Genomic DNA, 121,363 nt, shown 5'->3' with positions numbered 1-121,363 from the left:
ACCTGAAATGCATTACAATTAACAGGTGTGCCTTGTTAAAAGTTAATTTGTGGAATTTCTTTCCTTCATATTGCTTTTGAGACAATCAGTTGTGTTGTGTCAAGGTAGGTTTGGTATACAGAAGATAGCCCTATTTGGCAAAAGACCAAGTCCATATTATGGCAAGAACAGCTCAAATAAGCAAAGAGAAATGACAGTCCATCATTACTTTAAGACATGAAGGTCAGTCAATGCGTAACATTTCAAGAATTTTGAACGTTTCTTCAAGTGCAGTCGCAAAAACCATCAAGTGCTATGATGAAACTGGCTCTCATGAGGACCGCTACAGGAAAGGAAGACCCAGAGTTACCTCTGCTGCAGAGGATAAGTTAACTAGAGTTACCAGCCTCAGAAATTGCAGCCCAAATAAATAATTCACAGAGTTCAAGTAACAGACACATCTCAACATCAACTGTTCAGAGGAGACTGCGTGAATCAGGCCTTCATGGTCGAATTGCTGCAAAGAAACCACTACTAAAGGACACCAATAATAAGAAGAGACTTGCTTGGGCCAAGAAACTTGAGCAATGGATATTAGACCGGTGGAAATCTGTCCTTTGGTCTGATGAGTCCAAATTTGAGATTTCTGGTTCCAACCGCCATGTCTTTGTGAGATGCAGAGTATGTGAACGGATGATCTCTGCATGTGTGGTTCCCACTGTGAAGCATGGAGGAGGTGTGATGGTGTGGGGTGCTTTGCTCGTGACACTGCCAGTGATTTATTTAGAATTCAAGGCACACTTAACCAGCATGGCTACCACAGCATTCTGCAGCAATATGCCATTCCATCTGGTTTGCATTTGGCGGGAATTTAATTTGTTTTTCAACAGGACAATAACCCAACACACCTCCAGGCTGTGTAAGGGCTATTTGACCAAGAAGGAGAGTGATGGAATTCTGTATCAGATGACCTGGCCTCCATAATTACCCAACCTCAACACATTTGAGATGGTTTGGGATGAGTTGGACTGCAGAGTGAAGGAAAAACAGCCAACAAGTGCTCAGCATATGTGGGAACTCCTTCAAGACTTTTGGAAAAACATTCCAGGTGAAGCTGGTTGAGAGAATGCAGAGAGTGTGCAAAGCTGTCATCAAGGCAAAGGGTGGCTACTTTGACGAATCTAAAATATATTTTGATTTGTTTAACACTTTGTTTAATGTTGGTTACTACATGATTCCATATGTGTTATTTCATAGTTTTGATGTCTTCACTATTATTCTACAATGTAGAAAATGTAAAAATAAAGAAAACCCTTGAATGAGTAGGTGTTCAAACTTTTGAGTGGTACTGTATATTTCATTATTAATACGGTTCGTTACTTTTTATTCGTTTTGTATTCTCTGTCATTATTTAATAATCCTGTCTATGTGGTGTGAGAAGATTGGTAACTATTTTTCACCTTCTACTACAGACGTGTCTTACTTTGCCAAAATTGATCAAAACAAGTCTGTCTGGAGGACTGGGTCCCTGTTTTTCTAATGGCTTGTGTGCTCTCCTCTCCTGGGAGGACTATCCTTCCCATCAACCCGTAATAGTGTCTACATACTGTAGACCTAAAACCATTTGTCTTTGACCCTGATCTCAAATGTGTGGTGCAAGTAGGCTATTCAAGATGACAACAGTATACAGCCTGACCTGGAGTCTTACATTCTCCTCTAATGACCATTCAGACCACATAATGACCATCTGAACAACATTGTTTTCCTTTAGAAACCCATCTAACTTAATGAACTCGAAGTGGGTAGTGTTGAAATGGACTTCTGACCACAGAAATACTGAGCCAATACTCTGTCTCTGTCTCTGTCTCTCTTGCTCGCTCTCTCCCTCTCTGTTTTCAAATCTGTTTTTTATGCAGGCAAGATTCAATGCCTGGAGCAAACCTTACATTGTAAGACCTATGCTAACAGAAACTCCAGGCAGGAATTGCGGAATAGAAAAAAAGGCCCTTTTCTGATGTAAGTGGGTGGATTTAATAAATACTGACTACATTGGAACAAGAAATATCTCAAGGGATGTAATTGCCTTGCTAGCCCTCACCGTGGTCCACAATATCCAAATGTGATTTACTTTAATCCACACCATACTTTAATACTTCATATCTTTCATATAACCAACGGTTGGTTTCATACAGTATATCGTATATTTTACATACTGTACTTCAGATTTGCATACTTGGATTATGAAATGATAATGATAATCTTTTTCTTTCCTGTCGCTCTTACTTTAAAATAAAATCCTTTATGCCATCTTTCTAATTTATGTGTGTAGTGGGGAACCTTTCGACGCCAACCTATGGAGGTGTCCTTTCTTGCAGTTGGAGTTGTCTTTACTTCGGTAGATTCTTTCCACTCTCAGCAAATGTCAGGCCGCTAATGGGAATTATCGAACTTTGACCATTTTCTCCATTAATCTTAGTGTTCCGTCCTTGTCCTTCTTCGTGCCCTCAGGACTACCCAGACAGAAGCTGAGAAGACACTGCCAATTCCTCCTTTTCTGCCTGGCTGCTCCATATTATGCCTCATCACTCCTCCTCATCCCCTCAACGCCACCACACCGTGACTGACAATAATTAGGGTAGCACCCAAACGCTCACCCTCAACCCTACACCTTCCACCCTCCACCCTCCACCTTAACGTAACATCCATATTCTTCTTTCTGAAGTGTCTTGACTCTCTACGGCACTGGTTTGGAATAGAGAGTAGTTTTCCCTGTCATATTTAATTGATCATTAGGCTACAGAACTGGAAACATAATTGGCTAATGGACAACACTTGGGGAATTCTGCGCACAATATACTGTATCTTTCTGCCCAAGTACCTTAGATGTACTTGTAAATTGTAGAGAGTACCTCTCAATCGTCATAATTTAGATTAATTATGCCCGTAAAAGGACGTTTGTAAAGCAAAACTTAGTTTCTATCTAGCTATATGAGGTAAGTGTTCTTATCTTGTTCTCGTGGGTTTGGTTCTTATGCATATGGTTTCTTTCTTGTCCATCCACGTTTTCTGTGATCTCTTTGTTTGATATCACACTCTCTGAGTTGGAAAGTAAACTCACAGATGGAACAGAACACAACTTTAGATTGCGTAATGATTATGCAAGATCTCAGCTGTGAGACTGTGTGCATTACATTACCACACATTAGTATCCTGTTATAGTACTGTCCATACCTGTCTCGGTCGGCACAGGGTATGCACGTTTAATTAAGGTTCAACTGACCCTAATCCTGCTCTTCACTGATAAAAGAGTCCCAGTAGGGATGTGCACAGGCAGACAGTCTGATGTCTGATGTTCATGAGGAGAACTTCCTGTCCTGTCTGTCCTGTCACTGCAGGGACAGAGTGTTTGAAGAGATTGCTCTGAGTGGCTACTAGACCAAACCAGACCCCACTACAGGCCTCATTGGGATGGTCTGGCAGGGAGGACATTGAACAACAGATAAAAGAGAGATGGAGGGATGAGAGATGGATCGTTTCGGATGAAAAATGAGAAAAAACAACATCCAGTCTTTCTGGAAACCATTATTAGATTTGTGCCAGCCTGAACAGAGAGGAGAAAGTACTTTAGTTGATGGAATGGATTAACAGATCTGGGCTCTAGGAAATTACAACAGGGGACAAAGTTGTTTTGTGTGGAGTTGAGTGAAGACGGGTACTTTCACCAGTGGTACTGGTAACCAATAGGATAGATTTGATAGAATGGGTAGTGACTCAAAAAGATGGACAGTAGGTTCCTCTGTAAATTATAATCTGCTGTCAGCAAGGATTTGTACTGTAACATGTCAACGTAGAAAAGGAGATTGTAAACGTCTAATGCTGTTTAAATGCACATCGTGTTTTATGAAAGCTTCTGTATGCTTACTGTTCAGCCAGTGTTGGTTTGCCCAAATTACTCAGACCCAACATATCTAAATCATTCTAGATGGGAGATTTGTACTGTACATCAATTGCTATTGAATATTTAATGCTGGAACTAGCCAACGTTTTAAGGCACTCAACTCAAGTTATGTGAAAATGGGGGAAGAGTAAAGTGTTTTGCTCTCCAATCACACACCACCTATCCCAGCCTAATTTGTGTTGACAGTTAGCCCTGACCAGAGAGCAGAAAGGGATCTGTAGACTATCTTCCTCAGGTGCATTGAGAATGTAAGTTAATTAATGCCGTTAAAATGGCGACTCTGCAGTCTGATCTAATGACATATAAGGACATGTCGCTCAGGTCCTCCACTTCTAAAGACATCTGGGAATAAGCAGATTACAATTACTCTGGCACTGGCCCAGTCTGAGGGGAATGGGGGAGCATGACTGCTATAGATGTAAATACAAGAAAGTCATTAGTTCATCTCATTAAAATCAGAATGACCTTGCAGAGTGGGTGAAATAGATCTATAGATTACACAACATACATCATAAAGGGGTCTAAAGAAAGAACGTGCATTCTGTGCACGTTTACATTTGAGATTATTGGTAGTATCACAATTGATTAATGACCCTCTTACATATGTGATCTAACAACAGTAGCGCTAGTAAATCAACGCAGCTCATATTGCTTCCCTTCTTAGGTCTGGTATTGCTCATAATTTGCCATTAATCAATTTCCAGTAGTGGCTTTCAGAGATGTAATCAGGGTTTTGAGCATTGCTTCCTTCATGTTGCAACTAAATATAGAATATCTGTGTAGGGGTTTACAGTGTAGAGCAGATTGTATGTAGAGTGTGGAAATGCCTAAAGCAGCCAAAAGTCTCTTAGCTCTTTATGCATAGACTCAACATTCGTGTAGTCAGACTGATATAGCTATCAATCTCTGTCTAACTTGTGTCTCCAAGCTCTGAATACATTAGTGTAGCGGGTCTCCACACTTACAACCGAATATGGGGAACTGTGGGCAAGGAGTATGATAAAACATTGTTATGCAGTTTTAGACTCCAGAAACATATATTATGTTGAGTGACCCATCTGTCAATCAATAGTATTTACTCTGTAATGTTTAATACGTCTGCCAGACTGTGAAATTACTAGGTACCAATAACGCTGGAACCATTGTGTCTTGTGAAGCTTAAATTCTGTCTTTTTTGGCCATTTTGAATAGAACATATACTATATTTTCTGTATGTTGTTCAGATGCTACAGCTACGGAATTTCAACAAAATCTGTCAAATATATATATATATTTCAACAAAATCTGTCAAATATATATATATATATATATATATTTGCCAGATTTTGTTGAAATTCCGTAGCTGTAGCATCTGAACAACATACAGAAAATATAGTATATGTTCTATTCAAAATGGCCAAAAAAGACAGATTTTTTTTTTTTTTTTTAAGTGATTTTCCATGTACCATATGTAATATATCGGCCACTCTATTACCATGTACTGATCTACGGTATGCTAATCATAGTCATCTGTCAGAGACATGGAGATGGAGTGATACCATTAGAATAAATGAACAGATGGAACCATTGGATACAATCAGAGTGGACAGTAGCTAAAATGTTTATGGCCCTGGAAGAATAGTATATCATTCATATTTAATTCAAAACCTGAGGGGAAATGTAAACTTGCAGTACATACGTAGCTACTGTACATGTGAAAATATCAATGTGTGCAAGAGTATCATTATTAAAAACGTAATAATTCTGTCATCTGAACGTGATGCATGGTTGACTAATTTTTCCAACTAACTGTTGCTGAACATAAAAACATGCTCGTTAGATAAACATGATCATAATCATGGCAACTGTGGGCGTGATTAGTACATTAGCAATTCTAATATTACATCACTCAATGGTTTATCATGTGTTACACTGAAAATTACAACAAATTACAGCCCCTAAAATGTTGATAGGGGGGTCAGCATCAACAGATACACACTTACTGAAGTCTTGGTGAATACTGATAGCACTTAGTTGATACCGCCATGCATTTACTGTTACATGAGCTGTCAAAAGGGATTGATATACAGTACAGTATGTGTATTAACATCCTCTGAGATGAGGTAAATAAGAACAAATATGATGAAATACTCACTGTGGTTGCGTATCAGTTCTTCCCACAGCTGTGAGTTTTAGTTCGTACAAAGTGATCAGAAATACAAGAAAACCTGAAGTCCTAACTGTTGCTGTCGCTTCTGCATCGAACACCAACTCTGCTCTCTCTGCGCACAGGCACAAGGCTGATAGAGTACTAGCAGGCTATTTGATGATCATGAGCAACAGGCTATAGGCTCTCCCTTCCTCTCTACATCAACAGCTAGTCTCGCAGCTCTGACATCACAAGTGGGATGTGCCATTCTGCCATTATTCTGAGAGCTTTTCACAGAAATCCACAGCAACCAGCATCTAGCTGGTGAGCGTAGCGGAGGGTTCCACCTTTGAAACAGGAATAATCACTCTTATTTGACCGTAGACTCATGTGGACGGTTTATATTTATACCGCTTGGGGTGGCAGGTAGCTTAGTGGTTAGAGCATTGGACTAGCAACCGGAAGGTTGCAAGATTGAATCCCTGAATCATCAAAAATAAGAATTTGTTCTTAACTCACTTGCCTAGTTATATAAAGATTTAAATATATATATATTTGTCTCCTGAGGTTCACATAGTGTGGTTCCTCATCACTCTTGTGTACTCCGACAGCCGTCATTGTGTCCAGCATTAGTGGTTGGTGTAGGTACAGTCTACCATTATCAACAGTACAAAAAAAGTGTTCTTTTTTCACTGTCAGATACCCTCTTCCTCCATCCTATTCTCTATGTCCATTTCAAAATGGTATAAATATATTCACTCAAAATGTTACAGATATAGCCTACCATCTTAATTTGACCAGTTTCTCAGCAGGAAAATAATCCTGCAGCAACAGGAAATGTGAATTATAATGTGGATTATAATTGTTCAAATTGCTCAAACCCTAATTGCTCAAACCATACACCCCAACCTGAGCACTCCGTTCTGGCGCCTCTGGTCTCTTGGCCCTCCCACCCAGCTCCTGCTCAGCCCAGTCCAAGCTCTTTTCTGTCCTGGCCAATGGTGGAACCATCTTCCCCCTGAAGCTAGGACAGCAGAGTCCCTGCCCATCTTCAAAAAGCACCTGAAACCCTACCTCTTCAAAGAGTATCTTAAATAATACCCCTCCTCACCTCAACTGACCCCCCCCCCCCCCCCCCCAACACAATTGCACTTGGACCCCCCTCCCAGCTCTGACTTTGCCGATAGCTACTTTATTGAGGAAAAGTGTACCTACTATGCCTGTGATGTAGTTGTCCCACCTAACTATTTTAAGACGAATGCACTAACTGTAAGCCGCTGGTGTGCTGGAAAATTCTCTGCGACAACAGATCAGATTAAGATAATTTTTTCCACATTTTGTAGGGTTACAGCCTGAATTCAAAATGGATTGAATATTGTTTTTATCTACACACAATAAACCCATAATGACAAAGTGAAAACATGTTTTTGGAAATGTATTGAGAACGAAATAAAGACATCTAATGTACATGTCTAAGAACAGCCCTTTGCCGTGGTATACTGGCCATACACCACAACCACCCGATGTGCCACATTTCTATTATAAACTGGTTAGCCAACGTAATTAGAACGGTAAAAATAAATGTTTTGTCATACCCCTGGTATAAGGTCTGATATACCACGGCTTTCAGCCAATCAGCATTAAGGGCTCAAACAATAAAGGCCATTTAGAACTTAACATGAATTTGGAACTTGGAGTATTATATAGAGTACCAGTCAAAAGTTTGGACACACCTAATCATTCAATGTTTTTTTTTTTTTTTTTTTACTATTTTCTACATTGTAGAATAATAATGAAGACCTCAAAATGATGAAATAGCACATATGGAATCATGTAGTAACCAAAAAAGTGTTAAACAAATCAAAATATATATTATACTTTAGAATCTTCAAAGTAGCCACCTTTGCCTTGATGACAGCTTTGCACACAATTGGCATTCTCTCAACCAGCTTCACCTGGAATGCTTTTCCAACAGTCTTGAATGAGTTCGCACATATGCTGAGCACTTGTTGGATGCTTTTCCTTCACTCTGCGGTCCAACTCATCCCAAACTATCTCTACTGGGTTGAGGTCGGGTTATTGTGGAGGCCAGGTCTACTGCTGCAGCACTCTATCACTCTCCTTCTTGGTCAAATAGCCCTTACACAGCCTGGAGGTGTGTTGGGTCATTGTCCTGTTGAACAACAAAAGATCCCATTAAGTGCAAACTATATGCGTATTGCTGCAGAATGCTCTGGTAGCCATGCTGGTTAAGTGTGCCTTGAATTCTAAATAAATCACAGACAGTGTCACCAGCAAAGCACCCCCACACCATCACACCTCCTGCTCCATGCTTCATGGTGGGAACCACACATGCGTAGATTATCCGTTCACCTGCTATGCGTCTCACAAAGACACGGTGGTTGGAACCAGAAATCTCCAAAGGACAGATTTCCACCGGTCTAATGACCATTGCTCAAGTTTCTTGGCCCAAGCAAGTCTCTTCTTATTACTGGTGTCCTTTAGTAGTGGTTTCTTTGCAGCAATTCGACCATGAAGGCCTGATTCACGCAGTCTCCTCTGAACAGTTGATGTTGAGATGTGTCTGTTACTTGAACTCTGTGAAGCATTTATTTGGGCTGCAATTTCTGAGGCTGGTAACTCTAATGAACTTATCCTCTGCAGCAGAGGTAACTCTGGGTCTTCCTTTCCTGTGTTGTTCCTCATGAGAGCCAGTTTCATCATTGCGCTTGATGGTTTTTGCGACTGCACTTGAAGAAACGTTCAAAATTCTTGAAACGTTCCGGGTTGACTGACCTTCATGTCTTAAAGTAATGATGGACTGTCATAATATGGACTTGGTCTTTTACCAAATAGGGCTATCTTCTGTATACCAACCCTACCTTGTCACAACACAACTGATTGGCACAAACGCTTTAAGAAGGAAAGAAATTCCACACCTGTTAATTGAATTGCATTTCAGGTGACTACCTCATGAAGCTGGTTGAGAGAATGTCAAGAGTGTGCAAAGCTGTCATGAAGGAAAATGGTGGCTACTTTGAAGAATCTCAAATAGAAGATATATTTTGATTTGTTTAACACTTTTTTGGTTACTACATGATTTTATATGTGTTATTTCATAGTTTTGATGTCTTCATTCTTCACTATTATTGTCACGGGTGTCGTAAGGATTTGACCAAAATGCAGCGGGAATATGTATACTCATCTTCTTTTTATTTTGAAGAAGGAAAACAACTAAATACGTATACAAAAAGAACAACACGAAACAGTCCCGTCAGGTGCACACATTGATGCAGCTCTGGACGGGGCACTGTCGCCGGACACTCTGGACGAGGCACTGTTGCCGGAAGCTCTGGACGGGGACTGCGCACTGAAGGCCTGATGCGTGGGGCTGGCTTAGGAAGCACCAGACTAAGGACACGCACCACAGGGCTAGTGCGAGGAGCAGGAGCAGGACGAGCTGGACTGGGCTGACGCACTGGAGGCCTGGTGCGTGGGGCTGGTAGTGGAGGTACCAGACTGGAGACATGTACCCCAAGGCTAGTGCGAGGAGCAGGAACAGGACGTACTAGACTGGGCTGACGCACTGGAGGCCTGGTGCGTGGTGCTGGCTTTGGAGGCACCAGACTGGAGACACGCACCTCAGGGCTAGTGCGGGGAGCGGGAACAGGATACACAGGGCCGTGGAGGCGCACTGGCGGTCTCGAGCGCAGGACTGGCACCACCCGTACTGGCTGGGTGCCCGCTTCCCCCCGGCAAATGCGGGACGCCGGCACCGAGCACACCGGCCTGTGGATGCTCGGCCTCGACGCCGTGCGCATCACCCCATAGCACGGTGCCTGACCAGTACCACGCTGCCTCCGGTAAGCACGGGGAGTTGGCTTAGGGCTCAACCCTGGCCTAGCCAAACTACCCGTGTGCCCCCCCACCATTTTTTGGGGGGGCTGCCTCTCAGGCTCCCTTAACTCCTCCATAGCCCTGGATATGCTCATCCTCATGTCCGCCCATGTCCATCCTTCTTCATCGTGCTCCTTACCCCGCTGCTTGGTCCTTTGTTGGTGGGTAGTTCTGTCATGAGTGTCGTAAGGATTTGACCAAAATGCAGCGGGAATATGTATACTCATTTTCTTTTTATTTTGAAGAAGGAAAACAATTAAATACGTATACAAAAAGAACAACACGAAACAGTCCTGTCAGGTGCAACAAACACTAAACAAGGAACAACTACCCACAAAATCCCACAGAAAAACACCCCTCTTAAATAGGACCTTCAATTAGAAGAAACTAGGAGCAGCTGCTTCCAATTGAAGGTCAACCCCATTAACTAAACATAGAACTAGACATACTAGATAAACATAGAAATATACTAACATAGAACATAGCCCAACAAACCCCGAAACACTCTAAACAAATACCCCTCTTAAAACAGAACATAGCCCAACAATCCCCGAAACACTCTAAACAAACACACCCCTGCCACGTCCTGACCAAACTACAATAACAAATAACCCCTTTACTGGTCAGGACGTGACAATTATTCTACAATGTGGAAAATAGTAAAAATAAATAAAAACCTTGGAATGAGTAGGTGTGTCCAAACTTTTCACTGGTAATGTAGGTAGAGAACATTGAACAGAACAAGACTGTGTCAATAACTACATTTGGACAAAAATGCAGATAGAAACTAATAGTTCCAAATGTTTATACTTTTTTGGGCCTATTCCAATATCTTTTCTCTGCTCTGCTTGACAGAAACTAAGCTTTGGTGTTTGGTTAATTGAATAATTCCAAACAGAATTGAGAAAGTGGCGATGTTGCCAATAGCGGCGAGTGGGTAACATCACTGGGGAAGCCTGAAACAAAAAACATATTATAAGCTATGTGTTGTGATAATTGCGTTGTTTGCTCTATAACATGTTAGTTCATATGCCTTGTGACTGTGATATGTAGGCCTAAGGCCAAGACAAAACCGGAGAGCAACCTCTGTCCGGTGAAGTCCACAAAGCATATTGCATGTAACAAACAGTTACATGACCTACAGCACGGTCAAGCAAGTTAATGTTTCCAACATTTTTGGACTACTCAACAACTATTGATTTAGAACCACGGAGAGTTACCGCAAGTCGCAAAGAAAACAGGACCTACCTCCACTATTCCAGGACCATTTCAACTTCAACATTTCAACATCATCAAATCCCCTATGCTTACAGCGACAACTAAAAGAAACCAAAAACTATTTAGTCCAATCAACGTAAGATAAATATGATGTGGCTGTCCATGGTTCTGATTTGTACGTATGTGTGCGTATGTGTGTGTGTGTGTGTGTGGGTGTATGTGTGCATTCATGCAAGTAGAAAAAACATAATGACTCACCGTACTCATAGAAACGCCAATGTCATCCTCCTCTCTTTCATGTTGATGAAACGTTCTATGACTCATACTGTACACTCTATTCGTTTTTGTTGTCCTAGGCTACCTGGCTAACATCCTTTCATGGGTAACGATGAGCCAGCTAGTTAACATTAGCCTACTACATCTAGCTACATATTAACCTCCCATCCTCACAGGCCAGGGGCACGATGTATGAATTTATGGTTGGATCAGAATCACCCTTATAATCATTGGCCAGTACAGACAATTAAAAAGTCCAAATCCCTATCTCCATCTATGGCTAATTTATGAAAGGGACAATTTTAGCTTGCTACTGTAGCTAGCCACCGGAGGACAACGACACAACGAGATGCATTCAAGTTTTTTCTGTCAATGACGTTTTGCTTTGATTTGATGTGATTGGTGCGAAGCCAAATCCAAACTGGCTTCCCTTGACACGTTTCCTTAGTGCGCAAGGCCCATTCACAGTTCAGCTGTCACGTCCTGACCAGTAGAGGGTGTAGTTGGGTCAGGACGTGGCAGAAGGGAGTAAGTGTTTTATTGTTTCATTTAATTTTGGCCGTGTGACTTCCAATCAAGCACAGCTGTAGAGGGTTGTGGTTGATTGGGAGTCACACATAAGTTGCCTACGTTTCCGTTGTGTGGTGTGGGTAATTGTGCTTGTCACTGTTGTTGCACCTGACAGGACTGTGTTGGCTGTCAGTTTTGTTGTTTTGTTAATTGCATAGTGTTCGTAACATTAAAAATGACGAACCCTAACTCCGCCGCATTTTGGTCCACTTCTTCCGTAGACAGCCGTTACAGAATTACCCACCAAACCAGGACCAAGCGGCGGAAGAGGAAGGAGCAGCAGGACTACTGCGTTATGGACAAATGGACATGGGAACAGATCCTGGACGGAGAGGGACCATGGACTCAGGCTGGGGATTATCGCCTCCCGCAGTGGGAGATTGAAGCGGCGAGAGCGGAGAGGCGATACTACGAGGAGAGAGAGCGCAACGAGCGCGAGAGGCAGCCCCAATATTTTTTTTGGGGGGGGCACACGGGACAGTCGGTGGAGCTGAGGTCGGAACCAGAGCCAGTCGGGATGACATTGGAGGTGAGCGAGGGCTATGAGACAGAGACTGTGACGGGGTTAATGGGAAAATTAGGAGAGAGAGAGATGAGAGAGCTGCTAGTGTGGTGCATAAAGTACGGCATTCGCCCTAATGAGCGTGTCGTGGGTATGATGTCACCTGAGGCAGCTCTCCATACTCGTCCTGAGGTGCGTGCTGGTTGTCTGGTAAAGACTGTGCCTGCGCCCAGAAACAGGCCTCCTCCATGTCTTCCCAGCCCTGCACATCCTGTACCTACACCCAGAACCAAGCCTCCTGCATGTCTTCCTATCCTGGTCAAGCCCGTGCCTCCTCCACGGACCAGTACTCCAATGGATCTCCCTATCCTGGTCAAGCCCGTGTCTCCTCCACGGACCGGTCCTCCAGTGGGTCTCTCCACCCTGGTCTCTCCTGTGCCACCTCCTCAAGCCAGGCCTCCGTTATGTCTCCCCAGCCTGGTGAATCCTGAGTCAGAGCTGCCCGCCAGTCAACAGTCGTCAGAGCTGCCCGCCAGTCAACGGTCGTCAGAGCTGCCCGCCAGTCAACGGTCGTCAGAGCTGCCCGCCAGTCAACGGTCGTCAGAGCTGCCCGCCAGTCAACGGTCGTCAGAGCTGCCCGCCAGTCAACAGTCGTCAGAGCTGCCCGCCAGTCAACAGTCGTCAGAGCTGCCCGCCAGTCAACAGTCGCCAGAGAGGTCAGACTGCCCTGAACTGCAGGAGTGGCCAGACTGCCCTGAACTGCAGGAGTGGCCGGACTGCCCTGAACTGCAGGAGTGGCCGGACTGCCCTGTTCTGCCGGAGTGGCCGGACTGCCCTGTTCTGCCGGAGTGGCCGGACTGCCCTGTTCTGCCGGAGTGGCCGGACTGCCCTGTTCTGCCGGAGTGGCCAGACTGCCCGGTTCTGCCAGAGGTGCCCGCCTGCCCTGATCTGCCAGGGTGCCCGGCCTGTCAGGATCAGCCCGAGTGGTCCTCCTGCCCTCCGGTCCAGCCCGAGTGGTCCTCCTGCCCTCCGGTCCAGCCCGAGTGGTCCTCCTGCCCTCCGGTCCAGCCCGAGTGGTCCTCATGCCTTCCGGCCCAGCCCGAGTGGCCCGCATGCCTTCCGGCCCAGCCCGAGTGGCCCGCATGCCTTCCGGCCCAGCCCGAGTGGCCCGCATGCCTTCCGGCCCAGCCCGAGTGGCCCGCATGCCTTCCGGCCCAGCCCGAGTGGTCCGTCTGCCAGGGTCAGCCCGAGTGGCCCGTCTGCCCGGCGCAGCGATCGGCGCCAACAGAGTGGGCGACGCCGAAGGTGGAGCGAGGTCCACGTCCTGCACCTGAGCCACCTCCAGGATAGGTGGGTTGGGGAGGGAGGGTGTAGCACAGTGCCGTCGGTGACGGCAGCCACCCTCCCTTCCCTCCCTTATTGTTTAGGTGTTCCTTTTTGTTGGGGATTTTTTTTGTGTTTTCCTTTTTTTAGGTGCATCCCGGGGTCTGCACCTTGAGGGGGGGGTACTGTCACGTCCTGACCAGTAGAGGGTGTAGTTGGGTCAGGACGTGGCAGAAGGGAGTAAGTGTTTTATTGTTTCATTTAATTTTGGCCGTGTGACTTCCAATCAAGCACAGCTGTAGAGGGTTGTGGTTGATTGGGAGTCACACATAAGTTGCCTACGTTTCCGTTGTGTGGTGTGGGTAATTGTGCTTGTCACTGTTGTTGCACCTGACAGGACTGTGGTGGCTGTCAGTTTTGTTGTTTTGTTAATTGCATAGTGTTCGTAACATTAAAAATGACGAACCCTAACTCCGCCGCATTTTGGTCCACTTCTTCCGTAGACAGCCGTTACATCAGCACACTCAGTTTAGCTCAATGGTAATTTGCTATTATTTTATACTTTTATTATCAAACGAGGCTAAATGCTCACTGGCTTCCCCTGCATTCAATGCCACAGGCAGAAACAATGCCATACTCTTTTTGACCAGACGGCATCAGGTAGATACTGTAGGCTACACATACAGAGACAGAGGGGTACTGTTTTGCTCGCTCGGATGCTTTCTCCGGTGACATACATTCAGCCTCTTGCGAACTAAATACAATTTTTTTAAGTTTTTCCTTTTTCTCGGTACGTTTTTGGGGAAGCCTGGCTTCCCTTGGCATCCATGAATACAGGCCACTGGATGTTGCACGCAACTTAAAAAAAGGGAGATCGAGAAATTGAAAAGGCACATGTCTTTTGATTCTTTCTGTGCAATATATGTGTTATATGTGTTTTTTTGCATTTTATACAGATGTAGTATCTTCATTTGATCACCCTGTTGCAGAACTTTGCTGCAATGCAGGACATTTTAAACTTGTAGTGTATTTGATTGAGGTTTAAAAAAGCTTCTGAAGTTAGTCATTTCCATTTTGAAATGTCAGACTTAATTTCTCCTTACGAAAATCTAGCAACCCCTACAAAAATGTCCATTAATTGTAATCCACATAATAATTCACATTTCCTGTTGCTGCTGGATTATTTTCCTTCTGTGTACAAACTGGCTGAAATTAAGATCCTACATCTGTACCCAGTACATACAGTATATATATAGATATAAAAAATGTTTTACTGTTATTTTACCAGGTAAGTTGACTGAGAACACATTCTCATTTACAGCAACGTCCTGGGGAATAGTTTCAGGGCAGAGGAGGGGGATTAATGAGCCAATTGTAAGCTGGGGATGATTAGGTGGCTGTGATGGTATGAGGGCCAGATTGGGAATTTAGCCAGGACACCGGGGTTAACACCCCTACTCTTACGATAAGTGCAATGGGATCTTTAATGACAATTCAATATTACTTTTGTAATACAGTAAATAGCCTAAAGTTAAGGCGATCTTATAAACTAATGTAAATGTGTTTATTCAACCTTAAAAGGAATAACACCCATGGCCACGTTTTGAGGTTAGTTTACTGTAACTCTCAATGTCTACTTTTGTAAGCATAGAAAGTGTGCATGTTCAAGATAGCATGCAAAGGTCGAAGGTCTGTGGATATCTTCACAATTGCTGTAGTAATCTGTGGAGAATCTCGAACAGCATTGATCACTTCCACTTTGTAGTTTTTAATGTAATCTCAACTGCAATCCAGGTCATTTGGTTGTGTTATTCGATGAAGCACAGTGATAACACATTAAGTTGTTGTAAAATACAAAATATCTGACATTGCATTCCCATTTGATCTTTGTTGTGTTTTTAAATGGTTGAAGTGCAGTGAAAACACAATTTAAATAACAAATAAACCAAAAATCAGACATTGTTTCTCCATTGGAATTGGGTTGTGCTTAGATGGTTAAAAGCTTAGTGGTAACACTTTGGGAATTCAATGTTCAAATTCTGGCTATCTTTTTGAGTGGGTGAAAAAAGGTTGAAGTCTCATTGATCAAACTCTCAACTAAATATTACCCAAATTTCCACATTGAAATGAGGTGGTGTGCCCAGTGGGATGTCTCTTGGTAGATAAATACTATTGGTATTCTGGAGCCAAAATCCACTGTTGCATCTCCCTCAGGCAACCGACACATGTTGATAGTGGTCATGCTTATACTTCACTTGGAGAGCCAAAGAGTCTCTGTCTTGTGTTTCTGATCAACTCACACTACGTGACTTTTGGGGGTTGGTTACCCAGTGAATACATTTAATGACTACTTAAGAATATTTGTTTGTCGTCTTGTTTATATATCTTTATATATCATGACTGAATACTGCACACAAAGAGGACGTGGCTAGAAATGTCTCTCACGTATTAGGTATTACAGACTGTTTATTTAAGGTACTGAATAATGAGGCTACTAGTAGTTATCAACAAGAGACGTGATTAGATATTTATAATTAACACAATGCTTAGCATATGTATATGTTTTCAATTTATGCAATACACATGATTTCCAGTGTTCTATATGGGACACTCATTTGTGTACTGGTTGATGGTCACTAGACTTGATACTGAATGTTATGCATTGTTCTCATATCTGTTGATAGTGACTTGACGCCAGACTGGAGGTACAAGAACTGAGGACACTGACTGTTGTTATATTCTGTGACACTGTGGGATTCTGTAGCAGCTGATGTGGTGACTTCCTACGAGCGTCTCGGCAGGTGTTTTCAGAACATTGGTGCTGTGAGATTAAAATACAAGGGCCTGCATAGGACAAGGTGAGTTAGACATTTTGTTTGCTTCTGTTCTGGAGGGGTTCTCCCTGCATTCTTGTAATAAACCTGATTGATTTTGATCGACTATCTGCGACTGTGCTTGTCATTTATTCACCTGAAAATCCCTATTACACATTCCACATTTCATGAGGCCAAGGCTCAGAGACAAAAGCAAAACTTTGAGTTAATCCCTTCTTAAATGATTCCACACTACACTAGTTCATATGCAGAGTTGATTCGGTCCTTACTTTTCAGTCGTTGATGTGTGAAGGGATGATCCCTAAGGGTTTCAGGACTATAATGCAAGGACGATCAAGGAAATTCTTGAAGAAAACGAAGGTCTTTAGCTTTATGATGAGATTGACTCAGTCTGTCTTTGGTGGTTGAACTGACTGTGGTTTCACATGAGCAGATACACACACACACACACACACGATCAAAACATTCACTGTCTCATCTCTGGGTGATGGGATGTTGCATTGATCTGACAGAAGGCAACGTTTGACACACCCACTTACCCACATGCACTTGTGCATCCTAAAACCTGACTGGCCAATACTAATCACCCCAGATCTCCCCCTGACGCAACGCTACACACAGAATCTCAGTTTTATGCAGTAGCCTACACTGGAGAGGAATTGAAGTTCTCCTTGAGGTGATCATAGCTTGCTTCATTGAATCGTTTGTCGTTCACCCCATTTGAACTGATTGTCTTTTGTGAAAGGATAACACTCAAATTGCCTATTGACGTTTTATTGTAGCAGGGTTCATCCCATCATTGTTGTCGCTCAAAGAAGAGATGGACAATGGAGCATTGATTACTGCCACTCAGCTTCCTACAGTAGGGTTGGATTACCTTACTATATTGTTATCATTAGGATGTAGATCTACCATGCAGCAGCTTCACACAGTGAGGAAGTACAGTTGAAGTTGGAAATGTACATACACCTTAGCCAAATACATTTAAACTCAGTTTTTCACAATTCCTGACATTTAATCCTAGTAGAAATTCCCTGTCTTAGGTCAGTTAGGATCACCACTTTATTTTAAGAATGTGAAATGTCAGAATAATAGTAGAGAGAATTATTTATTCAGCTTTTATTTCTTTCATCACATTCCCCGTGGGTCAGAAGTTTACATACACTCAATTAGTATTTGGTAGCATTGCCTTTAAAAAAAATTATTTGGGTCAAACGTTTCAGGTAGCCTTCCACAAGCTTCCCACAATAAGTTGGGTGAATTTTGTCTCATTCCTCCTGACAGAGCTGGTGTAACAGAGTCAGGTTTGTAGGCCTCCTTGCTCGCACACTCTTTTTCAGTTCTGCCCTCAAATTTTCTATAGGATTGAGGTCAGGGCTTTTTGATGACCACTCCAATACCTTGACGTTGTCATCCTTAAGCCATTTTGCCACAAGTTTGGAAGTATGCTTGGGGTCATTGTCCATTTGGGAGACCCATTTGCGACCAAGCTTTAACTTCCTGACTGATTTCTTGAGATGTTGCTTCAATATATCCACATAATTGTCCTGCCTCATGATGCCATCTATTTTGTGAAGTGCACCGATCCCTCCTGCAGCAAAGCACCCCACAACATGATGCTGCCACCCCTGTGCTTCACGGTTGCAATGGTGTTCTTCGGCTTGAAAGACCACTTTTTCCTCAAAACATAACGACGGTCATTATGGCCAAACAGTTCTATTTTTGTTTCATCAGACCAGAGGAGATTTCTCCAAAAAGTACGATCTTTGTCCCCACGTGCAGTTGCAAACTGTAGTCTGGCTTTTTTATGCCGGTTTTGGAGCAGTGGCTTCTTCCTTGCTGAGTGGCCATTCAGGTTATGTCGATATAGGACTCGTTTTACTGTGGATATAGATACTTTTGTTTACTTTTGATAAAGATACTTCTGTTTCTTCCAGCATCTTCATAAGGTCCTTTGCTTTTGTTCTGGGATTGATTTGAACTTTTCGCACCAAAGTACGTTCATCTCTAGGAGACAGAACGTGTCCAATTGACTCAAATGATGTCAATTAGCTTATCAGAAGCTTCTAAAGCCATGACATCATTTTTCTGGAATTTTCCAAGCTGTTTAAAGGCACAGTCAACTTAGTGTATGTAAACTTCTGACCCACTGGAATTGTGATACAGTGAATTATAAGTGAAATAATCTGTCTGTAAACAATTGTTGGAAAATTACTTGTGTCATGCACTAAGTAGATGCCCTAACCAACTTGCCAAAACTATAGTTTGTTAACAAGAAATTTGTGGAGTGGTTGAAAAATGAGTTTTAATGATTCCAACCTAAGTGTATGTAAACTTCCGACTTCAACTGTATGAGGGATGGGCTGTGACTGTCTATTTCTGACAGTTCTAAGGTCTCAAATCCCTGTGTAATTCAGGTCTGAATAACAGCTTGATTGTACCGTACATTCTCTTTGTTTACCAGTGGATAACAGCCGCACAGCATTATTGCATTTAAAAAATAATAATAATCAGTTAGCAGTCATTTTGGACACATGCAGCTACTCCACTCGAAAACAAGTATTAATTCAAACAACTCTACTCTGCAGTGTTTGGTATTCAACTCACTTCCCATTACATCCTCCTCTGTAGGGCCAGCATTGTGGAAAAATTCATCACACAACACAAATCTAAGAGTATGAACTCAAACACAGTGTTTGGTATTCAACTCACTTCCCATAACATCCTCCTCTGTAGGGCCAGCATTGTGGAAAAATTCATCACACAACACAAATCTAAGAGTATGAACTCAAACACAGTGTTTGGTATTCAACACACTTCCCCTCCCACCTCTGAAATGTTAAGCCATTCACTTGGTAGCTCTAAAAGCAGCATCTATTCCATTCATTTGTACTAGAAACTACTTTCTGGCAGAAACGCTAGCTAACCCATTTGTACTTGTGAGAACCATTTTGCTAAAGGGTAAGTCTCCCAAAGTATAAGAAACAGTCGCTTACAGATCAGATCACCCTCTTGGGGCGATGGCCACTATGAATTAAAAAGAGACTTGATAAGTGTTCAAGCAGTTTGGGTTACAGTAACAGCATGAAAGCTTTTTATGAATCAGCCAAAATCAAATGTTCGTAATTAGTGTATTTGACCATGGCATGGGAATAACATATTGTTCATATCACTTACTGTGAACAATGATTTAAATTCTGTAAGTGGTGTATAGGATGTTCCAGCCCACTTTCCAGCTCACACTCTCAAACACCTAGATCCCCTGAACGAAGGTCACTTTCCAGCCCACTTTCCAGCTCACACTCTCAAACACCTAGATCCCCTGAACGCAGGTCACTCTCCAGATCCCAATCACCTGAATTCTAATCACCTGTTCACACACCTGTATGTAATTATCACTAACTATTTAGTTCTGTTCTTTGCACCCCATCACTGTGAGGTATTGTTTGTTTTGTGACACATGTCTTTCGGAGCGCTGTTTTTCCTGTGTATGATAGTTTTTGCCTGCCTCACTAACGACGCCTTTTGCCTATTTCCTGCCTGTACTTTAGCCTATCGGATTTCCTGTTATCTACCTATTGCCTGATCTCCCAGACTACGCTACTATCCTTTTCCCTGCCTGTATTGTTGCCCTTTTGGACCCTCTGTGTATGAGCTTCTGCCTGCCCCTGGACCCAGCTACCTGCCTCCTCCTGTGGTCCTTTGTAATAAACACCTGCTGCGCCCTGCATAACAAAATATCCTGGAAATCAAATTCCACCTGTCTTTATTCCTCAATGTTTATGCATGTTGACAATGAATATAATGAATCAAACTATTCAGTACACTAAAGTAAATGTATATTGACACATGTATTACATATAGGGCTAATTATAATACAAACAGATGAATATTAAAGAGCAAGAATGATTTGAACATGTTTTTCTACATAATTTAATTGGAAATTCAATAAGCAGGGATTTTCTTTCTAACATACAGAACAAAAAAATGACTGTTTATCAAGCTTTCTCTAGACTGAAATACTCGCTGCCATTTGCCCTCCCTTTTTATTGCAATTTTAATTACAAAATTAGGAACCAGTGGTAAACTCAATTCCCCTCCAAACCAACAGGGCTGGAGCAGAATCTAATTTGAGCAGCGTAGAGATAGTGACATGTCTGAGAACCATATGTCTGACCATGCTGGAGTAATATAACCAGCTCTGCACACAAAAACAACAGCATACAAAATGTCCCAAAGCATTTAAATCTAACTATATGATTTTTTAACCACATTTTTTAAGATTTGAAGATGTGTCCTCTCCACTCTCCCAAATACCACCCCAACCAATGGTCTGAAGTATGAACATCAGCCAGGGGCAGAGCAGAGGTATAAAGTTAACCCTTTTTGAGTGTTCATCTCATTAAGCAGTTCTAGATATAATGAGTCAGAATTTTACTGTAACGATGGAGGTTTGAGCAATAAACTGAGATGTGTGCAATGGAGGGTTCTCTATACATCAATATATCAATAATGCATCAATACATCTCAAATTATAACTCAACTCCTGTAGTGTGGATAAATAATCTTTCTCTCTCCAGTCTGAGTTATCTAGCCATTGTGAATATGCATTATGCGTGTCGGAAAACCCATCCTGCCTCAGCCTGGCCACACTCAAATTCTGAGACACAACAAACACATCAGAGTTGAAATATATGCGGAAAATACCTAGACCTCTCTGTCCAGCATCAGTTTCACAATAAACTGGAGAAACCTAAATTTGTTATTGTGGCTGTTATCAGAACTAGGTAGGTACATCTGTGTACTGTAGCCTTCCTTTTTTTTTCATCCAACAGCAGCCATTTTGTTTATGCTGTCAGGAGCAATACTAACACTAAAGTAATAGAACCCCTGTTTGGGGTTTTAGGCTGGGTTTCTGTACAGCACTTTGAGATATCAGCTGATGTAAGAAGGGCTATATAAATACATTTGATTTGATTTGATTAGTACTACTGGTAAAATAAACATCAATAAAACACTCATCTCTGTCGGTCAACTACAGTAGCTGAGGTTGTTTTGTAATTCTGGCCAGGTGATCACAGATCTGTGAATAAGGAGAGGATGAATATGAATATGCTTTTTTTGTACTTTTATGGGCTCTTCAGGGAAAAATCTATGAAGGCGTTACCGCAAGTTTAGTCGCAACAGAGAGTCAAGACAATGGCACACATAAATACTAGAGGTGCTCCAAGACAAAGCGATAAGAGCACATTCGCAGGATGTGAAATGTAGGCCATTCATGTCTTACTTGTCTAACCGGTACGTTCGTTGGATCAGCAAATCCTTTTATTGATAGATTCTTTGTCATCTGGGATGTTTTTGTAGAAGAATGTACAATAGACCTATTCATTTTTCACAGTATAATTTCCAGCACGGCTGAGCAGGTTTGATAACAGATATCAAGGGCCAGAGACTAAGCTTGAATTAATAATCATGACACTGGAAGGGAGAGAAAAACTCAATTGCTTCATCAATAGTTTTTTGTGTGGTCTACATGTCACTTTGGACAAGAAAGCAAATGACTCAAACGCAATTTCCCCGTGATATAAAGCAAAGCCGGATCATCATATGATGCAAAACGTATCATGCTGTTACACTTTCTCTATTTTGAACGTTCTATATCTTAAAAACTTGATTGCCGACGTGCAAAACATTTTGGGACTATATTAACAGTGGACTAATGAAACAAATACCAAAATATAGTTTTTTAGGTGTATTTTCATTTAACACTTGCAGAAGTCCTTGTAAACCATTTGTTTTCCTAGCTACAGTAGCAATATCAACTGGTAGACTACCTTCTGATAATTACCAAGGCATATCTCACCATCATACTCTAAACTCTGCCGTAGAGCAGATTATTTGTGACGTCTTTCTGGTTTCAGATGTTGGTGTCTGACTGGGATTTGTTGGTGTCCTAGCCTTAAGGAATGTCAAGTCCATTGAGCTTAGGCCCTTATTTTTCACTAAAATATAGAACATATTGTTTATTTTACGCATACTTAGTCCAAAGAGATGGAATTTGCCCATCTGTGCCACTTTCCTAAACAAAACAAACGAGAGGTTCACAACACTCCTGCTAGCATTGTTTACATTTCCATGGGAAGGAATACTCTGTTGGCTTGCTGCTGTCAGCCTCAGGGGAAAGTGGAGGCAGCAGTACGATCTATTCACGCTGAAGTCAGATGACAGGTTGATTGTACTTCTGTCCCATTACCCGCCATTATCTACCATCGGAGGTTGGAATCTAATAGAAACAACATGGGGGAACTGGGAACATAATTGTAACCGGTCATAACCAGCCACACTGACTGATGTTGGCAAGAACTCCTACAGTACATGCCTCTCAGATCATTATTGTACTGTCTGTGTGATGAATTTGTATTTGATTTTGGGAAATGTTATGAGTTTACTTAGTATGTTAAGAACGTAACGGTCACATGTAACCGCACAGCTAAATATCCCTAACTTGTGCACTTTAAATGGACAATTCATTACTACTCTATTTCACTATATATGTCCATTAATATGCTATTAACATATAATATATGTCATAACATTTTTGAATTTCCTCACAACATGCAAATACGTGTGTTTCTGTATCTCACCAGTAGAAACGGGCCAGCTACATTGCCTGGTTGTAGACAAACCACAATATCCAGAATTCATAGCGATTTCAGGACGTTAAGTTGTGAGAATTATCAAAATGTCTGTTTGTAGCCACTTTCAGCCAGAGGTTATCAAAATGGAACTGAAGTCTCAACTGATTGGGTTGCTATGGCATCTAATGTTGAAAAGTGATGCTATTCTATCTATATTTTCCCCTTCACTTCAAAGAGGGAGCTTTGCGATCAGCCAACATCAGTGCAGCAGAAAATAAGTCAAGCTGAGTTAACGTAGCTTGCTAACGAACTACATTTGTTTATCTAAACCATATCAATGTAATTAGGCAGCTGCTATCTGGAGATGGGATTTGTAACTTTGCGAGCTAACGTTAGCTTCATTATGTTGCATTAGCTAACCGTTAGCAAGCTAGCTAACGAACTACTGTGGAGGCTAACATGACTGTATTCTATTTAGAGTCCGATCTCATCAACATCTGCAGAGGTATCAACATCAAGCTTAATACCATGAACTAGTGTAATTCACCTTCTAGAATCGAACTAAAATGTACTAAATCTTTCCACGACACCATGATGAACAAATAAATATACTGGAGCTAGGCATGAACGTGGGCTTTGTGTTTTTGTCATAGTACGTCTGTTTACAAGTAGGCAACAACTTCTACTGTAGGTTTTTCTGTATTATGGAGGCTTAGTTGATTGTTCATGCAAGGCTTGAAGTCTAAATTAGAGAAAAGGAGGTATTAGTAAGGAGGGGATGGTGTGGGTGAGTGACTGGTGTCGGTTGGGGGTAGGTATTGTGTGTGTGAAGGTTAGTATGCATGGTCTATTGACATGAGGGGGGTCGGTGGATATATACTGAACAAAAATATAAACGCAACATGTAAAGTGTTGGTCCCAGAAATGTTCTACAGTGGATATAAAAAGTCTACACACCCCTGTTAAAATGCCAGGTTTTTGTGTAAAAGAATGAGACAAAAATAAATCATGTCAGAACTGTTTCTACTGTTAATGTGACCTGTAATGTGAACAATTCAATTGAAAAACAAACTGAAATCTTTGAAGGGAAAAAATGAAAAATAAAAACCTTACAATAACCTGGTTGCATAAGTGTGCACACCCCCTCTTATAACTGGGGATGTGGCTGTGTTCAGAATTAACCAATCACATTCAAACTCATGTTAAATAGAAGTCTTTACACACCTGCCATCATTTAAAGTGACTCTGGTTAATCACAAATGAAGTTCAGCTGTTCTAGTAGGATTTTCCTGACATTTTCTTAGTTGCATCTCATAGCAAAAGCCATGGTCTGCAGAGCGCTTCCAAAGCATCAGAGGGATCTCATTGTTGAAAGATATCAGTCAGGAGAAGGGTACAAAAGAATTTCCAAAGCATTACATATACCATGGAACACAGTGAAGACAGTCATCATCAAGTGGAGAAAATATGGCACCACAAAGACATTACCAAGAACTGGATGTCCCTCCAAAATTTATGAAAAGACGAGAAGAAAACTGGTCAGGGAGGCTTCCAAGAGGCTTACAGCAACATTAAAGGAACTGCAGGAATTTCTGGCAAGTACTAGCTGTGTGCTACATGTGACAACAATCTCCCGTATTCTTCATATGAATGGGCTATGGGGTAGAGTGGCAAGACGGAAGCCTTTTCTTACAATGAAAAACATCCAAGCCCGGCTGAAGTTTGCAAAAACAAACATCAAGTTCCCCAAAAGCACGTGGGAAAATGTGTTATGGTCTGATGAAACCAAGGTTGAACTTTTTGGCCATAATTCCAAAAGGTATGTTTGGCGCAAAAACAACACTGCACATCAACCAAAGAACACCATGCCCACAGTGAAGCATGGTGGTGGCAGCATCATGCTTTGGGGCTGTTTTTCTTCAGCTGGAACCGGGGCCTTAGTCAGGGTGGAGGGAATTATGAACAGTTCCAAATACCAGGCAATTTTGGCACAAAACCTTCAGGCGTCCGTTAGAAAGATGAAGATGAAGAGGAAGTTCACCTTTCAGCACGACAACGACCCAAAGCACACATCCAAATCCACGAAAGCATGGCTTCACCAGAAGAAGATTAACGTTTTGGAATGGCCCAGCCAGAGCCCAAACCTGAATCCAATTAAACATCTCTGGGGTGATCTGAAGAGGGCTGTGCACAGGAGATGTCCTTGCAATCTGACAGATTTGGAGCGCTTTTGCAAAGAAGAGTGGGCAAATATTGCCACATCAAGATGTGCCATGCTAATAGACTCCTACCCCAAAAGACTGAGTGCTGTAATAAAATCAAAAGGTGCTTCAACAAAGTATTAGTTTTAGGGTGTGCACACTTATGCAAACAGGTTATTGTGAGTTTTTAATTTTTTATTTTTCCCCCTCAAAGATTTCTGTTTGTTTTTCAATTGAATTGTTCACGTTATAGGTCACATTAAAGGTGGAAAAAGTTCTGACATGATTTATCTTTGTCTCATTATTTTACATCACAAAAACCTGGCATTTTAACAGGGGTGTGTAGACTTTTTAAATCCACTGTATATACACAAAAAGCCTATTTCTCTCAAATTTTCTGCACAAATTTGTTTACATCCCTGTTAGTGAGCATTTCTCCTTTGCCAAGATAATCCATCCACCTGACAGGTGTGGGATTTTAAGAAGCTGATTAAACAGCATGATCATTTCACAGGTACACCTTGTGCGGGGGACAATATATGCCACTCCAAATTGTGCAGTTTTGTCAGACAGCAGAATGCTGAGGGAGCATACAATTGGCATGCTGACTGCAGTAATGTCCACCACAGCTGTTGCCATTTCTCTACCATAAGCTGCCTCCAACATAATGTTTGAGAATTTGGCAGTATGCCCAACCAGCCTCACAACTGCAGACCACGTGTAACCACGCCAGCCCAGGACCTCCACATCGGGCTTCTTCACCTGCGGGATCGTCTGAGACCAGCCACCCAGACAGCTGATGAAACGTTGGGTTTGCACAACCAAATAATTTCTGCTCAAACTGTCAGAAACCGTCTCAGGGAAGCTCATCTGCGTGCTCATCGTCCTCAGCCGGATATTGATCTCACTTGTAACTGACTTCAGTGGGCAAATGCTCACCTTTGATAGCCAATGGCATGCTGGAGAAGTGTGCTCTTCACAGATGAATTCTAGTTTCAACTTTACCGGACAGATGGCAGACAGCGTGTATAGCGTCATCTGAGCAAGCGGTTTGCTGATGTCAACGTTGTGAACAGAGTGCCCCATGGTGGGGTTATGGTATGAGAAGGCATAAGAAGGCATAAGCTATGGACAACAAATACAACTGCATTTTATCAATGGCAATTTGAATGCACAGAGATACCGTGACGAGATCCTGAGGCCCATTGTCATGTCATTCATCCGCCGCCATCACCTCATGTTTCAGCATGATAATGCCTGTCCCCGTGTTGCAAGGATCTGTACACAAGCTGAAAATGCCCCAGTTCTTCCATGGCCTGCATACTTATTAGACATGTCACCCTATGAGCATGTTTGGGATGCTCTGGATTGACGTGTACGACAGCTTATTCCAGTTCCCGCCAATATCCAGAAACTTCGCACAGCCATTGAAGAGGAGTGGGACAACATTCCACAGTTCACAGTCAACAGCCTGATCAACTCTATGTAAAGGAGATGTGTCACATTGCATTAAGCAAATGGTGGTCACAGCAGATACTGACTGTTTTTTTCTGATCAACACCTACCTTCTTTTAAAACCTCTTAGGGATCGCGGACCGCTAGCGGTCCACCTGCGACAACATCCGGTGAAATTGCAGAGTGACATATTCAAAATAAGAAAATCGAAATATTAAACATTCATGAACATACAAGTGTCTTACATCATTTAAAAGCTTAACTTCTTGTTAATCCAACCGCTTTGTCAGATTTCGAAAAGGCTTTATGGCAATAGCATACCATGCGATTATCTGAGGACAGCGCCCCACATCAAAATACTTTTCCAAACAGCACCGGCTTCACAAAAATCACAAATAGCGATAAAATAAATCACTTACCTTTGAAGATCTTCCTCTGTTTGCAATCCCAAGGGTCCCAGCTACACCATGAATGTTTGTTTTGTTCAATAAAGTCCTTCTTTATAGCCAAAAAAGTCAGTTTAGTTGGCGCCATTGAGTTCAGTAATCCACTCCTTCAACATGCATACAAAGGAATCCAAAAAGCTACCGGTCAACTTCGTCCAAACAAGTCAAACAATGTTTCTAATCAATCCTCAGGTACCCTAATATGTAATTAAACGATAATATTTCAGACGGAAAGAACGGTGTTCAATAGAAAACAGATGCATATCTGTATTCCCAGTCATGTGAAATCCATTGATTAGGGCCTAATGCATTTATTTCAATTAACGGATTTCCTTAAATAAATGTTAACTCAGTAAAATCCTTGAAATTTATATTTTTGTTCATTCTTTGAGTGTGTACTGATGGGGACAAAGTAGTAAAATGTTGGCTAGTCACTGACTACTGTGTGTCCTACAGACCGATCTTGCTGCTGATGACAATGTCCTTGTCACCAGCTTTAGTAGTACCGAGCCTGTAGACCCATTAGATTAATGATTTAAGCTCAAACTCAACATCATCTGACTTTGAAACAAGCCAGTATAACCAACAATATTTTAAAAACACAATACCCCCTTGAGAAAACAAAATCATCAATACACTGAACTGTCTAGAAGAGGAGTGCTCCTCAAACTTTTCACACCTTTGTAGTCAGTTCTTTGGTATAGGGGAGAGGGGCTGTTAGTGTACTCTTCTAGCCTATTCACTCTATTGTTGGCAGTGCTTGTCTACTCAACAGCACAACTGTAGGTGCTCATACACAACAAAACATGACTAGACTTTCTACAAGTCAAGCCCCCCCCTCAAACCTTTCACTTCTTTGCTAAAAGCCAATCGCAATTCCACATTATTGACTCAGAGTGTAACAAAACACATACCAGTCTACTGTACCTTTTTTTGGTTACACATGGTTTATTGTATGGTTACACATCCTCATGATCAATCTTCATGTCTTTCCAGGAGACTTGCGTTACAAACAAATCTTCTGTAAGCGGTCGAAGCAGTGGGTGGTGAAGAACGTGTACGAGAGGTATGTCCACCTGGCTGTGGAGTGCAGAAAGGACCAGACCACAGCCCCTCAAACCCAACATCCCTGCCAACATTGCCACGGTGACAAAGCTTGCTACATCATCTGCCATTACCCAACACAAGAAGAGGTTCATCAGCTGAAGAACATTCTGGAAACTGCCTGGAACATTCAACCAACACAAAATCAATTTTCAGTTACACTCGCAATAACATCTGCTTAATATGTGTACAGTATGTGACCAATAAAATGTGATTTGATTTGATGTTGTATTATAGTGTAGAATGCTTAGTATGCTCACAACTGCATTGTGGTATAGATATTGTTAGCTGTTGTACAGACGTATGTTTATAATGGTATTTTATATATTTTTTTAATTACATGTGACTAAAGTGTTGACTTCAACTTCTTGATCAATTCATTGTGATATTCATGAAATGTAATTATATAAACTAGCTTCAGACTTACTGCTAAAACAAATGATGCAGGGAGTTGGTGTATCATTTAAAGTAATTTGTTGGCAAGTGAACATGCTTTAATAAAACAGTACATTAGTCTGTCAATATAGCAAATAAGTAGGCATGGCTTGTATTCAAGACAAAATGTATTTGCTCTGGAAACAGAGGTGAGTTTACACAACAGAATGCAGGAACAATTATGGCAATGCATCACATAGAGTGCATTCAGAAAGTATTCTAAACTCCTTCGCTTTTTCCACAATTTGTTACGTTACAGCCTTATTCTAAAATGTATTAAATCATTTTTTCCCCTCATCAATCTACACACAATACCCCATAATGACAAAGCAAAAACAGGTTTTTATACATTTTTGCACATGTATAAAAATTAAATACAAAATAACACGTTATTTAAATAGCTTTTCAGACTCTTTGCTATGCGACTCGAAATTGAGCTCAGGTGCATCCTGTTTCCATTGATCATTCTTGAGATGTTTCTACAACTAAATTGGAGTCCACTTGTGCTAAATTCAATTTATTGGACATGATTTGGAAAGGCACACACACTTTATAAGGTCCCACAGTTGACAGTGCATGTCAGAGCAAAAACCAAACCATGAGTTCGAAGGAATTGTCTATAGAGCTCCGAGACAGAATTGTGTCGAGGCACAGATCTGGAGAAGGGTACCAAAACATTTCTGCAGCATTTAAGGTCCTCAAGGGCACAGTGGCCTCCATCATTCTTACATTTGAAGAAGTTTGGAACCACCAAGACTCTTCCTAGAGCTGGCCGCCCGGCCAAACTGAGAAATCGGGGGAGAAGGGCCTTGGTCAGGGAGATGACCAAGAACCCGATGGTCACTCTGACAGAGCTCCAGAGTTCCTCTGTGGAGATGGGAGAACATTCTAGAAGGACAACAATCTCTGCAGCACTCCACCAATCAGGCCTTTATGGTAGAATGGCCAGACGGAAGCCACTCCTCAGTAAAAGGCACATGACAGACCGCTTGGAGGATTCTCAAACCATGAGAACAACATTCTCTGGTCTGATGAAACCAAGATTGAACACTTTGGCCTGAATGCAAAATGTCACGTCTGGAGGAAATCTGGTACCCTCCCTACGGTGAAGCATGGTGGTGGCAGCATCATACTGTGGGGATGTTTTTCAGCGGCAGGGACTGGGAGACTAGTCAGGATCGAAGGAAAGATGAACGGAGCAAAGTATCCTTAATGAAAACTTGCTCCAGAGCGCTCTGGGCCTCAGACTGGAGCAAAGGTTCACCTTCCACCTGGAGAACGACCCTAAGCACACAGCGAAGACAATGCAGGAGTGACATTTGGAGAAGGCTCTGAATGTCCTTGAGTGGCCCAGCCAGAGCCCGGACTTGAACCTGATCTAACATCTCTGGAGAGACCTGAAAACAGCTGTGCAGCGACGCTCCCTATCTAACCTGACAGAGCTTGAGAGGATCTGCAGAAAATAATGGGAGAAACTCCCCAAATACAGGTGCGCCAAGCTTGTAGCATCATACCCAAAAAGACTCTAGGCTGTAATTGCTTCAACAAAGTACTGAGTAAAGGGTCTGAATACTTATGTAAATGTGATATTTAAGTTTTTGTATTTTTTATAAATCTGCGAAATGTTCTAAAAACCTGTTGTTGCTGTAAGGTTCTGTATTTATTTTCTTAGTCAACTTTGTGTTCTGTTTCATTGTCTTCTTGAATATAGCCCTGTTTCTTTGTGTTCTTTGTATTCATTGTTTTCACCTGTGTTAGTTACTCACATAGTCTCATCAGCTCCTTATTTAGTTCAGTTCATTCTGTTTGTGCCTTTGTGAGGTATTGTTCGTTTAGACTTTACTAAGCCTTTCCTAGCTCGTTTGTGAGAACCAGTTATAGCCTTCAGTCCTAGTTTTGATTCACCTGCCTGTTTGCCTACCTGTGTATGACCATTGCCTGCCTGTGACCACGATTCCTGCCTTCTGCAAAGGCAAAATAAACACCTTCCGCACTCTGCGCGTGAATCAACACCTTTTTCTCCCTGAGTATTCATTACAGTTGCTTTGTCATTATGGGGTATTGTGTGTAGATTGATGAGGGGAAAAAAACAATTTAATCAATTTCAGAATAAGGCAGTAATGTACCAAAGTGGGGAGAAAAAGTCAAGGGGTCTGAATACTTTCCGAATGCACCGTATATACAGTTAAAAACAAATATACTACTAACGCTTATAATAAATACTACAGTAGTACAAAGGGAATACTTGCAAATGGTATATTTAGATGGTGCAGTGAGGTGTTCAGAGTCACTTTTATATAAGGAGAGTTTGTTGTTACGTGACCTTTTACATCTCCTCTTGAGAGTCATCAATTTCTTTGTATCCAAGCAGTTTTGTCTGTGAGAGAAAGACGAAAACGCTACACATTCATGGCAATCATTGTGTACTGTCTGTATTCCTATTGTTGCAGCATGGTGTAAAATATGAGAAATCTTAGACACACGTTAGCTAGCTAGGTAGCTAGCTAGCTACAGCATACAGGTATAGTTACAAGACTAATATGAGTGATCAAGCTAAACAGCACAGCTAGCTAGCTAGCTAAACTTGGCTAGCTTGGCTTGTAGTGGTTCTAGCAAGCTCCTTTACGGCTGAATCGATCACTAAATTGTACTGTACTGAACAACACTGTCTCGGTTAAAAGAAAGCTTATATTGCTATCTAGCTACCGACAGCAAAACAAGTTATTCCTTTGTCCTGGTGCAGCTGGTCTAGGCTGCCACCACTGCTTGCTGGTCTTGCAATTATTTTTCCCTTCAGTCCAGCTCAAATAAATAGGACTGTATGTTCCTATGTAAAAGAACATGAAAGGTTTTTACTTCGTCCAGCTCTTATTGGATGGAGGTATCATCAGAAGCAACATGCCTTTGACAGCAGAAGAAAGTGTTGAATTAGAAGAGTGAATTTCTTTGTGCTCTCATTGCTTTGCTATAGTACCGTATCATCACAGGACCTTATTGAAGAAAACCGTATATGGATTAGCATTAGACCTAGAGTCAATCAGATTGAGCGTTAACCATCGTTGGCCGACATGCACATAGCAGATGTTTCGACGGATATGGAGGTGTAACTGCAGTATGAGCTGACATAGGCTATTGCTGAGTGGCTGCTCTTGTGTGTCACAAACCAATCGCTTCCTTATTATCCCTACCACGTTATGATTTCAAAACGGCGCTAGAAAGTGTAAGGTCTATCGATGTTAGAAAATAATGACTCTCAAATATCAAACCAATGATGTTAGGCTAATGCATGTTTTCATGTTAATCTGGATGGGCGAGGGGGGGGGGGAGATTTATACCTATCAGTCTAATTACAGTGTTTGAACTTGTAACGTGGCTGCATGAACTTCTAAAGCCTGTCCCATGATTCCAAGTTGAAACAGTTCACACATATATTATAACAAAGGTTTTTTTCTTCGTTTTGGTGGGGTTTTTCGGCTGTTCCTGCACACATTGTTTTTCTTGAGGCAAGTCGATGTTCGGTAACCGAAGTCTATGCCCTTTTGTTGGTGATTGGTCAACAGTACTACTAATGGTAGGAGTGGGAACTATGGACGGGATTCTTCAATGAACTGTTTGTTGTCATTCAACAACAGATGACTAGTTTTAATGCAATTTGCATTAAACATCTTAGTTAGATGTAAAATTGCATGTGACTAAGACATCCTCTGCAAAAACTTGATTACAGTTTTCTTAATTTATTTTAGATTAATTCGGACTATTTTGAGGAAGTGTTATAGCTATGCTGTTGCTACGGTGGATCAAGTGGGACAAACTTGGGTCTTTAGGGAGTATGCGAGCACAGACGTTCGCTTCGCCTTGCCAAGTTCTGCTAAGAGCACACCAACCTATGCAGACGCCTTAATGTGGTTATATGGAATTTGCCAAATTATAGTCTGGTGTGGTTTCGCTGCATCCAATGGCAGTGTATGGTAACGAACGTAACAAACCACTTGTGGATTTGACAGCTCAGTTCCACCTCTGAAACCCCCAAACGCTATGCAAATGTAAATCTGATTTTATCTGGCCCTAAATCTTGTATTGAGGAACACTGTTTGTGTCTGCTTTCTGTTTCCAATTGACACCTGGCCTGAAGAAAACATGAGAAAAGTCATTATTATTGACTACATGTCAAAATGGATTTGTTTATCTATTTTCAGGACATAACATTCATTTCCAAATGTATGGGTATGGCTTAGAGTTAAGGGATAGTAAACAACATTTGCTGATCACAGAAACAACAGCATGTCTGTTACGCAAGGGGTTTGTCAGTTGGTAGCTAGGTGTTTTCACACTGGCCTTTTCACCCTGAGAGGGGATTTTTTTAAAAGGGGCGACCCGACCTTGCTATGGAGCAGGATATCCCCTTTTATGAACAGAACATTATCAGAGAATGGTCCCACAGATCTACAATTGACAACTATGGCACACACTCAAAATTATTTTTATGTACAATTTGGTGATCATTTATCTGTCCGACATATTCATTTCAGTGTATCAGTGAGAGGCTGCAGAACTGGGCTAAGTATCCCCATTAGCCTCACTGTAGAATAGAGTGACTATAACAGATTCACTTCTTCCCAAGTGGATCAAATGGCCTTTAATTGATAAATTCACAATGCGTACAGTTTGCAGTAACAGTATATTCTGTTATTCTTTGAGGCCAGGACGAGTACAATAGCTATGTATCTTGCATCCCTTAGCTAGTGATGTTCATGAAAAGGTTAATATTTTTCTCGGATAAAATCATCATGCAACAGTACCTATAGGTTGAATCTCCTTGATGAAAATCCATAAAATATGATGGGAGAGAATACTGCATTGGAATTCATTTCTGCACACATATGGTAAAAAAGATGATAGTGGAAAAAGGTTCAGAGACAGTAATCGAAAGAAAAATTGACCTTCAATTTCCATCATTTGAAAGGGTCATCTATTCCCTCCCCGTAATTTTCATCTTAATCAACATGCCAGTCAGTGGAATAACACATGACAATCCTGTCAGAATTTGTTTTATTTCACATATGTGTAATCCCATAAGTAGCCTATTTGGATAAGAAACTCATGAAGCGGGTAAGTCTCAATGTAAATTCACTCTCAACATACTGTATTTCTTACACATTACCAAAATCTAATCAATTAAACAGAAGAGTTCATAAAAACAGTTCACTTCATTGATCTGCTTGAGTGCAATTTCTTCTGCACGTATCCTATAATGCTGTGACTGTGAGGGTAAGCCTGCTAATTTATATTCAGAGAGCAAAATGATGTGTTAAAAACAATTAGCGCCGCAGAGTTTAATAGATCACAGATTGAGGGAGCATAAGCTTCCTGGATCGCTCTCTGTCGACCAGTAACTAACGATTGAAATGCATTCCTCATCAATCACATGGAAGACACTGGATCAGATTAGATTTGATCTATACACCTTTAATCGATATGATAATACAGTACTTGAAGTGTCAGTATTTTACTCAGCTAAATGCAGTCCATCTTTTTCAAAATGATTGCATTATTTGATACAGACGTTGTATTGCAAAGTTGAAAATGTATAATGTATATGAGTTATATTAATTATAATCAGATATAATCTATAAAGTAGCGAGTGGTATGCTGACGCTTCACTGTGTGACTGTGACACATTTGGCTTGGCATATACCTGACAAATTTGTGCTTAATTTTCACATCCCTACCAGAATGAGTGTGATAATTGAGTTATGACACAAGGGAACAGATCTGTTGAAGGGGAGGTTTTAATGTTCAGCACTGTGTTGATAATTGTGTTGTTGCCATGGACAAGTGTCTTGTGTATTCCTCTCCGGAGACCATATTACAGTGTGACTCTGTTAGACTCTGTTTCTCTTAACATGCTAATATTAGCCCACTGGTACAATGTGTCTGCGTCCCAAAATGGCACCTTATTCCTTATATAGTGCCCTACTTTTGACCCAGATCCATACAGCTCTTAGTCACCCTAGGAAGACAGGTTGCCTCCCACATTAACAATGTTCTGACATTGCCCTAGGTCAGGGATTTCCAAGACGTTAGGGCGATTCCACGCCAGCGGGAGTGCACAATATTTTTTGGATTGTTCTGGCAATTCTCACATGGGAACTTGCTCTAACATATGACGTATGATTAGATTCTGAAATACAAATGTTCACATTCATATATTCAACATAAAAAAATATGAATATCTCAAAACTAACTTTTTATTTTTGTAATTTTAAGACACTTTGTTTGGAACAGTATACTCTACAAGAACATCAAATTTAGAGAGTGGACTCTCTGCTAATTCTGAGGTTATGATACATTTTATGAGTACCACCAATACAGTGAATGGTAAATTGAGTCCAAGGGAACTCCCTCTGCTGGTGATTTGCTTAATGTGCAATCCTAAAGGAGGGATGTGATTGGTTAATGACCTATAATGTAAATGTTTATGTTTAAAAGCGGTCATTATTAAAGGTACCAGAGTACCACTCTGGAAATTTTACGTGTTTGAAGAGTATATTGTTATAAAAATGTTGTCTAAAAATGAGCAAAATCAAAAAGGGTAGTTTTGAGATATTCAAATTAAAGGGGAACTGCACCCGTTGAATTGGCCTCGTTTTTGGCGGCCATGACTGAAGCCAGACGTGAGTTGGCTTGGGGGTGTGGTTTGATGTGGGTGATTCTTGCCACCACCAAGACACACTCATCTGTCAGAACCTTGCTCGCAGCTGTTTCCCCTCACTCAATCACAACAAACAAACCTCCAGAAGGTTGAGTTCAATAACTACAGGCAAATGTATGGGGAGATGCCGGAGGAAGCTTTGAAGAGGTCAGTAGCCTACAGAGTAATATGAGAAGAATGCAATTTCTGAATTTCTGTAGATATATTCTAAACTAAGTGTTTTGGTAACTTTCAAATGTAGTAACATTTTGTCTGGTGGCAATGGGGCTACCTTAGCAACATACCTTCCTGTGTGGTGTCCCATATACCTGGTGCAGAATACACAGGGTTTCTCCCAACCCATATTGACTGATACCATTCAATTCAATAATAAAAAAGACATTACAAGTAAAAGTTGTCAAGTAAAAATGTTACGCCGAGTGCCAGGTCTCTCTCCATTCAGAGACATCAGTATCAAACCCGTCGCTCAGTCTGGAATTCATCACAATCCTCTCCATGTGCTGGCTCCATACATGTTTCTGTGAACACATACACACATAGTTCAAGTTATACTACCAATTGCAGTTAGGATAAGTGATATCTGACACACAAACATATACTATGTTGAAGTTTGAAGTCAGACTAAACCTACCTAATTCTGTTTTACCATCGACGAACATTGGTGAGCAGACAAGAGGTCAGGCTGGAGGTGAGGTCTGTGCCAGAGCTCCACTGCATGGCAGTGTAGATCAGCTCCTGGCCCCTCATCTAAGACAGTGATCACACGCACGCACGCACGCACACACGCACACACACACACACACACACACACAGAGAGAGAGAACACTGATTACATTATCAATGGTGGTTATGATTAGCCTGGTGGAACCAACCTTATCGTTGCTTTCACATTTCTATAAGCGAAGTGGGCTGAGGGGCGATTTGCACGTGGAGCTTGGGAAAAGGGGGTATGATTTTGTTTCTGACACTTGAATAAATGTTTCTGACTCATATCGATGCCACATAGGCCGTTTTCAAAGGGATTAGTTGTTTTCATATTTCTTATTTTGAATAAATGAATGTAAAACCTTTATTCAGAATCTATAAAAAAAATACTTCATATTTGAGAGCACACAATAAGGAGTATAATGACACCAAGATGTTGTCTGTATCAAGTACGGTTCCTGGATCGTAGGGTCTTACAGGAGGCATGTAAAGGGCCTAAAATGGCCACTTCTATTATGACTTTCAAAAGAAAATGAAGTGATACAAACGTAAAACATGTTAAACAAACAGTACTTCTTCCCAATGAAATTCTATGTGAGAATTGCCAAAACAATCTGAGATACCCAAATATATTTCACCGACACTGGCTTGGAATCGGCCTATAGGGTTCTGGTTAAAAGTAGTGCACTATATACTATATAGGGAATTGGGTGTAATTTGGGATGCAGACTATGTTGCTGGAACCCAGCCTCCACATTAGGTCAGCTACAGTACTCTAGCAGGTGTCAAAGCTGCATATGCTGAAAAACCTTGTTAGTGCATAGGTCAAATTCGCTTTTGATGCTCATTTGAATTTCCTGTATTTTTCGACTTCTGACATACGCTAAATATTTCACTTAAAACATACCTTTTTGTAATGAATATCGCTTGAATTCCTGAGAGCTTCAACGTGTTGTTGTTCCATTGTTAATTGGAGAGTGGTCGCTTGCTCTGACTGACCGGAGTTCAAATCAGAGCCACATCTCTATGCGCTGGTTGAAATTTACACTGCACAATGTACAGTATGATTGTGAATTTATTCAACAGCAGATTACTGTCGTAGATTTGAATAGGTGTCTACAAAAAGCCAGGTTAGTCAATGAAAAGGTAGAAACCACAGCACACTGGTGATCTTGGTTGCTCCACAAACAATTTAATAGATCTCACAATAGGAATATACACCTGTCCACTCTCCTTCCTCTCAAATACAGCTGGAGAACACTGACGCTCAAACCCAAAAACTTGTGACCAGCCAGCCTGCATTGAGAAGCTCTTAAGAACCTGGTCAACCTGGTGATTGTTGTTGTGCAGTTCATGACCTTTGGTCCTTTGTCCTTTCCAGACAGCTCCAAGCCTCATCACCTCATCGCCTCTCATCCTAGCGGAAATCACCTACTGTCTTCTCTTTCTACATCTCTGTGGGAATTGAGGATGTCTCTCTCCATCAAAGCAAAATGATGGTGATGTATTGTCCTGGAGGGAAGGTCAGTGACCGGAGCACATGAGAAAACAAACTCAAGAGGCTCCTATTAAAGATTCAAAAATGTCCGTTCAAAGGCGGTTAACGGCTGTAGTAAATGTACTTGACATTCTTTAATGTCTCATGGTCCTGTTGGTGTGAGCAGCATACACATCTTGGGTTCGGTCTGTTTATAATTTAATTCCCATATATCCATTGTTGATGTTTACAATCAAAATGCAATTAAAAGTCCACATAGACTGCATGACAATTGTGTGAATAATTCATATTTTTGACTGGCAACGTTTTTGTCTGGCAACTGTCAGAAGCATTTAGCAATCTATTCATTCATAGTAACCTAATAATAACATATGCAGAACATCTACAAATTCTTTCCTCAGAGCAATGAAGTGATGTGACCTTTGCAGCAACATTAACCAGTCTAATACACAACCTGTTATACTAACGAGGAATACAGATCTATTACAATACACAGTCACTCTTTCAGATCTCCATTTCAATTACCATGCACACCCAAAACAAACAAAATGCACATCCAAATCTTATTAAAGGAAAACAAAACGCAGCCAGATTTGCATTTCAAATGTCATTTCATTGCAGTTGCCAGTGTTGTTGTTGATAGGGGATGGCATAGTGTTTCAGATGGAGTACCTTTTTAGTTGGGCATCTGTGTCACGTCCTGACCATAGTAAGATGTTATTTTCTATGGTAGAGTTGGTCAGGGCGTGACAGGGGGTGTTTTGTGTTTTTCTATGTTTTCTATATCTATGTTTAGTTCTAGTTTTCTATTTCTATGTTGTTGTTTTTTGGGATGGTCTCCAATTAGAGGCAGCTGGTCCTCGTTGTCTCTAATTGGAGATCATATTTAAGTAGGGTTTTTTTCCCACTTGTGTTTGTGGGTAGTTGTATTCTGTTTAGTCTATGTACCTGACAGAACTGTGAGCTGATCGTTTTCTGTTTGTTATTTTTTCCTTTAGTATTTTGAGTTATAATAAATATCATAATGAGCAATCAACACGCTGCGCTTTGGTCCCCTCTTTACGACAGTCGTTACAATCTGGCTTTCAGAATAATTGAAACAAGCAGTACTGATGTGATGAAGAAATACTGCTACCAACTAAAAGTATTCTACCTCAGAACAAATGTCATATGTGAAGATGTATGCTGTCCATTTAGGCTGGATATAATCAAATTAGACAATTGTATAGATTATTTAAACACTTTTTTTACAGGTTTTTGATAACCCTAAATGATTGACATAAAAAAACTCGCATGAAAAAAAAACAGATGTGGTTTTCAGACACGTGTGAAACCTTTTTCTTTCATTTTATTTTAACATGAGTCAGACTTGTGTTTTTTTGGACACGTTTTATGTTTCACAGTTGACATGTTTTTCCCTCATGAATAAAAAAAAATCCTCACATGTAAAAAAACAAATCCACCGATTTATTTCTACCACTTCCAGCTACATCTGGTATCCCATCCAGGGACTGACCAGGACTGTTCCCACTTAGCTTCAGACTGGAAACAAGGCAGCGAAGTAAAATGGCCTGGGTAACATAATCAAATATATGGAAAATTCAACACATTATCACAGTTTATTGTGAAATAGACACAAATTACTTATTCGAAATTCATCACAGGCACATGACCAAGTCCATGAATGTTTATGTATGTTATACAATTTTCATCATAATGCATTTTGTGTGTATTACACCATTTTCTTTCTTCATAATGCATTTGTGTAAATTACACAAATTCCAATTTGTGTGGCTAACGTTAGCTTGGCTAGGTAGGTGGCTAATGTTAGCTAGGCTACCTAGGTGGCTAACATTAGCTGTGTATTGTTGTGAAATGTTAGATACTACTGCACTGTTGGAGCTAGGAATACAAGCATTTCGCTACACCCTGATAACTATGTGTATGTGGCCAGTGGTTGTTTACATTTACTTCGTTTAAAAACAAGCGTATATTTTGGGTTCTGATGAGGTACGACAGTTGAACTAAGCTCAGGAGGCATTTCTATGTTATATTCGTCATATCATTCATTTATAAGTCCACAAATGGATGTAGCAACTAAGGATTTTCCCTGTAACAGGCAGTGACCTTCATACAGCAGAACCATGTCCCCATTTGAACGTGATACATTAGCTTGCCCCGCCCCGACCCCCAAAAATTGTCCACTGTTCCGTGAATGTCCCGAAAAATCATTCCCTTGTCCTGCATTTGGGCTTTTTAGATGTGGTCACTGTAATTCTACAGGTGGAAACATTGCTACTGCAACATTTATAAGTAGCAGCAATGCAGATATTGAGATGAGCGAGATGCAAGACTTCTCTCTCACACAGTCACACACAATATCTGCACACGTGCATAGGTTGACTTCACGCTGTTACAGCATGGTAGCCACGGGACCAAAACAGTGGAGAAGTTGAGCCTTGCGCTCCAACACTCTTAGTTGTTGTGGAAATGTACCCACTAAGTATGCTGTTGGCTTTCTGCGTCTACTGTACATCATATCGCTGAGTCTACCTCTCGTGTGTGCACTTCCACATAACTGAGTAAAAGACGTACTTTACTCGAAAGAAAACAACAATGATTTCCACGGCCTTCCCTGTAGCTCAGTTGGTAGAGCATGGTGTTTGCAACGCCAGGGTTGTGGGTTTGATTCCCACGGGGGGCCAGCACAGAAAAAAAAAAAATGTATGAAATGAAATGTATGCATTCACTACTGTAAGTCGCTCTGGATAAGAGCGTCTGCTAAAATGACAAAAAAAAAAGTTAAAAATACCTATCCGATTTTCACGTGAACATTTTTAACATGTGAAACTGCAAATTTCACCTGTGAAACTGCAATTCACGTGAGGTGAAAACATGTTATTTTCCTCATGTAAAAAGATTGTGTTAACATGTGAACTCTAAATGTAATACATGTGAAAACATGGTTTAATTTAAGCTCAAAATGTGAAAACAGCTATTTCACATGTGTAGGGTATGAGTATAGGGTACTGTATGAGTGATGCCTGTGGAGGTTTTAGTATGTAGGCTATCTTTTGCCACAGTAGAGAAAGTCCAGTTTGTGCACTTTTCCTGAAGACATTTGTAGTCACATGGTACATAACGTTTATTTTCCCTACCTTATAAATAGTGCCTTTGGGCACATGTTATCTAGACAAAGACATTGTAAAGTCTTACAGAAGGTAAAATAATGCAAATAAACAAGAAAAATTCACTGGCAATTAAATCAATCCACCCTTAATTAGGAACCCTTTTTTTCTAACAAAAGAGATATAAATATATACTTTTTTAGTTTGAAGCAGTTTCTATAGATACCGTATTGTTGCTATGTGACAGAGTTGAGACATGAAGTGGGGAGACTGTGTTTTCTATGCATGGTGTACATCTTGTATCTTTACAGTAGAGTAGGTTTCATGTTTTCAATCAATTGACAATTTTTGGGGGATTTCAATCAGAATCATGTGAATTTCAAGAACACTGTTTTTTAAACATGGCATAAAATTGGCTGAATTTGCCATGCAAAAGCTACATGGAGGTTTTGATACAAGACTATGTGTCAAGTGTCAGTGTCCAGCGGTTAGGACGAAGTCAGGCGCAGGACACATAACTGAGTAAAAGACGTACTTTACTCGAAAGAAAACAACAATGATTTCCACGCAGGGAAAAAACACACCAGCTCACAGAAGTCTTGAACACTAAACAAAGAACTAATACGCACAAAACCATGTGGGAACCAGAGGGTTAAATAGGGAATAAATGATAACTTAATGGGAACCAGGTGTGTACAATCAAGACAGAACAACATAGAAAAAGAAACGTAGATTGGTGGCAGCTAGAAAGCCGGTGACGTCGACCGCCGAACGCCGCCCGAACAAGGAGAGGCACCAACTTCGGCGGAAGTCGTGACACTATCATTCAACATCACTGGCAAGTCAATTCATTTAACCATGTACTGATATAGGCTAATAGGTAGTGTGACGATAGCTACAAATCTACTATATATGCTGTGAACCACAACTAAAGACTATAGAGACCCACAGTGGAGGTGTCATAATACCCCAAAACCTAACGGTCAAACAGGGAAATGGTTCCGATCATTTTTCCATTATTCATGTTTCCCATAGGGGATTTTAGAAACACTTAAAATAAGGGCTGTGTTTCATGTAGGCTAACCCTGGCTTAAGGTTTTGATAACCATGTAATCTTTCTCGGACAAGGTGACTTTTATTAATAAATTCGGCTTTATTTACACTCAGATTTGAAAATGCTTATTAGCATCAAAGTATACTCCTGCACTACATCTCTAGCTGACACCTTTGCTAACAGAATTGTAAATTTAAAGACATTTTGCCAATGTATTAATTACTACATTTCGCTAAAATTAGATAATTAATCCAAAGATTCTTACCTTTGCCTCAATTCAGCAGTCTTGTCCAGATCATAGTGGCATTTGTAGTTATTTATGATAGCCGCATTAGCAGCTAATTAGCATTTAATTTGTTGGGGGTAAATACAGGTGAATATATTTATAATAGTAAACTTGTCCGAGAGATTGTTATCAAAACGTAACGCCGGGGTAAGCCTACACAAAAAACAGCCCTTATTTTAAGTGTTTCTAATCCCCTGTGGGAAAAATGAATTGTGGAAAAACGATTGGAACCATTTCCCTGTTCGACCGCTGGGTTTTATGGTTATTATGACTCATTCTGTGGTACTCTATTTAGACATTACATACAATTATAGTAAGTTATTTGTCATGAACTAAGTAACATTAGCTACGATGAAAGTAATTTTTCACTTACAAAATCTGAGACAAATCTATGTAGAGCAAAGTACTTGAATATCTGAAATTGTTACAATGAACCATTGGTTCAGTTAGCGTATATATCTAATATTTTCTGAGAATGGAGCTGACATGTGTAAAACTTAGCAGTCATGTTGATTTCTATTATGCAAAATAGCATGTCCCTCCCCAAAGCAATCTGTGCAAGTTTCTGGCTATGGAACATAATACAATCTTTGCTCCAGAATTATGTAGTAAATGTTTTATTGTGTTGAGGCTCAGTTTGTTTAGCTTCATTGACCTGCATGTTATGGTTCAAGGGACCATGGACCAGGAAAATGGTAACATAGCAATCTTTTAATCTATTTATGATACAGTGCTTGGTTATCTGGGTAATGTAAACGATAACGATCTCCAACAGAGAGTGAATCATTGGAGATTTGACTATTTTCTGTAGTTGATGGAATAACAGAAGTCATGGCCATCATTAAAACTTGATATACTGTATATCCCATCATGAGGAAGGTTATTCACACCATGCACATTCACACGCGATCAGTAACAGCCACAGTCTTTCACAGTGCAAATTTTATTTTTTTGGGCATGGAAGATGAAACCAAACAGGAGGCCTTTGGTGTGGCTCCTTTCAACTAGGCACAAGTATGTTTTTATTTTTAATAAAGTCAGGATCAGAGAAAATATAGATTCTCAATGCAGTACCAGTCAAACTTTTGGACACACCTACAGTACTCATTCAAGGGTTTTTCTATATTTTTACTATTTTCTACATTGTAGAATAATGGTGGCTACTTTTAGGGAATCTAGAATCTAAAATCTAAAATATATTTGCATTTGTTTAACACTTTTTTGGTTAATACATGATTCCATATGTGTTATTTCATAGTTTTGATGTCTTCACTATTATTCTACAATGTAGAAAATAGTAAAAATAAAGAGTAACCCTTGAATGAGTAGCGGTGTCCAAAGTTTTGACTGGTACTGTATATATATATATATATATATATATATATATATATATATATATATATATATATATATATCTACACTGCTCAAAAAAATAAAGGGAACACTTAAACAACACATCCTAGATCTGAATGAAATAAATAATCTTATTAAATACTTTTTTTCTTTACATAGTTGAATGTGCTGACAACAAAATCACACAAAAATAATCAATGGAAATCCAATTTATCAACCCATGGAGGTCTGGATTTGGAGTCACACTCAAAATTAAAGTGGAAAACCACACTACAGGCTGATCCAACTTTGATGTAATGTCCTTAAAACAAGTCAAAATGAGGCTCGGTAGTGTGTGTGGCCTCCACGTGCCTGTATGACCTCCCTACAACGCCTGGGCATGCTCCTGATGAGGTGGCGGATGGTCTCCTGAGGGATCTCCTCCCAGACCTGGACTAAAGCATCCGCCAACTCCTGGACAGTCTGTGGTGCAACGTGGCGTTGGTGGATGGAGTGAGACATGATGTCCCAGATGTGCTCAATTGGATTCAGGTCTGGGGAACGGGCAGGCCAGTCCATAGCATCAATGCCTTCCTCTTGCAGGAACTGCTGACACACTCCAGCCACATGAGGTCTAGCATTGTCTTGCATTAGGAGGAACCCAGGGCCAACCGCACCAGCATATGGTCTCACAAGGGGTCTGAGGATCTCATCTCGGTACCTAATGGCAGTCAGGCTACCTCTGGCGAGCACATGGAGGGCTGTGCGGCCCCCCAAAGAAATGCCACCCCACACCATGACTGACCCACCGCCAAACCGGTCATGCTGGAGGATGTTGCAGGCAGCAGAACGTTCTCCACGGCGTCTCCAGACTCTGTCACGTCTGTCACGTGCTCAGTGTGAACCTGCTTTCATCTGTGAAGAGCACAGGGCGCCAGTGGCGAATTTGCCAATCTTGGTGTTCTCTGGCAAATGCCAAACGTCCTGCACGGTGTTGGGCTGTAAGCACAACCACCACCTGTGGACGTCGGGCCCTCATACCACCCTCATGGAGTCTGTTTCTGACCGTTTGAGCAGACACATGCACATTTGTGACCTGCTGGAGGTCATTTTGCAGGGCTCTGGCAGTGCTCCTCCTGCTCCTCCTTGCACAAAGGCGGAGGTAGCGGTCCTGCTGCTGGGTTGTTGCCCTCCTACGGCCTCCTCCACGTCTCCTGATGTACTGGCCTGTCTCCTGGTAGCGCCTCCATGCTCTGGACACTACGCTGACAGACACAGCAAACCTTCTTGCCACAGCTCGCATTGATGTGCCATCCTGGATGAGCTGCACTACCTGAGCCACTTGTGTGGGTTGTAGACTCCGTCTCATGCTACCACTAGAGTGAAAGCACCGCCAGCATTCAAAAGTGACCAAAACATCAGCCAGGAAGCATAGGAACTGAGAAGTGGTCTGTGGTCTCCACCTGCAGAACCACTCCTTTATTGGGGGTGTCTTGCTTATTGCCTATAATTTCCACCTGTTGTCTATTCCATTTGCACAACAGCATGTGAAATGTATTGTCAATCAGTGTTGCTTCCTAAGTGGACAGTTTGATTTCACAGAAGTGTGATTGACTTGGAGTTACATTGTGTTGTTTAAGTGTTCCCTTTATTTTTTTGAGCAGTATATATATATATATATATATATATATATATATATATATATATATATATATATATATATATATTACACATATTTAGGGCTAGGCACAAAACTACCTTCACACTTCCATTTGCTTTTTAAACCGGTACTAGTTACCTCGTAGAGAAAAACAGAGAACACCATCGTGCTCGTGGTAATCTTCCCTTTCCCCAGTGGAGTCCCATTAGTTTGTAGCCCACCATTCGGACGCTACCAAACAGCAGTTGGCACATCGACGGTACCAAATTCAGACAAGTCTCCTGACACTTGTGGTGGTTGTAGAGCAAAAAGGAGTCTCCTCTTTCCATAGAGCTGTGGTCATAATAGTTTATAGGTCAAAAATCTGTCTTCTTTTGTGAGAAGACCTACTTTTGGGATGTCTCATGGTCTGACAAACAACGCTCTAGCTCTGTCACCTTTCACCGCAGATGCGGAAGTGCAACACTGGCAGATGCGGTGGATTCAGACGCATCCAATGCAAAAAAAATACGATTTCTAGCTTAAAATTATGGATTTTGATGGGGATTTTTTTGTTTTGTAACTTAGATTGATGCACCAGTGTGTCAATCGACTCTAAGGGGTTAAAGCTAATTACCTGCAATTCTATACATTTAGCCTTGGCTTATTACGTGTTCATATGATATCTGGGGGTGGGCCTGATCTCTAGAGGCTTGTGGGTCCCCCCCGTATTGCAAGGTCTGCAGGGGGTGTGGGACGCTAGTGACCTTAACCCTAACTTCCAGTTCACATTCCGGTTCAACCCTAACCTCAACTCTAACCCTAACCCTAAACCTAAACCCAACCATAACCCAAGCTTCATGTCCACATCCTGGTTCAACTCTAACCCTTGTATTCCTTTACAGCAGTGGACTATATTATACAGTTTAGAATGTGTAATGTAGAGCAGATAAACTTTATAAGCTTTTCTGCAGGTTGATGAATTAAATTAAACAGGCAAGGAATACACAGAGCATTGCACCCCCAAAGTAGGAAAACCAAAGGAAATGGAAATGTTGTCTACGTAGGAGTAAATGGGCTTCTCTCACTAATTGGACAGCCAATAACACATTTGTCAACACATTTAATTTAGTTCAGAATCAGTCAAGTGAAAAATGACAAATTGTCAAACCATCCACTATCAACCACTAATGAATCTTCCTTTTTGGTGTTCAGCTAACAGCATCTGGGTATGCATATAAATTGTATATTTTAATAATGCATAGAGTTCAATATACTACATTGCATGGTGATTTCACAGATAGGAGAAGAAGACTAAGTATGTGGGCGGAAGACAATGGCCATCATTACCGGTTAGCTGGGAAGCACGTGGCTGGAATAGAAGATACAGTCAGTCTCTGTTGTTGTCACCTTCATTTCCTGGACAAACTGACTTCTCCCTCCCACAGGGCTGAGTGCATCTGAAATCTGAGAGCCTATCAGGATGTGGCAGAGTTTATATAATGTAATACTGGGCACTTTGGGCTGTCACAGATGTAGGATCTTAATTTGATCACCCAGTTGCAGGAGACATTTCCTTGAGGTTCAAAAAGGCTTCTGAAGTTTGTAATTACCAATTAGAAATTTCAGACTTCATTTTCCATTATGACAAATGTATCAACCCCTACAAAAATGTATATTAATTATAATGCACATAATAATTCACATTTCCTGTTGATGCAGGATTATTTTCTTGCTTTAAGAATCTGTCTCAAATAAGATCCTACATCTGTATTCATGCCGACACCACTTTCCTTATTACAGTGTATGCCAGAATTACTGTACACTACTTGGAGGAGGATGACAAAACTTATTGGCAAACAGACACATTCATTCACCACACTTCCGTTTCCCCTGCACCGCCACTATGGCATCTGGTAATCAATTAAAAATATATTTTTAAAAAGCAACAAACTCAAGTAGCCACAGATATTTGGCGTGGGTCCTCAGCGCCAAGTCTAGGTCCAAGAGGCTTCTTAACAGCTTCTACCCCCAAGCCATGAGACTCCTGAACATCTAATCAAATGGCTACCCAGACTATTTGCATTGCCCCCCCCCCCCCCCCCCTTTTACGCTGCTGGTACTCTCTGTTATTATCTATGCATAGTCACTTTAATAACGCTACCTACATGTACATATTACCTGAATTACCTCGACTAACCGGTGCCCCCGCACATTGACTCTGTACCGGTACCTCCTGTATATAGTCTCGCTATTGTTATTTTACTGCTGCTCTTTAACTACTTTTATTTCTTATTCTTATTTGTATTTTTTAAACTGCGTTGTTGGTTAGGGGCTTGTAAGTAAGTATTTCACTGTAAGGTCTACACCTGTTGTATTCAGCGCATGTGACTAATAACATTTGATTTGATTTGATACCAATCATTAGCTAGCAGCCAGCAGAGGAATAATGCATCAGGCTTTTGTTTGCACTGAGTAGTAAAAGCTAGCTGTGCTTTCTCTTCCTTTCTTGCATTCTCATCCCTCTCTTCAGCTCCGTTAGAAACCATATAGGTCATCTTCTCTGGTTAAAAGCCAACAGTCACAACTCAACCCTGACCACTGACTGTGTCTCCTCTGACTTCAAAATGTCCAGAGTCGCTCCATTCTTCAAGAAACCAACACTCGACTCATCTGACGTCAAAAACGATAGACCTGTACGATAGACCCTTCTTTCTTTTCTTTCCAAAACAATTGAGCATGCTGTCTCTGATCAACTCTCTTGTTATCTCTCTCAGAACGATCTTCTTGACCCTAACCAGTCAGGCTTCAAGACGGGTCATTCAACTGAGACTGCTCTCCTGTGTCATGGAGGCTCTCAGCACTGCCAAAGCTGACTCTCTCTCCTTTGTTCTCATCCTCCTAGATCTATCCGCTGCATTCAACACCGTGAACCATCAGGACTGCATCCTCTTGGACTGCATCCTACCTGGCAGGCCGCTCCTACCAAGTGACGTGGAGATCTGCTCCTTCCACAGTGTCACCCTCCCACAGTGAAAACATTATTTGTGTCATCCCACTGGACACAGACCAGTGGACCCTACTACAAATTCCAAAAGGACTGAGGAACTAGAGAGCTGACATGCAACAGTGTGTTTTACTGCAGAGCAACATGTCCACAACAAACAGTGGAACCCAAGGAGTGTTAGACTGATACTCAAGCAGTATAGCATGAATACTACTGATCTTAGTTGAGGGACCTATGGTACTGGGAGAATCATGTTATTATAGTTTAAAGGGCTATATATTGCACCAGCGAGCTAAAAGGTCATCCCTTAAACTCACAAAAGGCCAAAAGACTCATTATCTCAAGGCAGAGCCGTGCTGTGAGACATTGTGCAGGAGAATCCATCTCTGGTGTATGATGTAGCTGGCAAAATGATGACACCTTTGTCATGAACAAAATGCTCAGTTTATTCTCATTGGCAATGGATCTCAATCTGCTGGTCTTAATCTGCTGGAAATATTGTATTGTACATACAACTACATAGTCATATGCTGCAGGGAAAGGACCCTTGAAAACTGTAGCTTCTGAGATCTGAGAAGCATAACACAACATTGAAATTCAATTGTTATAGCAGCATTTCCCACACTAAACAAGACAGAAAGTTCCAGTCTAACTGTGCTCCTAAGCCATTCAAGTGGCAGAAAAGTAGACTGCAGCAGCACTATAAGCATTATGTAAAACATGGAACTCTTAACTACAACAGGAGCAGGGGACTACAATATATAGATGACCTATCTCCAATTGAAGCTAGGTGGGCGGCAGGCATATTTACAGTGGTAGGACTATTGTTCCATCTGCGGTAATGAGGGAATGAGACTGAATGGTAATAATAATTAACCATTCTAACAGCATACATACCTGGTACAGCCGTAAACTGTGGCCATACTGTAGATAGACAAATGGAATAGCACATGGGATAAATTGTGTGGCATTGTGCATTGTAGTTAGGCCTAGGCTACTCTTCCCGTGTGTTAATTTCTGTATGTGGAGATTGCACATACAGTACAGTACTCTGAAGGATTGTTGTGTTTGAATAGGCCTACTTATTTTGACTGACAGATTATACAGTGGAATTGTATGTTCTCATACAATCTTCATCCTTTCTGTTGTCAAAATGTTCACGCTAATTGCATTTTGCAAATTGCAGAATTCAATTCAGACCGATAGAAGTGCTGGCATATGCAATCAAAGACCAAAAAAAGACAAGAGAATATTACACTGAGACATGACACAAATAATGTCACCTGGCAATCCTTTTACTATGCTTATTCCATAGAAGTGAATGGCCTCTGTGCTAATAGCTATGTTGCACAAGTTCACATTACCCTCAACTGAGCATGTTCCGTATATGGTTCCTTTTTGCTCCTCCTTGTATTCTACACTAGTAGTCGCTGTAACACAAGGTACAATCACGCCACACCACTCCCTTTGGAATTGCATTTGACTAGTCTGTCAGTGAAAAACAAAAATGTACTCTCACTTTTTATCTAGATTTATGGACAGTTTCAGAGGCTATTTGTAGAAAAGTCATAATCTGCATTTGAAGGTTCCATTGAAGCAATATTCTACATGATGAATGTTAGAAGTCTTCTTAACCCTCAAGCTACCAACGTATTTTACATACAGTACCAGTCAAAAGTTTGGACACACCGACTCATTCAAGGGTTTTTCTTTATTTGGACTATTTTGTACATTGTAGAATAATAGTGAAGACACCAAAACTGTGAAATAGCACATATGGAATCATGTAGTAACCAAAAAAGTGTTAAACAAATAAAAATACATTTTATGTTTGATATTCTTGGAAGTTGCCACCCTTTGCCTTGATGACAGCTTTGCACTCTATTGCCATATGTGTTATTTGAATGACTAGGTGTGTCCGTACTGTACATTGATTACCAACTATTGGAAAAAGCAACAATCAGAGCAAAATATCAACTTATTTCTTATCAGAACATCATTAGACATGTAATTAATGGTATCTGGGAAAAAAATACCAAAATCGAAAATGTTCATTTTATTTTATATAATGTGCATTTGTTTTCTCAAATGTACAATAAACATTAGTATTAAAAGCTCATTTACTATCATTTGATTAGAGTATCATTTAGTTTTCAGAATTTTGAAGAAATGAAAAATGTTGTCATATGTATATGGTAAAACAACTGCCATTTAAAGGGGCAGTAAACCAGAATTTGAAATATACTTAATTTCATTGACAAAAAGTGATTCAATTCACTTCAAAAAGTGAAACTGAGTTATCTTTATTTACTTTCCCACAGCCAGCATTAGCATCACTGTTAGTGAAACAATGGGAGTAGTACTGTAGGGGCTATCCCACTGGGCTAAAACTGGTTGAATCAACATTGTTTCCACATCATTTCAACCCAAAAAATATATTTGATGATGTTGAATCAATGTGGAAAACTGATTGGATTTGCAAAAAGTAATCAACGTAAGGGTATTTAGTCTTTTTTCACCCGACTTCTAACCTAAATCCAATGGAATGGTGACATTTTTTGTTGATTTCACGTTGAATTCCCGTAAGTTGACAACTCAACCAAATGTATATTTTAACTAGATGTTGAACTGACGTCTGTGCTCAGTGGGAGGACAGCATGCCTAAAAAAGCATACCCAAATCCTTTAAGTTACAGTATATAACATTTTCAGTAGAATTTTTCTGATAATACACAACAATACAGCACCATGTGTACATTCAGAGGGTAGCTGGTTTATGTACTACAGTTTTACCAAGTATTCATACCAATGACAGACTTTTATGAGCTGTTTTGACTGCAACTTGGCATATACAGTGGGTTCCAAATTTATTGACACCCTTGATAAAAATAAGCAAAAATGACTGTACAAAATAAATATTTCAATACTGAGCTATATTGTATGCTAAATGAAATGGGGAAATTATAATTTTTTATACTAATACAATTTTTCAGAGAAAGAGATTTTGTTTAAGAAGTCATATTTTTCCCACAATTATTGACAGGTAAAAAAAAAAAACAGCACTAAATATACTTCTAAAATGAGTTGGAGAACACATTGGGAGGGGTCTTAAAGACCATTTCTCCATACATAATCATTCCAGATCCTTGATATCCTTCATCTGTGCTTATGGACTGTCCGCTTCAATTTAAACCACAGGTTTTCAATGGGTTTCAAGTCCGTAGACTGAGATGGTCATTGCAAAATGTTGATTTTGTGGCCAATTTACAATTTCTTTGTAGATTTTGATGTGTGTTTGGGGTTATTGTCTTGCTGGAAGATCCACTTGCGGCCAAGTTTCAGTCTTTGGGTTATAAGCTATTATGACCCCATTCCTGAATGCTGGAACATGGTCATGCCTTCTGTTCCCCCCTCTATGATGCTCACAGGACACGCAGGACACATTAGTAGGGAATTTTCAGGAAGCTAACCCAAGTCTTTAAGTCTCCAGCAAGGTTACTCATCAGAAGAGTGTGGACCTCGGGCCTCCTGAGTGGCGCAGTGGTCTAAGGCCACTAGAGGTCCTAGGTCGAGGCCAGACTCTGTCGCTGCGACCGGGAGACCAATTGGGCGGCACACAATTGGCCCAGCGTCGTCTGGGTTAGGGGAGGGTTTGGCTGGCAGGGATGTTCCTGTCCCATTGTGCACTAGTGACTCCTGTGGTGGACCGGGTGCAATGCACGCTGACATGGTCACCAGGTTTCCTCCGACACATTTGTGCGGCTGGCTTCCGGGTTAAGTGGGCAGTGTGGCTTGGCTGGGTTGTGTTTTGGAGGACGCACGGCTCTCGACCTTCGCCGAGTCCGTATGGGAGTTGCAGCGATGGGACAAGACTGTTACTACCAATTAGATACCACAAAAAAAGGATTAAAAAAAGTGTGGACGTCAGTTACATTTCAGCCTCCTTTGACCTCATACTCTTACCCAGACAATGTAATTTTTCAGGTCTCTACATTGTCTGGCGCATAGCAGACCTGGGTAAGAACCCCATGAGTCAAACTAACACGTCTTCAGGTCTCAGGCAAGGTTGCTCCTCACATGCATGGATCACCAAACCACCTCTGTTGCACTCTCATTAAATGGGGTGCACAGATCCTTCTGCTTCTGTTTGCCACAGAAAGTATTGTTGTTGTGCAGTAGGCCTCAGAAGGGAACACCCATGTTCCAGAGAATCCAAGCTTTCAGGAATGGGGTAATAATAGCTTGTAGCCCAAATGGTTCAAACACCAGAGCCAAATTCATAGGAAGAAAATCAATTAAATATGCCACACTGGCTTCAGAAACTGCCAGAAAACTATTTAAGAAAGAGAGCGTTTGATTCTATCTGTACTTTTCTACCATTCCTTATTCAAAAAGTACCAGGATGTTGTCTCTGGTTTTGAATGTGAATTTAGAGAACTGAATCTGAGAAGTTGAATATATGTGAACTTTGGTGAACTTGAAATGCTAGTTTGTAAACTTGATACACAGACAATGAATCCAATATCTACCATATTGAAATAAAATATATATAGATATTGAATTTGAATATTAAAACTGAATGCAGTATTAATTCAATTAAGTTTTAAATGATGAAATATAAGTTAAATGTATGATTTCAATGATTCAATTTGTGTATTACAAATTCAATAATATTGAATTTAAATTCAACATCTTAATACAAATAAAAAAATGTTTTATTCAAATTCAGCTTCTGTTGGCACTGAAATCACTCTATAGTATAACACTAAACAATTATTTAGATTGAAGAGGTTGATTGACAGTCATGAACATTTTTAAGAATTGAATAAGCCACCTTTGAACTATGATAAAAAATATGCCTCTACCCCAGTCGGTAGTTTGAGAGTTAATAACGTTTTTTTAATTAAACATGCTTTGACATCCCATTGGTAAACTCTCATGGGATGTTCGTTGATGGGCTGCCATGGAGACCTGACAGCAGACGATCCCATATTAAAATGTAAGTAAATAATTAATGAAAATGCATGACACTTTGACATAACAATATAGGCAAATGTAAAAGGGATAATTTATGTATTTCTACATAAGCCTATGTCAATTAAATCAGATATGGAGGCTAACTTACTTCTCCACAGTTTAATGTTGTGTTTGTACACATCTTACCTACGTGTGTTACCTATGCCCGTAAGCCCTGCAGGAAACTGACTAACATCTATGAGTGAGAACACCATGCAGGTCTTTGAGAAGTGTGTCTGCTACTGGACAATTCCAACATTATTCAACACCAACAGGCCATCGCTGTTGGTCAAGGGCCCTGACATTTTTATAGAAGGAAATTCTGGCCTCTGAGTAGTAACACACCTGACCAGTCGCATGCTCCGATAAGCATAGAAAAGGTACTATTGATGGCCATTGACAATCATATAAATGTCTGTTTCACATTAGTTATCTTAATTACTTAAATTTAAACTAGATTTACTTTACACCACAAAAAATGAAGGTTCTTAAATGGTTGTTTCTTAGCTCTTAAGGTTACTTGGAAAACTCATACCCGATAAAGAACCTTTGAGTTTACTGTGGGGTTCATGGTGTGGCATTTATGGTTCTTCAGAATACTAAAAGGTTCTTGAAATGTATGAAAGTCTCCAGATGTGTCCCTTTCATAGCACACAGCAAATCGGCCAGTGTTAACTAGTGTTGATTTTTCAGTTTAACATTTCTAGTGTTGATTCAAGAGTTAAATTAACACTGTAAAGAGTGGTGTAAAATAACCAAAGTGTTGGTGTTAATATTCAGAGTTTAACCAAAACCATGCCCATTATTATCAGATTTCCTAGCATGCTCTCTATTGCAGGTCGATTTTTTAAATTGTTTCAATATGGGGTGACAGGTAGCCTAGTGGTTTGAGCATTGGGCTGGTAACAGAAGTTGCTAGATCGAGTCCCAGAGCTGACAAGGTAAAAATCTGTCATTCTGCCCCTGAACAAGGCAGTTAACCCACTGTTCCTAGGCCGTCATTATAAATAAGAATTTTTTCTTAACTGACTTGCCTGGTTAAATCAAAATATCTATGTTTTTGCATGTACATTGATTGATTAATTCATCTTATGCTACTCTAATATAAATTACATACATTTTTCTAAACTATTCCAATCTGTTACTTGGACTTATGGCATCCATTACTGAAATGGTTGTTCGAGTTTAGATGTTTAATGTAGTCTCATTGTCACACCCTGACCTTAGAGAGCCTTTTTAATTCTCTATTTTGGTTAGGTCAGGGTGTGACTAGGGTGGGTACTCTAGTTTTTTGTATTTCTATGTTGGCCTGGTATGGTTCCCAATCAGAGGCAACAACAGGTGGGAAAAGGCTGCCTAAATATGATCCCCAATCAGAGACATAGCCCGGTATGTCCTGTGCCAGCTCCACGCACCAGGCCTCCAGCGACGGTCTGCAGTCCAGAGCCTCCAGCGACGGTCTGCGGTCCAGAGCCTCCAGTGACAGTCTGCAGTCCAGAGCCTCCAGCGACAGTCTGCAGTCCAGAGCCTCCTGCGAGGGTTCCCAGTCCAGAGCATCCTGCGAGGGTTTCTAGTCCAGAGCCTCCTGCGAGGCTTCCCAGTCCAGAGCCTTCAGCGAGGGTTCCCTGTCCAGAGCCTCCAGCGACGGTCTGCAGTCCAGAGCCTCCAGCGACAGTCTGCGGTCCAGAGCCTCCATTGATGATCCATGGCCCGAAGCCTTCAGTGATGATCCATGGCCCGAAGCCTCCAGTGATGATCCATGGCCCGGAGCCTCCAGTGACGATCCATGGCCTGGAGCCTCCAGTGACGATCCATAGCCCGGAGCCTCCAGTGACGATCCATGGCCCGGAGCCTCCAGTGATGATCCATGGCCCGGAGCCTGCAGTGATGATCCATGGCCCGAAGCCTCCAGTGATGATCCATTGGCCGGAGCCTCCAGTGATGATCCATGGCCCGGAGCCTCCAGTGAGGATCCATGGCCCGGAGCCTCCAGTGATGATCCATGGCCCGGAGCCTCCAGTGATGATCCATGGCCCGGAGCCTCTAGAGACGATCCGGAGCCTCCGGCGATGGTCCATGGTCCGGTTCCACGGAAGCGGAGGGATCCGCAAGCGGAGCGGGGTCTACGTCCCGAACCGGAGCCGCCACCGAGGCTAGATGCCCACCCGGACCCTCCCCCATAGAGTCAGGTTTTGCGGCCGGAGTCCGCACCTTTGGGTACTGTCACGCCCTGACCTTAGAGCCTTTTTATTCTCTATTTTGTTTCGGTCAGGGTTTGACTAGGGTGGGTACTCTAGTTTTTTGTATTTCTATGTTGGCCTGGTATGGTTCCCAATCAGAGGCAGCTATCTATCGTTGTCTCTGATTGGGGATCATATTTAGGCAGCCTTTTCCCACCTGTTGTTGGTGGGATCTTGTGATTTTGAATTGTAGCTTTTAGCCCTACAAAGCTGTACGTTTCGTTGGTTACTCTATATTTTTTTGTTGCCGGTTATCATAAATAAAAAATGATTAACCTACCCCACGCTGTATCTTGGTCCGACCATCATTACAACGACGTTCGTTACACTCATAACTTAGTCTTCTCAACCCTAGCAGTCACTCTGAATGCAGGTTGCAGGTCAATAAAAATTCAATATGTTAGATATCCTGACTCTGGCTAGATTCCAATAGGAATTACACATCACCTTGCAAACCAGCATAATGTGACTTACAGGGCTGATGTGGCCTGTAAACTATGAGTTTCAGGCCACTGTATTAGAGTAAAACTAGGCCCTGCAAAGGACTGGAAATGAATGAATGTAACAACCATGTCTCTGTCACAAGTAAACACAGACACGGGTGGTGCTGGTAACTCTAAAATTAACTTGAAAGGCACCCTGGAAAATATGCAAATAAGGCTTGAAACACTACAGCAGGGCTATTCAATTACGCTCCTGGAGGGCTGAAACATTTCTGGTTTTGGATTTTTGTACGGTTCTTCAAAGAACCATCCCATGTTTGGTTCTTCAGAGAACCTTAAATGGTTCCCCTATGGCATCACTCTCAAGAACCTTTGGTTCCAATCAGGGACAGATTTTTCTATTTGATTTGAACTGTTTGTGTATTATCAATTTGGCATAACTAAGGCTAACTCAATACAGTCTACTGAGTCTAGTAATGACATCAGAGTGTAATGAATGAAATTCCATTCGCATTAAGGCTTGTTTTTTTGTTCTGGGTCAATCTCACACAGTCAATCAGTACTACAGCAGACTGACCTCATTAGTACCTCATTTGGAGAGAAAGGGCACATGAGTCATGGGCCACAGCATATCTCTAAGAGTGGGGTGAAAAACGCTTGTCTAGCGTTCCATCTAGCCCACGTGCTGTGTTTTTTCACCCATGCTATGAGGTCATAGGCAGAGACTTCCTGAACACAGGGTTCATTCACAGAGTCCTTCAGTGCTCCAGCCACCAGAATTAGGCTCCAAACATGCTGTCTCCTGGCAACATGGCTAGTCAACTCCCTTGTTGTTATTTGTTTGAAGGAGTGGTGGGGTTGTGGGGTTGTAAGTGGGAGTGTGTGTATGTGTGTGTGTGTGTGGTGTCACTGAGTATGTATATAATAGATGAAGCTGTGGTAAAAATGAACATGAGGAGAGGATAACAGAAACGGTCACCCCATTGATGTGCCAGGCAGGGGGAGAAGTATGGGGTTATGTAGCATGAGTCAGTGACAGGTTCTCCCTCACAAAAAACACAAACAGTCTAAAGACAGACATCAGTGACAGTATTACCTTGCCAACAACCAATGGAGGTAGCAAAAATAAGGAAAATCATCAATAAACTTTAGGATAAGGATAACTTGGAAGTACTAAAACGTACATGTCAAATTAACTGCAGAAAAGCCTTACACAAAAATGACAAGAACAGTAGTTTTATTTGTTTATGTTTTATTGATATTTTAAAAATACAACATTTTGCTTCTGGAAAAATAGATATGAAAATGACAGGGTTTTAAGGAACATACATACATCAGATATAGAACAGAAAATGTAAAATATTGATTATTAAGCAAAATTAAGACTATGGGGGAAATGATTGCCTGCACTCACCAGATGCAGAGATTTGTTAAAAACTGTGTAAAACATCTGAAACATAAATATAACCTGTTTCTCAAATGCAAACTTAATTTCAACATCACTTATATTAATATAGACAGACTATAATACCACATTAAGACAACTATACAGTGGCTTGCGAAAGTATTCACCCCCTTGGCATTTCTCCTATTTTGTTTCCTTACAAACTGGAATTAAAATAGATTTTTTGGGGTTTGAATCATTTGATTTACACAACATGCCTACCACTTTGAAGATGCAAAATATTTTTTATTGTGAAACAAACAAAGAAATAAGACAAAAAAACAGAAAACTTCAGCGTGCATAACTATTTTATTTGTAGAGCCACCTTTGCAGCAATTACAGCTGCAAGTCTCTTGGGGTATGTCTCTATAAACTTGGCACATCTAGCCACTGGTATTTTTGCCCATTCTTCAAGGCAAAACTGCTTCAGCTCCTTCAAGTTGGATGGGTTCCATTGATGTACAACAATCTTTAGGTCATACCACATATTCTCAATTGGATTGAAGTCTGGGCTTTGACTAGGCCCTTCCAAGACATTTAAATGTTTCCCCTTAAACCACTCGAATGTTGCTTTAGCAGTATGCTTAAGGTCATTGTCCTGCTGGAAGGTGAACCTCCGTCCCAGGCTCAAATCTCTGGAAGACTGAAACAGATTTCTCTGTATTTAGCTCCATCCATCATTCCTTCAATTCTCACCCGTTTCCCAGTCCCTGCAGATGGAAATCATCCCGACAGCATGATGCTGCCACCACCACGCTTCACTGTGGGGATGGTTATCTTAGGGTGATGAGAGGTGTTGGGTTTGTGCCAGACATAGCGTTTTCCTTGATAGCCAAAAAGCTGAATTTTAGTCTCATCTGACCAGAGTATCTTCTCCCATATTTTTGGGGAGTCTCCCACATGCCTTTTGGCGAACACCAAACATGTTTGCTTATTTTTTTCTTTAAGCAATGGCTTTTTTCTGGCCACTTTTCCGTAAAGCCCAGCTCTGTGGAGTGTACGGCTTAAAGTGGTCCTATGGATAGATACTCCAATCTCCTCTGTGGAGCTTTGCAGCTCCTTCAGGGTTATCTTTGGTCTGTTTGTTGCCTCTCTGATTAATGCCCTCCTTGCCTGGTCCGTGAGTTTTGGTGGGCGGTCCTCTCTTGGCACGTTTGTTGTGGTGCCATATTCTTTCCATTTTTTAATAATGGATATAATGGTGCTCCGTGGAATGTTCAAAGTTTCAGATATTTTTTTATAACCCAACCCTGATCTGTACTTCTCCACAACTTTGTCCCTGACCTGTTTGGAGAGCTCCTTGGTCTTCATGGTGCTGCTTGCTTGGTGGTGCCCCTTGCTTAATGGTGTTGCAGACTCTGGGGCCTTTCAGAACAGGTGTATATATACTGAGATCATGTGACAGATCATGTGACACAGATTGCACACAGGTGGACTTTATTTAACTAATTATGTGACTTCTGAAGGTAATTGGTTGCACCATATCTTATTTAGGGGCTTCATAGCAAAGGGGGGAATACATATGCACACACCACTCATCCGTTTGGAATTTTTTGGAATTTTTTGAAACAAGTTATTTTTTTCATTTCCCTTCACCAATTTGGACTATTTTGTGTATGTCTATTACACGAAATCCAAATAAACATCAATTTAAATTACAGGTTGTAATGCAACAAAATAGGAAAAACGCCAAGGAGGATGAATACTTTTGCAAGGCACTGTATATGGCTTTTTGTATATTACTAAGACACTGGATTAACAAAACAAAAGAAGAAGCAAGAAAACAACTGATGCAGTTCATAAAACATATTTTCTACCATACTCTATAACTTTGAAATTAAAAAACAGGCTTAACAATTAAATATTTACATATAAAGGGGAAAACTATTTCATAAAGTATACATTCAGGATATTTCAAACATACTGTATGCTGTACATTGAGAGAATGGCTCGTACAGGCAGATTCAGTCTCTGGATCATTAACTTTTAAATCTCAGTACAAACAGCAATGGCATGAATGACTGGACACTGTTCAGGTTTATACTTTTTAAACTATATAATCTAAGTAAAGTATATTTTCTTTGGAATCTTCTTAAAAATGTTAACATATTGTATTGGATACGTAACAAAAGTCCCTTTCTGCACCAATGTAAGCAATCCCCCTTTACACAATATAAAAGCACTTTGAGCACTTGGGAAAATGCTAGTATATACAGTCAGGTCCATAATTATTGGCACCCTTGATAAAGATGTGCAAAAAAGACTGTATAAAATAAATCATATAAATATTGAGCTATATTGTATGCCAAAAAAATGGGAAATTATATTATTTTATAACCAAAAGAATTTCTCAGAGAAATATATTTTATTAAATATTAAATAAAATGTGCAATAAGATTGGAGTCAAAATGATTGGCACCTCTGTTTTCAATACTCTAGCACCCTCCCCTTGTGAAGATAAACAACACTGAGCGTTTTTCTGAAAGAAATGATGATTGGAGAACACGTTTGGAGGGATCTTAGACCATTCTTCAATACAGAATATATATTTAATCTGGACTGGCCTCTTCAATTAAAACAATAGGTTTTCAATTGGGTTCATGTCCGTAGATTTTGTGGTCAATTAACCATTTCTTTGTGGATTTTGTTAGTGCTTGGCATTAAAGTCTTGCTGGAGGATCTACTTGTGGTCAAGTTTCAGCCTCCAATCAGAGGCAACCAGGTTTTTTTTGGCTAAAATGTCCTGGTACTTGGTAAAGTTCATGATGCTGTTGAACTTAAACAAGGTCCCCAGGACCAGTGGAAGCAAAACATCCCTATAACATCGAAGATCCACCACCTGATTTTACAGTAGATATGAGGTACTTTTCTGCATATGTTGCTGTTTTTCAACGCTAAACCCACCACTGATGTCTGTGTCCAAATAGCTCTATTTCCTGTCTTCTGACCATAGCACCAGTTCCAATCCAAGTGCCAATGTCGTTTATCAAACTTCAGTCCAGACTTGAACCCAATTGAAAATCTGTGGTTTGAATTGAAGAGGGCAGTCCATAAGAGCAAACAAAGCATGTCAAAGATCTGAAAAGATTATATATGGAGGAATGGTCTAAGATCCCTCCCAACATGTTCTCCAATCTCTTAAAACATTTTTGAAAAATACTCTGTCATTATGCTCCCAAGGGGAGTGTGCTAGAGTATTGAAAACAATAATTTTGACCCGTCTTTTTACTATTTTTTATTATTACTTGTTAAACAAAATCTCTTTCTCTGAGCAATTGTCTTATTATAAAATAATATAATTTCCAAATTTTGTTTGCATACAATATAGCTCAGTATTTGTATTATTTATTTTATAACGTCTTTTTGGTCAGCTTTATCATCAAGGTCAATAATTATGGACCTGACTGTACATGCAGGAAATCCTATTGATTTCATGTTTGATTGTACATCAAAATACATGTATAATGACAATGACACTGAACAAAGAAATCACAGCTCATCTTGGAAATGTGGGATTATCTTGGAAATGTAAGGCACAGTATGTACAGTACAGGTATGAATACTTGGGATGTTATTGTATATGCAGACAATAATAAGCACTACATATATCGTATTGTCATTGCGGGAAGAAAAAAAATGACACAAAAAAACTATAGAAACAGAAATAGGTAGGCTATAATATATGTTTTACACATATTATGTGCATTTTTCTCTCTGTATGAACTAAAAATGCCAAATATTTTGCCTAATAAGTTGGGCACTCATGAGGCTGTATCACAACCATCCGTGACTGGGAGTTCCATAGGGCGGCGCACAATTGGCCCAGAGTCGTCCGGGTTCGGCTGGGGTAGGCCGTCATTGTAAATAAGAATTTGTTCTTAACTGACTTGCCTAGATAAATAAAAGTTAAATTAAAAAATAAAAATGTAAAAAATGAGCAAGCATATAGTGTCTTCAGAAAGTATTCACACCCCTTTTCCACATTTTGTTGTGTTAAAGCCCAAATTTAAAATGTATTAAATTTAGATTTTGTGTTACTGGCCTACACACAATAACCCATTATGTCAAAGTGGAATTATGTTTTTAGATATTTTTTTTTTACAAATTAATAAAATATGAAAAGCTGAAATGTCTTGAGTCAATAAGTATTAAACCCCTTTGTATTGGCAAGCCTAAATACGTTCAAAAGTAAAAATGTGCTTAACAAGTCACATAATAAGTTGCATGGACTCACTCTGTGTGCAATAATAATGTTTAACATGATTTTTGAATGGCTACCTCACACACACAATTATCTGTAAGGTCCCTCAGTCAAGCAGTTTTTTCAACACAGATTCAACCACAAGGGCCTGGGAGGTTTTCGCAAAGAAGGGCAGCTATTGGTAGAGGGGTAAACATTTGAAAAGCAGACATTACATAACCCTTTGAGAATGGTGAAGTTATTAATTACACTTTGGATGGTGTATCAATACACCCAGTCACCACAAAGATAGGAGTCCTTCCTGACTCAGTTGCTCGGAGAGGAAGGAAACCACTCAGGGATTTCACCATGAGGCCAATGGTGACTTTAAAACAGCTGTGATAGGAGAAAACTGAGGAGAAATCAACAACATTGTAGTTACTCCACAATACTAACCTAATTGACAGAGTGAAAAGAAGGAAGCCTGTGCAGAATAAAAAATATTCCAAAACATGCATCCTGTTTGCAACACGGCACTAAAGTAATACTGCAACAAATGTGGCAAAACAATTCACTTTTTGTCCTGAATACAAAGTGTTATGTTTGGTGCAAATCCAATACAACACATTACTGAGCACCATTCTCCATATTTTCAAGCATAGTGGTGGCTGCATTATGTTATGGGTATGCTTGTAATCGTTAAGGACTGGGGAGTTTTTCAGGATAAAAAATGAAGGGAATGGAGCTAAGCACATGCAAAATCCTAGAGGAAAACCTGGTTCAGACTGCTTTCCACCAGACAGTGGAAGATGAATTCACCTTTCAGCAGGCAAATGTTGCACAATCCAGGTGTGAAAGACTTACCCAGAAAGATTCACAGCTGTAATCGCTGCCAAAGGTGCCTCTACAAAGTATTGACTTGGGGGTGTGAATACTTGTCAATCAAGTATTTCTGCATTTAATTTTCAATACATTTGCAAATATTTCTAATAACATGTTTTCACTTTGTCATTATGGAGTATTGTGTGTAGATGGGTGAGATCTTTTTTTTAATCCATTTTGAATTCCGGCTGTAACGTAACAACATATTATGGAATAAGTCAAGGGTTATGAATTCTTTCTGAAGGCACTGAAAGACTATTGTAGTCAAATGTATTGTAGGCATACACTCAAAAACTATCCTGCTTAGACATCTTTATAACCTGCTAATTTTGTAACTGGGAACAATACGCTATTACATTTCCCACTAATTCTTTCCTGTGTAAGGATTCGCATGTAACTATTTGAATATAAGCCTTTTGAGGCTAATTCAATATTCAATAATTCATAGAGAAATGTACAATACTTTTTCTCTAAGCAGTTCAAAATAATAACCTGTATTAAAAACACTGGCCCAGATAAGGCCTCTTTCACAAATCAACTGCTTATACTGTAATATACATTTTAGTTACATTAAGTTCATCACATGACTCAAACATAATGAGGAAAAAAACATTAAACATTGAAATAAAGACAACACACCATGTAAGAATACACACACACAACGATTTCCCTACTAAACAGTGCATATAACTTTGAAAAGCAAGTATATGGGGAGATGAACCTTCTATCAAATGTTTTGGGGTTATTAGGATGGCAGTGTGTGTCTCCTTTAGAGTAGAAAGATGAGATGATCAAAGTAAGCTCAAGAAGAATTTCGGTCATTACATTTCATAACACAATACACATATCACAGTGCAATGCTGACATGTTGGCATATTTTATGCATGGTGTCTTTAGTAGAAGTGTCAACAAGATGGGTTAGAGGGTGAAAGTTCCTTGAAAGGTTTGAATAAGGTTTTAACACCGAGTATTGCCACAGCTACTGCCATGATTGTGACTTGCTCATGAATTTTCACCCTCTCTTCTACAATATACAAAAAAAAACAAGGCACAATCTAGTTTACGATGACCCTAAAAATTAAGATTTTCTTTGGTAGAACGTTCTTTGGCATTGGGTAAAAGGCACTGAATTTTTAGCTGAGAAACAGTTATTTGAAGGAAAAGGACTGAACAACCAAAATGCTGGTAGCTGATAGTTGTTATGGAGATGGACAGTTGGGCACACAGGGAAGAAGAATAAGTTCCCGTGGCGACGCAGAGCGAGCTGCAGCTGTCCACTTCCTGTTTGCTGTCGTCTATGTCTGACCTCTGGCCTGCACTCCGGTCAGATCCTTCCTTATGATCTCGTTTACTACAGGGAGGAGAAGAGAAACAAGTACGGGGCGTTAGTTAGTCAGAACATAAAATGTGTTTGATGTAATACTGTACTGTCATCTGTTCTTCCCAGGCAGCATTTCACAGCTCCAGAGAGGGCAATTTTCACTTCTGGCCTTTTCATATTTTCCTTTCTCTTACAACAAATGCTCATAAAAGGTACATTACATCGTAGAAAAGGGCATAACATCTTGACAAAAACATACTGATCCAACAGTAAAACATCAAGGGACACAACACCAAGAACTGCTGATTACTCTGTGTCCAGGTTGGCTGTAGTAGCGATAACAGAAGATGCCGCAACAGTTCATGAGCTGCATTGGCACAGAGTGTCCACTAGGAGGAGGGCCTCAGTATTCGATTCTACCACTCTTTCAATTCCCCATTACTTCCTGTTGTTCTGCTGACAGCCAGGTGACACACAGCACAGGGGGAATAAATGGAAACTTTTACAGCTTTAGCATTCTAAAAATAGACTCAGTCAAGGTGTGTAGAGTTCTTACACACACACCATGTCGTGTGTAAGGTGGGTGAAACACATTTTACACACATTGTGATGTGATGAAACCAGTCTAAAATTCATGTCTGGTAGCTCTGTGATGAGGGTAAATAAAGATGTATTAAAAACAGATCACCATCACTAAAGGCCCAGTGCAGTTAAAAACGTGATTTTGTGCAATTGTGAAAATAATGATAATGCCCTTTTAGTGTAGGAGCTGTTTGAAAAGACCACCTGAAATGTCAACCTGTTTTGGTTTGATGGAGATTTGTCACTAGGTGGTAAATTAGTTAATTGACCAATAAGTAGGAGCTCCAAACCTCTCTGCCAATAACAGCTACTGTAGTTTTCAGTTTTCCCCTCCCCACACAGACCACTCCCAGACAATTCTAGAACAATTCTTGCTCAAAAATTGCTCTTTGCTAAGAAGCTATTTTTGTTTATTTTTGACCATTTTAATTGAAAACACTCACAGTTAGGTACTTAATTGTTACCCATAAATGATCTGATATTCAGATGAAAACATCTGCGTTGGACCTTTAAGTAATTCCGATATATTACCATTTGAAAAAGTCTAAAAACAATGATTGTAAGCTTTCTCATTTAGTTTTATATGATCAGTTTGTATGGGGCCCATTACAACATATTTATAGGCCTATCGTGAAATATAAAAAATTATACCTATACTGCAAGGTGTCAAACTGAATACTGTATTGTATTCATAAACCACAGCCAGATGATTATATGAAAATGAAGAGTGATTGTATGACATCATGAAACCAATAAGATTGCTACTGTAGCCGTAGCTTACACTACAACAGTATGTAATCACACTCTGATTCACATTGACAATAGGGAAAACCTGTAGTAAGCTCAGAGGAATGTCCAGTATGATGAACATGTAGTGTGTCCAGATAGGCCACATCCTCTGTACTGCAGTCCATCTGTCTTTATCAGTAACTAACAACTCCAACAGCTCTGGAAGCACACTGTGTATACTGGCACTATGACATAAGAGCCTGACGCCATGGCTTCTTGTTGTGACCTTTAGGGAACAATTTAAGGCATGCCCAAAATGGAGGAATAATAGTGTGAAATTGGTTGACAATGACATTAATTGAGCGAAAATGCCTTTAATTCTAGTACGTCAGTGATTTTAAAAGCTAACCACATTCATGTTTATGCGTGGTATACTATAACAACATGTTTTGAACATTCACAGGGAGGTTGGGTCTCAGTTAATATAGCCTGGTTCCTCTCTAGGTTTCTTCCTAGGTTTTTGGCCTTTCTAGGGAGTTTTTCCTAGGGAGTTTTTCCTAGCCACCGTGCTTCTTTCACATGCATTGCTTGCTGTTTGGGGTTTTAGGCTGGGTTTCTGTACAGCACTTTGAGATATCAGCTGATGTACGAAGGGCTATATAAATCAATTTGATTTGATTTGATTTGATTTAGTTTCACTGATATGAAGCATCCTAAAATATATGAAAATATGATCAATCTTTTTAAGAGGAAACCTTTTCACTTAAAAGGGATGAATGTGGTAAGTTAGTAAGCAATACCACTCAGGGTTTAGGGGAACTCAATATCCAACAGGCTTTTAGGAGGCCTTTTTAAAGCATTGACCTATATAGTGGGACAAGGGAAAGGGTGCTGCTATTAAACAGCAAGTTAAGCGAAAACAGACACCGTCAACCAACCCACACAAACACACTCATCCCTGGCTGAGCAGTGGTGTTTACCAATGTAACTCCCTCAGAGACACACAACAGCCCTTACATGCTGACCACACAAATTTACACATACATGTTATTCAATCATTGCACCCACACTTCTCGCGTGCGCAAACGAGCGGTTGATGAAAGTTAGATGCCGATCTCCATATAAGGTCCAAAGAAGAAAAAGGCTGGAAGGATGAGAGATGACTAGAAACGATTCGGTTGACCGTTTTACGTGTGGATTAATTGTCGGAGTAGAGGACCTTGTGCATTTCAGGTAAAACAACAACTCAACATTTATATCCCATTACAAATTAACTAGCAACAGCAAGCTAGATAAATAGGACAAATTAGCTAGCAACAGCAAGCTAGATAAATAGGACAAATTAGCTAGCAACTGTAAGCTAGATAAATAGGACAAATTAGCTAGCAACTGCAAGCTAGCTAGCTAAATTGCCATAAATGTTTAATGCTTGTCGACCTGTCCCCAAATTAATATAATTGGTTCAGAGTTTGTTTTGATATTTCAACCTGCATGTTGTGATCGCGTTTGGTGTGGGGGGACAAAATCAATTTGCGCACGATGGTGCACGCGCACGTCCGGTCTGGGCATGGTGTTCCCCTAACTAATACTCAGTGAAACTGGTCGCAAAGTATGCACTAATACTGGAACCCTGTTTGTGTAGTTACAATTGAGATAAAACAGGTACAGTTAAGATAAAACATGATTCTGTAGTTTTCAATAACCTTCTCTTGTTATTGCAAGTCACTGAGTTATCTATCAGATATGCATTTTTTGCCTGACAAACAATTCAGAAGCTGATCTAAAACAGCCTGCCAGCAGAGCAAACTGTAGGCCCACTTCTATCATTAAGAGTAGCTGCTAGACTATCCTCCTCCCAGTCCTCTCGACTCCTTCTGTCTCTGATCATCTGAAAGAGAAAATAAATAAACCATGGCTGTTTACAGCAGCTCAACACTAAGCACACTTTATGGAGCAGAGCAGAGCTGCATCTGAAACAGGGAGGGCAAACCAACTAGAGCGGCCAAACAGGCCCGGTTGCTCCAGCTCTCGTCAGAACCTCAACGTCCATGTTTATTTTATCCTCTAGTGGAATTCCCTTTGACACCTAATGCCTTAAAGAAACGTTCAACTACTCAACGGTGCCACAGGATTCTCCTGAGTATAAAAAAGAGGGCTTAGAGAGGCGAGTGGTGCTCCAGAGCAAGGCAGGCTGGGAAGTTATACAGTAGAGAGCTTTAACTGAGCCTCATGAAGGGTTGGCATGGCCTGGCCATTTGAGACTGGCCCAGGGAACACTCAGACTTGACCATACAATAGATGAGTGTCTGGCTTTAGAGTCCTGCACCAATAAACATGTTTGTTTACCAACCAGGGGTGGGAGAGAGACACACACAGTACAGTAGCTGACTCAGTCAGTTCACACTGCCTCCTATGAGGTGGTGGTGGAGTGTGAGTGAGTGAGTGAGTGAGTGAGTGAGTGAGTGAGTGAGTGAGTGAGTGAGTGAGTGAGTGAGTGAGTGAGTGAGTGAGTGAGTGAGTGAGTGAGTGAGTGAGTAAACTTCTCAGAATACAGTACTCTTTAACCCAGTTTAGTTTCTTAACTCTGGTTCTCTGTGGGACGTAAGGGACGTAAGGTACCTGAAACTAATCTGTGCTCGGCATGCTGTTATTGTGTGCTTTTTCTCTGAATAGTAGCTCTCTCTCCTTTCACCTGCTGGAATATTTTCACCTGCGCCACTGACTCTGGGGTTAATTCCAGTCAGTTTCACTAAAACTATAGAATGAGTGGGCATGGAAAGATAGCGGTACAAGAGTGTATCCTGACTCATTTTCTAAGTTGTAGACAGCACCTTCACAGTACAAGACAGTGTAAGCCTATATATGAGCAAAGACACTAGCTTCTAGAAGAGGTCTTTAGAGTACAGTATGTGAAGCCCATTCCATGTTTTAGTTTTACTCATAGTGAAATACATTGCTTTCTTCTATTGCCCTTTATCTCGGTCACACCACAGAGAGCAGCACTACCAAGATGATACAGTTCTATAATCGAAACCACAGAATCATGACGCTCCAGAGTTAAAACCTTTTCGAAATGAGCAAGGTGTGAAAGAGACATCTGAGTGACTAATTTGAGAATCTTATTTCTCTGAAAACGACTTTGTGAAGATCAAATAAATGAATGTTTAGGGCATAAACCACACCTTGACATCTAAGTAGTGAAAGACAATGGGACTTTCTGCATTCCCCATCTTCCTGTGCTTTGTTTGAAGAAAGGGTTTGAAGGTGGAGCGGGGGTGCGTAACTAAAAGTGGCACGGGGGGGTGGGTGGATTCACACCCTACAACTGAAGGCTGTGTTTAAGAAAAAGTATTCTACTGATGCTCTCTCAAACTGCACCTATAGCCAACACACTATCACAGGTTATCGTGAAATACAGTAGACACAAATTACTTTGTCAAAATTCTTGACAGGCACACACCAAAAAAAATGGTGTCCACCACACAATTTTCTAAATATTATGTTTTTGTGTCCACCACATGATTTTCTTCTTCATAACGCATTCGTGTCCAGTACATGATTTTCTTCATAACGAACTACATTTTTTTGGTGGCTAAAGTTAGCTAGGTTAGCGAAGTGGCTAACCTTACCTAGGCTAGGGGTTAAGGGTTAGGAGTCAAGGTTAGGGGTTAAGGTTAGAGTTAGGCGTTAAGGTTAAGGTTAGGTAAAATGTTAGCTAAGTAGTTAAAAAGAAGAAATAAGATAAACCTGAGATATAGCTTCATCCACCTGGCAAACCTCATCTTGACCATCCAGAATACAACACACACGTTTTCTACTGCCAAGGAGGCTCAAGACTTCTTCGATAAGCACACAAAATGTCCAACACACAAGAGGAAGAGCTGACAGATCTAGGCTTTTGGCTGACTCAATATTCAAGTATGCTATCCACGCACAATCACGCAGCCTAGCCTATGGCTGTGGTGCTGCCCTCAGCATAAGACAATGATGAGAAACCCCTCTCAATTGGGTAAAAGGAACACTATTATTATTCTTTCTGAACATTGGACTTTGTTATTATTAGATTGAATATGTTCCAGGATATTTCGACATTGATGACTCTATGCCAATTAATGAAAAATGTACAATATATTGAAGTACCATACATTGAAGAGCCATACAGACTAGGGTTGCTTCCTTACGGGGCTACAGCACATTACACCCCTATGGGCTAAACTGTTCAAGATAGATTGTCAGTCCCATATGGGCTTCCACACAATTCCTTTTTGCTTGTTTTTTATTCTTCCTATGTTTAAGGTAATTTAGAGTATATTGCTAATAATAGTGAGGATATGTGACTGTTTAGGCTTGTATTTCATTTGCAATATTTCAATTTATTTTAAATCTGCAAACTTAAATGTAAAGGTCTGAAGGGGTTAATTATTAGTTATTTTATGTTTTACTTTACTTATGTTTCGCAATACCTTAAGACCCGCCAACATATATGCTGTTTAAGACATGTTATAGATAAGGGGAGGGAATACAAATCAGGTCAAGTTTAGACGCTGTCAGCTACAGTTGAAGTCAGAAGTTTACATACACTGGTGTTGGAGTCATTAAAACTTGTTTTTCAACCACTCCACAAATTTCTTATTAACAAACTATAGCTTTGGCAAGTCGGTTAGGACATCTACTTTGTGCATGACACAAGTAATTTTTCCAACAATTGTTTACAGACAGATTATTTCACTTATAATTCACTGCATCACAATTCCAGCGGTTCAGAAGTTTACATACACTAAGTTGACTGTGCCTTTAAACAGCTTGGAAAATTCCAGAAAATGATGTCATGGCTTTAGAAGCTTCTGATAGGCTAATTGACATCATTTGAGTCAATTGGAGGTGTACCTGTGGATGCATTTCAAGGCCTACCTTCAAACTCAGTGCCTCTTTGCTTGACATCATGGGGAAATCAAAAGAAATCAGCCAAGACCTCAGAAAAATAATTGTAGACCTCCACAAGTCTGGTTCATCCTTGGGAGTAATTTCTAAACGCCTGAAGGTACCACGTTCATCTGTACAAACAATAGTACACAAGTATAAACACCATGGGACCACTCAGCCGTCATACCGCTCAGGAAGGAGACTCGTTCTGTCTCCTAGAGATGAACGTACTTTGGTGCGAAAAGTGCAAATCAATCCCAGAACAACAGCAACTGCTCCAAAACCGGCATAAAAAAGCCAAACTACGGTTTGCAACTACACATGGGGACAAATATTGTACTTTTTGGATAAACATCCTCTGGTCTGATGAAACAAAAATAGAACTGTTTGGCCATAATGACCATCGTTATGTTTGGAGGAAAAAGAGGGAAGCTTGCAAGCCAAAGAACACCATCCCAACCGTGAAGCACGGGGGTGGCAGCATCATGTTGTGTGGGTGCTTTGCTGCAGGAGGGACTGGTGCACTTCACAAAATAGATGGCATCATGAGGCAGGAAAATGGTGTGGATATATTGACGCAACATCTCAAGACATCAGTCAGGAAGTTAAAGCATGGTCGCAAATGGGTCTTCCAAATGGACAATGACACCAAGCATAGTTCCAAAGTTGTGGCAAAATGGCTTAAGGACAACAAAGTCAAGGTATTGGAGTGGCCATCACAAAGCCCTGACCTCAAATCCTATAGAAGATTTGTGGGCAGAACTGAAAAAGCGTGTGCGAGCAAGGAGGCCTATAAAACCTGACTATATTACACCAGCTCTGTCAGGAGGAATGGGTCAAAATTCACCCAACTTATTGTGGGAAGCTTGTGAAAGGCTATCCAAAACGTTTGACCCAAGTTAAACAATTTAAAGGCAATGCTACCAAATACTAATTGAGAGTATGTAAACTTCTGATCCACTGAGAATGTGATGAAAGAAATAAAAGCTGAAATAAATCATTCTCTCTACTATTATTCTGACATTTCACGTTCTTAAAATAAAGTGGTGATCCTAACTGACCTAAAACAGGTAATTTTTACTAGGATTAAATGTCAGGAATTATGAAAAACTGAGTTTAAATGTATTTGGCTAAGGTGTATATAAACTTCCGACTTCAACTGTATATGATATGGTCATTATTAGTTAGAATATTACAAGCTAGAAACAAACCAAAACATTGTTTAGAAAGATGCTTTTAGTTGCCTGGTTTGCTAGATTGACATTTACTAAATTCATTTTTAAAAGGATGGGTTTATTGGTGTTAAAATACACCAGTTATGCTATTTTGGAACACCAGGCTGCTGATGTCATGCAGCCTGTCGTTTTTGTGTTTAGATTTTTTCATAACGACAATGACAAGTTTGATGTCGGACGACAATAGAATGTGCATGATGTCACTGCGACAACTGTAAACAGACATGTCAATAGACATAGTATAAACTATCCTTTAGTCTTGGTTGTACACTATCGTACTCACTGTTTAGCCCATAGCCTCACATGTGAATCCTTAAAGAGATGGGTGGGGATAAGGCTTAACTTTTTGGGGATAGGGGACAGTATTCAGAAATTCAGATGAATACATGCCCAAATTAAACTGCCAGCTTCTCGGGCCCAGAAGGTAGGATATGGATATTATTAGTAGATAGTAGATAGTAGATAGAAAACACTCTGAAGTTTCTAAAACTGTTTGAATGATGTCTGTGAGTATAACAGAACTCATATGGCAGGCAAAAACCTGAGAACAAATCCAACCAGGAAGTGACTTGTAGTTTTTCGATCTAATCCCTATTCAAACTACAGTGTCTGTGGGGTCATTTTGCACTTCCTAAGGCTTCCATTGGCTGTCAACAGCCTTTAGAAACGTGTTTAATGCGTCCACTGTTACTGAGCAGAGAATAGGAGCTCAGTCAATCAGTGGACTGCCTGGGACCAGTGAGTTGTTTACTGCGCAGGCACATTGGCGCGCCACTCCTTCTTTTTCCTCTGTAATGAATACGCTATTGTCCGGTTGGAATATTATCGACGTTTTATGTTAAAAAGACCCTAAGGATGGATTGTAAACATCATTTGACATGTTTCAACGAACGGTAATGGAACATTTTGACTTTTTGTCTCTGGTTTTACGCTTGCGAACAAAATGAGGTATTTGGACATAAATATGGAGTATTTTGAACAAAAATAACATTTCTTGTGGAAGTGGGAGTCCTGGGAGTGCATTCCGACGAAAATCAGCAAAGGTAAGGGAAGATTTATAATACTAATTCTGAGTTTAGTTGACTCCAGAACTTGGTGGGTAACTGTATAGCTTGCTTTGATGGCTGAGCTCTGTACTCAGAATATTGAAAAATGTGCTTTCGCCGTAAAGCTATTTTCAAATCTGACACAGTGGTTGCATTAAGGAGAAGTGTATCTATAATTCTTTCAATAACTGTTGTAAATTTTAACATTTATGATGAGTATTTTTGTAAATTGATGTGCTCATTCACCGGCGTTTTGGTGGGAATACATTTTCTAAACATCACGTGCCAATGTAAAATGGGGTTTATGGATAAAAATATTAACTTTATCGAACAAAACATACATGTATTTTGTAACATTGAGTCCTGGAAGTGTCATCTGATTAAGATCATCAAAGGTTAGTGATTAATTTGCTGTATTTCTGTTTTTTGTGACGCCTCTCCTTGCTTGGAAAATGGCTGTGTAGTTTTTCATGTTTAGGCGCTGTCCTAACATAATCTAATGTTATGCTTTCGCCGTAAAGCCTTTTTGAAATCGGACACTGTGGTTGGATTAAGGAGCATCTTATCTTTAAAATGCTGTATAATACTTGTGTGTTTGAGAAATTTGAATTATGAGATTTTTGTTGTTTTGAATTTGCCGCCATGCTATTTCACTGTCTGTACCGCTAGCGTCCCACATGTCCCAGTTAAGAGGGTGTGAACGATGCAGAATGAGTGTAGGCAGAGAAAAGCTCTCCAGTAGGTGTACCAAAACATTCTAGGGTCATTTTCTGAAAACAAAAGTTGATCAACTTTCAAAGCAGAATTACTTTCCCATTGTAACTCAACTGTAGTGTTTGATATACCATTTTATAGCTCCGAGTCTCTACTTTTATCCAATGTAAAAAAAAAAAATGCTACATAGGACTGAATCGAGCCGGTCCATATGTACAAACTGGCTGCTTTTTCATCAACCCCAAACGTGTAAAGGTGTAATCATAACGATACATAATAAATTTAACATTTCAAAAAGTTCAAGGCAGAATCCCTGTTAAGTGTGCCTTGAATTCTAAATAAATCACAGACAGTGTCACCAGCAAAGCACCCCCACACCATAACTCCTCCTCCTCCATGCTTTACGATGGGAAATACACATGCGGAGATCATCCAATCACCCACACCGCATCTCACAAAGACACGGCGGTTGGAACCAAAACTCTCCAATTTGGACTCCAGACCAAAGGACACATTTCCACGGGCCAATGTCCATTGCTCGTGTTTCTTGGCCCAAGCAAATCTCTTATTCTTATTGGTGTCTTTTAGTAGTGGTTTCTTTGCAGCAATTTGACCATGAAGGGCTGATTCACAAAGGTGCATCTCCTTCAAATTATGATATTTGGTTGAGTTGACAACCAAACACATTTCAATATCCAATTAGTCTACAAATTAATAATTTACATGTTGGATTCACATCTCCATCTCAACCAAACATCTAAATGAAAGAATATGTCTAAATCAAATCAAACTTTAAAGCTGCAATATATAACTTTTTGTGCAACCTGGCCAAATTTACATAGAAATGTGAGTTTTAGATCTGTCATTCTCATTGAAAGCAAGTCTAAGAAGTGGTAGATCTGTTTTATGGGTGCTATTTCTATGCTTCCCGGTCTTAATTTTGTTTTTGTGTCTTTTACTTTCAGATTGGTACACTAGCTTCAAACAGCTGAAAATAAAATATTTTTGGTTATGGAAAATATATCTCACAGCGGTTTAGATGGTATAATAATTCTCTACACAATGACTGCTTGTTTTGTCACAAACTGAAATTAAGCCAACTATTAGCAACCAGGAAAATGCCGGAGCGATGTACTTTAAATAAAGTTTGATTTGATTTAGTCCTATTCTTCAAATTACATTTGAAATCATCCTAGCTTGAAACCCTAGGCCTATATGTATTTTTTGTTCAAACCTGGATTGAATTGAAACAATAGCTGTTGACTTTGCAAATGATATATAGGCCTAAAAAGTATAATTTATCATATGACTTATAAAGTATGGTTACATTTAATTTGTTCTGTTAAACCTACCCTTTGGAAAGACTTTGATAGCAACAATGAATCTATTTCGTTAAGAGATCTCTCAATAATCATTTTCCCGATAGCACAATGGTAGCAGTCAGTGACAAATATCAAAGCTGGGCTTGGTTAAAACTCTGGATGCAAGACCAAATGGATACCTGTAGGTAGATCAACTCTCCAGTAGGAGGTGCTGTCCAGCCTATTGTTTTTTTTCTGATAGTGGATAAAATATTGAAGATCTAATGTTGTTTCAAAGGTATAAATTCAATATATTTGTCTATTTTGAAAATTCATAACCATGATGACATAATCCTGTGGTTCAAATACCACACTCAAAACAACAGTTTACGTAGACTTTTTCAAATCCATTGTATTTTCCACATAGATTCCACATCCCAATACATTGACAAATTACGTTGAAACAATGTTGATTTAACCAGTTTGTATGTTTAATGAGATTTGTAGGGAGATGGTGAATTGTTCTAATAGCTACCAGAATAAAAGTCCAGAACAGAGGGAAGACATTAGAGAGAGAGAGAGATATTGGTAGGGAGCTCTCAGATCAACACCTTGTAATAAGGAGGAGCAAACACAGTCCACCCAGTATGACTCTCCCAGTTACTCTGTCTTAAATCAGAAACAGTAAACGCTGTTGCTGTTTACTGAGGGAAACCCTGTTAGGCCATCTAAAACAAAATTCCACTCGTCCACTGCTGGACCCTTTTCTCAGTTTCATTTTTTCCATCCGAACTCAGCCCTTTCCTTTTTCCTGCTGCTGTTGCCTCCCGACTCCCACCCTTAGTGCTATCTTATGGAGATCAGACCGGATTTTCTGGAGGAGAGCAGCTGCAAATAGGATTTTCTTGTGCCAGATTGGCAGAATCTTGGGCCAGGGATGGAAAAAAGCAAATCCTCCAGTGTGTTCCCCACAGAATTGAGGGGAGTGGGGCCAAGGGAAACCCCAGCCAAGTATAACAAACAGAGGCTTTCCCGGGCTCTCTGAAGCAGCCCATTCCACTGTTTGACAATGGTTACCATGGAACTTGTTTTTCAGATCATAACAGTGTCAACACATCCAGGCAGTCGGTCAGGAGAACTGGCTGCTTAATTTTTTCCTTTTTTTCTGTTGTTTTATTTTTTTTGAAAGAAAGAGAAAAAAGAGAAGTCTCATTTCCTGGTCTGTAGTGATGCCAGAGAAATCCCTCTCTCTCTCTCTCTTTCTTTCTGGGTTGTGCTGAACTGAACAACATGGTGATCCTTCAAATCACAGATCACCAGGGTTACAACACTTCCACATGGTCTAGGACATGACCTGTCACTGACTAGGACTAGCTACCTCCCCAACCAAAGAGAGGTTTAAAGGGACAACATCATTATCAGGTCTGGCGATCACACTGCAACAACATGTAGTTTGGATGTGTTCTGTTACTCTGATCTCACAGGGTGATAATGGGGCTGACATGGGTAAGTATAAATATATGATTCATAATCCATGTTATTTCCACATTGAGTGGAAAACTTAAATTGAACATATGTAACTACATCTCCTGGCCTGGCAACTTGGGAAGGATTGTTGTTAAAGTGCACATGTGATTAGGGAATCATTTATGTTTGTCCATCATTTGAACAGGATTGATCAGTTACGTGAACCAATCTATCGTTTTGGTTGAAACTATGTTTTAAAGAAACACTGACATCTAATAGTCAAATCATAATGTAAATGCAGGTCAGCTGCTTCTAATATTTTTGGTCATTTTCTGTTGTTTTGTGGTAGAAAACTGAGCTCGTCAAGCATAACACGTCAACCCTGCTACCAATAGATAGATACAGTACCAGTCAAAAGTTTGGACACATCTACTCATTCAAGGGTTTTTCTTTATTTTTACTCTTTTCTACATTGTAGAAAAATACTGAAGACATCAAAACTATGAAATAACACATACGAAATCATGTAGTAACCAAAAAAGTGTTAAAAAAATCAAAATATATTTTATAATCTTCAAAGTAGCCACCCTTGACAACAGCTTTGCACACTCTTGGCATTCTCTCAACCAGCTTCACCTGGAATGCTTTTCCAACAGTTTAGGAGTTCCCACATATGTTGAGCACTTGTTGGCTGCTTTTCCTTCACTCTGCACAACTCATCCCAAACCATTTCTACTGGGTTGAGGTCAAGTGATTGTGGAGGCCAGGTCATCTGATGCAGCACTCCATCACTCTCCTTCTTGGTCAAATAGGCCTTATACAGGCTGGAGGTGGGTTGTGTCATTGTCCTGATGAAAAACAAATGATAGTCCCACTAAGCAAAAACCAGATGGGATGGCATATCACTGCAAAATGCTGTGGTAGCCATGCTGGTTAAGTGTGCCTTGAATTCTAAATAACAGTGTCACCAGCAAAGCACCGCCACAACATCACACCTCCTCCTCCATGCTTCACAGTGGGAACCACACATGCAGAGATCATCAGTTCATCTATACTCTGCGTCTCACAAAGACACGGCGGTTGGAACCAGAAATCTCAAATTTAGACTCATCAGACCAAAGGACAGATTTCCACCGGTCTAATGTCCATTGTTCATGTTTCTTGGCACAAGCAAGTCTCTTCTTATTATTGGTGTCCTTTAGTAGTGGTTTCTTTGCAGCAATTCTACCATGAAGGTCTGATTCACGGAGTCTCCTCTGAACAGTTGATGTTGAGATGCTTCTGTTACTTTATCTCTGTGAAGCATTTATTTGGGCTGCAATTTCTGAGGCTGGTAACTCTAATGAACTTATCCTCTGCAGTAGAGGTAACTCTGGGTCTTCCTTTCATGTGGTGGTCCACATGAGAGCCAGTTTCATCATAGCGCTTGATGGTTTTTGCGACTGCACTTGAAGAACCTTTCAAAGTTCTTGAAATGTTCCGGATTGACTGACCTTTATGTCTTAAAGTAATGATGGACTGTCATTTCTCTTCACTTATTTGAGCTGTTCTTGCCATAACATGGACATGGTCTTTTACCAAATAGGGCTATCTTCTGAATATCACCCTTACCTTGTCACAACACAATTGATTGGCTCAAACACATTAAGAAGGAAATAAATTCCACAAATGAACTTTTAACAAGGCACAACTGTTAATTGAAATGCATTCCAGGTGACTACCGCATAAAGCTGGTTGAGGGAATGACAAGAGTGTGCAAAGCTGTCATCAAGGCAAAGGGTGGCTACTTTGAAGAATCTTTGTTTAACACTTTTTTGGTTACTACATGATTCCATATGTGACTTGTTTCAGGAAACTAGGCGTATGTCACGGGTCACTACGTCACAGGAGAGCCATTTTAAGGTAAACTTTTTTTTAATCAAAATGTGTTATTTGGCAGAAATGCCTTCTGGAATATGTGAACTTTCATGTGCCTTAATAACAGACGTGTATGCCATCTGTAAATACGAATATAATTGTTAAATTACGAGCCTATTTGGTTTAGCCACAGAAAAAGTGAGCAACCTTCCCGCTAGCCATGATTGGCTGAGATAATGAGTGGGATGGACATGCCGAGACATGAGTTCGGATTGGTCTGCCATATAGCACGCTTCTGTCTATTTGAGCTGGTCATTATGTGTAGGTAATCCTGTCTAACGCGGCTTAAAAAAAAATGTATCGTGTAGTACGTGTAATAAGTGTTGCTCTCCACATTCTTGAGGACCGAGTTTTGAAATCAGTGGAATTAGAGTTTAATAGCTAAGGAGAAGGAGAAAACACTTGTCTCCAGATTACATCTTCAAACTAAGGGCAACCAAGGCAGTCGGTCACATATGTGTTATTTCATAGTTTTGATGTCTTCACTATTATTTTAATGTAGAAACTAGTAAAAATAAAGAAAAACCCTGGAATGAGTAGTTGTGTCCAAACTTTTGACTGGTACTGTAGACTAGAAATGTTTTAACACATTTGTTTTGTGAACCTCCCTGTTGCACACAACAAGCTTCCATTCAACCCTGTTACGGTCAACCCTGTTACGGTCAACCCTGTTTCTTTAATTGGCCCATTCTATAGTCTTTTTTTATTTAATTATTTTTTACGCTACAGAGGTTTTGTATAATTTCAGCCAGTAGTTTTAAAAGTAGCGTCAGAACCAAAGCGCGTCTCAGAAAAGTGTGCATAATTGTGTATCAAATCAAATCAAATGTATTTATATAGCCCTTCTTACATCAGCTGATATATCAAAGTGCTGTACAGAAACCCAGCCTAAAACCCCAAACAGCAAGCAATGCAGGTGTAGAAGCACGTACAACGCGTACAACGTCATCCACTTCCTATCATATGGTACAGCCTGCAAAACATACATTACCGTTCAAAAGTTTGGGGTCACTTAGAAATGTCCTTGTTTTTGAAAGAAAAGCACATTTTTGTCTATTAAAATAACATCAAATTGATCAGAAATACAGTGTGGACATTGTTAATGTTGTAAATGACTATTGTAGCTAGAAACGGCAGATCTTTTATGGAATATCTACATAGGCGTACAGAGACCCATTATCAGCAACCATCACTCCTGTGTTCCAATGGCACGTTGTGTTAGCTAATCCAAGTTTATCATTTTAAAAGGCTAATTGATTCTTAGAAAACCTTTTTGCAAATATGCTAGCATAGCTGAAAACTGTTGTTCTGATTAAATAAGCAATAAAACTGTCCTTCTTTAGACTAGTTCAATCTGGAGCATCAGCATTTGTGGGATCGATTACAGGCTCAAAATGGCCAGAAACAAAGAACTTTCTTCTGAATCTCGTCAGTCTATACTTGTTCTGAGAAATGAAGGCTATTCCATGCGAGAAATTGCCAAGAAACTGAAGATCTCGTACAACGCTGTGTACACTCCATTCACAGAACAGCGCAGACTGGCTCTAACCAGAATAGAAAGAGGAGTGGAAGGCCCCGGTGCACAACTGAGCAAGAGGACAAGTACATTAGAGTGTCTAGTTTGAGAAACAGACGCCTCACAAGTCCTCAACTGGCAGCTTCATTAAATAGTACCCACAAAATACTAGTCTCAACGTCAACAGTGAAGAGGCGACTCTGGGATGCTGGCCTTCTAGGCAAAGTTGCAAAGAAAAAGCCATATCTCAGACTGGTCAATAAAAATAAAAGATTAAGAGGGGGAAAGAACACAGACACTGGACAGAGGAACTCTGCCTAGAAGGCAAATAACAAAATTGCATGGATGTTACACCACCATGCATCATTCAAGAGCATTAATTATATTGATGTATAAAAGCCTGGCACTAACTTACACTCACCGTCATCAAGGTACATTTGATCCAGGTTCTCCTCCTTGACTGTGACCCGTCCTCCAGGGAGGCTGGCTCGCTGCTCCTCTCCAGGGGGGCATCTCTGGGCCTCCATTCCACCAGGGGAAGACCTGCCCTTGGGCACTGCCTTGGGCACATAGGGCTGCTGCTGGATCACTGTGGTGGGGTAATGTTGGGGGGAGTGGGCCGAGATAGGGGAGTGAGCTTGGGCTCCAGACTGCTGAGGGTAGCCATCACAGTAGATTATGTGCTGCTGGTTGTCAGGCTGGAGAGGTGGAGGGTCGCTCCCCCGGAGCAGGTGTTGGTTGTTGGGGGAGAACTGGATGATGGAGGGGTGCTGGCCCTGGCCCCCTCCATGCTGCTGCTGCTGGGCCCCCAGCGGGGACGACTGGGCTGGGGAGCCCGTGTGGACCAGGACGGAGCGGTGTGGGTCGGGCATCACCCGCATCCCCCCAGTTTGCTGGTAGAGCCCCCCGGGACTGCCGCTCAGACTCTTGCCCCCACGGGAGTACACAATGGCTGGGCTCTGCTGCTGGAAGCAGGTGTCTGGGATGGGGGTGGGGAGGCTGGAGCGGACCTGCTGGCAGGAGGCCATGCTGGAGACCAGGCCATTGTCTGGGTGGATGATCCCACGGGACCCAGGGCTGTGGTGGTAGTAGGACTGGGGGGACACACCCATAATCTGGGTCATGGAGAAAGGATAGTCATCCACAGGCTCTGTTTTAATGGACGGAACTGTGGGAGAGACAGAAGACAACAGAGATATGAGTGGGGGTTAAGTCATACTGCTTAAAGTAACTATAATCTACTACACTAATCATATATCTTAGTGACATATTAATGACATGGAATAACGTGACTTGATATCATTCCTACATAATTGTATTGCTCTTTCACAGAAGCACCTAAAATAGCACACAGTTCTCTCAGACCATCACAGTCACATGATGGGTATTGCATCCTTATTGTTGATGCTTACGGTTCCATACCTGCCAGTGGAGTGAATGTGAAGTGCTGAGGCTGGCTGCGCTTCCTCTTTCCGTTGATGACATAGAAGTTAACTTTGGCGGAATGGCAGATCGACAGGTCGCGATAGGAGGGGATCTCAACAAACAGCAGACTCTGTAAAATGACATAATTTTCATTTCATATTAATCTGTCACATTATTATTATAAATTGTATTCAGAGTATAACCACTGTAGATGTGCAAACAATGAATATGGTGACAAAGTATGACATTGTTATTTGTTTTTTAATTATTTAAAAAAACGAACAAACAATCCACACATTATAATCAGTGAACTGTTTTGACCACTTTTTCAGACTTTGAGAAGTGGGCCATCTGTAAAAGTACTGATACTTACAGGCTGACATTTATCTTTGTCTACAGTTGCCTCCATCTCCCAAATCTGCTGTCCATCTGCAGAGACAGAGAAGGGAAGGGTTGTTTCAGGTCATATACATATTTCAGGGTGAATTACAACACCCTGTTGGACACAGCAAAAACAGGAACACAGTACAGGGAGAGGTTATGTAAAACCAATGGTGAGAAAATGTGTGCAATTGCTACTCTGCTTTTGATTAATTGCAAACATGCTAAGTTGCAAACCAATTAAAAATGAATTCTAACCAGTAAAAATGTATATCTCAGATGTTTCCGTGTGTTTATAGTGAATTCATGAGCTCTATTGTCTCTTTGGCAGGTTGAGCCAGCGTGGGAGAGGATTCTCCGCTTTGTCACAGAACACAATGCCTGGTTTCAACCTTCACATCATTGTCTGCCTGCCACTAACCCATAGGCCATATGATTAACACGCAATAGGTTTTAGGAGACTCTTTGTGTCACATATATTATATATCTACTCTCACAACTTCCTCTTTCACCACTGCTCACCTACAGCCAGAGACAGCTACAGATTTATCATGAAGTAAAACCATTACCTGAACCTATATTTCCCATAATGTATTGTATTGAAATCATACATAAAATCACATATTTACTGCGTGTCAAGCAATATTGGAATTATTTTAGAGGTAAAGAAAAGTCTATTCTAAAAAGGCACACTGCCGGAGAGCTTTGGTCCAATGGTTGATACGCACTGGTGATCATAAATAGGCCAAACCTGTCTGGGTATGAAGGGATTTAGAGTAGATACTACCCCACTTGTTTTACACCATGTGATGCGTACAGTATACCAATACTCTCACTGTATACCAAAACTCTCATAGTATACTATAGGACATTGCTTTTTTGTACAATATTTTTCAAACAATATAAACCATACATAGACAAAAGAAAATAGACCGACACACAAAATCGATGACATGTATAGAATTTGTGAAATTTGTCTCTTGTACAATAAATTGTGTACATTCGTTTATACTGGATTAAATGTACATTTTCGTTAACTGTTAGTCATGTTTCTGACACTCCCTCCATCTTGTGCCAATATCAGTTATTTTCAGGTCTTGGTTCCCAAAGTTTATAAGAAATTGTCAGTTGGATAGGCCTTCTGCAACATTGAGTATATCTTACCTGTCATACGAGTACCCTTTTCTGACTCAAATAAAATTCCCTCAAAATTGTTCTGATGTCCAAAAGATTCCAGATCAAAATGTTGTGATATAAAACTTTTAAGTTGCATGTATTTGAAAATGTCTACATTGGTCAGTCCAACATTGCTTTTTAATTATGTCATAGATTTACTGTTTATATGCCTTTTGTCTCTATGTGGGCCAATTTATCTGTGAATTCTGAAAAACTATCCAGGGATTGTTCCATAGGGGTGTGTTATTAGGAAGTGATATTGGTTCTTGCAGAATCTGTTTCATTTTCTTCCACATGTTATAGTAATTCTTAACTATGAAGTTGTTAATGTTCTTAACTCCATCCTTTCAAAAACAGACACATGAAAAGATTCTGGGGAGGAGCATGCACATCTCCAATAGGTCCCCATTGTTCCTCTATAGTGCATTTAACAATAACATTCAAGTAAAAGTTTTGGGTGGTGAGTTGATAAAATTCCAAGTCGGGAAGGTTTAAACCACCCTCAGACTTAGGAACATGTAAAACATTCCTATCTCAGCCTCCAGTATTTATGCTGCAGTAGTTTATGTGTCGGGGGGCTAGGGTCAGTCTGTTACATCTGGAGTATTTCTCTTGTCTTATCCGGTGTCCTGTGTGAATTTAAATATGCTCTCGCTAATTCTCTCTTTCTCTCTTTCTTTCTTTCTCTCGGAGGACCTGAGCCCTAGGACCATGCCTCAGGACTACCTGGCATGATGACTCCTTGCTGTCCCCAGTCCACCTGGCCGTGCTGCTGCTCCAGTTTCAACTGTTCTGCCTGCGGCTATGGAACCCTGACCTGTTCACCGGACGTGCTTGTTGCACCCTCGACAACTACTATGATTATTATTATTTGACCATGCTGGTCATTTATGAACATTTTAACATCTTGACCATGTTCTGTTATAATATTACCCGGCACAGCCAGAAGAGGACTGGCCACCCCTCATAGCCTGGTTCCTCTATAGGTTTCTTCCTAGGTTTTTGGCCTTTCTAGGGAGTTTTTCCTAGGGAGTTTTTCCTAGCCACCGTGCTTCTTTCACATGCATTGCTTGCTGTTTGGGGTTTTAGGCTGGGTTTCTGTAGAGCACTTTGAGATATCAGCTGATGTACGAAGGGCTATATAAATACATTTGATTTGATTTGATTTGATGTATTCTATTTGCCCATATAAAGTCTTATGGCCGAGTATACTTTTTGTACCGAATGTATTCGGTGGGGTAATTGGTATTACCAAATATAGAACCTTTGTTAAGCATGCCATTCTAAAGAGTTTTATTCAGATTTCTGGGAAGATTGCTCCATTTAATTATCTTTATATATTTGTTGTCACTTATTAAGCATCCTAAGTATTTAAGATTTTTTGTGGTCAACTTAAAGGATTGCTGTAGATCATATTTTTCCTATTGCCATTATTTCAGTTTTTCCACATTCATTTTATATCCTGATATTTGAGTATTCTGAAAATATTTTTAACAAGGGGGGCGTTGAGTTTTCAAAATTAGTCATTGTATATCAACAGATCGGTGGCAAATAACTTTAGTTGATATTAATGTTTACCGATACTGATACCTGTTACGTTTGGGTCCTGTACAAACAGGAGGGGGGAGAATGGACATCCCTGTCTCGTGCCCCTTTCTAAAGCAATTTCAGCAGATGATGTATTATTTTTTATATATTTTTGCTTTAGGATATTTATATAATATTTTTTATGAAATGTATTATTTCAGTTGGAAAGTTGAAGGCTTCCAAAGTTTGGAATAGAAAAGGCCATACAAGACGGTCTAAAGCCTTTTAGGCATCAACAGCCATAAGTGATAAATCTACATCTTGTTTTTTTGCGTATTGTATTATAGTGAATACATTTTTAATAAACCCTGTTTGTCTGGTAAGACTTTTGCCATTCTGTTACTTATGAGTTTTGTTATTATGTAATTGTCAAAATGTATTATTAAACATATGGGTCTTGTAATCTACAGGGGACTCCACAGATTTTCCTGGTTTTAATACAACTGAAATAACCATTTGATACATGGAACTCGGAAGCACTTAATTGAGTGACGTGTGTTGTCATTTGAGTAAATAGGGGTGCTTCTTTGTCCCAGAATGTCAAATAAAATTCTATGGGAAAGCCATCCGTATCTGGAGATTTTCTCTGCGCAAAGGTTTTAACAATGTTTAATATTTCATTTTGGGGGATTTCTATTTTTTGTGATTATTTTTTGTCTGCTGATAGTTGCTTCAGGGTTATTGAGTCTAAGAAGGTTATTTCATTCAGATTTCTATAGATTTTCATGGAAGCTTTTAAAATTGTAATTAATAGCATTGTTGTTTCTAATTAAAGCATTTGTATCCTTATCTTTAAAAATTATAAATGGTGTGGCATGTATTCGTTTTGTGAGGGCTGTTTAACAGCTTTATTATCCATTAAATAGTATGCTTAATTTGAGTTTAACCTACAGTTGTTGGCTCTCTTCAACTGTAAAAGATCATATTTTTGCTTAAAGGAAAATTCCACCCAATAGCTATGTTTTAGTATTTGTTTCATTAGTCCATTGTTGACATAGTCCCAAAACGTTTTGCTTGTCAGCTATCAAGTTTTCAAGATACGTAACTTTCAAAATACAGAAAGCATCCCCGTATGATAAATGTTGCATTATATGATGTAAAACGCAGAATCATATGATGCAAAATGCATCATACAGGGATGATTTCTGTGTTTTGGAAGTTACATATCTTTTGAGACTATGTTAACAATGGAATAATGAAACAAATACCAAAATATACTTTTTGGGTGAAGTTTTCCTTTAAGTTCAGAGATGTTATTTTCTTCTTTACCTTGTAAAGTTTTTTTTATGGTCTTTCCCAAGATAGAAATAAAAATAATAAGAAAAATAAATCATGAACTCAGATTGAATTTTTGCAGAGTATAAGATTATAATTCTGGGTCATGAAGATGCGCTGTAGGGTATTACTTGATACCTCAAGGTTAGGTCTTGCTCAATAACGTAACATTAATGTGTTGAACATTTGGGTAAATCACAACACAGGTATTGTTGCTGCTATCTGCATTTAGCTGTGTCATTCAATGTTATTACATCATATTGCAGTCATTTACAGTTAACTGGAAAAAGAGTATAGGTCAACAACTCAGGTGTTAGAAATTACGCTGATGATGACTTCTTGTCATTGATGATCATAAACTTTCAAAAGATAACAAAATGACAACATGTCAACCGAAACACACAAATAACCCCAAATGTTTTTTTGTTATCATCAACATTTTAGACATTTCAACTAGATTTGCTCTCTATTAAAAATAAACAGCTTAAGCATTTTCTCAAAAGAAAATAAATCCAGTATTTAGCAGCCGGATATCTGTTTAATGCTATGTGGGAAACCTTTATGTCAGACTGCAAATTAAACGCATATGGCTGAAATGAGTCAGAAGGAGAAAGGGGGATTCCATACGTCTTGCCAAGTTATCTTTATTTTATTTTTCTCTCGTTTTATGATCAACTCGCTCCGTTTCAGTACAGAGTAACGACAGGTGATGACTGTTGCTTTCTTGGCGTTTTACATTTGTTTGCGTTTTGTTCCAAAACTACTCTACAGGATACCCCTTGTCTTTTCGTTTTTCTCTGGTAATTAGGAATGGAGGCAGCCAGAAAGAGTTGAAGAGGCCCAGCTTGGCTTGACTGTGGGAATCCTCGGTAACACTTTATGTTAAGGGTCCATAATAAACCATATATAAGGCATTTACAAACCATTTGCCCACCATTTATTAATCATTACACCCTCATTTTTGTGAGAATTGACACTGGTCACTCAAAAACATTTACAGTATAAATAGCACTCACTTTAGATTAGGGACTGCAAAAATACTTTACGAATGATTAGTAAATGGTTCATGTGGGAGTAACGATTTATTAATGCCTTATAAATGGTTGATTACGGACCTTCAAATAATGTCTTATGGAACCCTCCTCCCCTCCCCTCGTGGAGCCAAGTCCATGAGATGGAGCCAGAGGAGCCCCAGCCGAAGCCAGCTGTGTGTGTGTGTGTGTGTGTGTGTGTGTGTGTGTGTGTGTGTGTGTGTGTGTGTGTGTGTGTGTGTGTGTGTGTGTGTGTGTGTGTGTGTGTGTGTGTGTGTGTGTGTGTGTGTGTGTGTGTGTGTGTGTGTGTGTGTGTGTGTGTGTGTGTGTGTGCACGTGTGTCTCCTAGAGCCAGAGAAGGCCAGAGCCAGTTGTGTCCCATTCAAAGGGATTTCACAGTCTTACTGTTCCAGAACTCTGGGTCACATGGAGAACCTCTCCAAAACAATGGCAATCCCTCTTCTACGTAGATCTACTTTTTTTTATTTCCGTCTCCAATACTAGCCATTAGAGCAGTGTGTCGTAGCCCGGCAGCAGGAAAGCCTTGATAAAAAAAAATTAAAAACCTGGACAGATACAAGGTCCAAGTTCTAGCTAAAGCAGCCCTCTAGAGAGCCCACGTATCATAGCTCCCCACACTCAGCCCCCGGAAAGCCCATGTCTCAAAGCTCCCCATACTCAGCCCTCAGACAGGCCATGGATGTAATGAGTCACAACCATTATGCTAACAGACTAGTAACAGATAGTGCATCTAAACACTAGGCTACTCTTCTGCCGTCCCATGCAGTCCAGAGACTTCTGAGGGCTATTAACAACAACAACTAAAGGACCATAAATAAAAACCTAGATCTGATTTATGGAAGGTTATAAACAAAACCTGGATGGCCAAACTATATATAACAAAAACATAACATAACAGCTAACCAGGAATAAATAGTTACATTAGAATAGTCCCTAGGTTGTGCATCTGGCTTTATAAGAGCTGGTGTTATGGTTAGTGTTTGGGTGACGACTGCCAAGGTAAACCAAGTAGCTGCCGTAAGTGCTGTAGATGGATCAATGAGGACCACTCTTCTCTCTGGACTCAGTATTGAGGATATTGAGGTGCAATGAGGTGACATAAATTATATTTCCCTCACTACACAGACAGTCTGTATTGAGGAGTGGCGACAGAGAGCAGGACAACAAAGACTGTACTGAAAACTGTGACTGACAACTATAACAAAGCACATCTCCTCAGCATACAATCCTGTAAGCTGTCAATGAAGCACAATATACTAATAATTTAGTAAGCTTGTTAAATAATTGTGTGAAGTTCTAAAATAAACCTACAATAAAACCTATCTTGCTGTGATAAGCTTCTTATCCTAAAAGGGGTGGCATTGTTCGGTATCAGAAGGAATTGGAATGTCATGCAAATATCTGAGCGGTGGGTGAGGAGGAAAGGTCAGGATTCAAATGACAGACAGAAAGTATGGTGGCCTTTGTCACTATTACTCAATCACATTGATTAATACAGCAATATCTGAGACTATCTCGTAATGGTGATTCTGCCATTCCAATGTACAAGTTAAATAATTGTGTCACAAGGCCTAACTAATAATGGATTGAGCAAACCAATAAGAATGCAGTAGTACACACACTAGTAAATGCGCACTTTAGGTAGAATTCTGGTACTGTGATATCACAAGTAAGCCTAGTATCACGTTTTTCCCCCCTAACGTACTGAGGTATTTGAAGCTCGTCTACAGTTTTGTGTAGGGAAAGGTGACACCTAGTCAGTTGCACAACTGAATGCATTGAACCGAAATGTGTCTTCCGCATTTAACCCAACCCCTCTGAATCAGAGAGGTGCGGGGGGGGGCTGCCTTAATCGACGTCCACGTCATCGGCGCCCAGGGAGAAGTTGTTGTTGGGGGTTAACTGCCTTGCTCACCTTGCCGGCTCGGGGATTTGAACCAGCGATCTTTCGGTTACTGGCCTAACGCTCTTAACCGTTAGGTCATATTCCGCTAGGTCCTATTCCTTAACAGAGGTCCTATTCCTTAACAGCGGTCCTATTCCTTAACAGAGGTCCTATTCCATGCACAACAAAAAAAACAGCATAATGATAACATAACACATGGATAACAGGCGAGGAAGGAGAGGGCACTGGAGAGTGAGGCTGCTGCCTTATCTGATGGATCATGCAAATTATTCATAGGTAAAACGCAGCATGGCAGAGCTATACATTAAATTCAATGTGGTGCTGTGGCACTAGTGAGCGAAATTTGTGGAGACATGATCAACCAGAGTAATAATAATAATATAGGGCTGTAAAGTAAATGGCCTCTAAATGGGCATGGGTAATAACTGTCTACATCTGATTATCATGGCTGGTTTATAAGGGTAAATACTTGCAAAAAGCTAAAAAGTGAATAAATACCCATATATTCCTATGTAAAGTTTTCCACATTCCCACAGTTTTCCAATGGAAAATTCCCAAAACGTTTTCAACGCTACTGGTGTATGAGTGAGTGTTTTTTTTCTCAACAGAATCTAACAACGGTCAGAAGAATACCGGCAAACATTTCACTCTAGCAAAATAACCGTAACATTTTTAATAGATGAGGTGGGACATCATATAGAATATGGTCCATGCCACCATCATCCACTTCCACCCCCAGAGGTGTTGACTCATATTGAGTAATACTCACCATGGGTTTTCTCCATAAAGATGACCTTGGAGTCGGAGCTGAAGTTCTGTCCCGTCAGAATCATCTGCTGACCTCCCAGGACAGAACAGCTGTCCATGTCTTGTTTATCCACCATGGGCAACTCATGGGCGGAACGCTGGGCTGTGAGATGGAAGAGAGAACATGACATTATGACATGATGTTACACACTGTGGTACTGACAGGTCATGTTGGCGTAGTGGGTAGAGGACTGGCTGTAGGACAGGAGACAGAGCATGGCATTATTATGACATGATGTTACACACTATGTGGTAGGTCATTTTGGGGTAGTCTGTTTGATCTCTGGTTGATGTTTGCTCTGAAGTCACAAGGTAATTGTTGACTGATTACAATGAGACTAGTACCGGCTAATAAAAAAAAAACATATTTCCTCATTGTGCACTTTAAATATTTGTCTGAATATTAGATTTGTGTCGACATTAATATGGGGCAATTACTTGGTACATATGAATGAAGAGATTTTGTTTGAATTTGAGGTTGTAGTGTCAATTGTGGCTACACACTACAGGCCTGGACAAACAGAGCACATCATGGAAGTGGGACTCTGTCCAGTGGAAACATATGACAGCGTGCGGTAGCCTACAGTACAGAAAGGGGTTGAGGGAGGAGGGGGAAGGAACATGGAGGATGGACCTCTCCAACACTATCATCATTACGCAATGGAGCGTATGTTGGAGTATGTTCAACAAACCCTGTGACCTGTCCATGATGTAGACACTGATTGGCTGCTGTACTGTATTCTCTCCCGGTACTGTAGATTTCCAGGACTGATAGCTTAATCAAGCAGTGGCACTGAAGTTGCAGCCACAGAGACAGAGGCAGCCATAGAAATATAATTTGCTAGACACAGGAAAAGCTCATCAGACCATGGCAATTCAACTGGAACACCTATGGGTCCACTCAATATGGCCACCAGTTCACCCATTACAGACCCAGTGACTTGAAAGGGAATTTCCGTTCTAGTAATTCTATTTCTATGGAGGCAGCCATGTTTAGGGAACCAATACCCGACTACAGCAAATCAAGGCTTGACTCTTTGCTCTTATCTTTTAGTGACTAACCTTATTATTGGGGATCGACTGTCAGCAATGCCAGCATAAGGGGTTACATGAAGGCCAAATGAATCACTTGGGGAATGGACGGCAGTTGCCTTCCTTTTAGCCGGATCATGTTTACTACTAGAGAGTGTGTGGCAATTAAATCTAAAAACATTTTGTACACATGATGAGATTGAGACCAAATGAATGGAAGTTACTTCCTCAAGCTTATTATCATCCCGCCTGAAAGACTGAAAACCTATCTCCAGTCAGGCGTGTGAAGTGTAGACAAACAGTTGTGACCTTCGGACAGCCTACTATACTGTGAGTCAACACAGAGGATAAAAGCTGGAAGCTAGTCTCTTCAAACACACACACCACTGACACAGTTTAGTTTGCTTATTGGCCATTTTAACAGATGTGTTGGGGGTGTTCTAGTACGACTGTGCAAACAATTTTTTACTTGACTGGTTTTCAGTGATGCCAGGTTTTCCGGGGAGCGTGACTGCATATTTTTCTTTCGCTCATCAGACAACAATGTTCTGACACTCCGGAGTGAGATTGCATCCGAGTGTTGGACAGCACCCACTACATAATTTTGCATAGCACAGTGACGTGCAATCAGGGTAGGCAGGGTAGGCAGTGCTTACCCTGTGATAATCTAATTTAGAAAACAAAAACTGTTATGAAAAGCCAAATAAAAGATACAATTATATAAAATAAAAAAATGTTATTTAATGTTTTTTCTTAATGATTATGGTGGTTTTTATGCTCAAAATCGAAAAATGTGCTGAAACTGCATCAAAACCTGAGGAATTGCGCCAGGGTGTTCATGCCTTCCTTTCTAGCCATTCACATCCATTCAAATAGATGACGCTGCGGACATTCCTGACTCCAGTCAATGTTAATGGACAGGGTCAGTATATGCGTCGCTGCTTTGCCTAGCTTGAAGTAGTTTCATTTATTGCATTGAGCCGATTTCATATTTTGCTCATGAGTATTGCCTAAACATGTTGTGTGGTATTGCCTGGGGTAAGCTACATAATTTGGCGCTCACGTCCCTTGAACTGATCAAACTCGGAGCTAGCTAGCAAAAACAACCTGACAAATGGACTATACTGCACCTCAAATAAAATTCCAAGTTGGAATAATGTAAGGCTCTGTTTGGAGGGTTCGAAGAGCGGAACGCCAACCATAATGAACGTTCAGACCAGACAGAGGCAGCATACCTCTACAAGACATGACAGGCAACCACCATATCCCTTACTGACAACTGTCGGGCAGGCTAACAGTGAGTACAGGACTGTCCACTTGTCTGAAACGTCATTACCAATTAATACTTTTTACCAGACTTTTACACATCTTGGACATTTACTTTTGCTTTGTCGATGTAATGGGAATGACATTTTGTGTCAGTGTGAAAGTGGAACCAAGGGATGCGTCTCCCACATGTCTGTTGGCCTGCTGTGTACATGCAGAATAAACTAAATGACATGGGGTTCTGCTGTGTCTTCTACATCACTGTCACTGCGGGTTGTACTGTTGAATCATGAGAAGAGACAGCATTCCTTTGAATGCATTTGATTTATCAAGCTAGAATTTCATTATGACAAGACACATTTTCAGTCATTTCGATTGTTGATATGGAAATTTCGTTAGACCCTTCCCAGCAAACCAGGAACATTCCCAGAACATTATGTAAGATTCCTATTAAGTTCTAGTTAGGGTTTTATCTAACAAAGGACATGTTTTAAGTAAAATATCCTTTGAATGTTCTCCTAACGTTCACTAAAATGTTGTGCACAACATCTGTAACAACCACCACAGAACATTCCCCAAATGTTCTCATTGGCTTTCCAAGTAATGTAATGACAAAATGTTCCGGTAATGTTCTTAGAACATACTGGCACAACTAAATGTTCTGCTAATGTTGATGGATATGTTATTCAAAACACCCATAACAACAAGCAGGGAATATTCCTACATTGTTCTCATAAAGATATTCTGTAAGGTTATGACATGATGATCCATCATTTTTCTAAAAACATACAGTGGATTTAAAAAGTCTACACACCCCTGTTAAAATGCCAGGTTTTTGTGATGTAAAATAATGAGACAAAGATAAATCATGTCAGAACTTTTTCCACCTTTAATGTGACCTATAACGTGAACAATTCAATTGAAAAACAAACTGAAATCTTTGAGGGGGAAAAATTTAAAAAACAAAACTCACAATAACCTGGTTGCATAAGTGTGCACACCCTTAAACTAATACTTTGTTGAAGCACCTTTTGATTTTATTACAGCACTCAGTCTTTTTTGCGTAGGAGTCTACTAGCATGGCACATCTTGATGTGGCAATATTTGCCCACTCTTCTTTGCAAAAGCGCTCCAAATCTGTCAGATTGCAAGGACATCTCCTGTGCACAGCCCTCTTCAGATCACCCCAGAGATGTTCAATTGGATTCAGGTCTTGGCTCTCCAAAACGTTAATCTTCTTCTGGTGAAGCCATGCTTTCGTGGATTTGGATGTGTGCTTTGGGTCGTTGTCGTGCTGAAAGGTGAACTTCCTCTTCATCTTCAGCTTTCTAACGGACGCCTGAAGGTTTTGTGCCAAAATTGCCTGGTATTTGGAACTGTTCATAATTCCCTCCACCCTGACTAAGGCCCCAGTTCCAGCTGAAGAAAAACAGCCCCAAAGCATGACGCTGCCACCACCATGCTTCACTGTGGGTATGGTGTTCTTTGGTTGATGTGCAGTGTTGTTTTTGCACCAAACATACCTTTTGGAATTATGGCCAAAAAGTTCAACCTTGGTTTCATCAGACCATAACAAATTTTCCCACGTGCTTTTGGGGGACTTGTTGTTTGTTTTTGCAAACTTCAGCCGGGCTTGGATGTTTTTCATTGTAAGAAAAGGCTTCCGTCTTGCCACTCTACCCCATAGCCCATTCATATCAAGAATACGGGAGATTGTTGTCACATGTAGCACACAGCCAGTACTTGCCAGAAATTCCTGCAGTTCCTTTAATGTTGCTGTAAGCCTCTTGGAAGCCTCCCTGACCAGTTTTCTTCTCGTCTTTTCATAAATTTTGGAGGGACATCCAGTTCTTGGTAATGTCTCTGTGGTGCCATATTTTCTCCACTTGATGATGACTGTCTTCACTGTGTTCCATGGTATATGTAATGCTTTGGAAATTCTTTTGTACCCTTCTCCTGACTGATATCTTTCAACAATGAGATCCCTCTGATGCTTTGGAAGCTCTCTGCGGACCATGGCTTTTGCTCTGAGATGCAACTAAGAAAATGTCAGGAAAATCCTACTAGAACAGCTGAACTTTATTTGTGATTAATCAGAGTCACTTTAAATGATGGCAGGTGTGTATTGACTTCTATTTAACATGAGTTTGAATGTGATGGGTTAATTATGAACACAGCCACATCCCCAGTTATAAGAGGGTGTGAACACTTATGCAACCAGGTTATTGCAAGGTTTCTATTTTTCATTTTTCCCCCTCGAAGATTTCCGTTTGTTTTTCAATTGAATTGTTCACATTATATGTCACATTAACAGTAGAAAAAGTTCTGACGTGATTTATTTTTGTCTCATTCATTTACATCACAAAAACCTGGCATTTTAACAGGGGTGTGTATACTTTTTATATCCACTGTACTTCCATGATAATGCATAATAATGTTCTGCTAATATTGATGTGTAATGTAACATTATTATATGAAATTGCCAAACTTTTAAACAAACGGCATTTCAATCTTCTTACATCATTATATTTTATTAGGGTATTGTCCTAACATAACTATAGCTATTTTAAAGAACGGTAATTAAGTAGATTTGAATGTACAAACTGCCATCTTCAAGCCTTGTAGGCTACTTAGTCTGCTGCGCCAACAGGATCCTAATATTTCTAGTAGATTTCCCTTTGTACTAAAATCCTTAAATTATGATCCAAAGTACGGTTCGTAAAAATCCAAATAACTTCACAGATCTTCATTGTAAAGGGTTTAAACACTGTTTCCCATGCTTGTTCAATGAACCATAAACAATTAATGAACATGCACCTGTGGAACGGTCGTTAAGACACTAACAGCTTAGAGACGGTAGGCAATTAAGGTCACAGTTATGAAAACTTAGGACACTAAAGAGGCCTTTCTACTGACTCTGAAAAACACCAAAAGAAAGATGCCCAAGGTCCCTGCTCATCTCCGTGAATGTGCCTTAGGCATGCTGCAAAGAGGCATGAGGACTGCAGATGTGGCCAGGGCAATAAATTGCAATGTCCGTACTGTGAGATGCCTAAGAAAGCGCTACAGGGAGACAGGACGGACAACTGATCGTTCTCGCAGTGGCAGACCATGTGTAACAACACCTGCACAGGATCGGTACATCCAAACCTCACACATGCGTGAGTTACACCAGGAACGCACCATCCCTCCATCAGTGCTCAGACTGTCCGCAATAGACTGAGAGAGGCTGGACTGAGGGCTTGTAGGCCTGTTGTAAGGCAGGTCCTCACCAGACATCACTGGCAACAACGTCGCCTATGGGCACAAACCCACCGTCGCTGGACCAGACAGGACTGGCAAAAAGTGCTCTTCACTGACGAGTCGAAGATTTGTCTCACCAGGGGTGATGGTCAGATTTGCGTTTATCGTCGAAGGAATGAGTGTTACACCGAGGCCTGCACTCTGGAGCGGGATCAATTTGGAGGTGGAGGGTCCATCATGGTCTGGGGCGGTGTGGACTGAGCTTGTTGTCATTGCAGGCAATCTCAACGCTTTGCGTTACAGGGAAGACATCCTGCTCCCTCATGTGGTACCCTTCCTGCATACTCATCCTGACATGACCCTCCAGCATGACAATGCCACCAGCCATACTGTTCGTTCTGTGCCTGATTTCCTGCAAGACAGGAATGTCAGTGTTCTGCCATGGCCAGCGAAGAGCCCGGATTTCAATCCCATTGAGCACGTCTGGGACCTGTTGGATCGGAGGGTGATGGCTAGGGCCATTCCCCCCAGAAATGTCAGGGAATTTGCAGGTGCCTTGGTGGAAGAGTGGGGTGACATCTCACAGCAAGAACTGGCAAATCTGGTGTAGTCCATGAGGAGGAGATGCACTGCAGTACTTAATGCAGCTGGTGGACACACCAGATACTGACTGTTACCCCCCCCCCCCCCTTTGTTCAGGGACACATTATTCAATTTCTGTTAGTCACATGTCTGTGGAACTTGTTCAGTTTGTTCCAGTTTTTGAATCTTGTTATGTTCATTCAAATATTTACACACGTTAAGTTTGCTGAAAATGAACGCTGTTGACAGTGAGAGGACGTTTCTTTTTTTGCTGAGTTTATATACCCCTCACCGCAATCTGCCAGGCAACATTTTTACATGATTTCTGAAATCAAGTTTGTAGTGAAAATAAAAGTCAAAACATCCCAACTTTACAGTATATAAAGAAGATTGTTAGAGTAAGAAAGAATAGAGGATACTTATTTGTATCCTCTTTTGCAAAGACAAAGACCACAACTTGGAAGACAGAGTAAAGGTGTGAACAGCTTGTGTATTTGTGTTAGTCCCATCCCTGTGATGCACTGGATTCATTCCAGAAATAACACTCCAAAGTTCGTAGGTTCGATCCTCACTTACAACTATCAACAAACTACGGTAAAATCTACATTTGTACAATAAATGCCTAATAAATTGTCATGTGATTCCAAATAATTGCCATATGTGTTTCTACATTTTTGTACAACTAACTTCCTCAACAGTAAGATAACACTAACACATGAAATAAACCTCCATGGACTGTTCAAAATGTAATTGTATCATTCTGGGAACATAGGGATAACATTCTAAAAACATTGCGGGAATGTTTTGTGCACGCTGATAGAAATATTGTAAGAATGTCATAACTGGACAGATTTTGTGTTAGGGAACCTATCTGTTGTCATATCCCCACAATGTTCCCACAACCTAAATAGATATTTTAGGAACTTTTAAAGAACATACCAAATGTGTTCTGGGAATGTATTTTCAAGATCAGGTGTATGTTTTTTCAACATAGTAGAAACATTGTAATCATCAGCACAACTGGACAGTTTTGTGTTATGGGAACATATCTCTTGTCATGTCCCCACAATATTACCACAACCTATGGAAGTGTGTAAGGAACTTTTAAAGAACATTAAAAATATGTTCTGCAAACTTTCTTGTATGATCAGGTGAATGTTTTTTGTACCCTAAAAGAAACATTGTACAATCATCCGCACAACTGGACAGTTTTTGTGTTTTGGGAACATATCTTTTGTGATGTCCGCACAATATTCCCACCAGACGGTTCCCACAACCTAACGAAACATTCTGGGAACCTTTAAAGAATAGACAAAACGTGTTCTGTGAACTAGGGATGAGCACCGGTAACCGGGATTCCAGAACTGTCCCGGGACCACTCTTCACGTTTCCCGAAAAAATATGACAAGACCCGGGAAATTACAACATTTTCCCCCCAATGTCTCACTAATGTAATTCTACAAAATACACAACATGCGCATAGCGCATTATCCAAACAGGTTGTCGGATGGAACCCTTTAGCCTAGTGTATTTACTTCAAAACAACGCCATAAATTCAAAGCAAACGCAAAATTGACACTACCAGACTGCACACGAGTCATGAATGCAGTTCAGAGTTCTCATCAGAACTGAAAATTAGATTCTGGTCCGACCCAAGCCTGGTGAGCTGAAGCCTGAGCCCAGGCCTAGTCTGATATCACAGAAATGAAATGAGCTCGAATCCAAAAAAAAGCCTAATTTCTAGAAAACAGTAGGCAATATTGATTTAAACTGCTGTTGAGAACAACGCGGTGGCGGGAGGGCGGCAGCGGAGTTGAAATAGTGGTTATGCCAAGATTTTCAAAACATTTCCTCTTTTTATCTCCCCGTTATTCATGAGCTGATCTGTTATCTGTATAATCATCAACTCGATTTTGTCAAATCTGAGATATTCTGTAATTTGATAGTTATCTAGCAAGCTCAGCAACTTTGGTCATTTGACTTTTGTTTGACTGCTGTTACAAATTTGTATGATTCGACAACACTAGCCTACTCAAATCAAATCAAAGTTTATTTGTCACGTGCACCGAATACAACAGTGAAATGCTTACTTACAGGCTCTAAGTCGGGGTGAGCTCTGTGTGTCCTGAGCGCGCTCTGTGTCGAGATGAAATGCACTGAATTAATTGAGAAACATGATAACACTGAATTTATGAGCGGTCTGTTTCGCAATTCACAACAATGTCATTGGCGATCAAAGTTACTCTATTGTTACTAAATATCAGTTTCACTTGCTGTGAAATCTTTACATAGTGGCGCAGTCAAGCTGGCAATGTGGTGCAGCGAGAATCTTATTTTGGGAGAAACCTGGCATAGTGACCATATCTTGATTTTAAACGCATTAAATTGGCACTTCTGATTGAAACTTGGTACATTTTCGGGAAAATAGTCATCCCTACTGGTAACGTTCTATCAACATGAGGCAAATGTTTTATATAAACATTGTATAATCATCAGCACAACTGGACAGTGTTTGTGTTTGAAAAAATGTGTGTTTGTGAACATTTGCCGCCACCAAACGAATGTTCTGGTAACTTTGTATCCAAGATGGCGTAGCAGTCGGACATATGTTTGTCTTGTCCCATGTAAATAGTCAGTTTATCGTTTTTTCACTTTGTACCTATGACCTAAATATACTTTCCTGCAACCCGCCTCTCCCAATGTTGTAACGATCTGCTATTTTTATATGTTATAACTGGAACCTCCATCAGAAGCTAGCCAGCTAACTAGCTACTAACTAGTAGTCACTGTTAGCCACGGCAAGCTTTAGCTTGGTCAATACCTGTCAGTCTGCGCAGCCCAATATCAACCCAGAACATATCGGACTGCTTTTCTCCACCACATCTCTGGAATCCTGCCGCAAGCTCTTGGCCATTACACCGGATCATCGCAGCTAGCTAGCTACATTTGAGTGGCTACTGCTGGCTGACGCCTCTGTCCCGAAGCAAGCACCAGTTAGCCTTGAGCTAGCCTCGAGCTAGAACCATCTCCTGGCTAGCCAAAGAGGTATACCCGCTAATTCGTGGGCTACAATACCTCTTTTGACAATTGGCCTGGACCCTTTATTGCCGACACGGAGCCCCGCTGATCCATCACGACTGGTTTGCCGACGTAATCGTCCGATATGGTTTCAACAGGCTTTTCCGTTGCGATGTTGCCGAAGACCCATCTGCTAGCCACGGCCCACTAGCTTTCTGAACGCCATGCCTCCCACTCGCCTGGCATAGTAGTGACTACTGAACGGCTCCCGGACTCACCTATTGCTGCTCATTGGACCCTATGATCACTCGGCTACACATGCCTCTCTCTAATGTCAATATGCCTTGTCTTCTGCTGTTTCAGTTAGTTATTGTTTTATTTCACTGTAGAGCCCCTAGTCCTGCTCAACATGCCTTAGATAGCTCTTTTGTCACACACCCCACACATGGGGAGACCTCACCTGGCTTAGCTGGTGTCTCCAGAGATGCAAGCTCTCTCATCGTCACTCAATGCATAGGTTTTCTCCCACTGTACTCACATCCTACCATACCCTTGTCTGTACATTATGCTTTGAAATCTGCCCCTTTTATTCTCTGTTCCCAACGCACTAAACGAGCAGTTCTTATAGCCTTTAGCCGTACCCTTATCCTACTCCTCCTCTGTTCCTCTGGTGATGTAAAGGGTAATCCAGGCCCTGTAGATTCAGCATCACACCTATTCCCCAGGTGCTCTCATTTGTTGACTTCTGTAACTGTAAAAGCCTTGGTTTCATGCACGTTAACATCAGAAGCCTCCTCCCTAAATGCGTTTTATTCACTGCTTTAGCACACTCCGTCAACCCTGATGTCCTAGCTGTGTCTGAATCCTGGCTTAGGAAGGCCACCAAAAATTCTGAAATGTCCATCCCCAAATACATTTTCCGTCAAGATTGAACTGCCAAAGGGGGCGGAGTTGCAATCTACTGCAGAGATAGCCTTCTGTCATACAATCCAGGTCTGTGCCCAAACAGTTCGAGCTTCTCCTTTTAAAAATCCACCTTTCCAGAAATAAGTCTCTCACTGTTGCCGCATGTTATAGACCCCCCTCAGCCCCCAGCTGTGCCCTGGACACCATATGTGAATTGATTGTCCCCCATCTATCTTCAGAGTTCATACTGTTAGGTGACCTAAACTGGGATATGTTTAGCACCCCGGTCGTCCTACAATCTAAGCTAGATGCCCTCAATCTCACACAAACTATCAAGGAACCTACCAGGTACAACCCTAAATCCGTAAACATGGGCACCCTCATAGATATCATCCTGACCAACTTGCCCACTAAATACACCTCTGCTGTCTTCAACCACGATCTCAGCGATCACTGTCTCATTGCCTACGTCCGCAATGGGCCCGCGGTCAAACGACCACCCCTCATCACTGTCAAACGCTCCTTAAAACACTTCAGCGAGCAGGCCTTTCTAATCGACCTGGCTGGCCCGGGTATCCTGGAAAGTAATTGACCTCATCCCGTTCAGTAGAGGATGCCTGGTTGTTCTTTAAAAGTGATTTCCTCACCATCTTAAACAAGCATGCCCCATTTCAAAAATGTAGAACTAAGAACAGATATAGCCCTTGGCAGACTTGACTACCCTTGACGAGCACAAAAACATCCTGTGGCATATTGCATTAGCATCGATTAGCCCCCGCGATATTCAACTTTTCAGGGAAGTCAGGAACCAATATACACAGTCAGTTAGGAAAGCTAAGGCTAGTTTTTTCAAACAGAAATTTGCATCCTGTAGCACTAATTCCAAAAGGTTTTGGGACACCGTAAAGTCCATGGAGAATAAGAGCACCTCCTCCCAGCTGCCCACTGCACTGAGGCAAGGAAACACTGTCACCACCGATAAATCTACAATAATCTAGAATTTCAATAAGCATTTTTCTACGGCTAGCCAGGCTTTGCACCTCGCTACCGCTACCACGGCCAACAGATCTGCACCTCCCGCAGCAACTTGCCCAAGCCCCCCTACTTCTCCTTCACCCAAAACCAGATAGCTGATGTTCTGAAAGAGCTGCAAAATCTTGATCCCTACAAATCAGCTGGGCTAGACAATCTAGACCCTCCCTTTCTAAAATGATCCACCGAAATTGTTGCAACCCCTATTACCAGCCTGTTCAACCTCTCTTTCGTATCGTCTGAGATCCCTAAAGATTGGGAAAGCTGCCGCGGTCATCCCCCTCTTCAAAGGGGGAGACACTCTAGACCCAAACTGTTACAGACCTATTTCATCCGGGCCTGCCTTTCTAAAGTCTTCGAAAGCCAAGTTAACAAACAGATCACCAACCATTTCGAATCCCACTGTACCTTCTCCACTATACAATCTGGTTTCCGAGCTGGTCATGGGTGCACCTTAGCCACGCTCAAGGTTCTAAACGATATCATAACCGTCATAGATAAAAGTCCGGTCCTCTGGCAGTCTCTATGGGGGTGCCACAGGGTTCAATTCTTGGGCCGACTCTTTTCTCTGTATACATCAATGATGTCGCTCTTGCTGCTGGTGATTCTCTGATCCACCTCTACGCAGACGACACCATTCTGTATACATCTGGCCCTTCCTTGGACACTTTGTTAACAAACCTCCAAACGAGCTTCAATGCCATACAACACTCCTTCCATGGCCTCCAACTGCTCTTAAATACTAGTAAAACTAAATGCATGCTCTTCAACCGATTGCTGCCCGCACCTGCCCGCCCACCTAGCATCACTTCTCTGGACGGTTCTGATTTAGAATATGTGGACAACTACAAATACCTGGGTGTCTGGCTAGACTGTAAACTCTCCTTCCAGACTCACATTTTAAGTATCTCCAATCCAAAATTAAATATAGTATCGGCTTCCTATTTCGCAACAAAGCCTCCTTCACTCATGCTGCCAAACATACCCTTGTAAAACTGACTATCCTACCGATCCTTGACTTCGGCGATGTCATTTACAAAATAGCCTCCAACACTCTACTCAGCAAATTGGATGTAGTCTATCCGTTTTGTCACCAAAGCCCCATATACTACCCACCACTGCAACCTGTATGCTCGGGTTGGCTGGCCCTCGCTACATATTCGTCGCCAAACCCACTGGCTCCAGGTCATCTATAAGTCTTTGCTAGGTAAAGTCCCGCTTTATCTCAGCTCACTGGTCACCATAGCAACACCTACCCGTAGCACACGCTCCAGCAGGTATATCTCACTGGTCATCCCCAAAGCCAACTCCCCCTTTGGCCGCCTTTCCTTCCAGTTCTCTGCTGCCAATGACTCGAACGAATGGCAAAAACTACTGAAGCTAGAGACTTATATCTCCCTCACAAACTTTAAGCATCAGCTGTCAGAGCAGCTTACCGATCACTGTACCTGTACACAGCCCATCTGTAAATAGCACACCCAAATACCTCATCCCCATACTGTTATTTTATACTTTTTTTGCTCTTTTGCACCCCAGTATCTCTACTTGCACATCATCATCTGCACATCTATCACTCCAGTGCTTATGCTAAATTGTAATTATTTCTCCACTTTGGCCTATTTATTGCCTTACCTCCCTAACCTTACTACATCTGCACACACTGTACATAGATTTTTCTATTGTGTTATTGACTGTACGTTTGTTTATCCCATGTGTAACTCTGTGTTGTTGTTTTTGTTGCACTGCTTTGCTTTATCTTGGCCAGGTCGCAGTTGTATATGAGAACTTGTTCTCAACTGGCCTCCTTGGTTAAATAAAGGCGATTTTTAATTTATTTTTTCCATTTGTTTATTCACAGAACAAGTGTTCGTTTGCTGGGTTATTTATTATATACAGTGCATTCGGGAAAGTATTCAGACCCCATGACTTTTTCCACATTTTGTTATGTTACAGCCTTATTCTAAAATTAATTTAATTTTCACACAGTACCATATAATGACAAAACAAAAACAGGTTTTTATAGATTTTTGCAAATGTATAACAAATACAAGTCAGAAATACCTTACATACATAAGTATTCAGACCATTTGCTATGAGACTCGAAATTGAGCTCAGGTGCATCCTGTTTCCATTGAACATCCTTGGGATGTTTCTACAACTTGATTGGAGTCCACCTCAGGTAAATTCAATTGATTGGACATGATTTGGAAAGGCACACACCTGTCTGTATAAGGTTCCACAGTTGACAGTGCATGTCAGTGCAAAAACCAAGACATGAGTATGAAAGAATTGTCTGTAGAGCTCCGAGACAGGATTGTGTCGAGGCACAGATCTGGGGAATGATTGAAGATCCCCAAGAACACAGTGGCCTACATCATCCTTAAATGGAAGAACTTTATAACCACCAAGACTCTTCCTAGAGCTGGCTGCTGGGCCAAACTGAGCAATCGGGGGAGAAGGGCCTTGGTCAGGGAGATGACCAAGAACCCGATGGTCAATCTGACAGAGCTCCAGAGTTCCTCTGTGGAGATGGTAGAACCTTCCAGATGGACAGCCATCACTGCAGCACTCCACAAATCAGGCCTTTATGGTAGAGTGGCCAGACGGAAGCCACTCCTCAGTAAAAGGCACATGACAGCCTGCTTGGAGTTTGCCAAAGGGCATCTAAAGGACTCTCAGACCATGAGAAACAAGATTCTCTGGTCTGATGAAACCAAGATTGAAATCTTTGGCCTGAATGCCAAGCGTCACGTCTGGAGGAAACCAGGCACCACTCATCACCTAGCCAATACCATCCTTACGGTGAAGCATGGTGGTGGCAGCATCATGCTTTGGGGATGTTTTTCAGCGGCAGGGACTGGGAGACTAGTCTGGATTGAGGGAAAGATAAACGGAGATAAGAAGAGAGGGATCCTTGATGAAAACCCGCTCCAGAGCACTCAGGACATCAGACTGGGGAGAAGGTTCACCTTCCAACAGGACAACGACCCCAAGCACACAACCAAAACAATGCAGGAGTGGCTTCGGGACAAGTCTCTGAATGTCCTTGAGTGGTCCAGCCAGAGCCCGGACATGAATCCAATCGAACATCTCTGGAGAGACCTGAAAATAGCTGTGCAGCAATGCTCCCCATCCTACCTGACAGAGCTTGAGAGGATCTGCAGGGAAGAATGGGCGAAACTTCCCAAATACAGGTGTGACAAGCTTGTAGCATCATACCCAAGAAGACTTGAGGCTGTAATCACTGCCAAAGGTGCTTCAACAAAGTACTAAGTAAAGGGTCTGAATACTTATGTAAATGTCATATTTCAGTTATTTTGTAATATTTTCAGTTATTTTGATATAAAAATGTCTAAAAACCTGTTTTTGCTTTGTCATTATGGGGTCTAGTGTGCAGATTCATGAGGGGAAAAAAATATTTATTCCATTTTAAAATAAGAATGTAACGTAACAAAATGTGAAAAAAGTCAAGGGGTCTGAATACTTTCCGAATGCACTGTAGCTGTGTGTAATTATATTTCACATCATAATATTATTATGTACAGTATGTGTGTTTTTACACGCCGTGCATTGGAAGAATTGTAAATCCATTGTGAAAAGCTATGAAATGATTAAATGTGTCCATATATTGGTATTTTAGTGCCACCTTTTAGTTGTAACTGTGGATGCTACATTGGTATATGGCTGAGCTGAGTTGAGCAGTGTGTTATTTTGTCAGATGATATGAAATATCCTGCCATTGGAGGCTATCGCTTGGCTACATTGGTATTTACATTTGATGACATTTTTTGTCAATTTCGGTTAATAACCTATGTCACTCTGGTTGTTGGAACTATCTGTCGTATGGTGAACTTGGACTTCATTGTTTATTTGCAAGTAAATTTGGCTTTGATAGCCAGTGCCTACAAAGCCACCAACCTCTACGCACGTCACTGGCATAGCATACACTGGTACACAGACTTCATGTTCCCTGGACATGTTAGCCTACACGTAAGTAGTGTTTTGCTTTTAACTAGGATTCAGACACACCCAAGCACACAAACACACACGCTCGCATAAACACACACAAACAACAAACACACACCCTCTAAAAGAGTTGAGGTTTGAGAGCTGCCAGCCTAATCATACGTCTTTGTACGTCCGTGTGCCTGAACTATCAGCTCTACTCTGAGTTTTAGCCATGTTTATTCATTCTCTGTGCTACCTCTGGTTAACATCAGTGTAATGAAAACAGGGAAGAGGAAACATACATGGAAATGTACTGCATTGTGTAACATCAAAATACAGTATAACCACATGTTAAACCTAAACCACATTATAAATCATGTACTTTGGGTCCTGGATGCTGATTGCCTGAAACAGCATTTCAGCCATGTGTATATCAGACAATATATTACGGGTATGATGCTAAAGTACTTGTTTACTGATCTATTTAGGTTGGTATCCAGTTTATAATAGCAATAAGGCACCACATGGGTTTGTGGTATGGCCAATATACCACACCCCCTCAGGCCTTATTGAATTAATTATAGCACATCTATAGAAAGCTATAGAAGGGAAAGACCACATAGTCTGTGATTCTATGTTTATCACGCTAAAGAGCACAGGTAATATGTCTGCCTTTGAAAATAGGTATTCTGGCCTCAATGGGACCTGGTTAAATACATTTTAAATAAATAACTATTATAGTGTTGGATGTACTTACAGCACTCAATAGGATGGGAGGCGGTTTGCAGTGAGATGTGTTGCCCATTAGGTTGGGGTATATGCACACGGAACACTAGACGCACACGAGTGTTCTTTCGTCCGATGTCCGTCTCGCCCTTCCTCAGCTCAATATCAGCATTCCTGAGCTTCAGGATCCCAGCACAGTCGATTCTGTGAGATAGGAGGATTAACTACTGTAAACCCTGTACAGATACCCATGTGTTGCATTATGATCACATCTGATATGGTTAATGAGATCAGACCTGGGTTCAATTAGTATGAGTTTTATTTCAAAAACTTGATTGAGCATGCCTGGCACAGCCTCCCAAGTGGCACAGTGGTCTAAGGCACTGCATCACAGTGCTAGCTGTGCAACTAGAGTCCAGGCTCTGTCGCAGCCGGCCGCGACCGGGAGACCCATGGTGCGGCGCACAATTGGCCTAGCGTCGTCCGGGTTAGGGGAGGATTTGGCCGGCAGGGATGTCCTTGTCCCATCGTGCACTAGCGACTCCGGTGGCAGACTGGGAGCAGTGCACGCTTACAAAGTGTGAGCCAGGTGTACGGTGTTTCCTCCGAAACATTGGTGCTGCTGGCTTCCGGGTTAAGTGGGCATTGTGTCAAAAAGCAGTGCAGCTTGGTTGTGTTTCGGAGGACGCACGGCTCTCGACCTTCGCCTCTCCTGAGTCTGTACGGGAGTTGCAGCGATGAGACAAGACTTTAACTACCAATTGGATACCACGAAATTGGGGAGAAAAAAAGAGCATGCCTGGAACCAATGGAATATTCCCATCAGTTTAAATTCTTCCCACTTATCTGGTGGCATTGGAGACAGGCTCAGTAAACAGGCTCAACGAGTTTGAAAGAAAACAAATACCGTTTGAACCGAAGTCTGCAAAGGACACTGCTTTGTATGGGTGGTGTTTGGCATAAATCACTACTCTAATTTCTCTCACATTGCTTTCATGTCGTTCTTGGGCTCCAGAGGGATCTCCAGGACTTTGGTGGAGTTGATGATCTTCTCGTAGCTGGTGGTGGTAACCGTTTTGCCCGTGATGCGGTGAACCTGGTAGAAAGCGTGGGGCTTCAGGATCCTCTCATCTGCGGTCCCGATGAAGATCTGCAGGCCCAGTGGCTCCTTTTCCCTGTAGCCATGCAACTGGAAGAAACTCTAATAAATATTTTTTTTTACATGAAGTCAAGATGTTCACACTTTTCATAATGTGTAATTTTTCAAGTTCCTATTCTGCCTGTTCTGCCCCCCCCCCCCCCCCCCCCCTTATAATATATGCCCACCCATTGGTAGGTAACCAGTGTTTTATTGCATAGTTGAATTTATATAATGATTGGTATTTCTCATTATTTTCAACATTTGATTTGAACCAAACCTCTTCTTAACAATGATTAAGACCTGAGGAATCCAAATAAATGGTCAGGTCACCCACTCAACCTTGAATATCAGCTAGCAGCTGTTTGTTCTAAAGTAGCTCTCTTTCAAATTAAAAGAGGCTCCATAGGAATCACTATCATTCATTGGCATGCTTATTAGAATATGACTGCCTTAGTTTAGCCACATGTGCCACGGATACTTTCAAAACAAAAGAAAGACTAGGTCTACATTAATTCCAGTACTTCTACAGTGGAATGGTTTGGAGAATTGGAGGTGGCCACATAGTAAATACATGTTTATAACATGATGAAAAACTCCTAATCACAAATATTTATCAAAATCATTACATACAATTGCAAAGTAGCTGTAGGCCTAGTTGTCGCCAATATTCAAATAAATAATCAAAATATGCTTTCAACCTTGTCAGACGTCTACACTTTACATAGTTCTCTTAACTCACCACTAAAACCCCCTGTCTGTCTCTCTCTCTCTCTCTCTCTCACACACACACACACACATACATTTTCAAGCTCATGATTTTTCAGACAGATAATTTTAGTTGCAAGTTCACGCATTGTGGTTTTTGCATGCTTCCTTCCGAGGTACTTTCTGGTCTCTCCACTAATCTGTGTGTGTGTGGGGGGGGGGGTGTATGTGTATTTTACGACAGGTGAGAAGAGTATAGTGAGGGGGCAGAGTTTGGCTGAATGAAGCATGGCAGAGATCACATCTCATCTAATTTACCTTGTTGCTCAGACAGACAGACAGACAGACAGACAGACAGACAGACAGACAGACAGACAGACAGACAGACAGACAGACAGACAGACAGACAGACAGACAGACAGACAGACAGACAGACAGACAGACAGACAGACAGACAGACAGACAGCAGAGAAACAGGCATGGGGGGACTGACCGAGAGAAAGAGGCACATCCTTGGAAGCTGAGTAGCCTACAGCATAGTGTCCTCTTTAAAGTCAAGTGAGAATTACAATATTCACATTCACTGTTGTAGAACTGAGCTTTTTCACTGGTGAAACTCCTTACAACTGTTCAATGTAAGCAAAAACTATAGTGACATGAGTGGTCTTGAACACAGGTAGTTGAGTCTGACACAATGAGTAAAATAGAGGAATTCTATCTGAGAACAGGCCATCTGAGAAGCTGGTTGCTATGGTTGCAGTGAGTGAGTCAGAGCGAGTGGGACTAGGAAAATTAAAGTGGAGGGAGTTCAGAGTCTGGGACTGAGAGGGAGTAGTTTGGCCGCGCCTAGCCAGCCACGTGACCGGACGACACCAGGCACAGCTCACTGACCTCAAAGAGAGCCAGAAAATGGAAAGTGAGAAATGCTTAATTTCCACCTGGCCAGGTTCTGACAATCAACAACAACAAGTAAGCTTTCAAGATGTTGCCTTGGAAACATTAAAATATGAACTGAAAGTTCTATTTCCTACTTGTTTCCTAAATATATGGACGACGTGGAAATGCCTTCTATTATGTTCAGCTAAGATTGAACATGTAAAAAAGTGATACTAGCTCTATACAGCAAAACTTAACATTACTTTTTTTTTTTTTCAGATGAGTATGCCTGAACTAAAGTTCACCACTTCTGTCTCCAGAGTACACTGGGGTAATGCGTGTAAATGGGCCAAAAATGGGCAAAAAAAATGCTTGTGGTTAAAACATTGGGCTGTGAGAGGCAAAGCAGCAGTGTGTTTTTTTGCAAGAAGACAAGTGTTCTCATGACACTTGATTTGAAACAATTAACACAAAAGCTGTTGCTCATAGTAAATGAAGACAAAAACAATAAATCTGCAAGGGGTTTAGTGTAATAATGGCTGGAATTCAAGTCTGGGAGTTGACTTGATGAAACAGTAGCTGACATGCGTAAGATATCAGTGCACATTATAACTTATTTCAGTGAGTGTGGCAGGCTGCTAGGAAGAAGAGAAAGTTAGAGGGAGAGAAATAGGGAGAGATAGACAGAGAAAGGGAAAGATAGAGAAAGGGAGATATATAGAGAGAAAGGGAGAGATCGAGAAAGGATGAGGTAAATAACATATACTGTAGAACGTACACAGTAACACACAGTAGAAATTTTCCTAAGCCAGGCCCTGGGACAGTAGTAGCGTAGCTGTGTACTGACTAGAAAATACCATTACACACAACAGGCCTTCCTATTAGGGCTGTCCTACACTAAAAGGGGCTACCTAGAACCATAAAGGGTTCTTCACCTGTAGGAGAACTCTTTCGATTCCAGGAAATGTATTATCCTTTTTGGTTCAAGGTAGATTCCTTTCACCAAAGGGTTCTTAAAAGGTTATTTGAGGGTTCTTCATTGGGTGAAAAGATTCTACCAAGAACCAAAAAAGACTTCCATAAATCAACTTATTTTCTAACAGTGATACAGAGCCATTCCACTGGGGACACACTGATTAAATCAACGTTGTTTGCATGTCATTTCAATGAAATGACATTGAACCAAAGTGGAACAGACGTTGAATTGAAGTCTGCGCCCAGTGGGATGCAGCGTACCTGGACAACAGGATGACCACCAGTGGGGGCTTTGACCGCGCCCCTGCTCCCCTCTGTCTCATAGTGGGCTCGGTGGTGGGGCTTGGGCTGCACGTCAACGTGGAGCTTGTACTGGTCTGTACGGCTGGGGACAGGCCATTCCAGAGGGGGCAGAGAAGACACTGGGATGCTAAAGGAAATAAGAGATGGGGGAAAAGTATTAATTTGTCTTGTGCAACGATTAGGCTAGCTAAATTGTGGTTCCTAATGGGCTATGAAAGCTTGGTCATACAAACATACAAATTAACAACTAAATCAGATTCATAATAAAACTGCACGATGCACCTATACAGTACAGGCTTCCTACACCATTCACCTGCAGAGGTTGGGGACCATCTGCTTGGTCCAGATGGGAGGGATCACAAAGAAGGATTCGGACCCATTTTTATTCTTAACATCCTGCTCACAGGACACCAGGTAGTTGACCTCCCTGTGGTTCTCTGGGTAGAAGGCATACGCCTGGTTGGCCGTCTTCACTATCTTGGTGGGGACTAGACCAGGTTGGACTATGCCGTAGCCGTTCATGGCCTCAGCAAGACTGTTGGAGGTTCCGTAGTGGGCCCCTGCATTTTGTTGGGGATGCTCCTCGTGGCCCCTATGGGGGGAGGGACTGCGGGAACGGATCCCGGTGATCAGGCTGGGGTTCCTGTACATGTCGTAGGTGCGTTTGCCCTGTGGGGAAGCGGAGCGGGATCCTGGCCTGAGGGATGGGGAGGGCGAGCGGGGGCCGAGGCAGCCCTCCTCGGTGCGGGGGGAGGTGCCCGGGGAGGTGCGGGGGGAGCCGGTGTGGATGTTCTGGAAGCGGGGGCAGAGGTCCCCGGCCCCGGTCTGGCCACTACTAGGGGACACGCAGGGAGAGGCCCAGGGGGAGTAGCTCTCCGAGTGCCAGCTGGTGGAGGAGTTGCTGGAGGCTGGGCTCAAGCACTGGGGCTCGCGGTAGGCCAGGCTTTCGTGGCCCGGGACGGTCAAGGTGGGACGGGGGCTGATGTTCAGAGTGTGGTTCTGCAGGGAATCTCGTCCATCGCTGTAGTGCTCACGTGAGGGTGTGATCTCGATCCTGGGGCTCAGGGCAATGCCCCCAAGCCTGGAGTGGTCCAGGTAGTTTTTGGCTTCCAGGTGCTCATAGCCAGAGAGGCTCTCTGGGTTGTGCTCACTACACTTAATGCTGTAGGGGGAAGCCTCCTCCTGGATGTAGGCCAGACCAGATGGAGGGCTGACTCTCTGTGAGGAGAGATTTTGCTCATCTACAGAAGGAGATAGGAAACAAGGAAGAGAAATCATTAGGAAAACACATGAAAGTACAACAAAATATATTATTTATAAAAGGGATTGCCCATAGTGTGTAAAATCATTTCTCACGAAAGATATTCACTTTCCCCCGAAATCGCATATCTTACAAAACGTACATGTTTCAATACACATGTTGAGAGCCACATTGAATTGAAATTCTGTGTTTATTGAATTAATCAAATAACCATTTCATATAACCATATTGTTAATACTTTTTATTCAATCCCTTTGATCAGTTTGATTAACAATCATATAAAACAAAAGGCTTAGATTTGGAAAGTATTCACAGATCACATCAAAAGGGTCCTCCTTTTGTAACCATTAACCCATTATGTACATAAAACAAATGTCATGATGTTTTGTGGTTGGAAAGTATGTTCCAACAAGCTCTACCAATGCACTGTAATCAACTTAACCAACTGCTTTATTCTTTGAGTTGAGTGGACTTCAGAAGGACAAGAATTTGAGCTAACGTGTTAAAGTTTGTTTAGTCAGCAAACTGCTCGAAGTGAGCTGAATTTGAACCAGCTTGTTGAGTAAAATTACAACTTTATGTTTGATCAAAACCACACCCGTCATTATCATATTTCCCAGCATGCTCTATTGCAGGTTGATTTTCAGAAATGTTTGTTTCAATACCTGTGTTTTTGCATGTACATTGATTGGTTGATTAATCTTATGCTACACAAATATAAATAACATACATTTTTCTAAACCAATCCAATCTGTTAATGGTTTGACTTATTGCACCCGTTGCCGAGATGGCCGTTCCAGTTAATATGATTTATGTAGCCTCAAACTAATCATTTCTACCTGGCCAGTTATTCTCAATGCATGTTGTGAGTGATTGATAGTTCTAAACATATGGTGGCTATGTAATTGGGGAGGATGGGTTCAAAGTGATGGCTTGAATGGAATGGTATCAAACCCACTGGGCAGAAACTGGTTGAATCAATGTTGTTTCCATGTCATTTCAACCAAAAAAATTGATGTGATGTTGAATCAACATTGAAAACTGATACTATTCCATTCCAGCCATTTTTGTGAGCCGTCCTCCCCTCACCAGGCACCTGTGGGACGAATTGTTGGATATCCTCACTCTGGCTGGATTCCATTACAAAATATACATCACTTTGCAAGCCAGCATAATGTGACTTGCAAAGTGATGTGGCCTGTAAAGTAGTGATGGGAAGTTTGGCTCTTTTTATTGACTCTGATCTTTTGAACTCGTTTAGTCAAAATAACATTTAGTTCATTGGATTCAGTAATTCCCAGATCACGCAGGACCCACTACCGGTGGGTCCTGAGTGATTCTACAAGCCTCTCGCTCACCATGATTGTCTTATTGGAGCTGTCATTCGTGGCTGAGACTGTGTACCTCAAACAATGTATATTTGTGATTGCTACCCACTGGGCACACCACGTAATTTCAATGTGGTGAATTGGGTCATATTTGGTTGATACGTTGATCAATGAGATTCCAACCTCAAAAAGACAGTAAAAAGTCTGTTGAATTCCCAATGTGTTATCACTATGCTTTCAACCATCTAAAAGCACAACCAAATTCCAATGGAAAATCAATGTCTGATTTTTGGTTTAGTTGTTACCTAATTGTGATATCACTGTGCTTTCAATCATTTTTTTAATGGGAATGTCAGATATTTTGTTTATTTTACAACAACTTAATGTGTTATCACTGTGCTTCATCTACTAGCCCAACCAAATTACCTGGATTGATTATTTAAGTACATGGTGCAAGTTGTCAATGCCATTTGAGATTCTGCTCAGATTGTTCTATCAATTGTGAAGATCTCCACAGACCTGTGACATTTCCATGCTATCTTTAACATGCACACTTTCTATTATTACATAAGAAGACATTTATTGTTACAGTAACCTCAAAATGTGTCCAGGGATGTGTTACTAATTTTAAAGATTAATAAATACTGTAAGATCGCCTTAACTTTAGGCTATTTACTGTATTACAAAAGTAATATTGAATTGTGTTTGGTTGACACCGCAACCAAATATCAACATTTAAAGAAGATGTATCTATTGCTTGGATAGTTTCATCTGAGCCACTGGCTTAATCCTATTCTTTAACTTTTATTTTAGGTTGAGATGGAGATCTGAATCCAAACGTATCATTTGTTGAATCATGAATCTAGAGTCAGTAAAAGGATTTGTTAAAAAAAATGAAAAGTTCAACCTGCACATCAGTACTGTAAACCAGTAGGGAAACTTGAACCAGGAGTTTCAGACCACTGTGTTAGGATGTATCTAGGCCCTCAATGAAAGGCCATATGCAATGTATTGTCACAGAGTTTAATTGTAAAGATAACATATTCACTTAGACACTCACTTGGTGAAGGCTAAAGGACTGAAAGCCATTGTCTCTGTTGCTGACAAATACAGTCATGAGTGGTAAGTACAATTCACTCAAAAGGCAAGGCACACTGGGAAATATGCAAATAATGTCAAAAAAATTATGAAGTTGAATTGTATGGTCACTCAACCTAAAATTGTAAGTAGAATGACCATACAATTCAACTTGAGAATGTATGTTAGTTCAGCTATATGCCCAACTGTTGAGCCAACTCACAATCCTGTTGCAGCTGGTTGCCTTACAAATGAATCAACATCTTATTTTACAGTGTGATTATACAATGTATACAAACATGCATAAGAAATACAGGATCAATCGTATCATTTTTGTCAACGTTTTTATTTATGTTTAGTAATGACTACTAGAACTAGAAGTGGAAGGAAAATAACATTGTCAAAATTACTTCCTGTATATTTGTTTTCAATGACGCCAATGAATTAAACGTTTTTGAGAGCGTTTTTGAGAGTGTAAGAAGTCATTTGTCGTTAAAGTACTATAACGCATATACAAGTTGAAAAGCGCGTGGGAGACTTGACAAACCATTGGACAAACCTTGATCTCCCCCGGGAAAGTTGTCGCAAGGTGGTTCGTATTCAAACAGGTAGTCAAACTCCAACTCATCTTGGCAGTTCACTTGACTCAGTTCCTCTTCCAACCCTAACTCACTAGGGTTTTTTCCGTCGTAAAACGAGTTCATCTGTCTTATTTATTCAGTTTAGTTATGAGAAAAACGAAAGGAAATATAGATCGTTTGTAGAATCAATGATGTTACACTGGCTGTTTTTATCCACTAAGGCCATGCGATGTCAGAGGCGTTGGAGGTGGAGAGACCATGGGAGACTATTTTACTTGCTCGATTGAAGCGATGATGCGACCCTGATGCATCAGTAAAACGCTTTGAAAAGAACGATCAGAATCGTAATAGTAGCTAAAGCTTCCTGTTTCAAACTTAACCGCATGGTGAGACAAGGCGGTGTCTATTTCACAAAGTAAATAAATACGATGCAAGGTGTCAAAAGCGGAGTGATCACGCCTCCCTATGATCACTGACAGAACAGTTGCAGGTGCACAACTTCATAGTGACGAGTTGCATCAGTGGTACAGTTGAAGTGCTGCTGCCCCCGGGTGTTTGGCACCAAACAATTACGCATGACATATATAGGCCAGGTATCTTACTATAACTTTTAATTCAAACTGTAAAGATTGTGTGTCCAAGTAGGCTATAGTATAATGTAGGCTATAGTATAATGTATTGTGCACAATATCTTTACAGTTTGAATTAAAAGTTACAGTAATTGTAGCATTTTCACCCACCCATGCTGTATCAATGAGTCAATTCATAAAATGAATAATGAATTACTTTTTTTCTGTATTTTTGGGGAGTTTACTGTTATGGTCTATGTTCTAATAAATACATTAATTAATTAATTACTTTTAAACCCTTTATATACTACACTGAACAAAAATATAAACACAACATGCAACAATTTCAAAGATTTTACAGAGTTGCAGTTCATATAAGGAAATCAGTCAATTGAAATAAATTCATTAGGCCCTAATCATGGATTTCAAATGACTGTGAATACAGATATGCATCTGTTGGTCACAGATACCTTAAAAAAAGGTAGGGACATGGATCAGAAAACCAGTCAGTATCTGGTGTGACCACCATTTGCCTCATGCAGCATGACACATCTCCTTCTCATAGAGTAGATCAGGCTGTTGATTGTGGCCTGTGGAATGTTGTCCCATTCCTCTTTAATGGCTTTGTGAAGTTGCTGGATATTGGCGGGAACTGGAAAACACACGTTGATCCAGAGCATCCCAAACATGCTCAATGGGTTACATGTCTGGTGAGTATGCAGGCCATGGAAGAACTGGGACATTTTCAGCTTCCAGGAATTGTGTACAGATCCTTGCAACATGGGGCCATGCATTATCATGCTGAAACATGAGGTGATGGCGGCGGATGAATGGCACAACAATGTACCTCAGGATCTCCTCACGGTACCTCTGTTTATTCAAATTGCCATTGATAAAATGCAATTGTGTTCATTGTCAGTAGCTTATGCCTGCCCATACCATAACCCCACCGCCACCATGGGGCACTCTGTTCACAACGTTCACATCTGCAAACCGCTCGCCCACAGGTCGCCATACACGCTTACAAGGACAAGGGGAACTGAAATTGTATTTTATTTGATCCTTGATTAGCACATCAATTCTTCTCTGAGATGCTTTATGAATACGGCCCTGTTCTACATTGAATTGAGAGAGCTAGCCTGCTGGTCCCAGGTCAGTTTGAGCTTTGGCATGACAATGAACATATGAGATTGTAAAACAGCACAGACAGATCTAGCTAGGATCAGGCTAGAGAAAAGTTGACAGATTACCGTAATTTAAACCTCAATCTGTGCTCCTTCGTGTCTAAACAAGTGGAACAAGCTTAAGACCATGTGTAGTTATTACATTTATAAACCCTACTGTATCAGCTATAACAACCATTGTAAAGTTATAGCGTTGTAATAACATCTTGGCATAACACCATACCACAATAGCTACATTGTGAAAGTTTAGGCCTACAGCAAAAGTAGGAAATATGTCTGGGAGGGGTCCTAATTGTTCCTAGCAGGAATACCGGAACAAGAGTAGCAGGCAAAAATGAGGTGCACCCTAATAATGCCATGATAGCAGAAACGTGTCAAAAGTTTTTTTTTAAAGTAAATTAAGGGCCTGATTCAATCAGATCTGCTTTAGCCGAAATCTGTTTAGCTGATGTTTTGACGGTGTGGGAGGAGGAATTGCGTAGAGCTGTCAAATCCACAAGCTGCTCCGGCATTATATTGCCATGTCTGCACGGAGTAGCATTGAGATAAATCCCATGCAGCCTTGTTTACAAGTTCGAAAACTGAGCTGTGATGTGAGATGTAAATCTACACGTCGTTTTATTTAATTATTTCCCAGTTGAGCGTCTTTATTCTATACAGCCTACACTTCTATACAGCCTACACTTTCTCGTCGTGAACTTCTAACGCGAGTGGGATGGGTATGGCTTCGAGACAGCTTTTACACGAGCAGCTGCTCACCGATTTGACAGCTCCGTCCAAAGCAGTTCCACCTCTCGACACCGCCATAACATCAGCTACGCAGGTTTAATCAAATCCTTAATCATCCCAAACCAAACTGTTCAATAGCCATACACATCTTGCCTTGGTATTGTCAACATAGAAGATTAACTCCCCAGGACGCACTGAGCGCGTGCACATATCAGTCACAATTCATAATGCTAATGTTTTATCATGTCCGATCCCATAGGCTTTAGGTAACGGATAACAATGCCTATTATACATCTTATATTGTTAGTATGAATTTTGATACCTTACTGGTCATTATAGCTTACAGTCATGTATGTTTTATTTTAATAGTTATACATGTCAATGTAAATGTGATCTACTACAACCTGAAGGCTAATTTTCATGTGACTACAATGACGTAAAGTCTACCACTACAGTAGCGTAGCCTACCTTACATAGCGCTAGCGTTCCCCTCGCCGCTGTCCAGGGCATGCAGGCAAATAGCGGAATCCCCATGGTATAAACTGATCAACTCATGTGCATCAGTTAGATACCCAAACCACTAACTGACTGTCCAGATATACCACACACGATATACAACTACACAGCCAATATACCATATTTTGTAGATTATACAATGTAAAAATATATATCAACACATGTCTAGGACTAGGCTACTCGAAAATCAATAGGGTTGATAAATTACCAGATTATCACAATTCAGCACGCGGCATCCATACCTTGATCCATCGACCTCATGGTGTGGTACTGTGCCAGTCTCCAAGATTCTCTAAACATTTGAAAATAAAGTAAAAAATATATATAAAAATGAAAAACTATTCTCCTATCATAGCAGTAGAAACCCACTTGCATAAAACAAAGGCAAAATAAAAATGAAATATTAGACTTCCAATACTCCTTTATAAATTCAAAAACATGGAGCTAAAATAGACTCCAGCAAGCTATGGTTATGGTTTGAACTTCTTTTCCTTGCTCTAAGGATTACTTGAGTATCAAGAGCGGCTTCCTTCCCCGCTCTGGGTGTTTATAATGGTCCAATGCTGTAAAATAACGGGATTCCCTCAGTGTTTCCTCCTGTTTATGCGCTTTGCCATGGAAACCTGGAGCGGCTCCATCTCGAAGACTCAGGGCTTTCCTGCAAAGCCCACACTCAGGAATCCATGACGTCTCCGGCTCCTGCGCCAAGGCATTTCTGTGGCTTCTCGCAGACAGTGGCACACAAGAACTTCATTGTAGGGATGTGAAAAAATTACTGCAGGACAGGGGCTAAAAAAATTAAAACAGTAGGCCTATGTATACTATATACAGTAGTACATAACTTTTTTAGGCTACAAAGTTTTAATGTGTGCTGGTCACATTACTGTAACTTGTGCCTTAACTGAGTTTTAAAAATCAGCAGTAGTTCTAGGTAGAGGTCTTCGCAGGTCAAAATAGTTGGACCTGGACCCGAACAGACTCGAGGGCAATCAGACCCGGACCCGAACGTCCCTACAACAACCAGACCTAGACCCGATCTAGACCAGACCTGATTGGACCCAGTGACAAAAAAAAATGTATCAGCCAAGTTGTAGGTCGAAAAGGTCTTTATGTGTTGGCTAAGCCTTCTATAAGTCAATCAATTCCTTGTATTAGCATAAAATAAATATTCTATATTCTAAGCAGTGCTGTGGTCAGCTGTAGTTACATAGACCCCATTGCCACGGCAAGTAGCAGTGTAGAGGGTGCTGCAGCACCCCCTGAAAAATCAGAATAAAAAATATATAATTAAAATTTGAAAACGTTGTTCACTGGGCCTTTACTAATTCTGTATTAGCAGACCGATTTAGCCATCTGTAGCGCCCCATCTTCCCGCCCCCATCATAGACCCGAGACCTGATGACAGTCAAACAGAAGCCGACACAGACCCGAGGGGAAAGTTTGAATTTTGGACCTGGTCCCAGATCGGGTCTCGGGTATTCGGGTTCGGTTGGACCCGTAAAGACCTCTAGTCCGAGGCTTCCCAAAAACTGGATGAATCGACGTTGTTTCCACATCATTTCAACCAAATGAATCAATGTGATGACGTTGAATCAACGTGGAAAACTGATTGCATTTGAAAAAAACTTAATCAACGTCGGGGTATTTTGTCTTTTTTTCATCCAACTTAAATCCAATGACATGGTGAAATGTTTTGTTGATTTCACATTAGTTGACAACTCAACCAAATGTAAATCCAAACAAGACATTAAACTGATGTCTGTGCCCAGTGGGTTATGCCTTCAATTCAGTCTGGTTGAATGGCCTGCTTGTCCTGTTGAACATGCAATGTGTTCTATTGGAAACTTGCTGTTAATAAGTTGTATAAGTTGTAGTCTTGCATCTTGACATTACAAATGAGGCAATATAAGGCAGAAAAAGTATGAAATCATAGACAGCTAAATTGACTCCAGCAAAAATTTCCATTGCAAATAAATGTGGCATAAGTTCCCAATGGAAAGCATCTTACAAAAAACTGAATATTATTTATAACAGCTATATAAAAAGAAAGATTGAACTTTTACAAAACATATACAATTCACTGGCACTTGACAGATTTATTACATACATTTCCTCTATGATAGCATATTTCATTTAAGAACAAGGCCCTATACTGGCTTCTATGCCAATGGTCAACAATGGCATGTCATTGTTTGGATTGGATGGGAGTTTGGCAACACAGTCAGCTCCAGGGGCATTGTCCTTTTATGGACTTTTATTCTGTACATTTGCTACTGTAAGTCTATTCACACTCAATACACAGTTACACACACTGCCAATTAATCACATAATAAAGGTCTAACTGATGCATTTATCTTGGAAAGGTCTGTTTAAGTCATGGAGACCAGGTAACTCAAACCAAGAAATGTTTCAACCTAATTCAGCGCATTAACAAGTTCACTGTGGTGCCCAGTGGAGGAAGCTGAGGAATGGGACATACAGAGAAGCCAAGGTAAGCTTAGTGGACATAAGTTACAACAACATGCAGGTCTGTATCAGCCCTTACTCTCTTGCACACGTCTGTAGCTTGATTCCTACAAAGATAGCTGACTAGACGTAATAGTACCTTGTAGCAGGATGCAGCCAGAGTATATGGAACTTGTGGATGGATTACTATTCACTCATATGGTTCATATATAGGCTAATGTAGGAGTGTATAGCTCTGGGAGGACTCACTTGACACCATGTTCCTGTACATCAACTCCACCAATACATTTATGGTCTCTCGGGCACACTTTCAACTGCCAAATGTTACTATTTTTCCACACTCTATAATGACTTTGTGAGGACCAATGGAGGCGTTCAGAAAGCTTTTAAAGTTCTTGTTCATTTAAAGTGGGACTTCCAAGTATCTTTATACCCAATGGTGGTATGCGTTGTACATTGTCGAGAATTAAGCTACTGATTCAGTGCTGACATCAGTGACGTGAGCAGCAGAGCTGTCCATAGGAAAATCTGTGTACTATAAGGGGCATAATCAGGGATCTGGTTCCAGTTCTGACATGGGTTTAGATGGGTGACTGAAAGGATTTGGGTGGTAGACCCAGACTATCGGGTGAACTAAGTGCCTGCAGTCAGTGACTGTGCTGTAAACCACACAATTCAGAGCATACATTTTGGGGGTAGCCTAACTCTTCGACCGTCCGAGTTAAATCCCTTGTCTACCAGATGTAAATTCCTCCACTGTTACGTGACTCTTATGTAACTGAAGTTATGAATGAGTAAATGAATAAGGCATACGTTTGAGAAGGGAAAACTGACTAAGCCTGTCCAGACGGCCGATTTTGCACTTCCGTTTTTTGCCATTAGAACCCACTTTTTCCAAGTTCATGCAGGATTTTCCATCACTGTAAACCAGCTAATTTAGGGAGCGTTGTCTGGGTTATAGCATTACCCCATTTAGTTTTCCTAGTGCAACATGTGTGTTTTAGTTTTTAAACTAGTGGAGCAGTGGAACTTTGATATGGAAATGGATGGCACATTATAATCATGTCTCATGGAAAGCTTTCGAAGGAAATTCAGACGGCTAAAGGGATGTGTAGACGTTTGACTCCATTTTAGTTTCTCCTTAAGAAATCCATAATGAAATTGTCTTATTAAAGGTAGACTCAGCAATATGACATCATCATCGACAAGACTTCTGGCTTACGGACATCAACAACAACAAAATTCCAATCTTCCAAGACTGCCAGCACCCCTTCCCCTCCAATATTGGCAGATTAGAATTGTGTTATTGATTTCTGTAAGCAGCGAGTCGCCCCAAATATGATGATTTCCTATTGCTGAGTCTACCTTTAATGTGTTACTTATAGAATTAGAATACTAATAATTACTACTTATTTAATAATATCTCTACTGCTGTCTTGTCTTGGGCTTTATTATTTACATAGTTATAGTGTGTAGCACATTACAATTTACACTATATAGATGTTGTACTAACCAGTAGAGAAGGCTATTGTCAAAAATCCACATTCCTAATTCATTTAGATTTCTGTTTGGACTTCCTGTTCCCTGTTTCAGCCAGTGTTTAGATCTTCATTCCTTAAACATTCTAAGGTTCTATAAAAAAAAACATTCCAAGTTATTCATGTCGCTGCTTTGACAGAACAGTAGGTAATGGAACTGAATTAAAATGCTTGGATAGTAGAACCGGGCAGTATATTATGTCATGTGTAATAAGGAATCCTGTTTCTGTTCTGCCACAGCTTGTCAACTCTGGAAAATATTTCCTTTCTTCTTTTTCCAACTCAATGAACTAATACATTCTGTATCCGTATGGAAACTACATGTCCACATCAGATGAAACAATCCACTTATGTAATGGGAGTTTGATCGATACTCTGTTTGTTTAACACATTTCTCTGCTTTAGTCCACTGGAAAATAAAGTTGCATAGCTCAGGGATTTTTCCCCTCTTGAGCACAGGCAGCGTTATGAAATCCCATGAAACAATATCCCCCCAGAAGACACTACTCACTGTCGTAGTACCAAGTTTCCAATCCTAACTCATACTGTAATTCTGACATCCTTCTATCACCCATTCATTAGAAGTGCAGAGAGATGCAGAGGGATGACATGTTTCTCTGTTTGTTTCCATGGTAGCCAGGTGTGGAGTTCTTTGGATCAATGGTGAGACGTCTTTATTCAGTGGTACATGATAGAGAATAAGCAGCCAGAAACCAACCATTCAGTCACCTCTGTGCTGTGCTCTGTGCCACTCCTCCACTCAGGCCCACGGACAACACCTGGGACCTGGAACTGTCTATCCACCCAGCACCTCAATAACAATAACCTCTGACCCCTATAGGAATAGCTGCATCTCCTACTTGTAGTACAGTACTACTTCTACCAAAGATGGTGGATAAATTAAGATAGTTCCCTCAGGCTGTCTACCATTGTCTGCTTAAGGGGGTGGCTCTTCCATAGACACCAATGCGATAGCAGTCTGCTAAGTTCATTGACTTCCATTGAAACAGGTGTTATAGAAGATTACAAAAGGAGGGAAAAATACAACAGCCCATCCTTCGGGTAGTAGTAGGTGCTTAGACCAATCAAAGCATTCCAGTCCTCCCAGGCTATAAATAGCTGTTGAAATGGTGTGTGCATGCTCAGCACACTTTCCTATGGTGTGTCATCACCAAAATCCTTTGTTTACACTAAGCGAAGTAGAACGTGTAGTAGATTGAAGTGCATTGACTGGTTTGTCAGGATCTGCCACTTTTGATTTATCCCCACAGTACAGCAAATAGGGTTTGACATATTTCAAACGAGCTTGGTCGTCCTAATAAAAATGTTTATTTATTAAAATTGTTATTATGCAACCAGCTTCACATCATTGTTTACGTGTATTGACTTAAGCCAAAAGGAGTTCCTTAGCTTAATATAGTAATTAAAAAGACATTGAAATACAACTGACCCTAACAAACTGTCTTTCTCTG

General features: G+C 40.8%; 2 protein-coding genes and 1 long non-coding RNA gene across 5 annotated transcripts in view; 1 reads left to right on the top strand and 2 right to left on the bottom strand.

Annotated features, from left to right (window-relative positions):
- Positions 1-6,241, bottom strand: part of LOC106567113 (voltage-gated potassium channel regulatory subunit KCNG1) — a 16,894-nt gene extending 10,653 nt beyond the window's left edge. Inside the window, exon 1 of the mRNA XM_014136025.3 lies at positions 6,072-6,241. The gene's annotated coding sequence lies outside the window, so the exon portion shown is untranslated. The remainder of the gene's footprint in view (positions 1-6,071) is intronic.
- Positions 6,242-57,258: 51,017 nt separating this feature from the next.
- LOC106567114 (nuclear factor of activated T-cells, cytoplasmic 2) lies at positions 57,259-113,371 on the bottom strand. Of its 2 annotated transcripts, none has more exons than XM_014136026.3 (10): positions 112,868-113,371; positions 108,956-109,883; positions 108,601-108,769; positions 105,629-105,831; positions 104,674-104,846; positions 88,852-88,992; positions 81,079-81,134; positions 80,703-80,835; positions 79,696-80,448; positions 57,259-63,880 (listed from the first exon to the last, which is right to left on the bottom strand). In XM_014136026.3, exons 1-10 carry the CDS (start codon positions 113,010-113,012, stop codon positions 63,825-63,827), a joined length of 2,757 nt encoding a protein of 918 aa, XP_013991501.1. In that variant the 5' UTR covers positions 113,013-113,371; the 3' UTR covers positions 57,259-63,824. The 2 variants fall into 2 exon arrangements, with proteins under 2 accessions (XP_013991501.1, XP_013991502.1); XM_014136027.3 differs by having other exon boundaries at positions 79,702-80,448.
- LOC106567115 (uncharacterized) lies at positions 75,310-82,300 on the top strand. 2 transcript variants are annotated; one of them, XR_014380090.1, is made up of 4 exons: positions 75,310-75,886; positions 77,699-77,749; positions 81,105-81,259; positions 81,418-82,300. It is a non-coding gene; the product is annotated as an uncharacterized LOC106567115 (long non-coding RNA). The 2 variants fall into 2 exon arrangements; XR_001319997.3 differs by lacking the exon at positions 77,699-77,749 and having other exon boundaries at positions 75,326-75,886.
- Positions 113,372-121,363: the final 7,992 nt, after the last annotated feature.

Source organism: Salmo salar, chromosome 13 (assembly GCF_965601325.2).
Source record: "Salmo salar chromosome 13, fSalSal1, whole genome shotgun sequence".
NCBI lineage: Eukaryota > Metazoa > Chordata > Actinopteri > Salmoniformes > Salmonidae > Salmo > Salmo salar.
Note: the sequence above shows the minus strand (reverse complement) of the source record. Positions and strands in the feature narration are given on the sequence as shown.

Coding starts and splice junctions, on each gene's coding strand:
- LOC106567114 (XM_014136026.3), bottom strand. CDS start 113,012: ATGAACTCGTTTTACGACGGAAAAAACCCTAGTGAGTTAGGGTTGGAA. Junction 108,770..108,955: donor ATGGTCCCCAACCTCTGCAG/GTGAATGGTGTA, acceptor TATTTCCTTTAG/CATCCCAGTGTCTTCTCTGC. Junction 81,135..88,851: donor CTTTATGGAGAAAACCCATG/GTGAGTATTACT, acceptor CTGTCTCTGCAG/ATGGACAGCAGATTTGGGAG.